This window comes from Aulonocara sp. 'chitande type north' Nkhata Bay, linkage group LG3 (genome assembly GCF_057382095.1).
Source record: "Aulonocara sp. 'chitande type north' Nkhata Bay isolate Kocher_YH1m ecotype deep benthic linkage group LG3, A_spYH_male_GT1.1, whole genome shotgun sequence".
NCBI lineage: Eukaryota > Metazoa > Chordata > Actinopteri > Cichliformes > Cichlidae > Aulonocara > Aulonocara sp. 'chitande type north' Nkhata Bay.
The window spans coordinates 4,007,131-4,134,725 of NC_141346.1; the positions used below are offsets into that span (position 1 = coordinate 4,007,131).

Here is a 127,595-nt window from a genome sequence, read left to right on the forward strand (position 1 = left end):
TTAGTGCAGGTGAAGAACATGCTTTTATTATGAAGGGGTCAGACTTCCTGCTGAGGCTCAGGGTCATGTGACTGACAGCACCTTTTGCAGCTCACCTGACGCCACAAGGTGTTTCCTTTTCAGGAGGATGACACCGTGCGAACCTCGGGAATCTCAAACAAAAACACTTCTGTCAAGTGGAAACTTTAAAATAAAATAAAATTATATCAAACTGAAGGTTTGTCACTGTTTTTTGTTCACTTTTTATCCAGGCTGCAGGTGTCTCAGTGGAAAAATAGAGCGTGGCTGAGCGCACCTGTGCAGACCAGTGATACAGTTTAAAGTCAAAGTCAAAGTCAAAGTCAACTTTATTTGTCGATTCTGCCACATGTACAGGACATACGGAGAATAGAAATTGCGTTACTCTTCACTCCCTAGATAAATAGCAAATGAACATTTAAATATATTTAAATATAAAAGTGATTAAAAAATGCAAGTAAAATAATTAAAAAGTAAAAATTTAAATAAATACAATTTTACATATAACAAGAAAGCTATATAATATACAATATAATGGGTAAGTGACATTGAGTGTAAACCAGGCAGAGTAGTGCAAATAGGCAAATAGTGCAAATGGAGATTTGGTAATGTATGGTGAGAGAAAGTGTAACAACAGAGTCTTATGAGGTAATGGCAGTCCAATGCTCCACAAAGTGACTGGTAACTGGTGCAGGCCAGTGAGTGAGTCAGAGAGTGTGTGTGTTTGTGTGTGTGTGACAGAGTTCAGTGAGACCGTGGAGGAGAGAGGGGAGAGGGGGCAGAATCGGGAGGGAGTTAAGCTTCCTGACAGCCTGATGGATGAAGCTGTCCTTCAGCCTGCTGGTCCTGGCCTGGAGACTCCGCAGTCTCCTCCCCGACGGCAGCAGCTTGAAGAAGCTTTGCATTGGGTGCGTGGGATCAGCCGCTATGCAAAGGGCTTTTTTAGTGAGACGGGTGCTGTAAATGTCCTGGAGGGAGGGGAGAGAGACACCAATGATCCTCTCTGCAGCTCTCACTATGCGTTGGAGGGTTCTATGACAGGACGCATTGCAGGCTCCAAACCACACAGTGATGCAGCTCGACAGGATGCTCTCGATGGTGCCTCTGTAGAAAGTGTACATGATGGGGGCTGGTGCTCCTGCTCTTCTTAGTTTGCGGAGAAAGAAGAGACGCTGCTGTGATTTCTTGGCCAGTGCTGTGGTGTTGTACGTCCAGGAGAGATCCTCTGTGATGTGCACACCCAAGAACTTGGTGCTGCTCACTCTCTCCACAGACGCTCCGTCAATGGTCAGAGGAGCATGTTGGGTGTGCATTCTCCTGAAGTCCACAACAACCTCCTTCGTCTTCTCCACATTCAGAGAGAGATTGTTGTCAGCACACCACGTGGCCAGGCGTCTCACCTCACTTCTGTAGTCGGTCTCATCCCTGTTGCTAATGAGACCCACCACCGTTGTGTCGTCCGCAAACTTGATGAAGAGGTTGGAGCTGTATGATGGGGTGCAGTCATGGGTCAGCAGAGTGAAGAGGAGGGGGCTCAGCACACATCCCTGCGGGGCCCCCGTGTTTAAAATGATGGTGCTGGATGTATTACTGCCAACCCGTACTGCTTGAGGTCTTCCGGTGAGGAAATCCAACAGCCAGTTGCACAGTGAGGTGTTGAGCCCCAGCTGGACCAGTTTTTGAATGAGCTGTTGGGGGATTATGGTGTTGAATGCTGAACTGAAATCTATGAACAGCATTCGAACATATGAGTCATTTTTGTCCAGGTGTGTGAGTGCCGAGTGGAGTGCAGTGGAGATGGCATCATCGGTTGAGCGGTTGGGCCGATAGGCAAACTGGAAGGGATCCAGGGAGGGGGGCAGGACAGTCTTGATGTGTTGCATGACTAGTCGTTCGAAGCACTTCATCAGGATGGGAGTAAGTGCAACAGGACGGTAGTCATTAAAGCAGGAGGGAGATGACTTTTTTGGAACCGGAATGATTGTGGTGGCTTTAAAACATGTGGGGACGACAGCCTGGATGAGTGATATGTTGAAGATGTCTGTGAAGACATCAGTGAGTTCCACTGCACAGTCTCTCAGTGCACGACCAGGAATGTTGTCAGGACCCGGAGCTTTATGTGCATTGATCCTGCTGAGGGATCTCCTCACGCTGTCCGGTGACAGAGTCATCACCTGGTCACCAGGAGGGGGTGGGGTCTTCTGTGCAGTGGTGCTGTTTTGGACTTCAAAGCGAGCAAAGAAAGTGTTCAGCTCGTTCAGCAGGGGGATAGTGCTATCACAGGTCTGTGGTGGGGGCTTGTAATCTGTGATGGTCTGAATGCCCCGCCACAGGCTCCGTGAGTCTCTGCTGTCTTTGAAGTGATGAGATATTTTCCTGGAGTACTGTCTCTTAGCCTCTCTGATGCCACGGGAAAGGTTGGCCCTAGCTGTCCTCAGGCTTGCCTCGTCTCCAACTCTGAAGGCAACATTCCGAGCTTTCAGCAGCCTGTAGACCTCTCCTGTCATCCATGGTTTTTGATTGGCCCGGACAGTTATGGTTTTCGTGACTGTTACATCCTCAATACACTTGTTGATGTAGGCAGTAACAGTCTCTGCGTACTCCTGGAGGTCAGTGGTGTTGTTATAGGTGGCAGCCTGCTTAAACATGTTCCAGTCTGTAGTATTGAAGCAGTCCTGTAGAGCCTCTGAAGACCCCTCTGGCCACACTTGTATCTGCTTACGAACCGGTTTGGTCACTTTAACGAGCGGTCTGTAAGCAGGCATTAGCATGACAGTGATATGGTCTGAGGCGCCGAGGTGGGGGAGGGGAAAAGCTTTGTAAGCTCCTCTCTGGGTGGTGTAAACAAAGTCCAGTGTGTTATTTCCCCTTGTTGGAAAGTCTATGTGTTGTTGTATTTTTGGAAACACGCACTTTAAGTCTGCATGATTGAAATCCCCAGCCAGGATGAGAAAAGCATCAGGATGGGCTGTCTGCTGCTCACTGATGTGCTGGTACAGTTCATTCAGTGCCTCATTCCTGTTGTTGACATTGGAGGAGGGAGGGATGTACACAGCGCACAGGAGTATGCGCGAATTGTAACCTCCTCTTTCATATGGCAGGTACAACAAGCCAAGTCTTCATCTAGGACCTTTGTTAGTCCAAATTAACCAATTAAAGATATCGTTTAACTTCTGAAAGGATTCTTTTGGAGGAGGCAGAGGAAGTGACTCAATATAAAAACTTTGCATAACCTTTCATCCTTGTTCAGGAATAGGACGGAGGAGGATTTTGAATCATTTATAGCCAGAAACACATCTCTCATGAATTATATGAGAACCCTTCTTATATTGTGAAACCCTTGATGCTTTGGTACAAAGCGAATCAAATGTGGGATCCAAGGCTCTGATCTTCATGCTAAACATTTAAAGTATTTTAGTGTCAACCCCCGTCAGACTCTAAATGATGAGTGTTCTGCAGGTTTAGCAGGTTTCTCAGTACTCACTGCCTGTCTCACAGTGGGTGGAGAGCCTCCGTGTGATATGCCTCTACATACATGTTAAAAAGTGGAATTATTCTTTCTTCTGGGAAGGTTTTGTAAAGTCAGAAAGCCATCTGGCCCAGGTGCCTTACCACACAGCAAATCCAACATGTCCAAATGAAGACTGTCAGATTTGATTTCAGCTCTTTTAAAGTGTCTTTATAAGTTAATTTAACTCTTATTGGAGAGTTGGAACGTTAACTCTGACTTAGTGTTGAATACCAAATCTGTCTGGAGTTGATCATTCAACACTTATTCATGCTAACTAGGTGTTAAGAGTTTATATACTAACCCCCACAGAGGATTTTAGTTTAACTACATCAGAGTTATCTTCTAATTCATTCTGTGAATTTTACTGTTCTGAATTTCTAGAAATTCCTTTGGAAATAAACATTATTGCAAAGAGGACTGCATCAGCTGAGGCAACATGGTGTCCTGTGAGCTCAATTTTCTTTTAATCAGAAAAGGTCAGACACAACAAAAGCCAAGCAAAGCATCAAACAAAGGAAAAATAAAGACAAGTCAAATGTCCAGCCAAAGGATTTATGGGAGACTCCATCAGGGATGGACCGAGTCAACCGGCATTTCACCTCTGAGAAAGATATATAACAGAATAGCTTTAGTTTGAGTTTGAACTTATACAAAACGCAGCAATATATTAAAAAAACACAGTTTTATTGATTATAAAATACACTCTATTGGAGTCATGTCGGTGTGGGCAGAAATCCAAATGTAGGATATGGGACATAAAACACGGTGCCATCTCTAGACTCCATAGTCCCACAGGAGCTCCTCTCCAACCGCAATGTCCCTCAGGGCGATGAACAGCACACTCTCCCGAGGACCAGCAGGGAAGTTCATGGTGAACCTTTGTGGCTTCACGTTTGGATTCCTTTGGCAATGGTTCATGTGCCTTCCATAGGAGTCCTTGTGCAGGTGGCAGGCACAGGGGGACGCAGTGGCATCAGCCCTGTGGCACTCGTCCCTGTAGAAGAAGAGAGACCCTGACTGCCGCCTCTGATTCCCTGCAGCTTTGGTGATGCACGTCCCGTGGTAGTCGCAGACGACGTCTCCTTTGTTGAAGGGCATCAGGGCGATGACACCTGTGAGCAACAGGAAGTCATCATAAGCTCTTTAGAAATGTTGACTTGCTGTCAAACGAGGGTGTGGTCCAAACGATAGGTGCATTTACCTTTGCCCTTTTCCTCCCCGAAGTCCTTCAAAGCCAGGCCCTTCCATTTCTGCTCTGAAATAGAGGACATGAGGGACGGGCTGTCCTGGATCCTGGGCTGTGGAGCAACCCAGGCCCGTAGGACGGCATCAACAGTGGGCTTGTTGGTGCTCCAGGTCTCCTTATCTAATGCCGTCTGTACTCTTGCACGCTGAGGGGCGTTGCCTCTTCTGGCACACCCTGTCCCAGAGCGAGGCGTGAGGAATACTGCAAATCAACCATCTGAGTCAATCATATATATTTGAACCTCTGTGATGTGAAGTATTGCTGAGCTATTTGTATATATTAGAGCTGTAAATAATGGAGGCAGAGCGTCCATTAGCATGACGGGCTTACCGAGGATGTGCTGAACTCTCTGCTTAAGCTGAAGCTCCCTCCACCTGTGGTAGTGGGCTCGGTAGTGTGGAAAACCAGCCTGTACACACCGGCGTTTTGAAGGTGGCTCTCCATTTAGGGTTACTGGGAAGGTCCGCTGGAAGGCATCCCATTCTCTGAGTGGTAGGCGCTTTGTGGAAATGGGCCTACACAGAATGAGAGAGAAACCACCAATAGTTTGGATGTGGAAACTTGTAACGCAGGTTTTCTTGTGCTAGTGGGTAACATAAAAACAAAAAGCATACCTGGCCTGTCCCGAGGTTTCTACTCCTCCTGCTGAGTGTGATGCTGACCCAGCCGCAGGATCCTCAGTGTCGCTGCGCAGGTATCTAACCAAATTAGAAAGGTGAAGCAGTTCTACATCCACCAACAAACGCAGCAACACATGTGTTTGAGTGCTATGACCACACTGGCAAAGTTTTACCAGTATGGATCCAGTGGTGTGCAGCACTCACCTGGCCCTCAGGCGCTGTACATCTCCTGTTGGGTTGGTCAGAGGGACCCCACCTTCTCCCAGGAAGAACCTGCCCCCGTCGTCACTGCCAGCTCTTTGGTTTTGTAAGCACACTGGGCGGATGTTCTTAAAGTAGCACTGCAACAGCTGCAGAGACAAGAGCCATCAATGACAACTATAAATCACCTCCCAGGGTCCACACAGAGCAGGAAGAGAGTCGCTGCTGAGAACAAAGGACTTACTTCTTCTTCCTGGATGGTCATCCTCAAGCTTGCCCTTCGCTCCATCCAGTCCTGCACCTGTGGGTGTGGGACAAAGTGTTGGAGCTCAGGGTGATGCACACTTCCATCAACTATCACTTATAATTTACTGTTTTTGTTGGCGGCGCTTACAGAAAGTTCCTGAACAGCACCTGCTGTCAGTCCGTGCTGTAACATCAGGATGGCCTCGCAGTACTGCCTGAACGTTGTCATGGCAACGCTGGGGATGCAATCACCGCCTGCAAGCTTTTGGTGGAAATACTCGATGTCCTTTTTGGCCACGGCGAGGATTTCCTTCTTATCAAAGCTGTTGCAAAGGTGACAGTAAGACAGTGTTCAAAGTGCGTATGTGTCCTGCAGTATGTGTGAGCCAGAGTGGCAACAAGCTCATCAGACCTCTGTGTTGGGAAGGTTTGGGGAGTGTCTGTGATGATAAAGCCACGACTCTGAAGACGACTGCAGAGTTTGGTGCAAGATGTTGCGTCCTTGCAAAACTCCTGCAGCTCCGAGAAGCTCCAGAGTCGACCTTCCCTGGAAAACAGCTTCTGGGAGGCTTTAGCTCTGGAAGCTTCTTGCTCCCTCTCCTGTGCTGTGCCGTCTTTCAGGCACACTCCGCTCAGGTGATTCCAAATGAACAGCTGGGGCTTGTTGCACAGCAGGCAGTACACAATGTTTTTCTCCATGTTGTTTGGACTGCAAATACAAAGAGAGAGACAAACTCTGCACATCACTTTATAGCACCAGTAGCGTGTCTCGGTATGATGCAAAGCTAGCTATTTCGCTACACTGGAAACCGAGCAGTACCTACTTTAAAACTGAACCTTTGTTGATCCTCTGCTGTTTCTCCAAAGCACACAATGTTCTGCACAAAGACATTTAACTTTAGCACATGTATAAAACATGCACGCACACGAGCAGTTCGTTCAGATAAAAGAAACGCTTCATAGAAACCATTTCTACAACCAGCAAACGCAAAGAAAACAAGCCATGACTAAAACAGCAGTTACGTAAATGAGCAGAAGTTGCTAAACAAACAAAACTGAACCAGAAAGTCTCCAGACATCATGTAACCACTGTTTGACAAACGGTCCTACCGTAGGATGATGTTACGGTGATGTCTGACAAACCATCCCACTTAACCGAAGCTGCAAATTCGATAGTTTTGTGCCAAAAGCAGATGGCGTTTTCACTTTAAAATGAACAAACATTCACAAAGGCTTAAAACAATATAGTATCCAAGTCAATAACATGCTAATACTTCCAAGTATGAACACGGAGTAGCGTTAAATCACCCGGTGTTCCAGATTAACTGATGACGGTGGAACAGATGGAGGATTTTTTAATATTTTGTTGTTAACAGCAACAAGACTGGCGGAGTGTGTCTGAGGGAACCTCACAAATGTCACAGCAACACACTGCAGTGGAACCCCGACTTACGAAATTAATCTGTTCCCGACGGTTTTTCGTAAATCGAAGCAGCCATCGCGCCTTTTGAGTGAGAAGATGCTGGCTGGAGACAGAGTTCTTGGTGGCGGAGGTGGTGGAGGCTGAAGAAAGCATACGTATGCATGCATACATACAGCACCACCACGGGGGAAACTGGCATAACATTAAGGTGTAAAGTTGTTGATTTTTTAATTCAAAGATTAATCAGGCTTTAAACATCAGGAGGTAGTGCAACAGACACTGAAGTGCACATTAAAGACCAGAGAGAACATTATTTTTATTAACAAAAAGTTTTAATCCACCAACAGCCCTGACATCTAAAACACTACAAGTAAAAAAGAAAGGCAACAAAAAACAATTCAGACATTTTTACACAATTAGTAACACTTCAGCTTTCTTTGTAATGTCTGCTTGTATTTTAAGAAGTATCGCATTTGGGTAAAAACATTACCAATAACTCAAAATTAGAGGAATAAGTGTATATATGTGTCAGCTGTATGCATGCATACATATGCTGCATGTACATGACGTTCTAAACATTAAAACTTTTTTAAACTTAGATATTTAAAAAAAAAATCTATTTTATCATTTATTTTTACATTTTTTGTGCATTTTTATGTTTTTGAACTAATCACTACTGCTACTTCCATCGCTTTTCGCCCTCTAAGGCACACTTTCACCTGAAGGTTGACTTGTTGCTGGCCTCTTTGTGAAAAATCTATCCAACGACGTCTGTCTCTGTCTACTTTTCAAAATGGATCTGAAGTGGGAGAGGCAGACGCACCAAAATGCTCTATAGCATGAGCGGTAAAGTTCTTTTCAGGGTGATTGTCCTTGATATCGGCCGATGGTATGACGGCCTCCTCCTCGCTGAATTGTTGCCGTACTGATGAGTGCAGCATCGCCTCCAACTCTTGCAGCTCTGCCGTTGACAGCTCCTCTCAATGTTCATGCACAAGGTCGTTTATATCCTGCAGTCCCAGGGCAGTGCCAAGATTTACGATCTCCTCAACCTTGACTTCAGGTCGAGGTTCCCCCTCAAAGCCTTCAAAATCTCGAGGGGCAACAGCATCAGGCCACAGCTTCCTCCAAGCAGAATTTAGCGTTCGACGACTCACCTCCCGCCATGCCAAAGAAATCAACTTGAGGCATGCAACGATGTCGAAATGATATTTCCAAAACTCCCTGAGGCTGAGCTGCGTACTCTCTGTTATGTCCGAACACTGTTTGAACATGTGTTTCGTGTACAGTCTCTTTAAATTAGAGGTCACTTGCTGGTCCATGGGCTGGAGGAGAGGGGTCGTGTTGGGAGGGAGGAAGAGAACCTTGATGAACGAGAACTCCTCCAGGATATCGTCCTCGAGGCCAGAGGGGTGGGCGGGGGCGTTATCGATGATCAGCAGGCACTTCATGGGGAGCTCGTTCTCCTCGAGGAACTTCTTGACAGCAGGGCCAAAGACCAAGTTGACCCATTCGACAAAGAACTGTCGGGTCACCCAGGCCTTGGGGTTGGACCTCCACATAACCTCGAGCCTCTCCTTTAAAGTTTTTGTGTTTCTTGAAGGCACGCGGATTTTCTGAGTGGTACACTAGGAGTGGCTTGACCTTACAGTCCCACTGGCATTAGCACACAGGGCGAGGGTGAGACGGTCCTTCATGGGCTTGTGGCCTGGCATCTTTATTTCCTCCGCGGTGATGTACGTACGCCGCGGCATCTTTTTCCAGAAGAGGCCAGTCTCGTCACAGTTGAATACCTGCTGGGGGATGTAGCCTTCTTGATTTATAAGTTCCTCAAATTTTTTAACAAATTCTTCGGCAGCCTTGTGATCGGAACTTGCTGCCTCGCCGTGACGCACAACGGAGTGGTTGCCAGTCCTCTTCTTGAACCGATAAAACCACCCATGCGATGCCCTGAACTCTGGGGAGGTTAGGGGTGCCTCCTGCGAGGACGTCGATGCCGTTGGCTGCTCATTGGAAGCTGCCTTACTTACTAAATCATTATAAATTGAGGACGCCTTCTCGCAAATGACAGTCTCTGTGGGGGTATTGCCAGTCTCTCCCTTGTCTTTAATCCAAACAAGGAGAAGCCTTTCCATCTCGTCGTGTATGGGGGTCCTCCTTTTGGACATGATGGTGGTGCCCTTTGAAGGTTTACCTGCTTTCATGACTTCTTTTTGTTTTATAATTGTTCCTATGGTCGAAGGATTTCGGCCATACTCGCGTGCAATAGCACTAAGTTTCCCACCTCGCTCATATTTATCAATAATTTCTCTCTTTGTTTTCATCGACAGCACTTTACGCTTCATTTTGCTAGCTGCGTGGTTCAAGTGGAACAGCGAAGCGCAAGTACGGAAGCCAAGGGGTTGTCACATGATTCGGAAGGCATTGTGGGCATTGAGCTGTTCCCGAAACATCTTAACCTGGTTCGGGAACAGCACCATGCAGGACAGACGAGCTCTACAGAGGGTTGTGCGATCAGCTGAGCACACCATCCGCTCCGAGCTCCCTGACCTGCACTCAATCTACAGCAGGCGGTGCTGGACCAAGGCCAGGAAGATCGTGAAGGACCTCAGCCATCCCAACAACAGACTGTTCTCTCTGTTGAGGTCAGGAAAGCGATTCCGCTCCCTGAAGACCAACACAGAGAGACTGGGGAGGAGCTTCTTCCCGCAGGCGATACGGTCTCTCAATCACACCACCACACAGTACTGACCCACACATATAGTTCTTACACACACACTGGTCATTCTGGACTTTGTTTTCACTTCATCACTTAAATCACTGCTGCTGTTATTGTGTATATATTTATTTATACTTCTTGTGTATTTTGTTCATACATTCTTATATAGTTCTATATTGTGTATTTTGTTGTACAGTTATTTTATTTTCAATTTAATTTATATATTTTATCTTATTCTTTCCCAGTGTGTTGTACAGTTATTTCATTTTTAACCTTAATTTATATTTTATTCCTTCCTAGTTAAATTTACCCTTTTTAATTTTTCATATTTATTTCCTATCTTATTCATAGCCTTTTCCTTTTTGTTTTCTTTAGGTCACGAGCAGTTGTCCAAGCATTTCACTACATATCGTACTGTGTATGACTGTGTACGTGACAAATAAAATTTGAATTTGATTTGAAGGCTCAGCCAATCAGAGCCAGCGGATTTCGTTACGCGGGCATTTTGCCGTAACACGGGCAGAAGTATTGCCGTTCAGTGCCTTCGTAACTTGAACTTTTCGTAAGTCGGGGCTCCACTGTATTCTGCATTAGCCAAGTCACTAGCATTAGCATCCATCAACCTGCAGCCTAAAGCCACAGTGTATACACAATGACCCGCATCCTTTACCGAGATGTGCGAATGACCGAACAACATCCTGTACTGTGAGGTGCGCCGTGCACATTCATTGTAATTCGTGTTTACTAACCTGAGGCAGTGAAGCTGCTGTCAGCCTGGGTAACAAGTAGACGAAAACACAATAATCTTCTGTAAACCGTGAACACAAACGACACACATGCTGTGCTGGGGTTAGCTTCACAACAGGAAGTTCTTTCTGTGAAATTCTGCTTCTGCGCCCCAAAACACTGCTCGGTACCACCATCGCGCTCTGCGCCCTCTAGTGTCCGGATGTAGAATTGCATTTAATGCCTGAAACTCACAATCCAACAGGTTTTTGCAACGTTTTTAAATCACTGTAACGTTTGAACCGTTCGCTCAATTGAACCTAATCCAATTGTTTCTGAAAGCAGAGACTCTGCGCTTTCTCTGCATTTATCTTTAGCGTGAATATGCATGCACAGTTTGTTCACCTGATAGAAAAACTCACATATAAAATTACCCAATACTTGAAAAAACACCAAAGTTAGCAGGTTTACTCTCGCTGTAGTTTCTCCGTAGCGTTACATTCACCTGGAAGTATGTCGGTTCTCAGTCATCCAGCTCAGCGTAGTGTAAGGAGCTGCTGATGGAGAGTCCCACATTTAGCCATATGGGAGAGTCCCCAAGAGGGTCATGGACCCCTAATCATCCTCTACCTAATCATATGAACCGAGGTGTGAAGATAACAAAGCCAGCAGACAGGGTGGCACCTTTGTCTCTCATGCACGAAGAGAGACGCCTCTGAAAAGGCCTCCAGGCCTCTTTAAGTGCAGTCACACCTTACAAAAAGGGATCTTAAAACTGGATTATAGATGTTCAACGATGGTCGTTCACACAGCACAAAAGCATTGCACATCTGCCTTTCACGAGCTGCCGTCTTCCAACAAAAAGCATTTACAATTCCTCATCAGCCGTCAAAGGGTTTCCTACAGCTCGCCTCCTGCCTCTGCACAGCCAGGGAGCTTCTAACGACCTCTGACCTCCTGTAGTTTGGAGTTATCAAAGTAACCCATGACAGTAATGTTTATGCTGAGAGATGGGCTTAATATGATGGAATAAAAATCAGGTCTGATTTTATAGAAATGCTGTTGAATGCATTAGCTTTAAAATAAGTGAGGAATGTGCTTTTCTATCTCCAGTGCACCCAGGAGGCATTTCTGCTGCACACAAAGGTAACTGAATGTCATTTCTTCTTTTCAGGGTGGAAATGTGTCCAGACTCTAACATGGACCCACGGGCCCTACCCTTGGGATTTATGAGGAACAGGGAAAATGATCGGGAGAGAAGCAACAGACTGACTGAAAGAACTGGAACGAGCTCATATCGAATCAGCTAAACAATATTGTGGATGAACAAATAGAAGCTTAAACACCTCAGACAAAACTATTATAAAACGGCCCCAAAGCTAAAGAATAACAGCATGGAAACTGTGCAAACAGTTAGAAACATTAAAAATCCACCTGCTTATTGCTGCAAACCCAAAGATACAGAAGAATCCTTTTGGTCCTCCTTCATCACTTCCCTGCTCCTCCTCTGCCTCACCTCGTGCTCTCATCCTGGGTTTGCATTGAAAGTATCCCCACCTAATCCCTTATCTATGTAATGCTGAGCTTGCTAAACCTTTTTTATACTTTTTGTTTTATTGGTGACTCCAGAACTCGTGCAGGTGTTAGTGATCACAGCAAGTTTCCCAACCCCAGTTTTAGTTTCCACTCACCCTTTATTTACAGACAGACATCAGTAACATTGTCAGCTCTGTCTTGCCTGTTGATGGTCTTGTTTTCACATTTTGGGGTTAATCCTTCTAAATAAACTATAAAAACAATCCATGTGTCAGAGCCTCGTTTGTGGTGATTAGAGTCAAGTTTCTTTATTTGTCACATGCACAGTTATACAAATACAACACGCAGTGAAATCTATCCTGACACGCTCCTGCACTGTGGAAAGGGGACAGAAGAACATGATGTTATATACATTAAGTATACCAAATATACTTTGATGTATATATTATATACACTGTAGGTGTTGGAGCTGTTATCGATGAAACACTGTCCTTCTCCCTGCCGTCTCTCTTCATGAGATCCTCCACCGATGGGCCAAAGTCGGCTGTCATTCCCAGAATGGTCCAGGTCTCTATCTTACAATGAAACACAGACCGATCTCTGCTTCCTCCTCTGCCTCCTTCATCCCCTCTGAGGATCCAGAAAAGGCTTCAAAGACTCTACTCCCTGTCAAAATTAGGGCTTAAAAAGTTTTCTCCCCCAATAAAGATTAAACCATAAGCTGGGAGGGCTGGGTTTGTTTGCTCTCACTGGTCTGATCGAGCATCCCTGACGTTTCACACTGGTTACCAGTTCTTCAGAGGGAAAAACACAGGTGGGAACAGGAGAGAAACAAGGCACAAGCCCACACTCCCCACTCTGAATGGCACATCTTGCCTGCAGTTGGCCACACCGTTCCTCTACGTGGATTAGATGCATCTATGCAGTGAGTAACACACCAGTTTCTCTGAGGGCATTTTGACCTTCCCCTCTGATTTTGCTCTCATTAAAATGTCACACAAACTGGGATTTTCCCCCCGAGAGCTTTAAAATGTAAAATCTATGCTGCAGAACGTGTGAGGCAGATGGTAACTTGTTCTGTGCAAGAAAAATACCCTCTGCTCAGCTTTCTGTTATGGCCTCTATCACTTCAAAAACACTGTGGTATCTAAGACATGAAGTTTTAAGTGGCTACTCTCATATTGAAGTTTAATTGACCAATGATGTGTATTTAAAATCTGTGTGAACTCTTTAAAAGTGTCTTCCACATGCACCCACTCACCATAGTTCCTGGTGGAGAACAGCTGCTCTAGTGCGTTTTGCTCCCTGTAGTCGTATGAATGGCAAACTACACTCACTGGCAGCAGCATGGGCACACTGAAGCTTTCTTCTGACATTTTCGCTCTCTAGTGTCATCACCATAGTCAGAATAAATAGCATTGGAGATAACGGGCACCCCTGATGAGTGATCAATAGTTAGACGTCTGTCTAATTCCTGCTTTGTGTCTTCTGTTCGTGTCGGGAACTGAAGTTCAGATTGATCGACTGATACATTCCTCTCACTCTGCATTTCCTTCATTCTCCATACCAAGAGTTTTCTCGCTTTCCCTCCTTGGTCATACTAAAACTGCCACATTAGACTTTTTGCTGATGCATCAGAAGACAATTTATTATATTCAGTTCTAAAACGTAACAATTCACTTTGATGAGCTCGATGTTAAGTTGTTTTGTGGAGCGGAAAACAAACTCCCGATCTTGGAGGTTCAGGAATCAGATAAGGACACCTGTGTTGGTTTGGCTTTCGAGGTGTTAGGGTGCAACTGCTGATCCTCGGCGCCGTCCCAGAGACCAAACAGACGCAGCTTCTTGCGTCGGACGTGGTTCTCCAGGTCGTCAGTCTGATTTTCAGCTTCCTCATCACAGAAACACATGAACATTAGACCGGAGCATTCGGGGAGTGAAAGCAGTATTTCAACCTTTAAGCTGAACTAACGTTTTACCCTCCTCTTCATCGTCTCGTCTCCCTGCTGTCAGAGACACGACACCCAAATGAACCTCTAAGAGATGATGTCGTCAGTGACCAATCAAGAACGAGAATAGATGACTGACACGTGCTACAATAAGTCTTAGTTTCCCTGTCACTGTATTTTAGGAGTGTGAAGCTATAACGTTATTTTAAAAACTAAGCCGAGCCTGAGAGTCGTGGTTGTGGTGAAGCAGAGAGCTCTGACGGCCCGGACCCGCCCCACAGGTGGAGCTCTGCACAGCCTGAGCCAGCTCACACACTCAGCTACACCTCTTAGTTTACATCAGCGTGTTGATGTTTGACTCCATCCACCAACACGAACCTGATGTAGTTTACTCTCATTTTGAGTCGATCAGCTGACTCTCAGATCACAGCACGGGAGATGTACGTCACTAGCCTGCACGATCGACACAGATGACAAGAGATGAATCCTGACCAATCCTGGCACCTGTCAAGAACAGGAAGGTGGACACAGAACGCTGCGTATTCCAGGAAAAGCTGGCAAATGATTGTTTGGTGTTGGAGACAGTATCTGTGTGCAGTGTGATGCTGAGGAGCATCAGGACATTCACAGTGCTGACAGTGAAGTAGCTGCTTGCCCTGAAGTAGACGATGAGCAGCAAAGTTTGCAGCCAGCTGAGGAACAATATCTAAACAATCTGCAGCCTGTGATCTGAACACAGCACATAATGATCGTGTGTCACAAAGCTTTGCTGAATAAAAGTGTCGTCACCTTTGTTTTCTTGCAGATTATCATCGTACACGTGAGCTCTGCTGATCTCTCCACCTTCTTCTACTTCTTGACACCTTTAAGTGACATCATCCAGGTGTGTTTGTGCTGATGCCTACAGGTGTGTGTGTGTGTGCAGGTAATACCCTGGAAGAGGTGAACATGATGAATGTTTCAGGCTGCTGTGATGTAACATGTTCTAATCAGGCCCAGACACAGAAACCATTTTAAAAGACAAATTCATATTTTATTTCTTCTTCTAAATCTTTGTAAACAAACTGAATCAGTTTTTCAAATAAAGTTTGTTTTATTTTGAAAATCATCAGAGGGGAAACTGATGATTATTGTGAAGAGTCTATAAATACTGATGATTGATTGGAGCTGTCTCCAGCTGTTTGTAGATCGTTTTCCCTTCAGCTGCCTGGATACTGATGACATCATGGGGTGTGACCTCTGTGATTGGCTACTCTGAGTTAGTGCTCAGCTGCTGCTACACTTTCAGTCGGTTCACTCACACACACACACACATACTCACACACAGTTTAACGGTCAGAGAGCTGCTGATGAAGATGAAGGAGCTGCTCCTCTTCCTCTCCTGTGTCCTCTGTGTCTCTGCCGATGGTGAGTTTGTCTCGGTAAACTCTGGCAGGCCGGCAGCAGCTTATTGATCGGTGTTTCATTTCAGGTCTGCATGGTGACGTTCATATAAACGGCTGTTCAGACTTCGATGCAGAGGACATGTATGGACTGGATGGGGAGGAGGTTGCCTACGCAGACTTTAACAACCACACGGAAGTCTACATGCTGCCTCCTTTTGCCGATCCTATGACTTACCCCGGCGCTTATAAACAAGCTGTGACTGAGCTGAAGGTCTGCAGACACAACCTGAAGGCTCTTGGCGCGGTGATGAAGGACTACCCTTCCAATAACCGTAAATACAAACATTTAACGTGTGTCTCACCTCACCTGTGTTTACCTGAAATGATCAGTCCAATCAAACACAGCCAGTGAAACAAACTGATTAAAGGTATGAAATCATTCCACCTTAAACACATTTAGAAATTGACATGTTTCTATTTGTGTTTCTATTAAAGACCACATTTATTTTTCTTCATTAGTTTCTCTGGAGCTGAGCAGAGTTCTGTCTGTGCTCCTGTTTCTCTAGTTTCTCTCACACAGACAATGATGGCATCATCTCAGTGAATGACTGAACAAGTCATTGATGTTTATCACGATCACCTGCTGATGGGAACCAGCTGAAGCTCTGATCCTCTGCCTGATGTGTTTGTGCACAGATGCTCCTTCAGCTGTGATGATCTACACCAGAGACGAGGTGGAGTTTGGAGAGGAGAACACTCTGATCTGTCACGTGACTGGTTTCTATCCTGCTCCTGTCAACGTCTCCTGGACCAAGAACGGACAGAAGGTCACAGAAGGATCCAGCACCAACGTTCCCTATCCCAACAAAGATGGACCCTTCACCCAGATCTCCAGACTGCAGTTCACCGCACAGCTGGGAGACATCTACAGCTGCACAGTGCGACATCTGGCCCTGACTGAACCACTGACCAAGATCTATAGTAAGAAAACTTTATTTAAACAAAAGACTGAGGCCAGTGTTCATCAGAGCAGCTGGATCTGATCTGATAGTTTGACACGATGATTTTTGTCACACATTTTGGAGCCAATATGATCATCTCATCCCACCAACGATGGGAACAGAGTTTAATACACTGAATCATATGAACAGTAAGTAAGAACATACAGAGAACAGCAAGACGACACAGAGCAAAGCAAGCAAAGCAAACTGTGGGCTGTAGAGCCTTAAGTACAGACAGCAGAGCAACACAGAGACAGACAGAGCAGATGTCTCTGTGGCTTCTCTTTATAGGGGCCAGTAACTCCACCTCCTGCTGCTGCTGCAGGGTAACTTTCCACTCGTCCTCCAGCCAAAAACAGCTGGTGCTGGGTCAGGGGCTGGTCAGGGCTCTGGATCAGGGTTATCTGCAGCTGGGGGCCCTTTGATGAACTCTTTGCTTTGCATTATCACAATAGGTCAAGACACAGTCAAACGCCACATATTAATCCTGGTTGTTAAATCTCGCAACAAGCAGAATGCATCAACAGGTGCTCTGACAGCAAGTGGCATAATCTTATGATAAACATGTTAATAATAGCTGACCTAATTATACAGGTTATATACAGTAGTATTGTAATGATCGTTAAGGTGACTTTACTGTGATGTGTTCAGTATCTGTTACAACGTAACCACCTTAATAACCCACGGTGAGGGCAAAACTACTTGAAAGTTACAGTACATATGTTCACTGCACATAGATATATAGTGCATATAGTTATATAAGTATACTTTCCCAACATTCCCCTGGTCAACCAATTTAAGACAAATGAATTCCTGTTCGTTTGCAAAGCAGACGACACAGCATCCCTGAAAGAATTCTCAAGAAACTTAAAACGAGACTAATTATAGGAAAATGAAAATAAGGCATGAAACATACCAGTAGACACAAATTACATACGTGGATTACATGACACCATATGTGAAATTGATATAATTAAACAATTAATTCCCAGTTTTGGATTTCATCTTGGTGCAGCTTCTTTTTCTGAACAAAGGTCTCAGTGTGAGCTGTGAAATGTCCTTTGATAGCTTCAGGGTTATTTCTGGAGTTCCACAGGGCTCAGTGCTAGGACCAGTTCTGTTTACATTACACATGCGTCCTTTAGGTAACACCACAATAGGCATAACATACCTCCGTCATGCAGATGACACCCTCTTCCATGTATCCAACACACACCAGTCAGGAATGTCTCCAGAAACCAAAGACCTGGATGACCTCGAACATTTTGCTCCTACATTTAGATAAGACTGAGTTTACTGTCCTAAAAAACCTTAGACATATATGGTATCTAACCAGATACTTAGTCTGGATTTTTAACCAGGATCTGTCCTTCAATGCACATATTGAAAACTGTTTTCTTCCATTTTTGCACCCATGCTTCTATCTCTAAAATTAGAAATATCCTGTCTCACACTTACTGAAAAATGAGTTCATGCATTTGTTACTTCCAGGCTGGACGACTGTCATTCTTTATTATCAGGATGTCCTAAAAACTCCCTGAAAAGCCTTCAAGCATGAATACTGACAGGGACTAGATGACACAGTATATCTCTGTCATCCGGTCGGGGGCAGGGATAGCTCAGTGGGTAGTGTGGACGCCCCCACTGAACGGCTACCCTGAGGCACTCCTGAGGGTCCCTGCACATTGCTCCTCGGGCGCCTGATTTTTCTGCTGCCCACTGTTACACTGAGTTACATGCAGAGAGAGTAATTTCCCCACGGAGATCAATAAAGCATACGTTATTAGCATGACAGCCTTTGTTCTTACGGTAAAGGAGCCATTGAAAAGCTAAAGCAGCTGTATTAGACTAATCATACACATTTACACAGACATGCATGAATTTCAGTTTACAATCATACAAAGTTCCCTATTGGACCTTGTTACATATTTGGGTGGTTGACTCTGAGGCAGACAGTTTACCCTATAGATTGAACTAAGACCTTACAAATTTAAGAAGCACAATGACAACATTCAACAATTAGACTTAACAACCCCATTTCCCTTAATTTGAAATAATACATGTAACTGAAATCCTTCTGGTTTGCACCGTAATATCAGCACAGACAGGAGCTCTGAGTCAGCAACACTTTAAATGAGACAGTGAGAGTGAGGAGGTCCGACAGATGTTTGAGGGTGCAGCTGATGGCAACATCAATGAACTCTGTCATTGGATATATTGGAAAATGCATGGACGATATCATCACTAAAACCACCGTCTGCAAATATCCAAATCAGAAACCCTGGTAGATAAGGACATTCTTGCTAAGCTCAAAGTGCGGACCTCTGCCTTTAATTCAGGGCGTTCTGATGCATATGAAGCAGCCAGGTATGACCTCTGAAAAGGGGCCACAAAGGACTACAGGGACAAAGTGGAGTCCAGTTACCACAGCTTTGACGCCAGGCGCCTGTTGAATGGACTACGCTGCATCACTGACTACAAGAAGGAAAACATGGGCAGTGTCCAGCCCACAGCGTCTCTCACAGACGAGCTCAACAACTTCTACGCTTGTTTTGTTGCAGACAACGAGGAGCCGCTGCTCTATCCTCAGGAGCACAGTGAGGCTGTAACTTATACTCTTAAAACAGAAGCTGTGAGATGGTCTTTCAAAAAGGTCAATCTTCACAAAGCTCCGGGACCGGACGGCATCTCAGGCCGGGTTCTCAGAGCATGCGCCGACCAGCTGGTAGGGTGTTCACCAACATCTTCAACCTCTCCCTGAGGCAGTCAGGGGTCCCCACATCCCTCAAAACAACCACCATCATCCCCATTCCTAAGAAATCAGAGGTCTCCTGTCTGAAATGCTACCGCCCTGTTGCACTGACATCCGTCATCATCAAGTGCCTTGAGTGGCTGGTCAAAGGTCACCTCTGCTCCTCCCTCCATGTTACATATCTGCAAAGTTTGGCATGAACGCCAACCATCCCTCCAAATTTCTACAATCTAAGACCGAGAGCTTGCTGACGAGCTGCATCACAGTTTGGAACAGAAGCTGCTCTGCAGCAGCAGGAAGCCACAGAGCATCACTGGCACGAGGCTTCCTGCCACTCAGGATGTTTATCCCCAGAAGTGTCTCAAAGCACACAGCATCATCAAGGACCACAGCCACCCAGCACATCAGATGTTCTCCTTGTTACCATCTGGCAGACGTTACAGGAGTCTGTCTGCTCGGACTACAAGACTCAAACTCTTTTTACCATCAAGCCAGCACCACAACACATAATCCATATATGATGTAACGTTTATGTAAATCCCTCTGTGCAGGTCTCATCCCTTCAATAATGTGATGCTCATTGGAGCCATCATAAACATATAAATACAGAGTAATGAAATACAGTAAGACGAGGGCTGGAGCTCTGGGCTTTAATCTTAGGAGTTTGTTGGGAGGATCAGTGATGCAGCTGCTTCATGTGGTCCACTGCAGATATGATGGATAGTTAGGTGATAGTTGTTCCCCTCCTACGCCTGCCGACCCTTAGACGTCGTCCTCCGCCTGACTCCTCCACTCCACCTTTGTGCAGGCCCCATCGCTGACCCTGGCCTGCGTACTGCCGGTGTTGCTCCTCCACAGGCTCTGGCCTGCTGATCTGTGTTGTACCCTTCAGTTGGTGAGCTCCTTCATCTGTGAGCAGTTATGTTTTCCTTCATGTCAGGAGAGTCGTTATTGCGAGTGTGTGCAAACATCAGTTAAGTAACTGTTTTCTCGTCCTGTGAGCTCGACCTCTTCTTACTCTCCCTTTCTTTAACTTCCTTTTCCTCTCGCTTGCATGTTTCCTCTTCCACAAACTGTCTAATCACACTCTCCAGTGTGTGTGTGACTTCCTGCATCTCTTACTTTCTCATTCTCAGTTCATTCCTTAAACATATAAAGTGCAATTTGCTTCTTTTGTTGAGCAGTAAAAATCCCTCTGATGTTGTGGGACTCTCAAAAACTTAGTTCCTGGTTCAAGCCTGACACTTTGGGCTTTGCAGGGTGAAGGCCTCGTGTTTTATGCTTCTCTGATGCTCTTTGAAATGTTGTTTCTATTTTAGCCATAGAAGAAGGATTGCACGCAGTCTGACCAGCATCAAGGCAAGTGTTTCAGATACCACTGATCTCTTTATGATTCTCTCCAACACAACACCTAACTGTGCTCTTTCTGTCCCTCCTATGACCCTCCCTCTCTCTCTTTCATGGCATTTCTAATCTCTCTTTGCTGTTTGGGCTGATTGGGACCTGATGAGGGTAGAAACAAAGAATTACCTGTTTTCTTTTTTAAACCTGATTTTTGTTTCTGAGAAAAATGAGATCCACATATGAGGACATTTGTTTTAAATGCTGATCGAGCAGTGACAGTATAATGTCTATAATGGTCCAGACAACCTAAGATGTGATGTCCACATATGTGGAGGTTAATCAGCTATTCTAGTGATTCAAATAACTTGATCAGTTCTGCATCACACAGCTGTTATTCCTGTTTTTCTTTTCCCAGACAGATATTTTTGTTCTTTGAATTTAAATGTTTCTTTTCCTCTAAAATGCTCAAGTGTAGCTACTTTGCCTTCATTCCTACTTGTTTGGGAAGAGCTGTGATCCAGCTGTTTGGGTGTATTTTAATTTCTTATATTATATTTGGAGATGTGTTGTTTCCACTTGCCCTGATCACCTCCTGTGTGTATTTAGTGTGTGTTTCATTCACTCTTTGTCAGGTCGTCTGTGTATTTCCCCTCCATGTCATGTCACAGTGCTCATAATCACCATAGTTTTTCATAGTTACCTCATTCTTGGGGCTCTTCAGGTTGTTTTGTTGCTTTAACTAATTTATTATTAACACCCATATAAGATTATGCATAAAATGAATGACTAATGTAAAAAATTGTGTTTTCTTTATATATGTTTGTTATGTAAATGTGCTTTTATTTATTCACTCCACATAAAATGTAAAAAATAGTTGTTTTTTGTCTGTTTACAATTCAAATTTAAACTATTTACATTTTTTTTGCTTTGGGCTCTGGGTTGGTTCAGGTGGATGTGGTGGTGTACTGCATGCTGCTGTAGATGCAGCAGCAGCAACAGTTGCAGACACACTGGCACCTTCACACTCAACTGACTGTGTTTCATCTTCCCATTGCACTGATGGGTGGACAGCTGTCAGGAGCCTGTGCAGTTTGTGGAGCGGCTCCGTATGATATCCTCTACACTCTGCCTTTGTGTTGTCAACAACATTAAAATGCTTCCAGATTTGGCTTTTCTTGGTTTCACTTAATGACCCAGGTGATTAAAAACATGTTCAAGAGTCTGCGTGAAAGTTACAGTGCACATGCTCAGTGCAGGTAGATGTAGAGTGTATATAGTTACATAGACATACATGTCATCCTGTTTCTCTCTGTGTGTCTGTGTCTCCAGATGTGGAGGCGTCTGCTCAGCCTGATCCAGGTGTTGGACCCTCTGTGTTCTGTGGAGTGGGTCTGACTCTCGGTCTGGTCGGTGTGGCTGTTGGAACCTTCTTCCTCATCAAAGGAAACGAGTGCAGCTGATTGGCTCACGGTGACGATGTCATTCTATGACGAGCTCCTAATCAGTGTGACTGTGCTGTAGGTGAGTGTGCAGAGTTCGCCTGTAATGAGCATCAGATCCTTTGTTCTGGTTTACCTGCCTCACCTGACGTGCTTAATAATGGAACATCTGTATGAGCTGTGCCGTCAGCCGCTGGTGTCAATAAAGTTTAACTCTGGAATTCAAAGCAAAGCTATTTTCAGCTGCTCTCGCACCACCAGCAGATTTTACCTGGACTCTGTTCCTGCCACAAAAGTGATGAGACTGAGATCAGTTTGATGTGACCTCAGTGTTCATAAACTCCTATAATGTGTCTTTGTTTACCAAACCGTGTTTCAGATTTTCATATATCAATAAAGTTTAATGACGGATTGTGTGTGTGTGTGTTGAGTCAGACTTTGAGCTCTAACAGAATGAACATTAATGATGTCTGAATTTGTCTTTGCAAACACAAAGATGTCAAACTAAATCCTGATGAAGACTCTGCTGATGAAAGCAGGTGAAAGAAAAATCAGTGAGTGTTTATAGAAATGAATCTAACATGTTTGTATTCCAGATGTTTTAATATCTGGCATTTAAATTTACTCTGAATATGGATAAAATCTCATTCTGATTTCATTCAGTTTAATTTCTACAGCACAAAATCACAACAACAGTCAGCTGAAGCAGCTTCATATTGTGATGTAAATACTCTTCAATAACACAACATTAATACGAGCTGAGGTTCATCTGCTGCAGTCTGACTGGTTTATAAATGTGAATCTGAATTTCTCTGCTTGAATATTTAAATGCAGATTGAGTGTAATGTTAATTTAACAGTGAAATGTGATCCAGCTGCTCTGAAGAGCTCGCCATGATGACATCACACTGTGGCGTCCACGCAGGAACATCAGCCACACACGAGTCCCACACACCCACAGAGCTGATTGTAAATCTGATCACTGTCACTGTTACAGGTTCTTCTCATTGTTACAGCAGGTCTGACATCAGTGTTGGGTGCAGATAACTATTATACACGAATATGTTTCCATGACTGCAGACTGTGACTGAAACGTAAATGAAAGCAGGTTTTCAGTTTGCTCTGCTTTCAGAGCTTTAACGGACAGAAACACACGTGGAGGTGAAGGGTGTGAACTATGAGCTGATCCCACAGCAACAGATGATGCTGTGGTCATGTGACCTGACTTCCTGTTTCTCGAGCAGCTCTCCGTCAGACTGAGTCAGTTTGTCTGCAGAACTTAGAAACATGGCTTCATCCTTCCTCTGCCTCCTCTTCATCAGCCTCAGCACAGCAGGTACCATCAATACGCTGACCAGTGATCACTAATACACTGATCGGTGACATGATTCGCCCTCGGTCTGATGTTCTGTTTGTTCTCAGATGGATTCATGACTTACAGACTGTCTCGCTGTGACTTTAACTCCACTGAGCTGAAGGACATCCGGTTCACCGACTCTTACTATTACAACATGATAGAGATCATCAGGTTTGACAGCAATGTGGGGACGTTTGTTGGATTCACTGACTTTGGAGTGAAGACCGCAGAGGCCTGGAACAATATTCCTGCAAGGCTGGCTACCATGAGGGCTCAGAAGGGGACGTACTGCAAACCAAACATTGATGTTAGATACCACAACCTTATGTCTAAATCAGGTGAGCGTGCGTGGTCTGTGTGACATCATCAGGTGTTCCTGCTGACCTCACTCTGAATCATTTATGATGGACTCACAGCTGCAGCTAATTTTGATGATTAATAACTTTAATAAATCATCGATCACGGAACATAAGACGCCGGAGAACGACTCTGACCTGCGGCGCCCCCTGCTGGTGACACAGGCAAACTGCAGCTGTTCCTCATAACACACTCATTGTGATATTATTTTTTTAAACTCTTTGAGCTGAAAAATCATCCACAATTGTTTTTTAATATTTCCATATACATATTTTAACAGCACGGAGCAGCCTGACAGGTTAATTATTTCCTTCTTTTCATCTTATTCATCTATTTTAAATATGACAAATATGAAGCACTGATGTCTGCAGTTCATTTATTGGTTGTGACCTTCACAGCTTGTTTAGCAGCTTCACACCTGCAAACATTTACAGCTCAGATCTATGACTCAGTGTAACAGTGGAGTTATTCAATATGAGGCAACACTTATAAAGTTATCATCAGAACACACACATATAAATGTAACTGCTGTTATGTAATCTGTGTGTGTTTCACTCTCTACAGCATCTCTGCAGTAAAGTGAGCTAAAATGCTGAAACAGCTGCTGTGCTGACAGGCTGACCTGACTGATCAGTGAAATGTAAACACACACAAGCTGTGACTGTGTAACATCAGAAACAGAGAGTGCAGGGGAAGCTGTCTGATAGTGTGAAGTCATCCTGTGTGTTCTGCTTTTGGGTTATAGATGGTTCGATCTACGAGTGCACCTAAACACAGCATGAATGTTGAACCACATGAGCAGGCTGTTTACAACAGTAACTTCCTCTCTGGAGTGAGACGGTGCAACCTCAGAGAAAGAAACGTGTGAGAAGTTTCCTCTCTTATCTGACCCATCTGTGTGACTGGTTACAAATATGATTAATTAAACAGGCAAAGCGCCCCCTGCAGGCCCCGGATGGTACACTCTGTGCCTTCCATCGGGGCCTCGATCACAAGCTCCTCCACCGTTGTTTGCAGCCCACAGATTTACACGATCAGCTCTTCCAGTTCAGGTCCTGTCGCCTAGCAACCACCACCTAGAATGATAATGTAAAACTTTCATTAATCAGAAGCTCAGAGTTTTGACTTTAATTTTGTTAAAATTTTAAATCGAAACATATTGTAAATCAAATAAACGTATCTATCAAATATATATAACTTTGACTACAACAACCAGCAGCAGCTTTCTTTCTGTGCTGTCACCACAGCAGATTTCTGAGACATATAATCTCTCCAGTGTGTCGTGGGCAGTGTTCGGTGTAATGCGTTACTAAGTAATGCGTTACTGTAATTAAATTACTTTTCCACTGAAAAAGTAGAGTAACTGATTACTGTTCATTTTTAGGTATTTTAATTACAGTTACTTACAATGTACTTGCGTTACATTGTAAAATAATTAAACTCGCTGAATATCATTATTTAATTTCAATAATTTATCTTCTAAACGTAGAAGTAAACTCTGCTCTTTAACATGGCTGTAGTGCAGCTGCGCGTCATTTCGCGCCAGTTTGCTGCACAGTCGTTTTCTACAGCGGAAGATTTCTGACTCGGCTGAAGCGAGTTTTATGTTGATATACAATTTTTATTCGTTATCAAGAATAACATAAAACATAACAACCAAACAGAAAAGCAAAGAAAGAAAGAAGGAAAGAAAAAAAGAAAAAAATAAAAATTTTTTTACACATACACACAAAAAACATATTTTCACTTAATTACCCACAGATATAGAAAGAGAAAAAGATAAACTCCAAGAATGAGATGTCCTTTACACTTACTTCCTATTTAACTGAGAACATCTTAATCGCAACCAACCCCCCCTCAACAGTTGGGACAAATCATTTGGCAAATAAGAAAGCAAAGGGGACCAAACATTGAGAAAGAGACCCTCATTTCCTCCTAAAATAGCAGCAGTTCTTTCACGAGGAATAACTTTAAATAATTCACTGTACCACAACATCACAGAGGGAGGTTTATCCTTAACCCAATTAATGAGAATACATTTCCTAGCTACCAGCAATAGTTTGTCACATAATTTGCGCTGCAAGTGATTCAATGTTACTTCTTTTGAGGGTAGGCCAAGAAAAAAATACCCAGGGTCCCTTTGAATCAGGTTGTTAAAAATATTACTTAGTTCTTGAGAAATGAAGCTCCAAAATCTTTTGATTAATTTACATTCCCAAAAGTAATGAAAAAAAGTGCCAGTTTCTTTTTGACATTTACTACAAAGATGGGAAATATGAGGTGCAATCTTATGCAAGACATTAGGAGCTATATAAAGGCGATGTATGATTTTGTATTGGGTTTCTCGTAAGCGGTTACAAGTAAAAGTGGAACTACTCATGTTAATGGCTCCTTTCCACTCCTCTTCAGTGTATTGATTATTAAGATCTCTCTCCCATTTATAAATAGCGCTCAGTGTGTTGCTACTAAGAGTATATAGGAGAGAGTAAAAAGCTGGGATAAAATGAGTTCTGTCTTTTCGCTTAATAAGAAATGTTTCAATATCATCATATATAACTATTTCTGAAGACTGTGGAATTCTAGAATGAACGAAGTTACGAACCTGGAGAAAGCCAAAAAAATGGTCTCTAGGGATATTAAAATTTGACTGCAATTGCTCAAAGTTCATCAGAATGTTGTTTTGATACAAATCGCCAATTACCCTTAATCCCTTTTTGTGCCACTTATCGAACATGCTACAAGACATTCCTGGAACAAAATCGTTGTTTCTTACTAAAGGAGTCAAGAGTGAAGTGCAATCTTCTCTACCCAACCTTTTACGCATTTCCCCCCAGACCCTTATTGTATTATAAATGATTGGGTTGTTCTTAATCCCCATTTTTAATATTGTTTTTTTGTCACAGACAGCTAAGCTCCAAAGGGAATAAGGTAAAGTGGACCAAGAGTCTAGGTGAGAGTAAGAATTTAGATAAGCATGTAGCCACTCCCATAAGACACGGCTATGACATGCCCAATTATAAAAAATTAAATTTGGTCGGCCTAAGCCTCCCCTATCTATAGGCAGTTGTAGAGTTCCAATCCTTAATCTAGGTTTCTTGCCACGCCAGATAAATTTTGAAAAGGCTTTTTCTATATTACAAGAAACTTTCTGAGTGATCAATAAAGGTAGCATTTGTAGGGGATATAATAAACGCGGGAGAATACTCATTTTGATTAAGTTCACACGCCCCATAAGAGAAAGCGGCAGTTTTTGCCATCTATCTAAATCTTTTTTGATTTTTATTATAACTGGTGATAAGTTCAATTTCCATAAATCTTTAAGAACTGGTGGAATGTTTAGCCCAAGGTATGTAAAGCCACTGGGGGACCATTGAAAGGGATTAGAGAAATCTGGCAAAGAGTTAATCTGATCACCCAGTGGCATAACTTCTGATTTCCCAAAATTAATTCTGTAACCAGAGAATGAGCTGAACTCATGTATGGTAGACATAATAGCTGGTATTGATTGTTCTGGTTTTGATAAGAACAGCAGAATATCGTCAGCGTACAATGCTATCTTATGATTTGTTCCACCCACTGTTATACCATGCACATCTTGGTGCTGGCGAATAGCCTCAGCTAGAGGTTCAAGTGCTAATGCAAAGAGGAGAGGGGACAGGGGACATATTTATGACATGGACATATTCCCGTCTCTTCACTTTTCTGAAACAAGCAGACAAGAACATTACAGTAATATGTAAAAACTATCGGCTGCTGTTAATAGCAGGAGTAATCTACTGAAGTGCCTGACACGGAGCATAGACGAACACTTCTGAGTGATCCTTGTTCATCATCCATGGATAACACCGCAGCAGCTCCTGCTAAGCAGCAAAACCTGATTTTACTTCAGCAGCACAGAAAGCGTCTGAAGGGGAGCTTAAAGAATGATTGCAGGCTACACTGTGGAAGAGATGCTGCCGCTGCGTACTGTAGTCTCCGTCTTTAAAAAATATTTATTATTAAAGAGTTTAATTTCTATTGTTTGTCCACTCAAGGTTTATAGGGATTTTAAGAAATATTTAGTTAAATTACTTATTGAGTAATTAAGTTACTTTTCTGACACAGTAATTAGATACGTATTTTAAATACAATATTGACTAAGTAATTAGTAATTAGTAATTAATTACTTTTTTAAAGTAACTTACCCAACACTGGTCGTGGGTCTGCCTTTGGGCCTCCTCCTGGTGGGATCTTATCCAGACCTCGCTCTGTCGGTCACTACCCACAGCTGATGAACACGGGTGAGGGTGGGGCAGTAGATCGACGTAGATCGAGAGCCCTGCTTTTACACTCAGCTGTCCAATCTGTTTGTCAACCTCCTGTCACTTGTGAACAAGACCCCAAGATACTTCAACTCCTCCACTTGTGGCAAGGACTCGTCCCCAACCTGGAGTGGGCACTCCATTCTTTTTCTGAGGAGAATGGCTGCAGATTTGGAGGCGCTGATTCTCATCGGCTGTGAACCATTCCAGTGCGAGCTGGAGGCCACCTCCTCCTGACCTCCTGCCTGGTTGGGCAAACTCCCTCAATGCACCCTTGAGTATCCTTAAGAGGATGAAGAGCTGGTCCAGTGTTCCATGTATAACGGACGGACTGTCCTTTCCAGCACCCTGGCATAGACCTTCCCAGGGAGGCTGAGTAGTGTGATCCCCCTATAGTTGTAAGACATCCTCCGGTCCCCCTTCCTAAAGATGGGAACCAATCCAGAGGTACCACCCCAAACACAACCAAAACATCCCCAAAACATCCAGAGTCTTCAGGAACTCAGGCTGAACCCAGGGGCTCTGCCACCAACGAGTAGTTTAACTGCCTCAGTGACTTGACTCACTGGACATTGGTGGGTCTTCCCCCTCAACGCCAGGCTCTGCTTCCTCCACGAAAGACGTGTCAGTGGGATTATGGAGGCCCTTGAAGTATTCCTTCCACTGCCTGACAATGTCCTCAGTCAAAGTCAGCAGCACTCCACCCGCACTATTAATATGCACTGTGCCTTTTAAATAAATGCATTCAAATTATACAGAGAACGTTAATGATAACACAAACTAATAATGTCTTGCAGCTCCGCCCACTGTCAAACTTCACTCCACCACGCCTCTCTCTACAGTCACCATCCTGCCATGTTGGTCTGCAGTGTCTATGACTTCTTTCCCAGTAAGATCAAAGTGAGCTGGCACAGAGACGGACAGGAAGTCACCTCTGATGTCACTTCCACTGAGGAGATGGAGGATGGGGATTGGTACTACCAGACCCACTGCTACCTGGAGTACACACCCAGGTGAGCATCATGATAATAATAGTGCTAAAGTTTAAACATTTAAAGTCCAGATCTGAGAGTCACTAATGTTTGTGTCGAAGGTCTGGAGAGAAGATCTCCTGTGTGGTGGAGCACGCCAGCCTGGAGAAACCTCTGATCACTAACTGGGGTAAATACCTGTCTGTATCTACACACCTGTACATACCTGTCTGTCTCTCCACCTGTCTGACCCTCACCTGTGTGACTCAGATCCCTCCTCATCCTCATTCATGCCTAAGACAGAGAGGGACAAGCTTGCCGTCGGCGCCTCAGGACTGCTCCTCTGTCTGATCTTGTCTCTGGCTGGGTTCATCTACTACAGACAGAGAGCTCGAGGTCAGAGAACCACTCTCACTCACAGACCAGTTCAGACCAGAAACCAGTTCAGACCAGAAACCAGTTCAGACCAGACTGAAACCGTTCAGAGATACAAAATCTCAAACCACATACGATGGGTCTAAAACTGGTTTTGATCAGGTTTACATCAATATTTTTTTTAATATATTGATGTTTTAAAATGTACACTTTTGGGCAGGTTAAGGCCAGTTTCACACATTTCTAGAACAATACTGTACATTTTCAGACAAGTGTTAGTTTTTGGCTGCATTCAAACGCAGGTTTTCTACTGGTTTCAGAGAACTCTTGGTCCTTGTCCAATCCCTAAAACATGAAACTTTTCTGAATCATCAGTATTGCTCAGTTTAAAATCAGCTTCCATGAAGTGCTTTCAGAGTTTGCTGGTGACTGTGTCCTCATCTCTTCTTCTTTCTCCAGGTCGTATCCTGGTTCCCACAAACTGAGGCTGTTCCTGGTCCTGGTTTTCTCTGATGTTTTAAAGTCAGCTGCTTCCTGTGTTTAGCAGACTGATGACGGTGTAGCCAATATGTCAGCACACCAAAGAATAACTGAAACAACATCTGTGCCAAAAGAAGAAAATGTATTCAGGGTCTGACTGCAGTTTACCATCTGTGCTTAATATGTTATAGAGCAGCGGTCCCCCAACCCCGAGTCGTTTGGTGCCGGGCTGTGAGAGTTGAGGTTCGGGTGTAAAATGTATGGTTTTCAGGGTTTTTAGCGGTTTTTAGTGTTATTTTTGTTTTTGTCGTTAACTCGGTTTTTGTGGGTCTTTAAACGCGTGTTATGAATAAATCTTCTTTTTTCGTTAGCGGTACTAATTTTCTTTTGTGGTGTTTATTTGTGACACCTTAAAGGCCGTGAAAACATTGTCAGGCATAAACCGGTCCATGGCGCAAAAAAGGTTGGGGACCGCTGCCATAGAGATTTCTGGATTGGAGCATGTCATCCTTCAGGACTCATATCTGCTTTGAAAAGATGAGAAGCTGTTCTTTACGGGATATTTGGGGTATTACGGTAGCACAAAGCATTCACAGGCTACTGCTGTCTGAACTCTGCTTAGGTTTTACCGTCAGTGTTTTGCAATGCCGTAGCTCCTCCACCAACTGGGTTAGAGAGACATTTCAAAGACGAGCTTTACGAAACTTTACTGTGCATCATTAGAAAGCACGAGCAGCCACAGTCCAATCACAGATAAGAATTGATGATTGATTGATGATGATGCACGGAGCAGAGAGGCAGGAATGGAGAAGTGGCAACGCACAAAAAAAGAGCAGGAGATTTAAAAACTCCAGTGTGGCCCAGGCTGAAAAACCTTTTTATACATATTTTTTATATTTCATATTTAAAGTTGGTGTTGTGTTACATTTTGTTCATGTTCAATATCAGTTTCCACTTAAGTATAAAGCTGAAAAAACTGTCTGTTTTGTTTCTTTCTAAATGTCTGTATATAGTCTGGCCAGCAAATACTAAAAATGAAAAGAGCTACAGTGTCTTGCAAAAGTATTCGGCCGCCTTGAACTTTCCCACATTTTGTCGCATTACAGCCACAAACATGAATCAATGTTATTGGACTTCCACATGAAAGACCAACACAAAGTGGTGCACATGTGAGAAGTGGAACGGAAATCATACATGATTCCAAACATTTGTTATAAATAAATAACTGAAAAGTGGCGTGTGTGTGATTATTCAGCTTGAACATGTGACTGCTGCATCAGTGCACACAAAAGTCTTTGACAGGTTTATAAGATCATGTCAGCGTCAGAGCGATCCAGCGATATTGATCAGTACAGGCAGCGTTATGTTTATATTATCAAAAATCAACAGACTCATATTCATGTTTCTGTCACAGAGTGGTGACCTGTTCAGGTGCACCTTTGCTGTCATATTTGGATATTAGAAACTTCCTCTTTCTGCTTGTTGGACAGTCCAGTGTTTCTTCTTTCCAGAGCTTAATGTAAATGAGTCCCTATGTAACTGATATTAACAGTGTGTCTTTGAGTCAGTGGGAAAAACTCTATATTTTCATATTGAAATACTGAGTACAAAGAGCGTGTGTGTGTTAGTACAGATGGTTATTTACTGCACAGCTGTCTGCATGAACACCAGAGAAGAACCAGATGTAAGTTTCAAACCTGCAGGCTCATTTCATGTCTGTGTACAGAGGTGCTGTGTGGACCACATTTGAACTGTTCCTTTTTTCTTCTTGGACAATTTTAAACAGATGATCATTTATTAAGAACAATCATATATTTCTTACAGCAGTGTGTGACAAACTAGATATCTGAGTTTAATATAAAGTGCTGCGTGTCCATCAAACACTGAAGAGCTGCTGGATTCATTGTTTCCTCCAAATGACAGAAAAGTCATTTTCATGTGACAGAGTGACGATGCAGTGGAGTCTGTTTCTGCTTCTTCTGATGGGTGAGTGATCATTTTACCAGGGCTCCTGATTGTTTCCACCTGAAATCCTTTAGTTTGATCAGGACTCATTAAACAAATGAACCCTTACTGAGAAAATCAAGGATTGACCTGTAAACTGGACAGTTTGATGGGAACATGAGTTTCCTGCTTGTATCAGCAGATATCCAACAGTATTTCTTCTGTTTCAGGTCAGTGTGTCTTCATCACATGTCAGCTGTATGAGTACCACTTTATTAAAGAAGAGATGAGCTGGGATGAAGCACGGGCATACTGCAGAGAGAACTACACAGACCTGGCCAAAGTGTTTGACCTGACAGACATGAGAAGACTTCAAGACTCTGCACAGAATCAAACAGAAGCCTGGATTGGACTGTACAGCAAGCCAGGAGACAACAGGACGTGGCACTGGTCTCTGCCGGGGGAGGAATACACTGAAAATAAGACCTGTTGGGGAGGTACAGAGCCAGATGATGGAGCATACCCTGAGAACTGTGTAATGACAAGCATGGCGTGGATAGATTTCCCATGTACTCACACATTTCAGTTCATCTGCTATAACGGTGAGAATATGTGGACAGTAATATGATAATACAATACTTAATAATGTTATAATGTAGTTTATAATCTGTGTTATATCACATGTTCTTGAAAGAGGCAGTTTTAAGAAGGAGACGGATTAGCTGATAAAGATGTTTTTGTGTTTTTCTGTTGACTCGACAGAAACGATGAAAAACAACAAAACCTTTCATTTGACTGAGACGTCTGTGACCTGGACTCAGGCTCAGAGCTACTGCAGACAGCATCACACCGACCTGGCCAGTGGACTCAATCAGATATACAGTGAAGAGTTTAAGAAGCTGAAGAACTCTACAGCCTCGTGTATCGGCCTGTTCAGAGACAGCTGGAGGTGGTCAGATGGGAGTAACTTCTCTTTCAGATACTGGGACTCATTTAATGATGGACTAAACAACAGGACATGTGCTACGACTCTGTTAGAGAGATCAGGAAGATGGAGCTCTGCTGGATGTGACCAAAGAAAGCCTTTCTTCTGCTATGATGGTGAGTTTACACAGATTTATCTCAGCTGTTTGTCCAATAGATGAACTGCTGGAATCACTGAGAGGATTTAGGTCAGTGTGTTTCTTCAGCCACTTATTTTTTTTTCTTTGCCTGTCCCGTTTGGCTCTTTTGCATCAGAATTATTGTCTAAAGGCAAAGAAAGATGCCCAACGGATTCACTTTACCAAATTGACCATCCCAGCCTTGCCGTAATGGTCTATTTGATTCACCTTTTATTGTTTATTTTATTTATTTTTTATTTTCACTTGCTAGATATGGGACAGACTTGAATGAGGAAAAGAAAAGGGAGAAAGGAAGAGGGGGAAAAACAGCTGAGAAGAGGGACGGGGATAAAGGGCAAAAAAACAAAAAACAACTAAATAAGCAGACAACAAAAATACATATATCAATCACCTGGATCACCTGCTGAGAAAGAAAAAAGAAAGCAAGCAGAAGAGAACAAGAGTAATAGAATAAACAACATCACAATGATATATGGGAATATGACAGTAAATACTAAATGTTAAACATTATTGTGCAGCACATAAGATCAACAGAACACAGTGTGCTTTGAGGTAGGAGCCAGAAAGGGTGTAGTTTGTGGGTGTGATCACCCGTGTGTACACCTGTGAGCATGGACGCGCTTGTTTTTTTTAAAAGGTTCCTTCATGTAATGATCTGCTAGAGGGTGTGGGGGGGCCACAGCCCCGTCCTCCAGGGCATGAAGCAGGTATGGAGGAGATCAAAACTCCAGACATCCAGAGGCCCCCAGAACACAAGAGACCAAGGAAGACCAACAGAGGGGCAGCCGCGCCACTGTCTCAGAAAGAGCTGAGGAGAGTCCCAGATGAGGGTTCACCCAGCAGCCGCGGAGCAGAAGCCAGGGGGGGTTGCAGTGACGCGCCCGTGAGCTCCACCGGCAGCCAGCTGTGCCTGAGTGACCGAATCCCAGGCCGAGGGGCCGAGGGCACCCAAACCCCCGAAGTGGCCCGAGCGAGCCCCAGGCTCCAGGCCCCGATAAGCGGCCGCCAAGGAGTGAGCCGGTGTGTACCTGGACGCCCATCCCCGGACACAAAGAACCACCAACGCACCGACACCTGAGGGAGTCCGCCACTGGCAGGGGAAGTGGTGGTAGGGGGAGATAGGCCTCCAAACCTTGGAGGGCCTGAGATGTCCCCAGAGAGGTGGCGTCTGACACCCAACCTGACATATAGACACAGACACAAACATCCATTCCCACCCTCATGCTCTCATATGCACTTGCTCCACACTCAACCAACGTGGAGACAGACATAAAGAGACGCTGTACACACGATCACACTCCCCAAGCGTACTCTACGAACCAGGTCTAGGTACCCTTGCCCCTGGTGGGGGAAACTGCACCCAGACCCAGGTGGTGTTACCCTTTTCCCTGCAGTGGGGAGAAGCAGACCGCCCTGACTCTGCAGCAGCAGGGAGGCCCCACACTCCAGACCCCAGTCGGACGTCCAACTCCTCCTCCCAGACCCCCCGCTCCAGCAGGCAACAGAGAACGGGGGTGAGAGAAGACTCCAAACCTCCCTCCACCCGCTCATTGTAATGTTGATGCATGTGTGTTCTAAGGTGCATTTAAAACCCAGGAGGGCTTGGAGCTACCTGCCAGAGAGCAGCAGGTAAGCGCATAGTCCCTCCTGCTAGCCCTCAATGTCTACGTTTATTTAAAATTGAGAGGTGGGCAACGATGCCAGGGGTGAGGTGTACACCCCGATGGTAACTTGGACTCCGTGTAGCATGCCCACCCCCAAGATCCTATATGTATGTGTAATGAGGGTGTGAGTAATGTGAATGTCTAAGTTGTGGGATAAAATTGAGGCAGAGGCAGCCAGAAGGGGACAGAGGGGGGGGGGGGGGGGGTAGCCTCCTCTGCACCCTGGTGACATACCTTTACCCCAAGGCCCTGCATGTGCGGGTGGTTGTGGTGGAGCGGGAAGAGGGAGGCAGCTGGAGATGGGGAGGGAAGGAAGGGAGGGGCAAGTGACCCCTCCCTGGGGCCAGCTGTATGGGGGTCGAGCCCCCATACACCCACCCGCCCACAACCCCAGCAACATACCAACCAGGACCCAAGCCCCCGAGGCCCAGCCAGGGCCCCAGCCCAGAGACGGAGCGCCCCCAGATCCTCACGCCTGTCCCGGACCCACCCAGGGGCAGCCAGACTACCAGGTCAGTAACCCACGTCCATCAGCACAGACCCTCCCCTAGCCCCGCTGCACGCAGCCACAAGGAAACCGTCACCTAAGAGTCAACAGAGCCCTTAATAGGCCATGACCGCTACCCCGGGTTGAGCCCCCCAAGGAAGATGCTCCTAGGGAACCCCCTGATGCCCTAAGCCTGTCCCTACCCCCACACCAATCACAACAGCGAAGGTGGGACCAAACTATGACCCCCCCCCCCCCACTAGGTGATGGAGCTGATCAAAGGAGCCCAGAGCAATTGACCTGATGTGGTGGCAGAGGCTGTATCAAGACTAATGTAATCTAATAGATAATTTCTATATTGGTTAGAATTAAGATTATTTTTATTTTTCCAGTTCATGAGGACTGTTTTCTTGGCTATGCATAGGGCAGTGAAAACCATATGGGCGATATTCTTTTCTGTAGTGACATTATCTAAGCTGCCCAACAAACACACTAAGGGGGAAGTTGGAATGTTACATTTCAGACATTTTGATAAGTCTTCACATATCTCGCGCCAAAACTTCTGAACTGGTGGACAGAACCAAAGAGCGTGGATATAATTGTCCGGTGAATTGGTTTGGCAGTGTGAGCAGTTGTTGGAGGATGTAAAGCCCATCTTTAACATCCGATGACCTGTATAGTGCACTCTATGTAATATTTTGTATTGAATTAATTGAAGACTGGGATTTCTAATTAGATGAAAGGTTTTTAAGCAAATCTGAGACCAGAAGTTTAGGTCTAAGTTAACTGATAAATCCGCTTCCCATTTTGCAATAGGAAGTGATATTGATTCATCTGTTTTAGAAAGCATTCTGTATATTTTGGATAGTAATTTGGGGGGTTTAAGAGTAAGAAATTGAACCACACTTGGTGGTGTTTGTAATTCAACTTGACCCGGTTTAAATTTCTTTTTTACTATGGATTTAATTTGTTGATATTCTAAAAATCTTTTCTTGTTGATCGCATATTGTGTAACTAGTCCGTCAAATGAAATAAATTCTGTTCCTTCTAGTATATGTTCTAAATATTTGATTCCTTTGCAACTCCAATCTGAAAAGTTTATGATATTATTGTTTTGTAATATGTCAGGGTTGTTCCAGATAGGTGTACGTTTGCATGGGATTAATGAAGACTCCGCCAATTTTAGAAACTCCCACCATGCTGTCAGAGAAGAGCTGATGTTGATGCTTTTAAAGCATTCATGTCGTTGGATGTTTGAGCTGATAAATGGCAGATCTGAGATCTCTAGATTATTGCAAAGTGCTTGTTCTACATCTAGCCAAGGTTCATCTAAGAGGGTGTGTTTTAGCCATCCTGAGATAAACTGAAGCCTGTTGGCTAAGAAGTAGTGCTGAAAGTTAGGTAGTTCTAATCCTCCTTTATCCTTGGTCTTTTGTAGTGTTTATAAGCTTATACGTGGGGGTTTATTTTTCCAAAGGAATTTGGACATACATGAATCTAGAGATCTGAACCAATCTTGCAGCGGTTTAGTTGGGATTATTGAGAATAAATAATTTATTTTGGGTAATACCATCATTTTTATAGCGGCAACCCTTCCCATAAGTGATATGGGTAGACATTTCCATCTAGCCAGATCATCTTCTACCTTCTTTAAAAGTGGGATATGGTTTAATTTAATTAGATCTGCAAGTTTGGGAGAAACATTAATACCTAAATATTTTATATTTCCTGATTGCAGTGGTGTAGAAGAGGAATTATGGAAGGAGCAATTAATCGGTAGGACTGTAGATTTTGACCAGTTAATTGAGTAATCTTATATTCTTGCAAAAGAGTTTATCAATTCAATCACCCCAGAGATATTGGTTTTTGAGTTTTGGAGAAAGAGTAACACATCATCCGCATAAAGGCTGATTTTATGTTCCGCGTTCTTGCATTTTATGCCTTTAATTACTGAATTCTGACTAATTGCTGCTGCTAGTGGTTCAATAAAAATTGCAAACAGTGAAGGGGAGAGTGGGCATCCCTGCCTGGTGCCCCTCAAGAGACAGAAGCTGGAGGATGTCTGGTCATTTGTTCTAACACAAGCTGTTGGGGAATTATATAATATTTTTAACCAGTTAATGAAAGAGTTTCCAAAACCAAATTTGTGTAAAGTTGCAAATAGAAATTTCCAGTTAACTCTGTCAAATGCTTTTTCTGCGTCTAAAGAGAATATTGTAGTTTCTAGGTTTTTACTGTATGAGTAGTCTATCAAATTAAGTAATCTACGTGTATTTGTTGATGAGTGCCTACCTTTTATGAAACCAGTTTGGTCAGGATGAATTAAAAGGGGGGTTATTTTCTCCAGTCTCTTTGAGAGAGCTTTGCAGATTATTTTAAGGTCTACATTTATAAGGGATATTGGACGATAGCTTGAGGGATATACAGGGTCTTTGCCTGGTTTTAGCAGGAGATTAATGTTTGCAGAATTCATATTTGATGGAAGTCTGCCCTTTTCTTTAATTTCCAACAACGTTCTGTAGAAAACTGGTGCTAGAATCGACCTGAATTCTTTGTAGAATTCTGCAGGAAAGCTGTCTGGACCTGGAGCCTTATTATTGAGGCGATCGTGGCTCAAGAGTTGGGAGTTCGCCTTGTAATCAGAAGGTTGCCGGTTCAAGCCCCGGCTTGGACAGTCTTGGTCGTTGTGTCCTTGGGCAAGACACTTCACCCGTTGCCTACTGGCGGTGGTCAGAGGGCCCGGTGGCGCCAGCCTCGCCTCTGTCAGTGCGCCCCAGGGTGGCTATGGCTACAATGTAGCTTGCCATCACCAGTGTGTGAATGGGTGGATGACTTGATATGTGAAGTGCTTCGGGGTCCTTAGGGACTAGTAAAGCGCTATATAAATAAAGGCCATTTACCATTTATTGGGCATACTTATCAGAGCTTCCTGGAGTTCACCTGGTGTCAGTGGTGAATCCAGTGCCATTGCTTGAGTGTCTAATAATTTTGGAAGAGTTATGTTGTCCAAAAACTGATCAATTTCCTTTTTAGACGGGTTTATTTGTGGTGAATACAACGTTTTATAGAAGTCTTCATCTTTTTTTTTTTTTTTCATGTTTAAGTAGTGATGTATTAAATCTCCAGTTTTTACTTGGCGTGGTATTATTCTTGTGCATTAGTGTTAAAGATACAGGACCATGATCGCTGACAGCTATAGGATGAATCTCAGTGTCTGAAATGTTACTCAGCAGTGAGCTGCTGACCAAAAAATAATCCAGACGAGAGTAGGAGTGATGGACATGTGAGAAAAAAGTATATTCCTTACTGGTGGGGTGAAGGGAGCGCCATGCATCGCAAAGACCAAAGTCGCTCATATACTGTTTGATTATATTTGTGGACTGCCAGTTGCCCTGAGTTCCTGCTGTATTGAGCCTATCCATGTCTTCATTTAGTCCAAGGTTGAGGTCGACTCCAAGAACAAGTGTGCCATCTAAGTGTTCAGAGAGTGCACTGAAAAAACCGTGAAAGAATGAGGGATCATCAACATTTGGACCATATGCACTTGCAATACATAGCTTTTTATCACGTATAGATAGTTTAATGATTAAGAATCTGCCCTCTGGATCTATAACTGTATCAGGTACTGTGAAATTAATATTTTTATGTATTAAAATTGCTGCTCCTCTTTGTCTAGAATTATAACAAGCTGAGAACACATTAGGAAACTCAGGTGTTTTAAGTCCATTCGAACCTCTAAGAGGTCTGTGGGTCTCTTGTAAAAGGACAACATCTGCCTGTAGTTTTTTGAGTTGATTAAATATTTTTAACCTCTTTTCTCTGGAGCCAGCTCCATTTATATTCCATGTAATGAACCTCAGTGCACCCATAGATGTTTGTGTGTAACTAGGGGTGTATGCTGTGTGCGTCGCTTAGACAGGTGGAGAGAATACATCACTTGTTCATAAATAAGGAGAAGGAGAGAGAGAAAATGTGTGGCGAGATGCTCCCTGAGTCTGACTTTGTGTATGCATAGTTACTAATATGAGTAGGCTTGGCTTAAGTGTGTGTATCCTAAACGACTGTGTGCGCTGTCTGACTGAAGTAAATGTGCTGCCGTTGAGCGCATGGTGCGTATGTGTCGAAATAAAGGATGTTGTTTGTGGATGAGTGTCGAAGCAGGTGATCGAGGCAGTGAAAGGAATAAAGAAAGAAACCAAGGACAGGGGTGAGCAGCATAAAAACAAGAGGGAGGAAAGAGAGAAAAAAAAACAAGAAGGAAAAAAACAAACAAACAAAAAAATGAAACATTCCAATCAAACCACTGATGGGGAGTGACGGTGTTAATTCTGCTATCATATCACACTTAAGATGCGATTTGATACCGGTAAGTTATACAGATGTTAATTTTAAGTTAATGCAAGTTAGTGTGAGTGGATAGGGAAAGGGTGTAGTGGATTCTTATCTGTTGTGAAGTTAATACAGCCACGGAGTGATGTTGGGGTCGCGGTGGAGCTGTCCGTCCATGTACAGCCGGTCCACAGCGATGACAGCGCGGGAGCCCTTCTGGATGAAGCCGCATCGGATTGGGAAGAGGACCCTGCGTCGTTCCAGGATCTCTTTGGGGAACTGGTCGTTCACGCTGAAGTCCGTTCCTTTTAATTCCCTGCCGCGGCTTTTCACATGTTGCTTTTGTTTGAAGTGGCCGAATTTGGCCACAATAGGACGTGGTCTCCCGGCCGTAGCCCGAATGGCGATGTACCCTATCGAAGACGATGTTCTTCACCGTGTCCTTCGGCAGCTTTCATTTCATTTCATTTTCATTTATTTATTTATTTCACACTTGGTACAACAATTCAAACAAACCAACCACACTTTCTATCAATAAAGCACTACAACCATGTGTGAAAAGGAGCAGGAAGAAGAAAATATTCTTATTAAACCCCGCCCCCTATCTACAATCCAATTTATATTACAAGTGGGCACCAAAAATCAGGGAACAAACTAACATTAACATTTATCTCCGGTCCTAACCCAAACTAAACAACAAATTTACAATCAGAATATACCACTCCACATAGTAACAAGGAGAAAAATAAAATTAAAATAAATAAAACAAAAATTATAATGGATCCTTTTTCAATGAACTCCAATTTCATTCACATTCTTCATATTGCGTTATCGTTTTAAGCATGTAACGCTTTTTAAAACAATGTAAACTTATACAATTCTTTAAATTATAATGAAGTGAGTTCCACAGTCGTATACCCCTAACCGCTGGACTCATTAATCTTTGTTGTCCTAGCTAACTGATGCTTAAAATAAAATTTCCTTTTGCTATCTTCTCCCCCTGAACACAATAAAAATACTGTCATGGTCCTGGGTCGTGCGACCCAGTGTTTTGTGTTTAGTCTATTTTGATGTTTATTGTTTGTTTAGGTTCATTAAGTTATTCCAGCTCATTTGTAATTATATTACCCTTGTATTAAGCCTCCCTTGCCCTTCATGTGTTTATGTGTGTGTGTCTTGTGTTGTCAAGTTCATGCTGTCGCTTCTGTCATCTTCCCCTGTACTCCGTCTCCCTGGTTCGTGCGTCTACCTGTCATGAGTCATGTCTGCGTGGTTATGTTTAGTTCATGTCATGTCTAATCTCCATGTTTCCTGTTTTACTTTGTAAGTCTGTATTCAATGTCAGTGTATTCAGTTTCACTTCTCCTGTCCTGTCGTTAGGTTCATGTGTTTCAGCTGTGCTCCCATGTGTGGCCACTTCCCCTGATCATTATCTCGGCAATACCTCTGAAAGATTGAAGATTGTATTGTTAAAACTATGCTTATCTCCTGATTTATATAAGGGTATCACTTTTGCCACTTTCATTCGATCAGGAAATACTCCTGATTGCAACGAAAGATTAAAAATATAGCAAAGAGGAATACTTATACAATCTAAAGTCTTTTTAATTACAACCATGTCTGTACCATCACAGTCAGTAGATTTTTTATTTTTAAAGTTTTCTACAATTGCTGCTATTTCTTTTATGGTAGTATCAGCTAAGAATATAGAATTAACCACTCTACTTTCTGCTTTCCAGGCTTCGTCATTTTTTCTAATTAAATTTGCTAAAGTGGGTCCAACATTTGCAAAAAGGAATTGAATTCGTTTACTACTTCAGTCTTGTCATCGACAACTTGATTATTCTTAATGAAATAATTAGGGCGATCTAAGGGTGTGTTCTTGTTACCCAATACCTCCTTAAAAATATTCCAAATGCCCTTAATATTATTCTTGTTTTCCTGAAAAAGTTTATTATAGTAGTCTTTCTTGGCTTTCCTCAATATTAATACCAACTTATTTTTATAAACTTTAGATTTCATTTCCGCATTCTTAGTTCTCTGTGTTATATAGTCCCTATATAAATTATTTTTCTTTTTACACGCATTTGCAAGACCCTTAGTTATCCAAGGTTTCATATTCTTATTCTTTTTCTTATACTTAAATGATACCAATGGACAATGTTTATCAAACAAGGCCAAATATGTATTTAAAAATGCTCCGTATGCAACGTCGACCTCATTAACATAAACCTCCTTCCAGTCCACTTCCATGAGATCTTGTCTAAACTTGTTAATTGCCTCGTTATTTCTTAACCTTCTATGACTCACAAAACCAACCTCTTCCTTTCTTTTCACATTTAAATCAAAAGTAAAAAAGACTGGTAGATGATCGCTTATATCATTTATGATGAGGCCACTCATAATATTACTCTCCAAACTATTAATGAAAATATGATCAATTAGTGTTTCTGATTTATCTGTTATTCTACTCGGCTTTATAATTAAAGGATAAAATCCCTTACCAAGTAATAATTCAAAAGAATCTGACGCAGCCTTATCATTTGCCTCTTTACAAAGATCAATATTGTAATCACCACACAAACATACAGTCTCTTTTCCCTTAGCCTTACTCAATAAGTCTTCTACTGCCTCTGTAAATAACTCAATCTGTGACCCCGGTTTCCTATATAGGCACGTTACAATTACTTCTTCTTTCTATGTCCAACTCCACTGTCACAGACTCCATTACATCGTCTATAGCCACAGACATATATTCAACTTTTTTACATTTCAAATCACAATTAACAAAAAGTGCCGTCCCTCCTGCCTTCTTCTTAGTTCTGTTTACAAAGTATAAATCGTACCCTTCCATACAGAAACCCCCTCTTCTCATCTAACCATGTTTCAGACGGAGCAATTATTTGAAACCTGCCTCTCAAACTATACAGAAAATCTTTAATCGAAGCAAAACTTCTATAAAGGCTTCTGCAATTAATATGAATTAATGAAAATGTATTAACTATTTCAACTGTATCCCTGAATTGCTCCTCTGTATAATATTCACATGTGACATTAATTGTATTAAGCACATTCCTTTCAGAGTCAATACCTACTTCAATATCATATGATTTATTATCTGAGTCGTCGAGCATTATGCATAATTATTCTAAAACTATTAACCTCAAAAAAAGAAAGGGATCCTTAGCAATCGCACATTCATTTATCGACATATTTTAAAGTCCGTTGATCTTGTTTTCTTCCATGTCCAATTTACAATTTCCTTTTGTCCTTTTCCACCCGAAGTAGCATCTGTTCTTGTAAAGGATGACCTAATTGTTTTTAGGCTCATAGCCATGATTGACTAGCTTCAGGTGGGTTTTGATGAAGCTTTTTACCGTGGTCTCCGCGTCCTCTCCAGCGGCTTCTGGAATACCAGAAAATACCAGATTATCACGCATGCTCCGAGCTTGTAGATCAATAACGGTTTCTTTTATTTTTTTATTTTCTCTATTTAGCTGAGTAACATTGTCTGTGAGACATTTCACCGACTCCCTTAGCGTGGCATTTTCAGCAGCAAGCGTTTCCACCTGCTGCTGGCTGAACTGAGGGATTCTCGCAAGCATTTAAATTCCCGGTGAAGAATCTCCACCAAGGACAGCCTTGCATTGAAACTGGACATCGTTGGTCGATTGACTCAAGCATGTCAACAATATCTTTGCCGGCTGGCGATGTTGTGGGGAATCTGCCGGACGAAGTCTTTTAGACGACGGCGTCTCAGGTTTGGCCGGGGAAGCTGCACACTGGGCCTTCTTCATCACGAGATCCTGGAAGCACTGATCGATGTAATCTTGGAGAGTCTCTAAACTCTCCTCGTTGTTCTCCAGGGTGTTGGAGATTATTTAGACAAATGTTGTTAGTTATAAGACAATTCATAAGTGTATTTGGTAATACTGAAGCTTAAAGGAATTTGTTCAAATCTAAACTACCATTTGATTAAATTTTCTGCCAAAATCTCCAGTGTCTGACGTCAGTTACAACATGAGTCGCTTACCTTGTCCGTCACTTCCGTCACTTACCTCCTTACGATGAAGGAGAAGGAACCGCAGCCACTTATTTCTGCATGTATGTTGAACTTCTGTCACAGGTGAAGATGTTTAGCTGATGGTTGGAACAGAGATTTCTCTGTAGAGCTGCTGATTCGTCTGAAGAATCACTGAAATGTTTTCTTTTGTTCTTCCAGTGAAACTGGACCAAACATCCAGAGACTTGAAGTCCAGATTTAACTGATTTCATGTTGTCTCTGATTTTATGGCAGATAAACTGATTCTGATCAGGGAAAACAAAACCTGGGAGGAAGCCTTGAATTACTGCAGACAGACACATCATGATCTGGTTTCAATCAGCAACCCTCATCAGCAGCGATGGGTCCAGGAAAGAGCCAAAAACGCCTCGACTCCTTTCGTGTGGCTGGGACTGCAGTACGGCTGCACTCTGGGTTTATGGTTCTGGGTCAATGACAACCTAGTGTGCTATGAGAGGTGGGCTTCAGGGGGAAGGACTGAAGACTGTGACATGTCTGCAGCCATGACCACAGGAGGGCAGCACGAGTGGGTCAGTCAGAGGGAGAATGAGACATTTAATTTTATTTGTATAAAACACTAAAGTTTAAACCTAAAGTCACTTCTTAGCTGCACATGTAGATTTTCTGGGGTGAACTCTGTGTTTCTGCTCAGTGTTTACAGTCTCTGGGTTTGACAATGACCAACAGATTGTTACCTGCAGCTTAGACATTTGCAGAGAGCAGTCTGTGTTTCATGTCCTCTCCTTTACCAGAGTCAGGAGCATCTTGGTTTCTTCCTTCATTGTTGCTGGATTGGTTCATTATTAAACTGTAGCAGGATGTTTGTTGTATTTAGTTCAGATAAGGTGATGGTTTTAATGTTTCTGCTTCATGTGCTGTAAATCTTTGTATCACACCATTGTATCCTCAGCTTGAATTACAAAGCCTGTCACTAAAAGCAGGTAAAAACATGTTTGTGTCATGACTCCATATGAGCTCTATAATCTGATCATGTTTGTTCATGAAGACAAATAAACCTTCATTTAACCAAGTCTGTCACTGTTACAGCTTTCACAGGAACAAATACAAACAGCGCCACCTAAAGGTAAAACCAGGAAACTAACATGTAGCTCCCTGACATTTCCACAAATGAAGATATGCAATGAAATGAGGACTGTGTGAACCAATCAGTGATCAGAGCTGCCGCCAGTTATGTTAACAGTTTTTTACCATTTTGGTAAAATGTTTTTGTCAAAGTCTTGATTAAATATAATGATGTTGTCAGGCTACTCTGCAGCTCCTCTCTCCTTTGTTAAGTAACTTATTCTGGACAAAGCAGCAGGACAGATCTCTCCCCATCTCTGTGCGACCTCTGTAAACCTGGTCCTGTTTATCTCGCTGATTTTTTCCACTCTCATTCACGTGGACCTTCATCTGTTCAGCTTCAGTGAGTCTCCAATCCACTATGACGTCCTGACAAATATCAGATTTGGTTATAAGTGGCAGCATGTCAGACTCCTCCCTCTCTGTCTCCTCCACCATCTGAACCTCAGGAACTGAGAGGAGAACACAAGACAGACAGATGTCAGTGATGGCGATCCTCCATCATCTACAGCCACTGTTGTTCGGTCATTTCCTGTTTTATTTTGATAGTTCTACTCTGAGTTCCCTGATCTTCACTCCTGTTTTCAGTCACTGTGGACAAACAGCTGTTACACTCACCTCTGACTCTGAGAGTCACTGATTTCTGTAGCAGCATGTGTCCATCCTTGTTGTAGATAGTGCAGGTGTAGACTCCACTGTCAGTGAGGTGGAGGTCTTTCAGGGTCAGACTGAGGTCTTTAGTGTTCAGTGGGTCTTTGTTCACCTCAGTGCGCCCTTGTATGTCAGGCTGACTCTGGCCTCTCTGATACGTGTGGACCGTCACATTTTCATGTCTCCACAGGCAGGTTGTCTTTGATCTGAAGGGCAGAAGGACAGACTTTTCCCCCCGGGTCACCTCCACCATCTCCACCTGCAGAACTGACAACAGAACATGAAACAGACTGACATCAGTGAGGTGGATCCTCCATCATGTCCTCTGCTGTGTAACCAGCAGCTCCTGTTTTCAGTGTTTCTCTGACTTGGAGCTGAACTGATGTGTGTTGATGTGTGAGGCTGCACAAACAGCTGTGCAGCTTTTATTCTCACTCAGCTGGAAACAGCTGGACCCACACACAGGTTTACACATCTGGGATTCAGAATATTTTTCTCACCTGTGATATTTAGTAACAGTACTTTGTGTAGCAGGATGTACCCACCCTTGTAGACGGTGCAGGTGTAGCCACCATGGTCACTAAGTTGGGGGTCTTTCAGTTTCAGACTGAAGTCTTTAGTTCTCAGAGGATCTTCATTCATCTCTGTGATCCTGGTCCTGTAAGAGATGCTGGTGTTCATTGCTCTGATACACATGGACCGTCGTATTTCGGTGTTTCCAGTCCGCTCTGATGTCCTGAGGAACATCATCTTTGTTTTTCCTTTGTTTGTTTTCTGTTTTCAAGGTCAGACTGAGGTCTCTGCTTCTCGTGGGTCTTTTCTGTATTTCTGCTCCTTTAACACAGCTGTTCTAACACCTCAGATACACCTGGACCAAATCTCCTCAGGTGAGTAAAGGATGCCTTTAAATGCTGTGAGCTGAAGAAACATTCTGAGCTCTTGTCTTGATGCTTGATGCTCAATCATGCAGATGAGTAAATCCCAAAAAGTGGATTCTGTTCATCTGGAGCGTTTTCAGTGGGAGGAACATTTCTTCTCTCTGATGAAATGACAAAATGTTTCTTCCACTGAAAATGTTACGTCCAGATGAACAGAATCCAGCTTTTGGGATTCTGAGATCTTCATTAACCAAAGGATCCTCCTATCAGAGCTCTGCTCTATCTATATTTCAGGGAGTACAGGATTTCCTTCCCATCTTTCAAAATTGGGAAAAATGCTGTGCTTTCTTAGGCACAGGCCATGTTTTCAGGTAACTTAGCCTTGCCAAACATCCAGGGATTTTATAGGAAAGGACACTAAGGAAGAAATCTCTACAACCAGATCGAGCCAACACTGTAGCCAATTCCCTGCATTGCTATTGGGCATGCAATGTAGAGAACTGGCTGGAAAGACAGCTATAGGATTTACTGCAGGTTAGTGTGGTGAAAGATAGAGATGTACAATGAGGCAAAAAGTATTTATTCAGCCAACAATTGTGCAAGTTCTCCCATTTAAAAGATGAGAGAGGCCTGTAATTTTCATCATAGGCTGGGAAGACTGAATCTGCAATAGGTAAGCAGCTTGGTGTGAAGAAATCAGCTGTGGGAGCAATTATTAGAAAATGGAAGACATACAACATCAAACATTGTCTCCTGTAGCTGGTATAGTTGAGATGATTACAATGTTTAACTTGGGTTATATGCATTTATGTTGTCTTGGAGTTACAAGAAAACTCGTGAACATGTGGATGAAGGTACCTGCAGCTAGGCTGTCCAGCCAGACTGTTGGGGAACTTTCAGTAAGGTTGAAAGAACTGGGAACTTACACACCAATCGAGTTTAACCGCAGGCCAAGTAATCAGAGTAATCAGAAACTGATAGATGGAAAACAACAGAGCTTCAGTACTTTATGTTGTGTGCAGGGCCTGTGCTTAGGAATAGCATACCAGGAGAGCTCTATGATAACTTTGTTTTCTGTTGCAGTGCATCTGCTGTTTAAATCTAAATCCTCCACCTGTCACCTTGACCCTCTGTTATGACCCTCTGAGGCTGAAGCATCATTGACGTGCATGATCCACAAGCTTCAACTAGGATGTATAAATGTGTGCAGTGATGTGTGTGAAGCCTTTGAGGACTCACGGTGTTATTAGCTGTTAGTGAAACGCAGCTTCAGACGTTCAGTTATACGAAGCTGTGAAGGGCTGTCAGCAGGTGATGGCTCAGGTCACAGCCCACCTGTGTGATGTCACTGAACACCTGTGTACGAGCGCTGCTTCAGCCTCTGCAGTCGTGATGTGTTTATAGGACATCAGACAATCCTGCGTCCATGGACAGAAGTCAAACAGTCTTTAGTCTTGGTCACAGGTCCTCTGATGTTCACACAGTCTGAGGAAACTTTGTGTTAACATGTTTCTGTTCTTATAAAAACAGCTGATGGTTTTACAGAAACATGATGCAAACATGAGAATGAACAAATGATTTTTATTAACAGACACTGTTTATTTTTCACTTTGCATGACGTCATCAACACTGTGATACCAGGGGGCGCTCATCACCAGCTGAAGAAGTGTGCAGTGATAATGGGGGGAGTATTGTGTGTACTAGAGCTGTACTGTGGGTACTGCAGTAATGACACCAGGAGAAACTTTCTGTTTTTCCACATAATCTATGATTATTGTTCCCACGGCAACACACACAGCATCATGACCTGAACAACATGATCCCTGATCTGATGTTATAATCCTGTATTTTACACGTGTGTCAGTTTTGGCCGGCGGTCATGTGTCCCTTCCAATAATACGACGCGAGACTGGAATAAAATCCATGGACTGGAAAACTTTATGAAAGAAGACACATGTTAACACACTGCCATGGCAGACATGCTTCCACGTCTCAGGAGGAGGAGGGCACCAAACTCTGAGGTCAAAGGGGAGCTGAGGTATGAATAAGTTATTGGCCATGTTTGCAGAGCCCTTTTAAAAATATGCTTTCATGACATTATTGTGTGTGGGGTGGTGGTCAGGGCTATCCAGACTGACCAGGGGGACGCTGAATGTAAGAAAAAACATGTTTTAATAAAGAAAAAAAGTTTTTGTTCTAAAGAATCTGATTGTTTGCTTGCAGGACACCAGCAGATCTGAGTCCTCCGTCACAGAAGTGTTTATATATGTTCTATTTCTATTGTATATATTAATCAGCATCTGTGGGTGGACAGCAAAGAATTTCATTGCACAGAGAAATGCCTTTTCTCTTGTGACACATGACAAACACTTTGAATCTTGAATCTTTGAATCTTGAAGATGGTCACCTGCAGGTCAAAGGTCATTACATGTCCAACCCACATCCACTGCCACTAAGTTAGACCTTCTTCTGCGCTTACATGTGGACCACCTCGATCCATGACAGTCATTCAGGCAGGACAGGAAACAAACATCCTTACTAAGCATACTGTTTTGCATTTCAAAATAAAAGTTGGGCTGATTTTGATGCCATTACAGGAACTGCTGTGAATTCTTCTTTTTGAATCATCATCAGGTTTACACTAATTGCTTTCTAATTTAATAGAACGTGAAATGTTTGTCAGTAGATACACAGTTAGTCCTGCACAGTCAGAAACATCAACTTATTCTTAGTACTGTGTGCTTGCACTGAACAAGTTGTCCTAACAGAGTCACCTTCATTCAGCTTTACTACTTACAGAGCCAAAATAAGCAGTTTGTATCCAACATAACTCAGCTGGACTCTGATGCTCCATATAACAGCCACACATGAGTCTGGATTCACTCAAAGCATTGAACAAACTTTATTGGAAATGAAGCTTTTGGACATTTGTTCTCTGATATTTGCTCTTCAGCTCGAGTCTCCATCAGTGGGAACATTTCCTGATTCAACTTTTCTTCTGTTCAAATCAAACTCCATGAGAATCAAAGTGTGAATCAGAGTCCTGATGATCAGATTCTATAGAAACATGGAGACTGTAGAGGATTTACACTCAATATGTTCATTTGTTCCCTTCAAGAAAAATCAATCATTCATCCAATAAAATCAGTCGTTGATCAGTTTGATTGACAGGACAGATGATCAGAGGTGCAGAGTTTTTACCTCCATCATTAGTACAGGGACTGAAGAATGGGTGGAGTTTGTGAGTGAAGGAGCAGCCAGTAAAGGAGTAGATCAGAGCTGCAGCACCTACATCATAAAAGGAGACCAGACCCTCCTCATAATCCACAAACACCCCCACCTTCTCAGGACCAGGATGGAGACAGAGGGGGACTGAAGGACCAGCAGCAGCTTTGTACTCATTTCCATTTCTCAGCCTCACAGTCCAGAAACCATTCTGAGGTCTCAGTGTGATTTGTCCCTTCCTGTTGATCGACTCTGTGGCCACTCCTAAATCCCACTCAGTCTTTCCTTTAACCTGAACCTCAAAGTAAAATCTGCCTGAAGAGAAACTCTGCTCTCCTAAAACATTAACACACTGAGAAAATCTCTCTGGGTTGTCTGGAAGTTTCTTCTCCACATCACTATCATACACTTGTTTTCCATCATCAGACAGGATGAGGTCAGGATGAGCTGTATCAGGATCCAGAGTCACATCCACCTCATGCTGCTGCACCCTCTGCAGCTCTGCAGCCTCAAACAGCTTCTTCTTCATGGGTTTCCAGACTGTCTCCTCCAGCTGAGCCACAGCTCTCCCCACAGTCCCCTCATATGATGGTGGATGAACTCTGACCTCTGTCCAGTCCTTGCTGGGTGGAGCAGCTTTCAGGGAGGAGAAGCTTTGGAGGAGGTGGAGGTGGTCTTCAGAGCGTGAGAGCTGCTCCACCTCAGAGCTTCTCTCCATCAGCTCAGAGATTTCCTGTTCCAGATCTTTGATGAGACCTTCAGCCTGTTTCTCTGTAGCTTCCTGTTTGTCTTCGATCTCCTTCATGAGCTCCTTCAGGCGTCTCTCAACAGACTCCATCAGAGCCGTGAAGACCTGAACACCTTCTGCTTTCTGTCTGTCTGCAGCATCTTTACTCATCTTCACCGACTCTGTGATCTCCTGAATCTTCAGTCGTCTCTTCTGGATCATCTGTTGAATCTCAGCCTCTGTCTTCTCCAGCTCTGCCTTCTTTCCTTCATATTCTTCTCTCAGAGGAACAAACTCGTGGTTCTTGTGGTCTAAAACAGAGCAGAGCACGCAGACACATGTCTGGTCGGTCTTACAGAACAGCTCCAGGAGTTTATCGTGCTTCGTGCACATCCTGCCTTCCAGGTTCTCCACAGCATCAACCAGCTGATGTCTATTCAGACGTTTCACTGTCAGATGAGGCTCCAGGTGGGTCTGACAGTAGGAGGTCTGACACACCAGGCAGGACTTCAGGGCCTTCAGTCTGGTTCCAGTGCAGACGTCACAGGGAACTTCTCCTGGTTTGGCAGTTTGTTGCTCTGAGCTGCTGCTGCTGGCTTTCTGCTGAGCTTCACGTCTGAACTGAGCAACCACCTCAGAGATGAAGGTGTTGACCCTCAGCTGAGGTCGAGTGTAGAAAGTCTCTTTACACATGGGACACTGACAGCTCTGATTCATGTCCCAGTGCTGACTGATGCAGGTTTTGCAGAAGTTGTGTCCACATGGTGTAGAGACTGGATCAGTGAACACATCCAGACAGATGGAGCACAGAAACTGATCTTCAGATCGCAGATTGCTGGCAGCAGACATGTCTGCACTCTGAGGGAGAAAGAAGAGAAACATTTGATTCAAAATTCACTTTAAATTTCATTTTTACAAAGAGAGAAACAAGCGTCAGTAGTCTGAGGAGCTTGGAGAGAAAAGCGTCTGGACTTATTTAAGTTTCTTTTCATCACAGAAGCTTCTTCACCTCATCCTCAACACGGACCAAGGAATGAATACTGCACTTTTGGAAGAACTCCCTCCCCTGCAGCCTCTTATCGTCAAAGGGACGGAGGTGGAGAGGGCAAACAGCCACAGATTCCTGGGACTGCAGGTTACATCAGACCTGAGCTGGACTCTCAACACTACAGCAACTGTGAAAAAAGCCCAGCAAAGGCTTTATTTCATTAGGCTGCTCAGGAAAGCTGGCATGAACCACCACCCTCTCACCCAGGCCTGCAGAGGACTGATAGACAGCATCCTCACCGCAGGCATCACTGTCTGGTACGGAAACACTACACAGACAGAGAGGAAGGCTCTGCAGAGTCATAAAGTCTGCAGAGAGGATTATGGGAACAACACTTGCATCCATGGACCTGCACATACAAAGCTGCACATACAATCTCAGACACAACAGAGCAGACAGCAGCATCACACACAGAACACGATTCTTCAACAGCTTCTTCGACTGTTAGACACTGAGAGGTTGATAGCTCCGTGTCAGAGCACCGGCCTCAACGAAAAAGTTATCAGTCGTTCTTTTCCTCTTTTCTCATTACCCACAGCTACATCCATCCTATCAGGCTGCTCACCTCCTGCACTTTCAAACGTCCACACGTAGGCCTGCAGGAATATCTGGACCACGGCCAATCAGAGAGGTCCTGCCCTCTCTCTGATTGGTTTAGCCAACGATACGGGCATAATGTGTTGTTGACCACACGGAGACTTTTCCTTTTGTTTTTGCTCGAATGGTTGGTCGTACCGGTGTGACCTATTTGTTTAGGCTACGTCCACACTAATGCGATTTTGTTTGAAAAAGCAGTTTTCTCTCCGCTTTGGCCTCCACACTGAGACGGCGTTTTCTCTCCGCTTTGGCCTCCACACTGAGACGGCGTTTTCTCTCCGCTTTGGCCTCCACACTGAGACGGCGTTTTCTCTCTGCTTTGGCCTCCACACTGAGACGGCGTTTTCTCCAAGGAAAACATTTTGAAAACGAAACATTTGGAGACGGTGCGTTTGTGTCACAGTGTGAACAGTGAAAACAGAGACTTTCTAAAACGATGACGCATGTTAGTCATGTGACCAATTAAACAAAGGTATTATACAGCAGCAGTTTTGACAGTCCTATTAAAGATGAATATCAGTCTGCACATGCTCCACAGAGCTTTTCTTCAAATTCTTTAATTCTCTCTCGCTTTTGCAACTTTGTACTTTTGTGTTACTCGCAGCAACAACTCCACCTCATTGTTAGTCCATTTTAAAACTCGGTGCTTTTCCTCCACCTTTTGCCGCGACGTTTCAAACAGCTGGAAAGTAAACCAGCGGCAGACAGAAATGAGACCGGTCGAATCGTCTTGCGTTTCACGCATGCGCAGGACTGGAACGTAAGCGTTTTCAGCCGTCTTAATGTGGACGCACAACTCTGTGAAAACGACTGAAAACACCAGTGTGGACGCGGAGCGCTGTTTTCAAATCTATCCGGGCGAGTGTGGACGTAGCCTAAGTGGCACCATGGAGAAATGAGGTGGCGCTCTAGAGCCCTGATGAAGTGAACAGAGTGAAGATTTGTGTAGAAGCAGGAAGTGTGATCAGCTGCACTCACCACTGTTGCTGAGAGGAACCTGATGGACTCCAGTGAATCTTCTTTTAGAGACAAACAGGACTCGACTGCAGCTCTGCTGCTGCTCTCTCACACTTTCACTTCTGCAAAATGACGTTGAGCTTCTTGTTTTTCAGCTGTTGCTCCGCCTCTTCCTGCCTCTCCCTTTACAGGAATCAGCCGGTCTGTACTCAGTGACTGTGTGCAGCGGGTGGAGGAGTGAGGAGTGGTGTGTGGGTTCACACAGTAATGACGGCCTCAGGTGATCAGGAGAAACTCACCTGGATTTCCTTTTTCCACAGCAGACTGAGAGCTTCAGGTGGACCCTGAAGGAGGTCTCAGACACAGGTGGTAAAAGTACACACAGTGTGTACTGAAGTAGAAGTACTACTGTTAAAAATACTCCAAGTACTGTTTCAACTTCTTTACTGAAGTAAAAGTAAAAAGTAGTGGCTGTGAAATGAGAGTAAAAAGAGCTGATTGAAGAACATTTCTAACACGTGTTTATACAAAGCTAACTGAACCATGTGCTGCATCAACGTGATAATAAAATAATATTATTCACTTTGTTTCTAATAAATATTCCCAGCTTGAATCAGACAAGTTGAACATGAGCAGAGAAAAAGAAGCAAATCCAAATATTCCTGTGTTCAGCAGCTCTGCATTAGGGGGCAGCACTGTGCTATGCTGGCCTTTGGCCTGCCGGAAATGATTAGAAGAAGAAGAAGCGTTGCCATGCTACTGTAGCTAACAGGCGCGAGCATGGAGAAGGACGGACCTTTGGGCGGAAAGTTTTACTTTAAGAAGTTGCCTAACGGCGTGTTGGACAAAACGAGAGTAACGTGCACGATTTGCGAAGCTGAGTTCAGGTACCACAGAAGCAATTCGTCTCTGGGGTATCACCTGAGAGCGAAGCACCCGGCTGAATCGCAGGACTATCGTGGGCTTAAAACAGAAGAAGTGAGTGAAAAGTTAACCAGCGCCTTGGTTGTTTGGATAGCTAAAAGCTGCCGACCAGCGAGCATGGTAGAAGATGACGGACTGAAAGAAGTCCTTCGCGCTGCATCGGGAGACATGTGCTACAATCCGCCCTCCACAGAAACCATTGTGTCGAGACTGCGCGCTGTGTATGAGGACCAGAGGGCTCAGCGGCACACCACGCTCCTGGGCGCAATGAACGTCGCCCTCACCGGAGACCACTGGACGTCGGTGGACAGCGATAACTACTGCGCCGTCACAGCGCACTTTATTGATAACGACTGGGCTCTACAGTCGTTTGCACTAGCGGTGAGTAAAACTGAAGAGAGACACTATGCTGACCATTTTCTGAGTGTTGCAAACGAGTGGAAAATCGGGGACAAGCTAACCACGCTCGGCACCGACAGTGCGTGGCTGTATGGTAACATGGTCGATGTGGCCAGCCTGCTTCCATTTGAACACATGCCCTGCACGGCCCACATTCTGCACAGTGCCATCACAGTTGCTCTGAACGACAGCGGCTTTGAAAGAGTTCTGGCCAAATGTCGCGAGATTGTTGGACATTTTGAGGATAGTCCGGCGAACGCTCAGGAATTAAATGCACAGCAAGCTGCACATGGACATGACACGGAAGCACTGGTTCAGGATGCTCAGACTAGATGGAACTCCACCCTGGAGATGATCAAGCAGATCCAGAGAAACAAATCCGTGCTCACCTCCATCCTGGCTCAGCAAAACAGCACGGTGACCATGCTGACTGAGCAGGAGCTCGACAGACTGCAGAAGCTGGAGGAACTGCTGGAACCTTGCAGGTAAATCATCCTGTTTCTCGTTTGTGCGCGTCTACGTTCCAGCTCCGTCTTCAAGCACACTCCTGTGTGTTTCCACGTGTTTGTCTCTGTGCGGTTGTGTCTTAGCATAGTTAGTGTTTGGGCTGAGATCAGGTGGTGCAGTGGTTAGAGCTGTTTCCTCACTGAATGAAGGTTCGGGATTCAAACTTCCTGGTTGGGATTCTGTGCAGTTTGTATTTTTTCCCACAATTCAAATGTATGCTTGTGATCTTAATGACATGATGTTGATTGACACAGTTAATGTGATGTTGATAGGTGATTATAGATGGGGTTTTAAAGGGGAATGGTTTTCTGTCTCCGTGTTAGCCTACAACACACGGGAAAGCTTTGCAGGGTGAACCTCTCTCCCCTCCCACCCCAGCTCTTGCTTCTATTTTCCAACCCACAGCACACAGTGCTAACAGTGAGTGAGATAACTGCAATACTTTTCAATTAGAGGATCACTTACTGACATATTGTGGTATTTGTGTTCGTCTCTGTGCGATTAGTAGAAAAATACACACTTGTTCTTTCTGTTGCAGATATGTGACCGAACTGCTGGGGGGAGAGCGCTATGTCTCCTGTTCCATGGTGCTGCCAGCCTTGCGTCATTTGTTCTGGGTCATGGAGCCCTTGGATGATGACCCAGTCTACGTTGTGACGTTTAAGATGGTTTTTACCACAGACCTAGCTCAGCGGAGGGCCAGCAGCAATCTCACATGGCTGAAGATCGCTACTGCCCTTGATCCCAGGTTTAAAGACCTCAAGTGTCTTCCCAAAGATGAAAGACGAGAGGTGTGGACTCTGGTACATGACCTTCTGATGGCAGAGACACAAGCACAACAACCATCTGTCCAGATAAAAGAGGAACCGTCACCAAAGAAGAGCAAGATGTCCATCTTCCTCCTGGGTTCTTCAGATTCAGATACAGAGGAGGAGGAAGACTCCATCGGCCGCTGTCTGGATCGGTACAAAGCAGAGCCCAAAGCGGGCGCAGGGGAGTGTCCTCTACAGTGGTGGTCAAAGAGAGAAGGGGCGCATGCCAGGCTGGCATCTATTGCACGCAAGTACCTGTCAACCCCTGCAACCACAGTGCCCTGTGAGAGCTTATTCTCACTCTCAGGTGACGTCACTGAGAAGAAGCGTGCGTCTTTGTCCTCAGAAGAGGTAAACAGGATAGTCTGCCTCAGTAACTGGCTGAGCGCACAGAAGGACTGAGCCGGGTCTTTGGAGGGAGAAACGTTCAACACTCGCAGGTTTTAAATATTGACTTTCGTCCCTTTTTGACATTCAGCTGGCATTAAGATGTTACACATTTTGTCTTCTACATTTCTGTGATAGTTGGATCATTGTTAGGCCTGGTTTCAGTATTATTTCCTATCAGCAGATACTAGAAAGATGTCTTTAATCTGAGTCGTGCTGATCCTGAACACTATTAAACTTCTCTGAATTTAAGCATTCTTTGTGTTTATTCTGTATTAACTTCATTAACTCAGCATTAAAGGGTTGAGCCTTTCATCCTTGTTCAGAAGCAGGATGGAGGATTTTTAATCATTTATATTACAGCCAGGAAATCATCCTAATATTTCTATTTGTTGCATGAATTTTGGTGTGCTGACAGACAGCCTAGTCAGAAAAGGTCAGGTCATCATCTTACAGGGCGAGACACCAAATAGGTCAGTTATTACTGTTATCGTCAGAATAACTAGCATAGGAGATGGCTAATGTGACGGGTTTAGAAAGTATTGTTTGTTACAAAGGTTGAACCCCTCTGAGAAAATGATTTCCAAATCCTAACTTGGGAGAACGTTACATAAATCTGAGCGGTCTATCCTGTCCAAGGCCTGGCGAGCCTACATTCAGAACCCTTCTTATGTTGTGAAACCCCTGATGCTTTCATACAACGCTAACTAAATGTGCGATCCAAGGGTCTAATAGAAGTATTTTAGTGTCCACCCCCATCAGAGTCATTGGTCTGAGTGATGAGCGCTCTGCAGGAGGTTTACCAGGTAAACAAGTACTCATTGCCGTCTCAGTGGGTGGAGAGCCTCACTTTGATATGCTTCTTCATGCATGTTAAAAAGTGAAATTATTCATTTTTCTTGGACAGTTTTGTAAAATTCAATCAGAAGGCCTCCGGCCCGGGTGCTCTTACCACTGTTAATGCTTGGATAGCCTGAAGTACCTCAGTGTCTATGACTGAATGTGAGCTAAGGTTCCTGTTCTGAAGCATGTTCCGATTTATAAACATTTTCATAAAATTCTCTAAAACTGTCATAAATTTCACATGGGTATACTGTTACATGCGCTGAAGAGGTCTTTGTGCTATTAAAGACTGCATTTCCTTAACTCCATGCCGAGGGCCTTCCCACTTTCTCCCACTGATCATAATAAGATCGCCACAGACTTTTTGTTGCTGTATCAGAAGATAATTGATTATATTCACTTCTCAAACGTAACAGTTTGATTCATCGCTAATATTTAAGTCTAATTCCAAAGATTTAATTAGTTTGTTCCATTTTTTTGCTGTTTGCACTCATAAAGCCGAGGACTTCACCTCTAATATATGCTTTGAATCCTTCCATCTCACCGAGGCGCAGGTTTGATCTTTAACTCAGTCATTTTCTGTTTTCTCCTCTATGAATTTAACCAGTTTTAGATTTTCTAGCCATCTTGTTTGAAACTGCCAGTTTGGGTTGTTATGGATAAACGTTGTTATCATACTGACTCGAATGACAACATCATTCGGTTTTATCGGGGTTTTGTTGATACATAATATAAACTGAGTGATTAATTGTCTGGTTTTGGCTTCATATCTGAGCCTGCTGATCTAGACTCAGGTTTAAAGCACAGTTAGAGTCCATGTATATGAAGCCTTTGCAAAGTGAATAACTGATTTTAAAAATGTAGGTTTATTTGAATTTGGGCTGTACAAACTCATGAAGTTCACAAATACGTTTTGAATAGAGTAAAAACAATAAATGGAGAAAGGAAACCACGTTACCAAGCAGCCGTATCTTATCATAGTGGAGGATCGTGATCGTCTGCCATGGATTATATTGAAAACTGCAGCGAACACTTTGCTGATGATGTTGAACTCGGCTCGCTGCGATGGACTTTCTTTCCATCGTGCTCGATGTTACGTTGTTTTGTGGAGCGGAAAACAAACTCCCAATCTTGGAAGTTCAGGGATCGGACGGTTTGGCTCAGTTTCCCTACCACTGTATTCTCTGAGTGTGATGAACTTGTGGAAGCTATAAAGTGATTTATTTTCAAATGTAACCTGAATTGTTTTGAATAAACAGACTGGGGGTCGTGGTCGAGCTCCGACGGCCCGACTTCACCCCTCCAGTGGACACAGCCACACAGAACCAGCTCGTATTAAATCAACCACCAACACTAACCTGATCTAGTTTATTCACATCCAGCTGATTCTCAGATCACAGCTGGCGACTCACAACAGCTGCCCTGCTGTAGCCACAGTTTCACTCCTGGTCTCCAGCTCCCTCTAGGGATCACTCAGTGGTGCTGAATGATGCCAGAACACTGACGATTTCCACAGCCAGGCATAAAACCACAATGACCTGGTGCATGCACGTCACCATGATCCACTAGAGGGCTGCAGAAAGCCCTGTGATGATCATTATATAAATAAATACACATTAAAATACTTCGTTCATCACTTATGTATATCACAGTTGTTCCTCAGTGCTGCTGTGCTGTTTCCGTGTGTTCTGATGATCCATGGAGCGTCCCGTCCACAAATATCCTGGAAGCTTCATGTGGGTCAAAGGTCAAAGCTGCCGACTGTCAGGAAACAGAGCTTTAGAGAAGATCGGCTTTTTAAACAAACAGCAGAGAAGAACATTTTGATCGTGCCTGTTTCTACGTGTGTGCTGAACTGTAATGCTGCATTAGAACTCACCTTAATCTACCTGTTTATTATTTATTGATCAGGTACTGTAGAGATTTAAAATGATTACATAAACATGTGAACAGGAAGTGATGTGTAATCAGAGAGTGAAGGCGGGGCTTCAGATGAAGCTCCTCCTTGTTGGCGCTCCTCTTGTCCTACATCGTGGGTGCAGCTTCACCTATGGATGCAGACCTGCCTTCACCTGCCCCTTGACAGATATTATTGATAGAGCTATTGTTTCTTTGACCTTGCTCTGGTTCACGCCCACATTCCTGCACAATCATGAATCTGTAACTTTTCTATTTTGATCATCCTGAGTGCGATTAACCACTACAGTGATCTACAATCAATTACAGTCTCTGCACTATTTGCTGGCACTGGATTTGTAAACCAAACTTTTGTAGTCTTCACAGTAAGCATCATGGTTTCTTTGGACCATGACATGGTGTGGATGCTTACAGGAACATCTTCTGTGAATAAGACTGAGACCTTAAACTGTTCTTGAGTCTGTGGGTACTGATGCACCTGTGGGCAGCAGGTTGAACAGGTCAAAACCAGGGTGCAGCTGTTCTTGATGATGTTTGTTGCTCTGCTGAGGCAGCGGGAGGAATAAATGTCCATCTGGGAGGGGAGAGGGCAGCAAATGGTCTTCTGTGCTGGCTTGACTTCTGTTTGAAGCCTCGCTCTATCAAGTATCTGATGGATCCGAGCACAGACACTGTTGGCTTGTGTTCTCCAGCTGAGATCCAGATGAACTCCCAGGTATTTGAAGTTAACTTGCCGGATGTCTTGGCCGTGTGTTATCTTCTTTTCTCCTCCCTGTTTAGGATTTGTGTGACTGCAGTAAAAGTGCCTCCATCCGTCACTGATCCAGCTGAATATGAAGCATCACCAACCACCATCAACGGCCCCGTGATCAGACTGAGCAGTCGAGGCATCGAGGCTGCAGGATCGCATCAGAACAGGACCTGTGGGTGTGGTCTGGACATCAGACCGTCGTACCCGGGTAATCCCACAGTTTGACCCCAGAGCTGCAGGAAGGAGGAGACCATCAAGGTGTTTCAAAATAAAACCATTCAATGTGACCTGCATGAAAACTGTAAACTGCCAGATGGACGCACCTCCCAGCAGCAGCAGCAGGACTTTAAGGGGATGAAGAATTTTGGAGTGATGATCTGCAGCTTTCAAAAACAGAACACGCACACTTCTAATAACCCATCGCTGTGAGGTCTAAGTCTTTATGTGCAACATGAAAACTGTCCAAAACTTTAAGTCAACACTTCCTGTGTCCACTGAGTGTCTCTGTGATTGTTAACAAACTGAAACTGCAAAAACACAAAACTAAAAGAGCTAAACTGGCTGTGAGCGACTTATGACGCCACACTGAGTCAGGCCTCGTGCTTCTGCAAGGGACGTATCATCTGTAGTACCACTGAATGACCACTAGGTGGGAGAAAGAGACAGAAATGAAGCCTGTTCAGTCTGAGAATCAGCTGCTGCTGAAGATGATGCTGAGCGTTGGCATTTGATGGAAGACTGACACATCGACAGTTATTTGTACAGGCCGATGGTGAAGTGAACGTGAGCTTCATCAGCTCTCGTACTCTGAGCTGTGTCCACTCCACTTAAAGTTGTAGGATCCCGTTAAAGTGGAAACAACACTCTTAAATGTGTAAAGGCTCATTTCCATCACTGAGCTCTGCTCTCAAAAACTGATGTAACTGTGAAGCTGGATTTAACAAATAAGAGCTTAAAGTTTTAAAAACGTGTAGCGCCATCTTGTGCGCATCATGACGTGATGTGGTTGGTTGAATGGCTGCAAATGACAGACTTAGTTTATGTTAGCTAACTAGCGACAGGCTCAATAACAGAGGAAAATAAGCAGAAGTACAGATACTACTGTTCAACTGGACCTCGTGTCATATTAATATAATAACATCAGTAGATGGAATTACAAACTTCGTTTCAGTCTAAATTATATTTCCAATAAAGATTCTCAGCTTTACTCAGGTAAGTTAAACACAAGCAGAGAAGGAAAATGTAAAAATATATCTGTCCTGTTTCTTACATTGAAGAGGCTGACTTTGCCTCGAAACAGGAAGTGGGCAGAGAAGAGGTTGGAGTGGTGGAGGTAGCTTTAAACCAATCACAGTGCAGCAAACTAACCTGCAGACGGCTTTCATGCAGACTTTAAACAACACAGTCAGTCTGCCTCAGTTTGTTTAGCAGCAGGTTTCACAGTGTGAACAAACATAACGTAATTTAAACACGAGGACTTACATCAAAGCTTTAAATGAGCATCCTCCCCTTTAAATCCAAGCTCTCTTCTTCCTCTTCTTTCTTTCTTTCTTTCCTTCTTTCTTCCTTCCTAGCATCGATTTTCTGAGCGTGTAATAAAACATCTTCTCTGGCTTCATCTTTTATTTTATAATAAATAATAATGCCCCGGCTAACGTGTCCTCCTGAGCCCACAGTGAGTCAGTGTGGGTGAGCTGTGGGCAGGACAAACCCACAGTTATCACCCACAGGGCCCCTGCAGTTTCACACATAAAGGCCTATAGGTTTAGTAAAATGTAGGTGGGATCACGTGGACTAACTGTGGGTTTGTCCTGGCCACAGCTCACCCACACTGACTCACTGTGAGCTTGTTTTACTTCTTATTTCCGACCACCTGCATTAGAACATCACTCCGGCGCATTTCACATATCTCCTGTCCAACACGAGCCACTGAGAGTTAAAAACACTCGTGTCTGGACACGAGACCCACTTTAGAGGTCCAGTAGAAGAGCTGGAGGTCACATTCAAACCAGTCGCTGCTGGTCAGACGTGGTCTGCAGCTCTGTGTGTGCATCCAAACAGAAGCCTCTGAACTCACAGGCAGGTGATGTGAGCAGGTGAGGAGCTTCTGTGCTGCAGGAACTCATTAGCTCAGAGGTGGCGACGCTGCCGTCATGTGACTGTGGTGGAGTTTGTTTATAGACTAACAATCTCAGCTGTTGTGTTTTCTTCAGACTGACTGAAGGACCTCTGATAGACTCACACAGCTCGCGAAGGATTTCTAAACTGCAGCGTTTGCAGGTCAGTTTTAAGAAGGCCGTGCTTGAACGTGATTGGCTGAGAGCTCAGACCTTTGCTCCTGTTTCCCCTCCTTATACTGAGGCTTCCGTCTTTAATGTGGTAACAGGCGGCTGTGAAAGAGCTGAAGTGAAAGTCTGCAGCTCACACTGACCCTCGATGCTCATCCAGACACCATGAAGACTGCACCTGTGGCTCTGCTCCCCGGTGAGTCACACACAGCAATCCTACACCCACTCACCCACCCACTCACCCACTCAGTGAGTCCAGCTCCAGGTAAAGGACGGACACTGGATGAATCCTGAGAGTTTACTCCGTGTTGTCGGGGGAGAAAACAGGAAGTCTGCTCCTTTCTGTTCTGTGTAAATCCAGAAAATAATCCAATCAGAAATGTTTAATGTTCAGCAGGGTCTGTAGTTTAGAGTCAGGGTCTCTGTAAAAGATGTGCTTGTTTTTTAAATGTTTATTCTTAATATAGACACAAACAACAAAGGACACAATAAATATTACAAATGAGGAAAGAAAACCAGCAACTGGGAGTCTGGAAGGTTTTTGAAACCTTTAAAGTTTTTATATTTTGTCCCATTTAAACATATGAGGAAACTTACACAATGATCTAAAAGCTGAAAACAATTAGGCTGTGATGATTCAGCAGTACTTCAGGTGCTTTATAGTGAGGAATGTGGAACCAAGAAAATATCGGTCTTTTGTCCCGGATGGTCCAGTCTTCTTCCTGATCTGTGGACGTCTGCCACAGTCTGTTAGTGTGCACCTCTGAGGACGTGAGAAAAAGCTAAAGTCTGTGGATTTTCCTCCTGTTGCAGGTGTGTGTGTGCTGCTGCTGTCTGCACCGACTGTTTCTGCAGGTGAGGAGATGATGTGAAAACGATCAGTGAGACTCCAACAAGAACACAAATACATTTACACATGTGTCCTCCAGTGTCTCTGTCTGTCAGTCCAAACCTTCAGCAGGTCTTCAGCGGATCCTCTCCAGTGTCTCTGAGCTGTGATGATGGATGGACGGTGAGGAGGACCAGAGGAAACCAGACTGATGAGTGTGGAGCAGCAGCAGACTTCACTAGACTTGATGAGTCCTTGTGTGTTCAGGACTTTAAAACAACCTTCACAGCGATTTACTGGTGTGAAACCAGTTCTGGGCAGAAGAGTGATGACGTCACCATCAGTGTTTCAGGTAAAGTAAGTTGTTTCTTTTCTTCTTTTTTTTCACAGTTGCTCTGAACATTTAAGGGCATTACAGCATCAGGACCACCTGTGACAGGTGAAGTACAACCATATATTTATTTTTATATATATGCAGGTGCAGGTGCATTTAGCACAAAGCACCTTGAATGTGTGAATAACAGCTTGATCCATAGATCAACAATGTGGAGATGAGCCGTAAGAATCCAGTTTATACTTCAAATGACACGTTGTCTGAATTTTACTTTCATATTGTTTTAATATATGTTTCAATTAATGTCTCAGATTTTTGTTCATATTGTTTTGGATTCTTTAGGCTAGAAAACATTGATATACTTAAAATACTTGTAATTAGGAGATACTTAAGTACTTAGAACTCACTGCTACACTAAACTAGATGGTGTTAAATCTGCTGCACTGTGGTACAGAACAGCCATCGACCTGCGGGGCTGAAAGTTCCTGTAGTTCCTGTAATGTCCACTAGAGGCTCCAGCAGGGCGTTAGCCCTCACAGGCTCTCATGTTAAAATATCTAATAAATAAATAAGTGAATCTAATTTTGCCCTTTATAACAATAAAAGGGCAAAATACTGGGAGAGAATGTTTTTGTTACTCACCTGTTTAAACCGTATTAAAGTTTCATCGGTGGGGGCGTGGCCTCTTTCAGTGACGGGGCTTTGACAGGCAGCTGTGGTTACTGGCAAAGTTACCTCTGGACCGTGTTTATGCTTTTGGACCAATAGGATGGCTGCTGGTTAGTTAATTGTAATAACAGAATACCTCAGAAGTTTGTGCTGCACTTCAGTGAAATGCCCGTTTTAATTTGGACGATATGTAGCACTGATTAGCAAACATCAGTATGGTCTATGGAAGCAGCTTGACAGCTACGCTAGCTATCTGTTCTTCTCCATCATAGCAAGAAGAAAATGCCTCTGAGTGATCATTATAAAAGCAGAGGGTCAGACTGCAGTGGCCACACCATCATTTATAGTCTGTGATGATGAACGTTCATGAATTCAGTCCTATGGCGTCATCATTTGACCTCCTGCATGCTGTCTCCAGAAGCTTCCAGTCTACATGTGTGTACTTTTGTCTCTCTTACCCAGAAAAAGGAGTGATCCTGGAGATCCCGGCACTTCCTGTGACAAAAGGAAGTAATCTCACTCTGCGTTGCAGGCTCAGCACTGGTGAAACAGTGGCAGCTTACTTCTTCTACAGTGGACGTCTTCTTGGACCTAGAAATAAAGAGCACACCATCTCCAACGTGCAGCAGTCTAATGAGGGTTTCTACTGGTGTGCTACTGATCTGAGTGGATCATCTGCTCATAGCTACCTGAGGGTCAGAGGTCAGAACACTGACATCTTTTGCTGTCATCATAAATTGGGCCTCTTTTGTGTTTTTCTAATGTCCTTGACCTCGATGGAGAGCACGTGGAGCAAAGACAGAGAATTCATCACTCTGAGATTTGACTGTGGTTATAATCACGATCAATAATGATGCAATAACTAGCATGCTCCTCTTCAGCATCTATTACTAATAGATGGAGATGAAAGCCTGTGTTTGTGGTGTAGCCTCGCTGCACCGCTCACATTGAGCCTTTCTATCGAACCCTGAGTGAATGAACTGAGGACGCCTCCTTATCTCTCCTGCAGATCCCCCGACGACCTCCGTCAGATCATCTGTCCATTCTCGTGAAACCATGTCCCCCTTCCCCTCTCTTCCCCCTCCTCCTCCTCCCACCAACTGTTCCTCACCTCGTCCTCCTGCTCCTCCTTCTTGTGTGCCTGTGTTGAGACTCCTCTCCCACCTGCTGGCCTTTTGTATTTACTCCATCACCACCGGCCTGCTGCTGTCCATCTGCTTGGACCGGCTGGCCACCAGGCGCTCAGGTAGATACCTGCACACAGGTGCATCACTGCTGCTGTCCTGCTGGCAGCTCTGACTGTAAAATCACAAACGTCTGCACTGCCTTTTTAATTATTACAGTAACCGGACTGCTAAAGCCAAACCATAGCTTTAATCTGATATTTCACCGCTCTTAACCAGGGTCAGGCTCACATACTAACCTTTATACACCCAAATAACAGCAGACAAGAACCAAAGGTAACAGCTTCTAGTGTCTGAAACTATTTTAAGAAGTTGGAACCTGATTGTGATCGATTCAACTGTGACCTGGTGCAGTAAAAGGTGCACACGCCTGATCTGTAGCTGCACAGACCTCCAGAGCTGCACGGTTTAAAGCAGAGATCTACAACTCCAGTCTTTGAGAGCTACTGTTTTAATGCAGAGAAACGGCTGAATCAAATGGTTGAATTACCTCTTCAGCTTTTCATCGAGTTAGGGAAAGGCCTGGTAACAAGCCATTCATTTGATTCAGGTGTGTCGGAACAAGGATGCATCTAAAAGCTGCAGGACGGTAGCTCTGAGGACTGGAGTTGGAGACCCCAAAGCTGGAAGACATGATGGAGACAAGACTAAAAGACTAAAACCCATTGTCCTGTATCATCGGTAATGAGTCACAGCCCTACAGTTCACCCACAGCTGCCCACTGTGGGCCTGCTGTGGGCCAACTTGGACATACGATGGTGCCCGCGGTGCAGCATGTCTCACTGAGGACTGTATGTATATGTGTGGAGACTAACATTCACCCCGATGCTTTGCCCACAGCAAACAGACTTCCCGTCTCCGTGGAGATGATCCAGTGCATTGAAGAAAACTACGAGGCGGTGGTTGACCTCACGGCTGAGTGCGCGCTCTTCGAGGATTCTGAATACTCTGAATGAGTCTGCTGCTCTGACTCCGCTGACGTTTCATCACACAGAGCAGAGGGAAGCGTCCATCGTGTGGGAAGCTCCAGCTTCTCATTTCTCAGACTGCACATGTGATACTGGTTTCTTCCCGCTCCTCAAAGTCACTTCCTGAAAGATTTGTTACTGAAACCTGTCACGGACTGTGGACACGCCTTTGTTCAGGGTCCAGGGTTTTCTCCCTGCTCTCCGCTCGCTCTCCTGCTGACTCTTTGAATCCCAGCTTTTGTGTATCGGCTCACAGATGAACGTCTGATGTTGGAGGTTAAACTGCTGTAACAGTGAAGCCCAGAGAGGGTTTCCCACTTTTACTAATAACATAACGTTTCAATCTGTATATGTTTAACTTTACACCTTGTAACAGTTTAATGTTGGAACTATTTTCTCTGTACTGTCTACATCCGCCAGCCATATAACAGCTGGAGGATGTTACAGCTCAGCTGATGGGGAAGCTTCCTGTGGTGTTGTCATGTCATGTTCTCGGGAGTCACACAGCCACAGGGTGGAAACTAAAACTCAAGACTAAAACCAGCTGTGAAGAAAGTATTCTCATCACATGATGTAAAATTAACTAAACTAAAACAACTGAAACAATATTGGAAAAAAATAAAATGATATATTAAAATAATCCTAGACTTTTGTTGAGTTTTTTTTCTACAGAATTATTGAGAGGAGGCTTTAGTTTAGTTGAGCTTTGATGTAATTATGAGTCACGTTTTTGTCTTCATGCATTTTCTAAATTCCTAAATGCGCCCCAGACGAGTACCCTAATATTAGAGTTAGCCTGCTTTTATTAGTGGACACATATCAGCTGAATAACACAATCTGTTATTTAACACTTTTTTAACTTCGTCATGGTTTTTAACTCCTATTATGCGTGAAACTGCCCACAGACCGGAGGGTGAACTGTAACCTAACCGACTCAGAGACAAGCGCAAACAAGTATAACTCTTCAAAGCTCAGTTACGATACAGTTATGATGTTGTTATTCTCTTTGAGCATCATTTTGATCTTCTTACATTCTCACACTTTATCATGTTTCCAGCCCGAGTCTCTTACACTCCTGCAGTTCACTCTGTTCACTGTTACTACGGTGAAAACCCAGCAGAGCTTCAGTCTGACACTAATTTTAAACCATCGCCGCCCACAATGACCCAGAAACTTTAGTTTTCTATGTAATTTTATAAAATGCTCCATTTAAAGGAAACATTTACTGGATTGACAAACATTCAGTTTAACACATTTGAACACATTTTCATTAATTATTTAAACAAATAATTAAAAAAACCTACATTTTCGTTGCATTTTTTTCTAAATGTTTGCTTCATGCTTTTTAGACGCACCTGACTCGGAGAGCTCACAGATAAACCACGTGCAGCACTTTATAATAAAGTTACACCATTAAACATTAGTGAGTATTCGCTTCCTTGCTGAGTCACTCATAAATACAGACATGTTACTGTTAGAGTTGCTGATATCAGCTGTTACTGCTGCTGATAATCATGATCACAGTCATAACAACACATCTGTGTTTATAAAGGTAAACTAAGGAGCAGCAATGGTATATAGAATATTGATAAGACATGCACTGAGCTGTATTTATACACATTTATAAAACACAGAGTACTACTTATAAACTTTGTAAACAAACTGTGGTTTTTAACACTTGGTTTGTGTTTTTGTGTCTCGTCTGACCAGAATCCTGAACCGAGATCAGTAAATAAAGCTTGTTTCCTCTTATCCACTTCTCTGGGCAGTGTCTCAGTTTCACTATCGGTCATTGTCACATCTTCTTTGCTTCAGCATTAATGGTCATGTCTGATAACCTGCAGTACAAACATGAGCTGCAACTGTGAATGTGCAGAAAGAGGAAAGCGTGTTTTCAGTGTGAGCGGTGAGTGAGGTGTACTCACAGCTCTAAATAAATGTGCACTGAGACCGGGAATAAATGCACAATAAAGAAAAGTTAACCTATGTAAAACAGCTGCGCACGAGTCAGCCCTACATCATTAATTAGCTTAATGAGTCTCCTTTGTGGGTACACAATAAATTCAGGTATAAGGACCAGTTTAAACTACAGCATGGATCTGTATGTAATTACAACCACACACACATCACAGTTATAAAACTACAACAGCCTATCCCACCTTTCCATGACCTTGATGATCTCATCGAGGTCATGGAAAGCTGGTTTGGAGGATTACTGTCATGGCTACTGAACGGACCCACGCGCAGACAGTTCTTTCAAGGAAACAAAAAGGGGATTTATTTACAATAGGGATCACCTTAGTGCAAAATATATGTACTGTGAGTTGGGAGGGGGTCCAGGGCTCCAGGGAGAGAAGGAGGGGGGGGGGGAATCCACACACACGCTTCCTCTTCCACTCAGTCACCGCCACCGCTCCTCCGCACACACGCACTCCTCTTCAGCCGCACTCGCTCCAACACTCCACACACTGCCCCACTTGGACAGGTCCGGTGATTCGGTCCAGAATCTACAGACAGAAGGTCAAAGGTTAGTTCCACAACATAAAACACGTGTAAGCGATTCTTCTTTGAATATGCCGCGAGCACGAACTCAGGTGGTTCGACGTTCCAGCGGTGAGCTGCTCTGTGCCACTGCCTTAAATAGCAGCTGGGGAAATCAGCCAGATCAGCCGCAGGTGGACACCATCCACAGGGGTGCGTGGGCCAAGAGTGAGAGCCCGTAATGAGCTCCACCCAGGCAGAGAGGAGGAGGAGAGACAAAAAACTAAAACTAACAACAACAAAACCTGTAGCCAGCGTGGGCCAACCAGAGAGACACGGGGACCGTGACAATTACAAAGGAACAGCTTTCATTGATGATGAATGCTCAAACTACAGTGTTCAGAGATGGACGCCACCTCAACCTGCTCTGATGTTTTTATGGAGCTCATATAAACAAGCTTTCTTCATTACACGTGTTTGAAGCTTAAAGAAGAACATTAAGGGTCAGATTCACTGCAGCACGAAGACTTCTTTACACATGGAGACCTTGGAGGTTTATTACAGAGGCTCAGAGTCAGCGACAGCCGTGAACAGGAGCAAACACATCTCAGGAGTTTGATAGACACTCCTGAGATTTATAGTTAACCTCACATGTGTTAATGTCATGAAAGAGTCACTTAAAAACATCCAGCTGTGAATGTTTCACACCACCTTAGGGGTTCTTAGGGAGCTTCTTCTCTCTGAAGCTTCAGAGCTGCTCTGAGGAGTTTGCAGCTTTGAGCAGAGGAGACAAACCGGAGACAGTCTCAGCTCAGAGACCACGACTCTACCTGCAATGAATCATACTGATTAATCTCTGTCTCTCTTCCACAGCATGTCTTTATCCTGTCTTCCCTCTCTCGCCCCAACCGGTTGTTGTGATTTGGCGCTATATAAATAAAATTGAACTGAACGGAAGTGACCACGCTGAACCACATGACCACAGCGGTTAATACAGAAAACACCAGCTTTTAAAAGAAATGTGTGGTATCAGTCTGACATCCGCCCAGTTTCACTTCCAGTGTCAGAGTAAATGTGTGCTGTCGGACGGGGAACGAAAGCTGAGATCAGCAATCTTTAAGACCCAAAGAGCCACGTGGACCTGGTTTCCACGCAACGACAAAGACAAATACTTTCTGACATCTAACATGAAGATAACACTTTGTTATTTACCTTTATGCTTTGTGTTTTTTTGCTTATGAAATCCATGAAGTGCTACAGAGAAAATTACATTTTATTTATGTAATTAAAGGAAAGCTGAACTAAAAACTGCTGTGAGCCACCCTTATATCGCCTTTGGGCTTTTGGAGCCTTGACCTGACTTTTAAAAAAAAATATTGGGAAAAAAGCTCTATGCTGCTGAAAAAAAAATAGACTTTTGCAAAATTCTGCCTAAATATGTATTTACCTGGTTAATGTGTGTGGCGGGGCGTGGTCTGCAGCGCTGCAGGGGAGGTGGACGCACCTGAGCGGCACCTGCAATCACGCCTCGCCGCCTTAACGTCTCTGCTGTTGTGTCGGTCTGTGAGCTTTAACACCGGCTGTGTGCGTACAGCAACCGTGTGTGAAAAGTGGTCAATAAAGAGATGCTGAAAAGCGCGTTCATGCAAACATCGTCGGGTCTGCCGTGATATGTTTACAACGGGACTTCTGCTCCTGAACCTCTGCGCACAGCGTCTGTACGAAGGCACGTTCATCTTTACGCAGGACTGTAAGCTGTCGTCTGTGAGGCGTGAGCGCTGTTTGTTTGAACACAGTTCACGGTGGAGCTGCTGACGTAATGTGGATCCGAAGATCCATAACTGGCCTACCTGGGGTTGAAAGTCTCGATAAATGCAGGCGCTTCGGCGGCTACACCGGCTTCCGCGAGTGTGACGCTTATTTTGAGCGATGAAAAGTTAATAGAATAAAATTTTATTTTTATATTTCAAAATCACAATAATCTTCCAATTTAGAACTGCAAGTGAAAAAGGAGCTAACATAAACATATATACACACAAACACTTCAGCTAAATACTTCTCATTTATTTTCCCAAACCACGCGGAGCCGCACTGAGGACTAAAGAGCCGCAGGTTGCCGACCAGGCTTAGACGATTTCTCAACAGATTGTGACAGAGCGCTTCTAGTTTGTGTCACTCATCTTCCCATCATGCACTGCTTCTCAATGACCTCTGTGATGTGTTTACTGACCTCTGTTTACTTCTCTCTCTCTGTGTCTAAGGATGTAGACGCCACTGTGGTCAGACTGAGGTCTGTGGTTGTCAGTGGCTCTTCTTTCATCTCAGTGGGGCCTCGATGTTGACTTCACAGATTCTCCCTCTGTGTTCTCTCTCGTCTGTAAAACCAAACATATCAGACACTCGTCTCCTGTGACTGTGGGTTCACACACAGGGCCACTTTATTAGGTACACAAGCACAGAGCGGCTGCCGTGCATCGGAACAGGTGTGCCTAATAAAGTGGCCATGAGTGTGTGCAGTGACACGTCTCTGTGACAATAAATGATCAGACGGCTCCCCCTGCTGGAGACACTTGAGATGGAGACGTCGCGCAGAGGTATTCTCGATGGCCACTTTATTAGGTACACCGTGCCGGCACCCTGGTCCCTTGCTTGTTAATGACACGGACTCATCACAGTCCTGGAAACATCCTCAGAGGTTTGGGTCCATGCTAATGTGATGTCATCACACACAGGCTATGATGTCACTCTACCAAAGATGCTCTGCTGCACTGAGATCTGTGACTGTGGAGGCGTCTGTGTGCAGTGAACTCATCGTTATGCCTGATCTGAGCTTTGTTTTCCTGCTGGACACATCACAGGATGGTACACTGAGGTCATTATGGGATGGACACGGTCAGCAGCGCCGTGCAGGAGTTCATGCAGCGTTAGCTGTTAGCCAGCAGTCTTCAGTCAGTGTGAGCTCAACATCCACACCCACAGCATATTCTGAATCCACAGGTAACCTGACACACCTGTCTTCAGACTGTCTGAACATGAACTCCACACCTTGGTTGGAACGACTGGTTATCTGAGCCACTGCTTCCTCCACACTTTGAGGTGTTGTGAGGAGTGAACCAAAGTGATTAACTGTGTAAAGAATAACAAATGTCCATACATCAGACAGAGACAGATGATGGACTTTATTTCTTTTCTCTTCAGCAGCATTTTACAGAAACATTTTGTTCTTTTTCGTCGTACACTTCGTTAGCTACATGTATGTTAAAGTGTTAGTTGTCTTATATTTCGTGCAGTTTTACAGACACAGCCAACACTAAAGCCTCACACATGTAGGAGCTCTGAGACCGTGCAGACATGAGGTCCAAACATCAACTAAACAGCACCCAGGTCACAGCTGAGACCTGAACAGCAAGGCATTATGGGTAAGTAAAATATAAATGTGTAAGTAAAAAATGAGTGTTGTTTGTGCTAATGTGGTAACAAATCAAACAGCTGCTGCTGCATGAGTGCGCCGAGCTACAGCCACTGCAGGGTTCAGCTGTATGAACAGAAAACCTCCTCACAGAACGTGGAGGAACTCAGCATCGTCCCCTCTTCATCCCCTTCAGCCCATTACTGGTGTTTTCCCTCTGACTCACAGACCAGTCAGATCCATGATCAGAGCCCAGTCAGATTAAGCTGGTTGCTGGTCCATCAGAGGAGCCATTTCAAAAGCCTTGTTGTCCTCGGCTGGATCCTGGACCTGATCTGTCCCTGCAGAGGAAACACAAGAAGTCACAAACAAACACTCGGAGCTAAACTAACACTTTGATGTTTTAATTGCTACATGCTGACCTTTGACCCTGAAGCATTGCAGACTAAAACGGTGTACTGAAATCTTTGGCTTCTATAAGCTGTGTGTGCCTGACTTAGTGAAACTAGGTAGCATCATTGTGACGTCGTAGGGCATGAAAACAAAAGGTGTGTTGCACAGCTCTCTCCATGTCCTTTCTTATGACTTGAAATGCTTTTTTAAAGTTAACTGACAAACAGACAGAACTGATGTAAAGATAGGACAGTACGACACATTCACACCGATTACAACTCACCTTTGACTGTGAGCCACACCCTCTTGTATCTCCAGGCCTCCTTGCTGTTGACCTCACAGGCGTATCTCCCAGCATCCTTCACTGTGGGCTGTCTCAGGGTCAGACCGAGGTCTCCGGTGGTCAGCAGGTCAGTGTTCATCTCAGTGCGACCTCTGTAATGGTCGTCCTGTTTGTCGGGCCGGTCAGAGCCGTTCTCATACACACAGACCTTCATGTATTCGGGTTCATGGCGTTTCCACTCCACATCGCTGTCCCCGGGCAGGTTTTCTGTGGTTTTGAAGGGCAGCAGGACAGACTCCGCCCCCTCCACCACCTCCACCTGGCACTCTGAGAGGAGAACAGCACAACATGAGCTGTACGAAGACACGGCATTTATGTTTGTCAATTAATTTTAATTTATGCAGCATTTGAAACACGTGTTCATCACGAAGCCACAGAAGCATCACATCAGCAGCAACACCACTAAGTCACCAGCTTCATCTCGATGCTGGTCCCAGTCAGTCATTTGAAGACGAGGGCCTGAAGATGTGTGATCAGTGAAACGCAGTTACACTGTTACTAAGAAGCCATGTTTGCAGTTCATCTACACACTCATTGAAGAGGTCTGTCCAACACCAGGTTTGCTACAAGCTTTATCGTTCTTCTTCACACAAACGCACTGAACTGTTCTATAAACAGGGTTGATTTTATAACTTCATAAAGATTTGGACATCAGCAGAAACGCAGCACCAACATGCTGAAAAGGAAGTGTGATTACGTCTTTCACTCTAAACAATGAAGAATCCTGACGAATGGAAATGATACTGTTATCCAGTTGTTTTTAAATCTATCTGATTAGAGTCCTGGTGCCTCACTTGGCCTTTATATAACTCACCGTCATTATTTATGTACTGATTTGTTTCTAATTGCTTTCACAGTGAACACTACACATGTTTAAGATTCAGAGTAGAGTGCAGTCCTGCTTTGTACCACATGAAGGCTGGAGCGTCCAGTATCAGCTGTTCCTGCTTTCCTCTCATATCAGTAGCAGACTCTTGTTTCCATCGCTGATAGAACTCATCAGACAAATGACAGAAAGCAGCATCGTGTTCCTCAAAGACTCACTGCTGTTCCTCTGAGAACACGACAACGCTCCCCTGAACTCACATCTGTTCAGCAGCTGTTCAAGCCTGCACCGTAACATCCCATCAAAGTCCACTGCTGCTCATATTTCTAACAGAGAGCAAACAGGAAGACCTAATGAAGTCTGACAGGAACTACAAAGATGGCCTCTGTGTTTGTCAGTATAACAGAGCTGCTGCACAGCAGGTGTGTGACAGACAAAGACACGCACTGTGACAAAATAGCTGTCAATAACAATATCCAAGCCTCTGTATCTGCAGCACTGACCTTTGATTTTCAGCTCCACCTGTTTCTCCAGCAGTTCTTTCCCCTCCCTGCTGTAGACGGTGCAGGTGTAGGTGTCCCTGTCGGTGTTTGTGGGGTGTTTCAGGGTCACGCTGAGGTCTCCGGTCCTCAGCGGCTCTTTCTTCATCTCTGTTCGGTTTCTGTAACGTCTGTGCTGTTTTTCAGGCTGCTCAGAGTCTTTCTGACATACGTGCACCTTCCTCTCATTCCTGTCCTTCCACACCACTTTAGCACCATCGGGCTGAACGGTGCTTCTGCAGGTCAGCACGACCGACTCATCACCTGGTTCTGCTGTGACCTGAACGACTGAGAAGAGAACGAAGCAGCACATGAGCTCCACGGACGCCATCAGCAGCACTGAGGAGATTTCCTTTGACTTGTCTTGTGTGAGTGTGTTGCATAAAAACGACACTAAGATCTGATCTTGAACCTACATACATAATACAAATTTAAACGTACTGTCATGTCCCATCAGGGCCTGGAACTCAGAACACACGTTAGATCATTAACAATCTAAATGCTGTATGTCATCATAAGGTTTTGTAATGAGTGAACGAATGAGTGGGAAACACTGACTGATGTCCGTGGAGCGCTCTGATAACACACATACCTTCTTTGTTCTTTAACCTTTTATATCTAAAGTACATGAAGACCCCAAAGCCGACAGCCAGGAGAACCACAGGAACCAGGACACCCGAGACAACTTTGGGCCAGACTGGAGGAGGAGTGGGACCAGGAGGAGGACGTTCTGTCCACACAAACACAAACAACCTGAAGATCACCCAGCACATTCTCAGAGTATGACTGACCTCTGACCTTTATCGACAGCACTGACCTGCCACCCTCAGTTGCAAATGGGTCTTGCTCTGATCTTGTCCATATCTTCGGGTGGTGCAGGTGTAGGTGCCGGTGTCATTGACTACGGGCTTCCTCAGAGTGAGGCTGAGGTCTCCGGTCTGCAGAGCGTCGGCTCTCATCGACGTTCGGTTGAAGTAAATAACGTTCTGTTTCGTGAGATCGTCCCCGCTCTGCAGACGCAGATGGACTGTCGGGCTGCTGAGGTCCTTGCGGCCCCAAACCACTGCTGTGGCGTCCCGGTAAACGTCCTCTGGTACCTGACAGGGCAGCATGACAGACTCCGCCCCCTCATACACCTCCAGCCCGAGGCATGCTTGAAAACTGAGAGGAGAAACAGGAAACAGGTGAGAGCGGTGATGCTTTTAAGGCCTGTGAGACAGAGAATGACTGCAAACACTTTACTAATGTAAAGATGAGCACCAGTGAGCGATCGAGCTCAGCAGGCAAAACCAAAAGAACCAGAGCAGGAAAAACTGGGAATAACAGTGATCCACCAACCGTCACCCACACTCTGGTTTTAAGCTGGAAAACAGTTATTTCTTCTTTTATTGCACAAGCTCTTAAATACTGTTTATCTCTAATATCAATGACTTCATGTTCACCATGTTCACCAAAGCTGTTTCTAGTCAAGGGTTCGTCTGGCCGGCTGAATAACTACAGCCAAATAAGAAAAACAACCCAGGAACTTACAAAGACCGAGCCTTCATGCTGCTGCTTCTCTGCCTTAAAAAGCACCAGGCGGAGAGAAACCCTGACAGATGTTTGAAACTGACCCACAGACATGGGACTTCAAACAACTCAAGCCAGCTGAAAAGAGTGTAGGAGCTTTGTCTTAGTGCCTTTTTACTCATCAGCCATAAAAGACTGACGGTCCAGTCGTAGGATTCCAAACTGATACCATGGTGCAGCTTCATCTTGGATCAGTTTGAATATCAGGGACCATCACTGACCATCCCAAGGTCAGAGGTCACCTTAGGATTTTCCCATTTGTACGATAGATGCATCTACTGGGAAGCTGAGGGGTGCCAGTACTTTACATACAGCAGATTATAAAGGGTAACACATGTAACAGCAGACTGCAGTATTAACCACACATTATACCTTTACGACAGCCCAGTGCAGCAGAGGGGCTTTAATAGGCTGCTGGGTCCCGTTCCCTCTCCTGGGAAGAACTGGCTGTCCTGAGCCGGCTGTGAGCACACCAGGACTCTGGACTCAAAACTAACAAACTGAGGAATTTAGGAAGCGAATACAAAGTAAGAAGTACTGTGGCTAGGATCAGAGAGCACACAGCACAGAAGGAAGACACCACAACAAGGTAACGTAACACACTGGACCAGGGACTTTCAAAATAAAACAGGAAACACAGCTCAGAGACAGAGACCGGGACTTCAGGCATATAAACCTGACACTGGACAAGGCGAACAACCACAGAGACGAAGCGCAGAGCGAGAGGGGACACATGGGGACAGAGAGTGGACGGACCTCCACAGGAGACGCTGAGGACAAAGAGACAGGAAACATCGAGACACTGGAATGACCTAAACAGCACAAAGGTGGAGCTCCAGTCATCATGAATCCAGGACAAACCTCACAACACAAAGTCACAACAAAGTGTACTTTAAATAGTCTGACGCTGATAACAACCTCAGAGCTGGTATCATCACGAGCAGGGACGTGTTTCTCAGCTTTTACAGCAGAAACATCTGTTATCACCTGACGTCACGCCCTGCTTTACCCACACATGCCACAAACACGAACAACCTGTCTCACCGGGACTTGTAAGCGTCATCACAGCCTCACGTCACTAATGAAGCCACAGCAACCGTTTGTAAAACCTTTATTAGAAACAGCCAAACCGCACAAGCTGCTAGCATTGCTAACTCCATGCTACATTCATCCATCAATGAAGCCTCCCCACATGAAGGGCTCCTCCTCCGTCAGGGATGTCTCGTGGGCTCAGAGACGTGTCTGTGTTTCGGGTTTTCGCGTGTGTCACGGGGAGCTGACTGTATCCGCGGCATGAAGGCCGCACAGGGAGCTGCGGACGGCACAAATCACTGCACCGCGGTCTGTAACCCGTCTGTACCCACTGTGTGTGTGTCAGGAGGCTCCTGCACAGACAGACACGACAGGCCAGTCTGTGGGCGGCTGTGTGTGCTGCCGTGGGCCGGTTAGCTAGAGCGTTTTCCTGTCGGCTTTCTCACCTTTGAACTTTTTAGTTACGCCGGTCTTCGCGCGTGCGCACAAAGAGGATAAGAGTGGGTTTCTTACCGTGGGGCTTCTTTATCCTCCATGAAGACTCCCGCAAACACAGAAAAGCACAGCAAAACACCGACAGCTCTCATAGCGGTGCTTCGTCACGCCACGCCCACTGTGACGTGTTTACTTTCGGTTTCAGGGGAGTTCCCGGGGGATCACGCGTGTGGTGGAATGTGCCTGGGGCAGGAGTTCCAGGTATGCGGGGTGGAGGAAAGGTGGGGCTGATTTAGACTGTAGAGGACTTCTGTGGTGGATTCGTTTTCATAAAGTGGAAACAAAATAAAAGATAGAATCACACTGAAGCAGCTCACACGTAACAAAACACACCTCAAAGATCACGAGTGGTAATATTGTGTCAGATATGAGGGAGTAGAAGCAGGAAGTACCAGAGCATGGTAACATTACATGTAATCCCTCAGAGTCAGTGGACTGAGTTATCCTGTGCGTGGGTTAGTGACTAAAATCCCTCAAATAACGGAGCTTCAGGAGAAACAAAGAAGAAGAGGAGCAGAGTGAAGGATGAAGGTCGTCCATCAGATCCAGTGTGTCCTCAGCTTCCTGTTCAGAGACAAACATCACTGATGTCAGCTCTTAGCTGTTCACCTCTGACCTTTATTAATACCTCACAACAATGTCAATGCACAACACCTGGATCAGCTGACTGCTCTGAAACAGACCTGCAGAAACAGAAGGTCAGAGTGGTCACAGCCAGGCTGGTCCTGGATCAGATTCTGTCGGCATATAAACCCGTCTGCATGTGTTTCCAGGCTGATTTCGCTCTGCTGATGGGGGACGACGGCGCCGACGCCAAACACAAGCACTTCAACTACGATAAGATCATGGAGCAGCAGAACCTGAGCAAGAAGAAGAGGAAGAAGCTGATGAAGAAAGAGGAGGAGACCTTCAGGTGAAAAGCCTCCACGCTGGTGAGCAGTGAACATCTGATCTCACATATAATCCAGTGATCCAGCGTTCGTTTCTGGCTCACCGTTAGCCCACAATAGAGTAGAATAGAGTCATCTTTATTGTTTTCATACAGCAACAACAAAAATTATACTCTCTCCTTTTACAAATAGGAAAAAAAGACCTTTACACTTTATTATTATTATTATCACTGCAAGTTATCCTCCTGCATGTGACATGTGGAGCTAGCTGGTTCTGATTGGTTCTGATTTGTCCGTACGCAACAGGATCATTTTATGTGACATCGTCTGATTGATAAGCAAACGGGTTTTCCTGTTTAGGCTCAGATCCTTTTGATGTTTAGAGGCTCGCAGTGACATGAAACAACCCAAATGTATTAAAGCAAAAGTAAGGAGCCTGTTTTGAAAATGTAAGCAGAAAGTACACTTAAAGTGCTTAAAATAAGGGAGAAAGAATTACTCAGGTACCTGAAAATTCTACTTAAATACAGTAAGAAAGTATTTGCACTTTGTTACTTCCCACCTCTGCAGACCACTAAAATCCACATCTTTGAAATGATGTAATAAAATATGCAGGAGTTTAGCCCTGCTGCCTCTTAGCAAGAAGGTTTGAATCCAGTCTAGGTTCTATATTGGCTGTGAGTGTGAGTGTGAAACATGGAAACAGTCATGGGAGAGGAGAGACACAGAGAGACACGTTAAGAGGGACATGACGGGCTGGGGAGAACATACTTGATACACGTGTGTTTCATGGAGTGAGGGAACATGTAAGCAAAAAGGGGAGACCAAACACGAAGGCATGGCTGGGACCCAGGGAACAAGGAAGTGAGAGACACAGATGTAACAGCGGCACTTCGTCTCCGTTTCACCGCCTTCAGGACTCAGTCCAGCAACAAGCTTTGGAAGCACAAGCAAGACCATGGAACTTTCCTTTCAACAAAGATCTTTAATGAGACTTTATGCCTATCTGACTCCCCACATGTAATTACCATATACCAAAAAGCACATCAGAACTTCACATTTCCATATCTTATGTTTTTACCATAGCGGTATTTGGAAATTATATATTTAACAATAAAAATGTATATTTCTCATTTTACCAGTACCAAGAAACCAGCCTTTAATTGGCTCTTACAACAGATGACACAACAAACTGGAAACACAGGAGAGACCAAAACATCACGAGAGCCTAACACACAAAGCAGTAAACAGGGAACACAACGAACTCAGAATCACCTCAAGACTAACTAATGAACCTAAAATCATTATACATAACAATCACCAAAACAAAAGAAAGTCAGAGTCCTGGGTCAAATGACCCACACCCATCAGGTTTACTGATTTTTGAGTACCACCCTGAGCTGAAGCGGTTCTGTGGAGGCTTCCCCCGCTACAGAGAGCAAAGAGACACTGAAGAACCGTATGACAATAACCAGAACCCAGGATAAAGAGGTTCAGTGAATGTGGTGTTGAAGGTGTGGAGGTGGATCAGAGTGTCAGAGGAGACTCTGTAGAAGGACAGAGTGCCAGCAGGACAGTCCATATACACTGCTGCTCTGTTAGAGGCAGAGGAGGAGGAGGAGGAGATGTCTGTTCTCCTGTTATTGTGACACACAGAGTACCGATCAGCATCGGAGCACCTCAAACTCCACGACTGACTGTTTGCTCCAAACCTGCCGTCATTGCTGCCTCCTCTCCCCGCGACTCCTCTGTAAGTCACTGAAACGTGAACCTCTCCGCTCCACTCGACCTCCCAGTAACAGCGACCAGTCAGACCATTTGTACACAGCAGCTGAAGCCAGTACTCAAACCTCTCTGGGTGATCAGGATAAGGCTGCTCCTCTGTTACTGCCGTCACTCTTCTGTTGTTGTCGGACAGTTTAAGTTTTCTGTGCACTGAGTTTGTGTCCAGTTTAAGATCACAGGAATCTGATGGAGAGAAGAAGAAACAACAAGACTTCATCTGCTGCCTTATCCACAGACTGATGGAGACAGCTTCACAGTGATTCATCCTCTAGAATCTTTAGTGTGATTTAAACTAGTGTAATGCGTGCTGTCTTATTTTCATAAATCAAAGTGAGCACACACTCACACTTCCTCAGACCAGGTTTCAGCCTCTGCTCTCCACCATGGTCCAGCCTGGAAGAAGAAACATATCTAAATTCATCTTTAAAGCAGAGACAGAGACACATGGACATAAAAGAAAGACATGAAAGGCCTTAAAATGCTTCTACTCATTTAAAAGACTTTCAAAGGCGGATGCTGTCCAAGATAAAGACAATGTTGGATAACACCTCCCACCCACTCCATGACATGTTGGTCAGTCACAGGAGCTCGTTCAGTGAGAGACTGAGATTACCGAAAAGCACCACTGAACGACACAGGAAATCATTCCTGCCTGTGGCCATCTCCCTGTACAACGCATCCACTTAACACACTGTTTGCTGCTACAACTACACATGTTTCTTTTCCAACTATTTATTTATAAGTGACTTATGTATGTATGTATATATATGTATATATTGTACTATTCTTAGTTAGCGTATTGTCTGTCTTGTCTTAATGTTGGTTTAAAATGGAGCACTGTAACAAAAAATAATTTCCCCCAGGGATCAATAAAGTATTCTGATTCTGATTCTGAAATTGCAATTCTGCTGTGTGGTACCAACAGCCATGGGTAACCCTGGATCCAACAGAGACGCTGAGACAGGAACATGGAAACTAGTTAGTGGTATGAAAATATATGAAACATCCAGAATATCAATACATGTTTCTGATCCTCTAACATCATGGAAAATCAAGATCAATGAGCTCCTGGCCTCTGCTCTATGGGAGCTTTCTTTCTGTCCGGAGCTTGTGTTAGCACGCCGATGTTACACTTTAACAGGTAGTTCCACTGACACCAGAACAGCACGGAGTAAATGAAAAATTGGAATGATGAAGGGGGAGGCTGAGGTTTCCCGGTTCACCAAGAAACTGGACTGAAGTGCAGGAGATTGGAAAAAAGATTCACAGCTTTTTATTTCAAACAGGCTCAGAGTCAAGCGGTTCAGAGGGCAGGGGGGCTGTTTGAGTTGGCAGAAGAAAACGCAGGAATTTTTCAGGTGATCTCACTGGAAAGGAGGGCTGATCTTCTGAGACAGCAGAGAGGAATGTCCACAGGGCGAGGTGAGGAAAGTACAAAGAACCAGGGGAACATGTGACCCATCTAACAAACAAGGTGAATTGCTATTTTGTTGGTGATGGTTTAGATTAGAGCATTTTTGTCAGATAAATACTCCTCCCTGAAGTCGGATTGATTGATGATCAGATTAATGTTTCAGGTGAGATTTACCCACAACAAATATTGTAACTGCTACTGTGTTAAGAGAATACTGCTGTTAAAAAGCACGCTATTTGTTTAAAAGCTTTAAAACTGAATATTACACTTCTCATACAGCAGCACTTTTAAAATAAACATGTAATAAACTAATATAATAGTACATGTAACAATGTGATTAATTGATGACCAGCATTAATAAATACTGAAACTATCATACCTAAGAGTGTTCAGTCTCCAGCGTGGATCATCTAGTAAGCTAGACAGCAGCTTCATGCCTGAGTCACCTGGATGATTGTAGCTCAGGTCTAGCTCTCTCAAATGGGAGGGGTTGGAGTTCAGAGCTAATACCAGAGAAGTACAACCATCCTGAGTGATCAGACAGCCCGAGAGCCTGAGGGCAAACACAAAGATGTAAAACATAAAGCAAAGAGAATTATGTATATAATTTTATTTTATTTTGATATATATCTTTAAGCTTGGTTCCAAAAAAATATGCTTTTATTTTTTCAGAGATACTGATTCACTCTATGGCACATGGATTCTTTACTGAACCATTGTCTCCAGAAGATGTATTGAATCCCACAGATCTATAATACTTGAGGAAGCTGGATTTGAGAGCACTGTAAATACAACATGCTTCTATTACAGTGTAGATTCACTGTTTGCGTGATTTGTTTCAGGGTTGAAAAGTGTAGCAACGGCATGTTTCCAGCATCGTACAAATTAGCATTGCTCTCTAGAAACAGTTTTCCCCTTTGTTTCAGGTGTAAAGGGACAGGAGAAGGGACTAAGACTGAGCTAAGATTTAAAGTTTTAAATGATCAAGGACATCCCTGTTACTAGCCATTTGTTTAGTTGTGACTCAGCTGACATATTTGTGCTTTTTGTAGCACTTTAAATGTGTTTATCTAAAGTCCGTGATCATGCCTTTTTTATGGTGATGTGTGTTAGTGCTATGGCTTGTGTGTACTCCAGTTTAGCCGTTTTTCTGTTTGTTTTGGTTTCCATGTTGAGGTCCAGCGTACTATGTGTATAATCTTTCGGTATCATTAATCTCTGGCTCTCTTCCACAGCATGTCTTTGTCCTATCTTCAATCTATTATGTTAAGTCTTTACCTTACAATATGAAGTGCCTTGAGTCAACTATTGTTGTGATTTGGCACTAAAGTTGAATGAAAAAATAAGTAGCACTGAATATTGTCACATCCCACTACCTGCTAAGGGATGCAAAGGGAGATAGGACTTCTGCTCTGCGACAGCCTGCTAGCTGGCCTAGCAACCCACCGGACTCGCCTGCTACCCCTCCCCGGGCAAGGAGGCGTCGAAAGCGGTGTGCTAGGACAAGGAAGCGGGGCAAGCGTGGAGGTGTCCGAGTCAGGCTTGAGGCTAAGCCAACTCGCCCAGCTATACCATCGATCCTCTTGGCCAACGTACGATCTCTGGACAATAAAATGGACAACATACGACTTCTGAGATCAGTGAATCGCAAAGTAAGTGACTGTTGTGTGCTAGTTTTCACTGAGACATGGCTTAATGACAACATTCCGGACTTGGCCATACAACTGGAGCAGTTAGCATGCTACAGAGCCGACAGGGCTCTCGTAGACGGAGGCAAGACCCGAGGTGGCGGGGTCTGTGTTTACATCCGTGACGAGTGGTGTCATGATGCCACTGTAGTACGCAAACACTGCTCATCACTGGCGGAGTTCATGATCGTGATCCCTTTCTATTTGCCCAGGGAGGTAAGTTCGATCTTGTTGGTCGCTACTTATATACCTCCATCTAGCAACAACAGCGATAGAAATGCGGCGCTGAACGAACTGTATCAGGCCATCAGTGAGCAAAAAACAGCACACCCAGACGGTTTCATCATCCTCGCAGGAGACTTTAATCATGCTGATCTTAAAACTGCTCTCCCAAAGTTTCATCAGCATGTTCATTTTCCAACAAGGGGAGACAACATATTGGACTTGGTCTACACACAGGAAAATGGAGCATACAAAGCCATCCCCCTCCCCCATATCGGCACCTCTGATCACCTCACTGTTATGCTAATGTCAGCATACAGACAGAGAGTGAAGGTCATCAAACCTGTTATGAAAGAGGTAAGAGTGTGGCCACAGGAGGCCACCTCTGCTCTTCAAGACTGCTTTGGGTCAACTGATTGGGACATATTCAAGGAAGCAGCCACCTACAGTAACATCATAGACATCGAGGAGTACACAGATACGGTGAGCTCATACATCACCAAATGCATTGATGATGTAACACAAGTGAAAAGTATTACAACTCGAGCCAACCGGAAGCCATGGCTAACAGGAGATGTCCACAGGCTGCTGAAGGCCAGAGACAAGGCCTTCAGAGCTGGGGATGAAATAGGCCTGAGAACAGCGAGAGCCAACCTGTACCGTGGCATCAGGAAAGCGAAACAGGACTACACACACAAGATAACCTCCCACTTCAATGATAGCAAGGACGCAAGAAGCCTATGGCAGTGCATCCAGGCTATTACAGACTACAAGCCTGTAGCGCGTAGCTGTGAGAGCGACACCACTCTGCTCAACAACCTGAACAGCTTCTTTGCACGATTTGAAGCACAGAACAACACACGCCCACAGAAAACACCACCACCTCCACACGACCAGCCTCTGTGCCCGTCTGCTGCCAGCGTGAAGAGGACACTCATCACCATCAATGCCCGGAAAGCAGCGGGTCCAGATAACATCCCTGGTAGTGTGCTGAAAGACTGCGCAGAGGAGCTGAAGAATGTCTTCACAGACATCTTTAACACCTCCCTGAGGCAAGCCACTGTCCCATCATGCTTCAAGACTGCCACCATTATACCTGTGCCAAAGAAACCATCCCCAGCCTGTTTCAATGACTACCGCCCCGTGGCACTGACACCCATTATTATGAAGAGAGATAAGATAAGATAAGATAGAACTTTATTAATCCCTCGGGTGGGTTCCTCTGGGAAATTCGATTTCCAAAAAAGCACAGCACCGACAGAAGTTACAGAGTTATACACACACACATATATATAAATACAGAGACAATATAAATAAAATATACGAAGGGGATAAATAGAATAAATAGGAATAAAAATAAAAATACAAGTGAATTGCACATTTCAAGTATTGAGTCTATTGCACCGTTGACTATTTACAAAAGTATTGCACAAAAGGTATTGCACAGTGAGGTGAAGAGGCACTACAGCTTAGTTGTTCCCTCCTTTGTCCTCCTGTTTCCCCTCCCTCTCCCCTCCAGAGAGGAGTTAAACAGTCTGATGGCGTGTGGGACAAAGGAGTTTTTAAGTCTGTTAGTTCTTGTCTTGGGGAGAAGCAACCTGTCACTGAACAGACTCTTCTGATTGTTTATGGCCGTGTGCAGAGGATGCCTGGCATTGTCCATAATGTCCATCAGTTTCTTTAATGTCCTTTTCTCTGCCACTGTCACCAGAGTGTCCAGCTTCATGCCGACCACAGAGCCAGCCCTCCTGATCAGTTTTTCCAGCCTGGATGAGTCCTTCTTTGCTGTGCTGCTCCCCCAGCACACCACAGCATAGAAAAGTACTCCAGCAACCACCGACTGGTAAAACATCCTCAGGAGCTTCCTGCAGATGTTAAAAGACCTCAGCCTCCTGAGGAAGTACAGTCGGCTTTGGGCTTTTTTATACAGGTACTCTGTGTTGCATGACCAGTCCAGTTTATTGTCCACCCACAGCCCGAGGTACTTGTACTTGTGCTTTGAACGACTAGTCATGTCACACATCAAATCCACCCTACCTCCCACCCTGGACCCACACCAGTTCGCATACAGAGCGAAACGATCTACAGAGGATGCAATCTGCTCTGCCCTCCACCCAGCCCTAACTCATCTGGACAAGAAAGACTCATATGTGAGAATGCTGTTCATAGACTTTAGCTCAGCATTCAACACCATAATACCACAACAACTCATCTGCAAACTGGACAGACTGGGCCTCAGCACCTCCCTCTGCAACTGGCTGCTGGATTTCCTCAGCCAGAGGCCTCAAGCGGTGCGTGTGGGCAATAAGGTCTCAAACAGCATCACCCTGAGCACGGGGGCTCCACAAGGCTGTGTGCTCAGTCCTCTGCTCTTCACCCTGATGACACATGACTGCACACCAACCTACAGCTCCAACCACTTTGTGAAGTTTGCGGACGACACAACGCTAGTGGGGCTCATCACTGAGGGCGATGAGATCCACTACAGGAGGGAGGTTGAGCTCCTGACCACGTGGTGCAGAGACAACAACCTTCTGCTAAATGTTAGTAAGACCAAGAAGATTATTATCAACTTCCAGAGAGGCCACACCTGTCACCCCCCATTGACCATCGACGGCGCTGCGGTGGAGAGGGTGAGCAGCACCAAGTTCCTGTGTCACGGCGGGGTGCGCCGATGTGTGCGGAAACAGGACCCAAAAGCAGATGATGACGAGGAATAGTAATGATTAACAGAAAAGTGAACCTTTATTGCGATGACGGCAGGAAATGAACCAAGAGACCAAAGCAAACAGGCAAAACACTAAGAAACAAAACACTAAGCTGGCAAAACACTAAAGGTACTAAGACCAAAAACTATAACTATGACTGAGGTGGAAAATAAACAGGCTAAGACTATGACTATGACTATGACTGTAACTCTGGTGAGATAAACAGACGAACTGACAATGGCATGAAGAAAACAAAAGGCTTAAATACAGACATGAGGTGATCAGGGGAAGTGGCGACACATGGGGGAAAACAGCTGACAGACATAAACCTAATGACAGGACCAGGAGAGGAAAGCTAAATACAATGAACAAAGAACACATGACATTGTCAGAATAAAACAGGAAATGACAACACAACTTAACAGACCTAATACGTGATGAAATAAATAGAAAACCCCAAAACATAGAAAACCCAGGAACAATAACTGCCTAAACTAAAGGCAAATAGGAAATAACACAAACTAATAACATATCAAAAAATACAAAGAAAACTCAGAGTGCTGGGTCGGAGACCCAGCCTGTGACATCCTGGGGGTGCACATCAGTGAGGACCTCTCCTGGACCACCAACACAGCATCACTGGCCAAGAAAGCACAACAGCGCCTCTACTTCCTGCGCCAACTCAAGCGGGCAAGTGCTTCACCACCCATCCTGACCACATTCTACAGAGGAACTATTGAAAGTATCCTCTCCAGCTGCATCACTGTGTGGGGCGGTAGCTGCACTGACTATAACAGGAAAGCTCTACAACGCATTGTGAGAACAGCTGAGAGGATAGTTGGTGTGCCACTCCCCTCCCTGCAAGACAGTTACACCACTCGCCTCACCCGCAAAGCCATCACAATTGTCAACGATGCAACCCACCCTGCGCACTGTCTGTTCAGCCTCCTGCCCTCTGGAAAGAGATACAGAAGTCTCCGCTCCCGCACTACCAGGCTCACCAACAGCTTCATCCACCAGGCTGTGAGACTGCTGAACTCTCTTCCCTCCCGGCTCCCAGCCAGCAGAATCACCAGATTGGCAGAAGTATAGGAAGACAGACTGGACTCTACCCCTCCCACCCCCACCCCCCATTCACGCACACTCTCCAACAAGGAAACACTCTCTGAACCAAGAACTGGAAAACATTCCTGACTGGAAGCAACTACCTCTGCATTGCAATTGCACACACCTGCTGCTATATATTTTTAGTATTTCTTTTAGCACTATTTATATTATTATATTACTATTACTGCTGCTATAGTCTTATGCTGCATTAAAACAAAATACCCCTATCAACCACAACCTGGGACTACCTCAAGTAGACTAGTATACTATTTTCCAGGGAACACTGTTGGAACACTTTATTTTATTTATTTTTTGTCTATCCTGTTACCTATTTAATATTACCTTATTGTTAGGGCTGTTTTTGTTGTGCATCTGCACTTTATTGTTGTCAATGTCTACGCATGGGACAGTGTGAAACGTAATTTCAATTCCTTTGTATGGCAAGTACATTTGAAGAAATTAACAAATAAAGTTTTCTATTCTATTCTATTCTCACCAGAGCCAGGCATATCATAAAAGGCTCCTCACACTTTGGCCGTAAACACTTCCTGTTGCTATCAACAGTCACTGACCCACTAAGTCCTTTTTGACAACCTTGACATTACAGTGCACTTTATACAATTCTGTTTAACAGGTTCTCATTTTATATGGTTAGTTATATATACACAAGGGCGTAGATTTGGTTTTGGCATTGGTGGGGACTAGGGCTGGGCGATATATCGAGTTTTTTAAAAAATATCGATATATTTTCATACGAGATATAAGATGTGACAATATCGTTTATATCAATATAGTCTATGTTACGTTATAATTATACTTGTGGAGCCGCAGGTTTGCCTCTCTTTCGTCCAGTTTTGTCTCTATGCAACGTTACTCGGCCTCGCCTCTCCTTCACTGAACACAACTCCCCCTCCCCCATAGCTTCACCTGCAGGCAATGACAAGATGAAAGCGGAAAATCTCCGTTAGCGAGTTACCGCGGATCGCCCCGTGCGTGGGGCTGGACGGCGTCAACGTGTTAGCGAGCTAACCGCGCTAACGACATGCAGCCCGGAGGGGCTGCACGGCCTAAAATCCTTTCATTTTCTCAAAACTCGACAGTGAGCCTTATGTATGAATTCTGGTTGCGCTTACTGACCGCGAACCGATTTTATGTGGTACACAGCGCTCAGCAATCTGTCAAAAAATGTTTTAATATGACTTTGCTAAGCTACGGAGCTGCACCGCTTGATGGATTGTCGGAGGATTACGGCTACCGGGGAGGAGCCTCGTGGAGTGATACGTACTGTGCTTCAACGTAATATTACCGTACTGTATGTGTATAAGGACCACAAATGGCACCTGTTCAGAGACGTGGTGCAGCTGTGAAATCTGTCTCTTTGTTATTATGCTCAGCGTCTATTAGTTTACATTTTGACTGGACAATTGTGAGCTTTTTGTCATGCACAAAAACAACATTGTTTTCTTTTATTTATGGACCATGATTGTTTAATAAATGCTGATAATTTATTTTTGAGTAATTTCTTCATGTACATCTACGCTGTATGTAAATAAAAGTGCCCGTGTGACATCTGGGACACAGTGTGACTAAGAACTCTTTTTGTTCTTAACTTATGGCTTTAAAAAAAAAAAAAAAAAAAAAAAAAAATCGAGATATATATCTTATATCGCCATCCAGCTAAAAAAAAAAAAAAAAAATCGAGATATGAATTTTGGGTCATATCGCCCAGCCCTAGTGGGGACGGATGATTCAACCACCAAACCATGCCCTATTTCTTATTTTTTTCCTTTTTGTCTTTGCTTCTTGATTAAAAGAAAGAAATATACTTGCCTACATATGCTATTCTGCATGCTTTTAAACCATTTAAAATTACAATTAATAGTTTTATATGTGAATTATATAATTTTAAATTACTATTAAACAAGTGACTGACTAAAGTATTTTAGGCTTTAGTTTACTTAAGCCATAATCCATATAAATCTGGTATCATACAAACATAAAAATAGCTTCAAATACAGTCATGACAATAACAGAATATGACTTTAAGGACTTAACAACATTACTTCAGTTACACCAACATCTCTTATACATTAGCACTAAGGGAACACTGAATGACCTGGTGGTTTTTCTACATAAAACTAATCTAGATTACCACAAAGTAGAGATGGCACGATACCACTTTTTTATGTCCGATACCGATATCATAAATTTGGATATCTGCCGATACCGATATGAATCCGATATAGTGTTTTTTAATAAACAAAACTGTTTTTTAAAATATCTTGCTGCATTTTGCAAGTCTGCAAGTTCATACTCAAGTTTAAAACAACAACTACACTAAAGCTATTCTGTTATATCTGTATACAAAAAAGATATTTCATAGTTCAGCAATACTGATCAATCTAATAAACTTAGACCTACACCATCCTCCCTATTCTGGTATTTTAAAGCGTACTTAGCGTAAATATTAAGCAACCTAACTAATAGGGTTCCAACTCCCAGCAACAACAAAAATAAATAAATAAAAAATAGGGAACCACCCCTCACGCGCCACCTCATGATGCTTAATAGACGTAATCAACCTTAATTTGATGCAGTGTGAAAAAAAATGCACAGAAATCAATTATTTTTCAAAAAATATTAAATAGATTCAACATCTTTCTTCAACAAAATTGCAGACTGCACAGATGGTACCTTCCCAAAGTAAAAAGTACTATAGCTTACTAGGGTATATATATTAGACTTAATAGTCACTATATACAGTAATTGACTTCTATTCATTTTACATCAAATTAAAACTTTGGGTGTCAGATAATTATTTATTAAAAGCTCGACATTTTAAATGAGAATAAGAAAGAAAAGTATGTCTTTGTGCCCCCTTTTCCCTGTTCATGCCCTATCGGCCCCCCTGGCTAAACTTTGTTAGATCCGCCCCTGCACAGTTACCAGCCGTCAGCTACGTAGAAAAAGATCCTGGTGTAGAAAGTAATATTAAATAAATTCTAACAACAGCTTATCAAGCTTAAACGTGCTGCTGTTGTTCAGCCGCTGGTTTGCTCTTTCTGGTGCAAAGTGGGGCAAAAGCAAACCAGAGACACGGACTCGCGACAGAAAAGCCGATCAGCTGATCGTTAAGCAGTTTCATGATTGAAGTAGCAGCCGGAGAGCGAGAGGCAGTCGCTCGTTAAGCTTAACGTGGGAATGCTTTACAAACATTCAGAGATGGACTTACACACTTGCTTTACTTCTCTCGGGGATAACTTTGTCGGAGATGAAATGCCGGGTTGCTAGCGAAGCGCCACATGCTATCCAGACCACCGACAGGTCCCGCATGCCACAGCCGCTCTATCACGTGATGCATACTGCTCCGACGTGCTAACGTTCTGAGGCGAGTTACGGCGTGTTGCAAGTTTTGTGAGGTGCTTTCGTGATATTTAATGGATCGGATTACATTTTTTATTTTTCTCCGATATCCGATCCAGTAATTTAGGTCAGTATCGGACCGATACCGATACGTAATATCGGATCGGTCCATCTCTACCACAAAGTGAAAGATCTGTCAGCAAAATTATGCAACATTTTAGGCACATTATTGACCCAATCAGTTCAGTGAGCTGGGATTGTTTATTCTAAACATGAACTACTGTTACAGCAACAGACATGGACTACTGGTGCCCCCACACAAAAACTCAATGTACACTATGTGAAGGAGCCAAACACATGCCTTCTCCTCTCGTTAATCTATAGCACCAAATCATCAGTCAGTCACCTGTGACCTCGCCTCTTCACCTCTGAGCTACAACATGGCAGAGCTGCCTCTGTCACCTGATAAATAACAGTGAGACATTCCACATACATGCAGTCACACATGTGCTTCAAATACAACAATGAACCAACAAGTCATCTTCCAATTCCACCTGGGATCTTGTGTCACCATTACTCTCTGAGCTTTGTGTTGGTTCTTCTGTCACGTGACAAATAGGACATACATGACAATAAGAATAAAATGTGTAGCTGCTTCAGTGTTTCTGTCACTTTGTGCAGATCTTGACTCGTCAGTAATGTTTGTAGGCTGAGTGCATTTTTAAAACAATTTGTGCAAACTGCACTACAAGGTGGAATATTTGCAAAATCATGACTACCTCATGACATTTTGTCTCAAAAATTAACCCTATGAATATGTCAGTGCCATTAGGATGAAATTATTGTGTCACCAACATTTTAACGTTAGACATATAATTCTAACAGCCTCTGTAAACTAATATCCTGGCTGCTCAAAGCTGCCGTTTTCTCTGACAGTTTCAATCAAAATTAGAAATGCTGCTCTGAGACAGAGAACTAATAGTGCTGCCTGTTGTGCAGTTTACAAAACACGTTATTCATGGTTACATACAAATTGAGACTGATGTGGGCCAAAGCCTAGCATAGCCTGTAAAGTTATTATGACGGACACATTTTATGTGTTAACTTGGCTTTAAGTGACTGACAGGTTTCTTTGAAAAATACTTTCTTATATCCAGGTTCTTCCTTCTTGCTGCCATCCTCCTCCTTTCAGGTCCTCACAGCGCAGGCTTGCCGCTGCTAAAACTAAACAGAGCTCCCCGAAAGCCATAGCCAATCACATTTGCCATAATTGTCACATGACGTAGGACTCCAGTAGAGAACTTTCTGCACCGCTGGGTGAATGAGACGTTGACAGATCGGTTTTTTTCCTCCATCGGGTTTGTTTTTCTTCACTTGAAGAGATCAAATTATTGGTGGGGACAATTCAATAATGTCTGGATATTGGTGGGGACATGTCCCTTTTGTCCATGCCAAATCTACGCCCTTCTATATACATATATTTTAGTCATCTTGTGTGAATGTGTGTGATTGTGACTTTTTAAATGCACCTGATAGTGGAGCAAATTTCCTGATTTAATTGTAAGTCAATGACAATAAAGGCACATTACTTTTTTGGTAGTAAAATGAAAATATTATTTAACATATTTGCAATAATTAGTGGATATCTGTATTTGTACCTTGCATCTATACATTGTATGAATGTGCCTTGTTGGCATGCCCAAAATGCAAACCGCAAAGGTTCATAATTCTGCACCACAAACCAATGATTGACATCAATGTGGCTATGAATTTTATATGCCATTTATCTAAATACCCAAATAAAAGAGGGCTTATTATGGCTGCATCATCAAATACCGCTTAAGTAGTTAATTAATGTGTATATAAAGCTACATATCAAGAAAATCATCTGCTGGTCATCCACTAAAGATAAGCCAAACCCTAACCTCAGAGCCTCCAGTGTACAGTGTAGACTCTCCAATCCCACAGACAGCAGCTTCACTCCAGAATCCCACAGGTCATTGTTACTCAGGTCCAGTTCTCTTAGATTAGTCGACCGTGAGCTGATGACTGATAACATAGCTCCACAACTTCTTTCCGACAGATTGCAGCCACTTAGCCTGGAGAACAGATAAAGACACACAGTGAAACAAATTCTATGATAGACAGTGTAAAACGCTGTTAGGTTATTTCAGTTAAAGTTTTCATGAGGAAAAAAAACGATGGTAGTTGAGTAGTGGTTTTATGTTGCTTTTTCACAGGATAATCTCAGCTATAATTCAAATATTAAACTTAAAGTAAGCTTTATACTAAATCTAAAGCCATAATTAATGTTAGCATGTAGTTATATGAAGATCTGCTGACTGAGAATTACTAGTTGATAACAGCCCTGTGTCAGTTATTCGTGCACTCACAGAGCTCTGTGGGAGGCTTTTACAACTGGCAACAGCCTCAGAAGAGCCTCCTCTGAAGCAGAGTATTTCTTCAGGTCAAACACATCCAGATCTTTTTCTGATGACAGTAAGATGAAGACCAGAGCTGACCACTGAGCAGGAGACAGTTTATCTGTGGAGAGACTTCCTGAACTCAGGGACTGTTGGATCTCCTCCACCAGAGAACAATCATTTAGCTCATTCAGACAGTGGAACAGATTGATGCATCTGTCCGGAGACAGATTCTCACTGAGCTTCTTCTTGATGTATTGGACTGTTTTCTGATTGGTCTTTGTGCCACTGTCTTTCTTCATTAGAAGGTCCTGCAGTTTATCCTGATTGGTCTGCAGTGATAGACCCAGGAGGAAGCGAAGGAATAAGTCCAGGTGTCCATTTGGACTCTGCAAGGCCCTGTCAATGGAAATCATGTGGATCTTCTTTGAAGATGTCTTCCTTAAAAGCAGTCGAAGGTTTTTCAGTGATGGTTGTGGTAAAGGCATGACATTTATGTTGCTGTTACTAAGTGACATCCTTACATAAAGAGCAGCCAGAAACTCCTGAACACTCAGATGGACAAAGCTGAACATCCCGTCTTTCCCTTTCCTTCCTCGCTCTTCTTTGAAGATCTCTGTGAACACTCCTGAGCATACCGAGGCTTCACTAACATCAGTGCTGCTCTCTCTCAGATCTTTTTCATAGAAGATCAGGTTGCCCTTGTCCAGTTGCTGAAAGGCCAGTTTTGCTAATGACTTAATGTATTCAATGCTTTTCTGTGGGCCATACTTTTCTTTTGTCCGATCAATCTGAAACACCAGGAACTCTGCGTACATCTCAGTCAGGGTCTTGGGCAGCTGTCCTCCTCTTGTTTTCAGCACATCTTCTAGAACTGTAGCATTGATCCAGCAGAAGACTGGGATATGGCACATGATGTGGAGGCTTCCTGTTGTCTTGATGTGGGAGATGATTTTGTCAGCTTGCTCCTTACCTTTGAATCTCTTCCTGAAGTACTCATCTTTCTGTGGGTCAGTGAACCCTCTGACCTCTGTTGTACTGCTGATAAACTCTCGAGGGATCTGATTGGCTGCTGCAGGCCGTGTGGTTATCCAGATGCGAGCAGACCGTAGCAATTTTCCATTGATGAGTTTTTTCAACAAGACATCTGTTTTAGTTGACTTTGTTACATCGACAGAGCGAATATCTTCAGAATGAAAGTCGAGATGAAGGCGGCTCTCATCCAGCCCATCAAGCACAAACAGAAGTTTGAATTTACTTTTGTCATAGTTGGTAATTCCCGATGACTGAATATCTTTAAAGATGTAATTAAGAGCCTCCTCTGTGATGCCTACAGTTTCTGGGATACATTCATGAATGAGCTCTGCCAAACTGAATTTTTTTCCCTTCAGTGGATTCAGCTGACGGAAGGTGAAGGGGAAAACCAGATGCACATCTTGATTGGATCTTTGTTCAGCCCAGTCCAACACAAACTTGTGAACAAGGAATGTTTTTCCAATTCCTGCGATTCCATTGGTCATCACTGTTTTAATGGGTCTGTATTCTCCAGAAGGATGTTTGAATATGTCTGTGGGTTTAACGGCTTTCTCTGTTTCTTCCGGCTTCCATGCCTTTTCAATCTGCCGGACCTCATGCTGTATGTTGATATGTATGTCATACCCAGCTGTGATGTATAGTTCTGTGTAGATATCAGCCAGATGCTGTTTATCTTCTGCCCACCCTTCTTGTGCACACATAAACTTGTCCTGGAAGTTTGATCGAAGCATCTGTTGGTAATGCGTGATGGGTTGAGGCTCTGGTACTGGAACCATCACATCTGTGTCAAACAGGGTGATAAACATATTGTGTGTAACTCATATTGCTGTCATGTCATTCTCTAAAATGCCACACTACGACTGTACGACTGGACATGTATTGGCTATCTGCAGCTGACCATTTTTTCTGGAGTGATTTTATGCACGTCTATTAGCTGTCTGCATCTTTTGAACTCAAATGAGTAAATGTGAACGGTAGGAATCTCGCTTGATCATCATGAACTTGAGGGATCACAATGTCTAGCGAGCCATTGTCATTATCAGCTGCTTGGTGAACTGGAGAAAGAAAAGGACAACCCCTGAAAATGGGAAGCATTTAGCACAGGCGTATGGCACTCCAGACCTCGAGGGCTGGTGTCCTGCAGGTGTTGGATGTATCCTTGATTCAACACAGCTGATTTAATTAGCTTGAAGTTCTCCATAGGCCTACTGATGAATTAATCATTTGATTGACCCAGGGTGTTATCTAAAACCTGCAGGACACTGGCCCTTGAGGCCTGGAGTTCAACACCCCTGATTTAGCATGTGATGGCCATAGAGCATATCCTCCCTCTCTGATCTTTTAATAGTTTTGGTTTTTGCTGTTCCTTGCCATTGCTAGCATGAGATGGTAACTGCAATCCATTCAGGATGCACAGGGAATCTGGCCTGTCGCATATCAGTACATGTAGACAGGTTTGCTGTGTCTGCCAGGACATTTTCAAGAATGTGATGGAGATCACAGGAGAGAAGCTATCGTTAAAGAACTGAACTAACTGAGGCTGTAATAGTATACTGTAGTAACCTAAATAATTATAAGGATAATAGGAACACTGAAAAAAAATTTTTTTTAAGTAAACTCGGAGGATACCAGGTCTAGAGCTGTGCACCTCAAAGGGCTAACACAGGAATTTTGTATAAGTTCCTTTACAGTGGAGTTCAACATTATAAGTGACTATAAAACAACCAAGAATTATGGGTAAAACCAGGTGACAGTTCAATGTCATGCTCACAGTTACTTCACATTGAGATATTTGGAGTAAAGAAGCCTGGAATGTATGGAAAACAAAGCAGTGACTTACCTTCAGTCTGAGGAAGAGGAGCCTGAGAGGTCAAATCACTGACATTCACTGACAAACAGATGTTGAAAGTGTTAAAGCTCTATGTAACTTTCTCAGACTGACTTCCTGTTTGTCCCTTGCTGTGACTCACCTTCGGGTCTGGGCCTGATAACAGACAAACTGAGCAGCAGGTCATTCCTGCCGATCCTCTTTAAAACCCTTCTGGTCACCTCAACAGCTCCAGAAAGTCTGTAGGTCTGCACCATCAAGTCCACGGTGTCCCACCTGCTTGTTGTCTCCAGTCGGCTCTTCTTGATGGTCATGGGGCCTTGAATGACGTCGGTCTGCTGTAGGAACCACTTGAATTTATTAAACTCTTCATCTCCCAGATCTTCCAGAGTGTTTAGAAGGTCCTCCGACATCATCACAGCTGAAGGAAGATAGATTAGCTGTTAAGTTAAGCAAGCAAGTACGGAACAGCCAGACAGATCTGACTTTTCCGCCCTTCTATATATTATTAGTAAAAAACTAATACTTAAAATGTTAAAATTATAACTCTGTAATTGACATAATTTCTGGTTGTAATAGAGCAGGGGTGCCCAATCCCGGTCCTCGAGAGCTACCGTCCTGCAGCTTTTAGATGCATCCCTACTCCAACACAGCTGAATCAAATGGTTTGATCTCTTCAGCATGCCATCATGTTTGGCAAAGGCCTGATAACAAGCCATTCATTTGATTCAGGTGTGTGGGAACAAGGATGCATCTAAAAGCTGCAGGACGGTAGCTCTCGAGGACCGGGATTGGGCACCCCTGTAACATCACCCCTGAGTGATGTTAACAATTATAATAACAATGACTATTGTTGCATGGCCCAGTGGAGCCACAGTTATGTTGAGCTAAGTACAATACTTAATTCTTGATGTTGGTGTTCTGTATTGTTCACTGGTACTGTATTTATGTTTTAATATCTATATGTTTTCTGTCATGGTCTGTGTGCAGGCAGGCTGGAAGAGAACCCAAGTGCAGGACTTATGGAGGCAAAAGTGAACTTAACAGAACCACAGCTTTATTGCTGGCCGAAATACAAAACTGAAATAACATAAGAACAGAACAAACAGGCAGAAATGATGGTATGATGCGGCAACAAGCACCAAAGGACACGCACTATAAATACACAGACAGGAATGGGCAGTGGCGGTCCCAGCCTGTTTGGCGCCCTGGGCGAACACTCCCTCTGGCGCCCCCCCCCCCCGACCCCACACACACACACACACACACACACGAAGAGAGAGTATACATTGTATGCAAACGGCTACCAAACAGCCATCATAATTCGTCATACAATGAGAACAGGACAAATCAACACCTGACAATGACTAATTAACATTAAAATCTGTAACATAATATATTGTTTGGAGTTTAGTTTGTTACTGTTGCTATTTTTACCATTTCTTCTTGGAGCAACTGTAACTCACATAATTTCCTTAGGGATTAATAAAGTATTCTGATTCTGATTGTTTCAGGATGAGCTGCCATCATCCGATCACACTGTATCTTTTGCTTGTTTCTCCTCCTCTTTTCTCTTTTTTCTAAACTGAGCACCTGATGGCTTTGAACTTTTCTTGTCCATCTTCCATTGCTTTTAATTTTACACTCCAGTATGAACACCCATCCCTCAACCCAAGGATCACCACAATATGATCTAACACACCTACACCTTAGTTCACAGATTCACTTTGTCTAGGGTTTATTTCTGAGGTTTCACACAACCCAGGATTCAAATCATGAATACATAATGGGCTTGGATTTACAACATTATAAATGAAATGTGCTCTATTTGGAAGCAGCAGGCCCCTCCCCTTTCGACGGGTTGTGTGTGAGACTTTAAATCATCCATCCATCCGCTTCCTCTCATCCTTTTCAGGGTCGCGGGGGGCACTGGAGCCTATCCCAGCAGTCATAGGGCGAGAGGCGGGGTACACCCTGGCCAGGTCGCCAGTCTGTCGCAGGGCTAACACACAGGGACAGACAACCATTCGCACTCACATTCACTCACACATTCACACCTAGTGACAATTTGGATTATCCAATTAACCTATCCCCACAAGCTGCATGTCTTTGGACGGTGGGAGGAAGCCGGAGTACCCAGAGAGAACCCATGCAAGCACGGGGAGAACATGCAACCTCCACACAGAAAGACCCCGGCCTGATGGTGGAATTGAACTCAGGACCTTCTTGCTGTGCGGCAACAGTGCTAACCACCGTGCCACCGTGCTGCCCTTTAAATCATCAAACTGTAAATTTTAAATTGTTATTGATCCCTTTACCCCTGGTCATAAGGTGTATATTTATTTTCTTACTCTTCTTATATATATTGTTTGTTTACTTGCACTGCTGTAACTGGAGCCTCGTCGTCTCCTCTCTCTATATACTGGACTGTCTGTAGCGGAGATAACAATAAAGTTTACTTTGACTTCAGCAGCGAGCAGGCGCACCGAGGGCTCTCGCGCTCACTTTTCGCATATAGAATTTCGAAAAACATCTGTGCAAATCATAAGTCTGTATCATGATGTCTGATGTTTCCGTGTTTGTTGGTTTGTTTTTATTTTGCAAGTTGGTTATTAGATGTCGCTCCAGCTGGTCAGAAAATCCCCCGCCGCCCCGCCCTCTCCTCCCTGGGCGCACCTCGCAAACGGAGGGTGCCCTTACTCCCAGCAAATGGGCGATAGAAAACCGATCGGTGCCTATGCCATTCCCCATATGCGCTGGCTGACGTCGGGGCAGCATGAGTTAGAGCATTTTTTTTTTTTTTTGCCGATGTCCGTGATGCTGTCCCGCACCACGATGTCGCCCCTGCTACTGGGAACGGGGGAGAACGAGGAACAGGTGAAATAACAGCTGGAACCAATTGGGCAAATTGAGACCAGGTGCAGAAAACAGAATACACCAACAGAAGACACAGACTTTGAAAATGGAAAAACAGGAAATCCGTAGACAAATCACAGAGGCACAGAACTAAACTTATATTAAACACTACAGATAACAAATTACAATAACAATACACTCAGTCACTGACCCAGGACCGTGACTGTTTTGCTGTATAAATAAAGTTAGCTTGGCTTTATTCAATTCAATTCAACTTTATTTATATTGCCCCAATTTACAACAACAGTTCTCTCAGTAAAATAAACCTTACAGTAACAAACACAGTATATTAGCACAGTCTGTAGAATAGTTTATTAGCAAAATAGTTCAATAGCATCAATCTAACTCAGATTCGCCAATTCTCTGTCGAATAATAGATTTTAATCTGAAACAACTTCATGGTTGAAAAATACAATATGAAAAAACCAACAGGGTGTTCTAGACCTTTTAAAGTTAATGTTGCTCACTGTAAGCTAATCATGTCACCATAAATACAGCATCAATAATAACGTAATCACCTTTAAATATAAACGGTTCTAAGTGTATATATATGATTAATTTATTGAGTATATATATACACACACACACACACTGATAAATAGAACAGAGGACTTCTCCCTTTCACTGTGCTGCTCTGAGGTTACAGCTGAAGGGAACTTTCTGGACTTGTGAAATTTCCTGTTTATTCTCATATTTCTTTACAGTAAATCTCAGGAAGTGTGTTTAATTCCCCATAAAAGCAGATAAATCAGATAAAAAGTGGTACACGAGTCGGTGATCGTTCATGTATGACTGTGGCAGAAAATAACCAAGAAGTCCCTCTGTTTGTTCAGACAGCACTGACCCTGTAAAACTCAAACACTGATACTACAAATTAGTAACTACTGCTACTACCTAGAATAAGCTGTCATCAAGTCAGTTAAAGCTGTGAGCAGAAGGTGGGAATGTGTTTCAGACTTACAGAAACAGGAGCGCTGATGATACTTTGGAGGGTTTCTGATCCGAGCAGCTGTGAAAGACGGCAGGAAGAGGAAGATTGAGTAATATGAGGCAAGTATGAAATGTGGTCACACCTCTGCTGACTATTACACGTGAAGCTTTAAAACAGTCCTGACGTCTCAAAGCACATCAGGACTTTAACAGGCTTAATTTTTCAGTGTGAACACGAACAGAGGAAAAGAGCAGGACTTTCTGTCCTAAACCATAAGAACATAATCTGACTCGTATGTGAGGGTTTGCTGCCCCCTTGAGGACAGAGCAGTGTGAAAATTCAGAAATCAGCATTTTAATCTGCTGTTTAAAATACTGCGTAGTCTGAAGCAAAAAACAAACAAACAGCAAAAACATGCTCACCAGCGTGGAACTCCATAATTAACCTAAAACTGGTCAATGATAGCCCATAATTATTTAAGACAGCTGACTGAAAAGGTAGTCTGTCAGGTCCTTTTTGATCCCTGGGTCATCTGCAGGAATCACACTGTGATCCACATCCAGTTTAGGCCATTCCTCCTCTTCTTGTAGGGAAATTCTGGACTATTTAACCATCCTCACATTTGAGGAAACCTTTCATACTTATGGATGGATCATCTCTGCAAGGTTCTCCTTGGAGGAAACATCTCTCCACTGATTCACATCTGTTGCTTCTCGAATGACAGAAATTCTGTTTGCAGCAAAGATACTAAATGTTCGGTTTTCATTGGAGATGCATTGTATTATATTAGTCCAGAAAAATGATTTGTCCAACCTTATCTGCAACTCTTTTTGCAGAAGCATGTTCACTGGAACTGCAAGAGCTGCAGCAGTGAATTCCAGCCTGGGAATTGTAGTTTTCTTAAGGGGAGCAACCCTAGTTTTTCCCAGGATAAAGTCAACGTGTGATGTTATTCTTTTTCAGTTTTAAATATGACACTGTTCCATAACTATCTTGACTTGCATCAGAAGAATGATGAAGTTGTGCCTTATCTGGTCTTCCATAGAAACTCAGTTTAATGCAGCGTTTCACTTTTAAATCAGCTGGAGATCTTCCAGATGATGTAGGGAGACAAGATTCCCAAAGGTCCATACAATGAGCTGACCACAGACTAAATGTGCCTTCTGGTTGGTGGATTGTCCTGCACAAAGGTGAACTCATCTGTTTCTATGCACCACTCTAAACCCACTGCTCTCTCACTTGGAAGTTGATCTGTGTCCAAATCCAGATCCTTGATTTTCTTTGCCCTCCTTTCCTGTGGGATTGACATGAGCACTGTGCGACTATTGCTGATCCATTAGTACAAATATCAGTCAGGCTCTCCACCATATGTACTTTTTCTTCTTATGAAGCAATAGATTGTAAACACTCATAAACATAAAAAATATTTTTGACTCTATTCACCACTTCAGCTGGAAACTGTTGTGCATTATCATTTGCAGTTCTCTGCAGAGCATAATTTGGACAGTTTGGTGAAGATACTCCTCCCAAATTAAAAAAAGCAAAGAAAAAAAAAAAGCACTTTCATCCTATACTCTTGTGCAGGCCTTGTAGTGTGACCATGTTGCCACCACAGGAAAGAGACACTTGACATGTTTCTCTAATATGTAAACTTGGTGAAGCATGGCATCGGTCAGCCATTAGTGCAACAGGCTCTTGTCTAAATCGGATGAGAACTCGTACGATCTGCAGACACAAATTCAGCATATCCTTCCAGCATGTTGTTTACACAAGCGGTGTATTCGTCTTCATAGCGAGCATCCTTTTCAGGCTCTAGAGGCACTGCTTTTCAAATCAATTTACACAGTGTCAAATCATAACAACAGTTGCCTCACAGCGCTTTATGTTGTAGACCCTACAATAACACATACAGAGAAAATCCCAACAATCATATCACCCCCTATGAGCAGCACTTTGGCGACAGTCGGAAGGAAAAACTCCCTTTTAACAGGAAGAAACCCCCAGCAGTACCATAGCCAGGTGACGAAGGCTGTCACAATTCGTCGACTCCTTCAAATGTGGCGACAAATGCGGCGACAAATGCGTCTGTCATTTCAATTTGAAGGGTGGGTCGTGTGTATCCTTTGTAGCCCACCATATCCCAGAATTCATAGCGCGGCTCTGCCAATTCCAGTTTCCAGCAATGGCGGCAGCTATGGAGGTGGTAGACACAGCGGTCGAGGACAACTACATTTTTAAATGTAAGTTAAGACGTTGATTTTTAAGTTAATAAGGCAGTTCAATGGAAGTAATTTTTACAGTCGTTAAACTTATGACATGTACATAGGTCACGTAGACGTACAGTTCTGCTCATTTTTAACATTAAAAGGTTAGTTAATATTACTCAGTGTCACAATATAAACTTAACATATTTTCAGGCAAGAATGTATCTGTGTAAACTTCAAATATATACTCCGTTTATCAAGACATCACATAATTGCAAAAGTGCGCTGACGTTTTCAGAGACGTCTGTTACCCACCCGCTCAATAGCTAGCCGTCGGTTTTCCGACCCTGCACTATCTTTCGCTACAATTTTAAACGTGATAAATAAGTCACTTAAATAACTTCTAAGTGACTTCACATAATGTCAAGAGATTTATTCTAAAAGACACTTCTTCAGCTAAGAGTCAGAGGGTAGAAACACACGCTGCAGTTTTTACTTGCAAGGGCATTCACAGAGCGCTCACATGAGAGTGGGGGCCCTGTGATGTGCGCTCTGTTCTTGCACTTGTCTCTATTTATATACAAAAGTAATACAACAGTGAATACGTCTGTTCATAGACAGGAATGTTGGTGCATATGCATGTGCATGCATGTCATTCTGAAGGATGCAGCCCCTCTTCTTGTTAGGGAGCGCAGAGTGTACAGCTCTCCTCTTCCTGGTTGAAAGTTAGCGGCCATCCAGCTCTTTATGTCTTTAGGACATTCTTGCAGTTTAACTAATTGGTGTGTGTTATGTGGCTTGGCTTCATGGATAGATAGAGTTGGGTGCATAGCAGTGAAAATGTATACCATGCCATGTTGTTGCTTTTCTTTAAAACAGTAAGAATAAACTTACGCCTGATAGGTTCAAGCTACGAACCTATTCGCTGGAACGTTGAAGACAATATAATTACACCGCAAGCAAGACACAAGTAGGCAAAGTTCTTCGTGCACGGGAGAGAACCGGACAGACGCCGTTCCTTCGCTTGACCCCAGTTGCTCTCGTCCGTTCTCCCGTACCACTGTTCTTTTATTGAGGCTACATGAATATGCATAGGTTCATTAACATACGACGTCTACATACAAACAAAGAGCACCTTGCCCGTGTGTGTGTGTGTGTGTGTGTGTGTGTGTGTGTGTGTGTGTGTGTGTGTGTGTGTGTGTGTGTGTGTGTGTGTGTGTGTGTGTGGGGTCAGTGTGACCCCATAAATGACTTCCCTAAACCTGCTGGTCTGGAAGTCCAGCGGTTCATCTAAACAAAAGGCACTTGGCCTAAAACAGACACAGCCACGTTAATCCTACCATAAAACAATAAGACAATGTACGACCTCTCTCGTGCTCCCAGAGTGCTCTCTAATACACACGAAGTTTGCAGACTATCACTACACAATTGATTATACACCTCTAAGCATATATGGTTAAATATTTCTAAGCATAAATGACAATCAACAATACAAAACCTAACAACGCCCAATATTATCAAGGTATAATGGGGAGTGCCGGTGAAATAACAAACAGGGTTTTCTCACATGCACGTCCAGGCGATCTTATACAATTAGAGTTGATAGGGCAACAGTTACAAAATGTTTCAGTCATTTTGTGTGATAATCATGATTTGAGGAAGTGACGAGTAAGGTGAGCGACCCATGTTGTAGGTGACGTCAGACGCCGGAGAATTGGCGGATTAAAAAAAAAAAGCAAAAAAAAAAAGCAAATGGTAGCATAGAGTTTAACAAAGGTTTTTCAAGCTTCAGTATTACCAAATATACTAATCGATTGTCATATAACTAACAACATCTGTTCTATCATCTCTAACACCCTGGAGGACAACGGGGAGAGTTTAGACGCTCTCCAAGATTACATCGACCGCTGTTTTCAAGATTTAGTAATGAAGAAGGCCCAGAGTACATCCTCCCCGACCAAAATTGAGACGCCGTCATCGAAGAGATATCGCCCGGCAGACTCCCCTGGTACAACATCGCCTGCCGGTGTTCTGACAAAACGTCCTACCCATCAAGCTGCCCTACTTGTTACTGCGCATGCGCACAATTCAAATCGGCTATGTTTCCGGTGTAAATAGTACACGCCTATTATTTCATCCTACCCCGATCTTGTGCCGATCTCGTTGCTTTCGAAAAAGGTTTGTATTATAAGTTTTACTTCTTTATTACAGATGATAATTGTTTACCTTAAGCTGCTCACTCGAAGTCATATTCCAAGTGTTTATTTTGTGCTTTTCAACTTCTGCAAACCTTCTCAATTTATTTTAGTCCTCCTGCAGTTACTGGACACCACGCTCCGTTGTTATGTCGAAGAAAGTACTACTGCCCCACATACTTGTTAATTGCGTGATAACGTCGTGTAGTCGTTTTATTTACTGTATGGATTCCGAAGCCATGTTGAAATTGTCCAATTTTCTCCTTAGTTATGGAGAACAAATACGAGGAACTGCTCATGTTTCTGTCTGCTGGGTCCTACCCATCGGAATACGATAAGTCCCAGAGGCAAACCCTTAGGAGATATGCCGCAAAATTCAGGCTGAAGGGTCAGTATTGTAATGTAAATAAACAACCAAATGTAATTATTGGTTAAATACATGTTATAATTAATTTACATTTTTTAAATATAGGCGGAGTGCTCTTGTTTGGAAACAGGAGAGTGATAAAAACAAAAGAAGAAGCCATGGGACTATTCCAAGAGTTTCATTCAAGTCCCATCGGTGGACACACTGGTGTACTCAAGACTCGAACTGCAATTTGTTCCAGATTTTACTGGTATGGCATGTCGGTTGACATTGGGAATTGGGTATGTATTTTTAAAGTTGTTATTTATATATAGTATGTTAATAGTGCACCAATAGAATGCATAGTTATCCTGAAGACACGTACCAGATTTCAGGATGATGTACAGTAATTAACACTGTTTCGCCACTTGATCGAGTATTTTTATAGAACATTTGCAATTCTGTTGTTTAATTAATTGCGATTGTTGGATAATATAAAGATCGTTCAATATGTTTAAGGTCCTGGCTTGTGACCAGTGTCAAAAAATGGGAAAACCATTGGCTGCTGTGCAACCACTGCAGTGTATAAAGGTAAATATCAGTAGCATTTTAGTAGAAAATAGTAATGTTATAATGTACATTACATATTAATGTGATTCTTCTATCATTGACAGGTGTCACATGTCTGGGAGCTAATCGGAATAGATCTAACTGGACCTCTTCCAAAAAAAGTCTAGTGGCTTCCAGTACATTATGACTGCAACAGACTATTTTTCAAAATGGGTTGAGGCTTTTCCATTAAAAAGCAAAAGTGCTGCTGAGGTAGCTCATCAGTTGTGCTCACTCATATATAGACATGGCTGCCCAAAACGAATTTTATCCGACCAAGGAAGAGAATTTGTTAACGAGGTAAGTGTTAAGTTTACTTTTCCATACCTCTTTAGGTAAGTACTTGGCCACAGTGTGCCAAGTAGCTGCCAGGCCAAAGGTTTTGTGTGGTTGTTTTTAAAAAACAATTTTCTTTTTTCTTTGAAGCTCAACTCAAGACTTTGCAGCTTAATGAAAATAGAAAGAAGCGTCACAGCAGCATATCACCCTCAGACAAATGGCCTAGACGAAAAGACAAATGACAACATAAAAAGGTATGTTTTATTTGTATGTAACATTTCATTTGCTTTTAAGACACTGTCACTATTGTGTTTTTTTTATGTCCACATGTAGAGGCCTGAGAAAATTAGTCAACAGTCAACAGAATGACTGGGATGTGTATCTGGATGCTACACCGTTTTCTTTGAGGTCCAAGGTCCACACCACAACCAAATACACACCATTCCGTTTAATGTATGGGAGAGAAGCTACATATCCTTCTGAAGTTCCTGTTGAAGTCCCAGTAAGTGTTATTAAGGAATTCTATTTATGCAACATCTATGATAATGCATAAATTAAATGTGTACAGCACTCAAGCAGTTACTTCAGAACTTGTTGCTGCTGGTGTATAAACTCTGACTTTTCAAAACAGGTCATTGATGCATACCTGCACTGTGTCATTGAGAGACGAAAGGTAAGTAAGAAATGTTCTTTGCCCACTTATATTGAAATACAAAAAAATGTATTTACTGTTCTGTAACATTTTTGTATACTTCTACAGAATGCTGCACACCTGCTCTGTTCAGTAGTTGCAAGCTCATTGTTTTCTGGGCAGTTCAGATGCCTCACCAAGGTAAGTTGAAAGTTAAGAAGTGGTCCAAAAAGTTGACTCATTTCTATTTCTGAGGACAGAGTTCAGTTCCTTTAAAAAAAATACTATATTTGAAAACACCCTGAGATGCATGGTACCTAAGTTAATCGAAATTACTCTGCACTTCTAATCCCACAGATGAAGTTCCCAGTTGAAGACATGTGGTTGTGCCCTGTGAACTTTGGTATGCACTGGATTCTTGTGGTATGTGTTCATTTAGTTATTAATTTGTTGTGAAACAGTTTCTTGCTCAAAGTGTTATTCTTAAATAGGTTTTCAGTGGCAAAACCTATAGTAATTTTTCAAAGGAGCTTGCAAAGAGCTTGCAAAGAAAAGCGTCTGGACGATGACCTGGATGACTGAGAACCTTCACAGACATATAGTAATTTTTAATTTATTAACTTTTTCTTTAGATTGTCAACATTTCTGCACAGAGAATACTGCTCATAGACCCCATGGGGAATGAAGGTGTTTATGACAGGAAAATTCTGCGCAACTGGAGGTATGCATGATACTGAGGTATTATTCTTAGATAAAACATTTCTTGTTTCATTACCAACATATTTGTTCAACTAGGAATTTTCTGAGGATGAGAGGGCATGAAGACACCATGGAGTGGCAGTTACAGACTATGCAACACAACAAGCAACAGGATTCCAGCAGTTGCGGAGTTTTGCTGTTAAAGGTAACCCTTATTCAAATGATTCCATTTATTGTTAGCTACAATTAGGACTTTACATTATAATAATGAGAAATCTCACAGTTTGCAGAACACTACCTTGCTTTTGGAGAGGTCAGTGAAGTATTAACCACTACAGAAGCAGTTGTGCTGGAGCGAATGCAGATAGCTTGCACCCTACTTGAACATCGAGGTAAGTCCAGTAAAGTCCTTATCACGTTAGAGTGTGTACTTCCAATTTAAATACTGCTTTTCAAACACTTTCAGATAAGACCCTTCTTTAAGTCTAATTAAAAAAATTCAAGGGACTAATTTGCCATGAAGTATTTGTGGAACAAATTTACTATTATTTTTTAATTAATCAATAAATAATGTTTGATTAAAACCTAAAAATGAATGTGTTTCAGGGAACGCTGAGGATTACTGCATTGTTTGCTCTATGTTAGATGCTGACGCTGACCGCAGCATGATTGAAATGGTAAAACCAAACCAAACAAAAGAAACACAAGTCTTAGTATCATTACTTGCTAATCATGTTTAAAATGTTGACTAATAGTATTCACCAAACATAATGAGCTATTTATTTTTTCCTTTCCAGGTGCAGTGTGAATCTTGCCAAAGATGGGCACATTTTGCATGTGCAAAATATAAAGAAAGCAACCAAGAATATAAATGCAAAAAATGTAAGGAAAACACATAACAACTTCTAATAAAAACAGCTGTCTTTCCCCCTCCATGTCTCTTTGCATTCTTTGTCAACATTAGATGATTGTGTGCAGGAAGCATGTTTTAATAGTGTGATTTGGCCATCTGAACATCCTACCTATACGACGGAGACATTAACTACGTAAGGTAGCATATTCTGATAAGGTAGCACGGATTGATAGACAAGACCATAAATCTACGCTACGATAGGATGTTTTGACAAAGTAGGACGTTTTGTCAGAACACTGGCAAAGACATCGCAGACATCCTGGAGTCAATCGACAAGCGATTGTCCAGTTTCGATGCGAGGCTGTCCCTGGTGGAGATTTTACACCGGGAATTTAAATCTCTGAGAGAATCCCTGGAATTCAGCCAGCAGCAGGTGGAAACGCTTGCTGCTGAAAATGCCACGCTACGGGAGTCGGTCAAATCTCTCACCGATAACGTGACCCAGCTAAACATTGAAAATAAAAAAATAAAAGAGTCCGTTATCGATCTACAAGCCCGTAGCATGAGAGATAATCTTGTGTTTTCTGGTATTCCAGAATCTGCCGGAGAAGACGCGGAGGCAACAGTGAAAAGCTTCATCAAAATCCACCTGAAGCTGCCGGAGGACACCGTAAAGAACATCGACTTCGATAGAGTACATCGCTTGGGGGGCGTGAGGTCGCGGACCGGGAGACCACGGCCTATTGTGGCCAAATTCGGTCAATTCAAACAGAAGGAACAGGTGAAGAGTCGCGGCAGAGAGCTGAAAGGAACGGACTTCAGCGTGAACGACCAGTTCCCCAAAGAGATCCTGGAACGACGCAAGGTCCTGTTCCCAGTTCGACGTAGCTTCATCCAGAAAGGCTCCCGTGCTGTCATCGCTGTGGACCGGCTCTACGTGGACGGACAGCTTTACCGCGACCTCGGCACCACACCGTGGTTATATTAACTGCACTCCAGATAAGAACCCGCTACACTCTTTTCTTATTCATTCACACTCTCTCCTTTAACATGGGTTCAACCTAGTAATATCAATATGATGTCATAGCAGATATAACACCGTCACCCTCCGTCATTGCTTTAATTGGAATGTTTCCGTTTCGTTTCTTTTTTTTTGGAGTTGCTCACAGTTCATGTGGTTTCTTTCTTTCTCTTGTCTTTCACTGCTGTGATCACCTACTTCCCCACTCACCTACAAACAACACCCTCTATTTCTCCATATTTTCACACCACGATCACGCAAACACATCCGCTCAACGGCAGCACATTCACAACAGCCTCACAGCACGCACAGACTTGCAGGACACATAAGCAAGCCACGCTTGTTCATATTAGTGAATATTCACACACATAGTCAGACTTATGGAGTCTCTCACCACACTTCTTTTTCTCTTTCTATTTACAAACAAGGGATGTTTCCATATTCTCTCCACCTGTCTAAACGAAACACCCAGCATACTTCATTAGACATACACACACAATTATGGGCATGCTGAGGTTTGTCACATGGAATGTAAATGGAGCTGGCACCAGAGGAAAGAGGTTAAAGATATTTAACCAGCTTAAAAAAACTACAGGCAGATGTTGTTTTATTACAAGAAACTCACAAACCTGTCACAGGTTTAAACGAACTTAAAACACCTGAGTTTCCTAACGTGTTTGCAGCCGGTTATAATTCTAGACAATGGGGAGTAGCAATTTTAATACATAAAAATGTTAATTTTACAGTACTCGATACAGTTATAGATCCAGAGGGTAGATTTCTAATTATTAAACTATCAATATTGAACAAAAAACTATGTATTGTAAGTATATATGGTCCAAATGTTGATGAACCCTCATTCTTCCACGGATTTTTTAGTGCACTCTCTGAACACCTCGATTGCACACTCATTCTTCGCGGTGACCTCAACCTTGGACTAAATGAAGAAATGGATAGGCTCAACACAACAGGAACTCAACGTAATTGGCAGTCCACAAATATAATCAAACAGTATATGAGCGACTTTGGTCTTTGCGATGCATGGCGCTCCCTTCACCCCACCAGTAAGGAATATACTTTTTTCTCGCATGTTCATCACTCTTACTCTCGTCTAGATTATTTTTTGGTCAGCAGCTCACTGCTGAGTGACATTTCAGACACTGAGATTCATCCTATAGCTGTCAGTGATCATGCTCCTGTATCTTTAAAACTAATGCACAAGAATAATACTACGCCAAGAAAAAACTGGAGATTTAATACATCACTGCTTAAAGATGAAGACTTTATTAAATATTTTAAAAAGGAATGGACTTCATATTTAGACTTTAAGGACACTCCCGGAATATCTGCTTCTGTTCTATGGGAAGCAGGGAAAGCTGTGATGAGAGGTAAAATAATTTCTTTCTCATCACACAAAAAGAAAGAAGAAAACAAAAATATTCAGGAATTAGAAAAAAAACATCAAATCACTAGAAGAAGCCTACGCGTCCCACCAAGATCAGGAAACATTGAACAAAATATGCAAGACAAAACTAGAATAAATGAAACTATTAATAAAAAAAACAAAAAACAATTCCTTATACAAAGACTTCGCTTGCAGAATTTTGAACACAGTAACAAATCAGGTCGATTTCTAGCCAACCAGTTAAAAATAAATAAAGAAAAAAACAACTATATGTGCTGCTAAAGATTTATCGGGGAACACAATATATGATCCTGGAAGAATAAACAACATTTTTAGGGATTTCTATGAAACTTTATACTCACCACAAATAAACCCATCTAAAAATGAAATTGATCTGTTTCTTGACAACGTAACTCTTCCAAAATTACTAGACAGTCAAGCAATGGAACTGGATTCACCACTGACGCCAAGTGAATTCCAGGAAGCCCTGATAAGTATGCCCAATAATAAGGCTCCAGGTCCAGACGGCTTCCCTGCAGAATTCTACAAATTCTGGACAATTCTGGCACCAGTATTCCACGGCATGTTGCAGGAAATCGAGGAAAATGGCAGACTACCACCAAATATGAATTCTGCCAACATTAGTCTCCTGCTAAAACCAGGCAAAGACCCTTTATTTCCCTCAAGCTATCGTCCAATTTCTCTTTTAAATGTAGACCTTAAAATAATCTGCAAAGCTCTCTCAAAGAGATTAGAGAAAATGACCCCCCTCTTAATTCATCCTGACCAAACTGGTTTCATAAAAGGTTGGCACTCCTCAACAAACACTCGTAGATTACTTAATTTAATAGACTACTCATACAATAAAAACATTGAAACCATAATATTATCTCTAGATGCAGAAAAAGCATTTGACAGAGTTAACTGGAAATTTTTATTCGCAACTTTACACAAATTTGGTTTTGGAAACTCTTTTATAAACTGGATAAGAATATTATACAATTCCCCAACAGCTCGTATCAGAACTAATGACCAGACATCCTCCAGCTTCTGTCTCCTGAGGGGCACCAGACAGGGATGCCCACTCTCCCCTTCACTTTTTGCAATTTTTATCGAACCTCTAGCAGCAGCATTTAGACAGGCTACAACAATTAAGGGCATAAAATATAAGAACATAGAACATAAAATCAGTCTCTATGCGGATGATGTGTTGCTTTTTCTGCAAAACACACAAACCAACCTCTCAGAGGTAATTACTTTAATAAACTGGTTTTCAAGAGTTTCAGATTATTCAATTAACTGGCCAAAATCTACAGTTCTCCCCATTAACTGCTCCTTCCATAATTCTTCCTCTGCCCCACTGCAATCCGGAAATATTAAATATTTAGGTATTAATGTTTCTCCTAAGCTTTCAGACTTAACTAAATTAAACCACGTCCCACTTCTAAAGAAAGTAGAAGGTGATCTGACTAGATGGAAATCTTTACCCATATCACTCATGGGAAGGGTCGCCACTATAAAAATGATGATCTTGCCAAAAATAAATTACTTATTTTTGATGATCCCTAACAAACCATCACAAGATTGGTTCAGATCTCTGGATTCACATATTTCTAAATTCCTTTGGAAAGATAAACCCCCGCGTATCAGCTTAAAAAACGCTACAAAGAACCAAGGATAGAGGAGGATTAGATCTGCCTAATTTTCACCAATACTTCTTAGCCAACAGGCTTCAGTTCATCTCAGAATGGTCAAAACATACCTTCTTAGATGAGCCCTGGCTAGATGCTGAACAGGCACTATGCAAGGATCTAGAGATTTCAGACCTACCATTTATTAGCTCAAACATCAAAAGACATGAATGCTTTAAAAGTATCAACATCAGCTCTTCTCTGACAGCATGGGAGTTTCTAAAAATAACGGAGTCTTCCCTAATTCCATGCAAACGTACACCTATCTGGAATAACCCTGACATATTACAAAATAATAATATGATTAATTTCCCAGAATGGAGTTGTAAAGGAATTAAATACTTAGAACATATATTAGAGGGAACAGAATTTATTCCATTTGACAGACTAGTTGCACAATATGGGATCAACAAGAAAAGATTTTTAGAATATCAACAAATTAAATCCATAATAAAAAAGAAATTTAACCTCAGTCAAGTTGAATTACAAACACCACCAAGTGCGGCACATTTCCTTACTCTTAAATCCCCCAAATTATTATCTAAAATATACAGAACACTTTCTAAATTAGATGAATCAATATCCCTTCCTATTGCAAAGTGGGAAGCAGATTTATCAGTCAGCTTAGACCAAAACTTCTGGTCTCAGGTATGCTTAAAAACCTTTAAATTGATTAAAAATCCCAGTCTGCAATTAATACAATACAAAATATTACACAGAGTGCACTATACAGGTCATCGGATGTTCAAGATGGGCTTTACATCTTCCAACAACTGCTCACACTGCCAAACCAATTCACCGGACAATTATATCCACGCTCTTTGGTTCTGTCCACCAGTTCAGAAGTTTTGGCGCGAGATATGTGAAGACTTATCGAAGTGTCTGAAATGTAACATTCCAACTTCCCCCTTAGTGTGTTTGTTGGGCAGCTTAGATAATGTCACTTCAGAAAAGAATATCGCCCATATGATTTTCACTGCCCTATGCATAGCCAAGAAAACAGTCCTCATGAACTGGAAAAATAAAAATAATCTTAATTCTAACCAATATAGAAATTATCTATTAGATTACATTAGTCTTGATACAGCCTCTGCCACCACATCAGATCAATTGCTCTGGGCTCCTTTGATCAGCTCCATCACCTAGTGGGGGTGGGGGTGGGGGGGGGGGGGGGGGGGTCATAGTTTGGTCCCGCCTTCACTGTTGTGATTGGTGTGGGGGCAGGGACAGGCTTAGGGCGTCAGGGGGTTCCCCGGAGGCATCTTCCTTGGGGGGCTCAACTCGGGGTAGCAGTCATGTCCGGTTGGGGGCTCTTTTCTGACTGTTTCCTCGTGGCTGCGTGCAGCGGGGCTAGGGGAGGATCTGTGCTGATGGACGGGGGTTACTGACCTGGTAGCCTGGCTGCCCCTGGGTGGGTCCGGGATGGGCGTGAGGTTCTGGGGGCGCTCCGTCTCTGGGCTGGGGCCCTGGTTGGGCCTCGGGGCCTTGGGTCCTGGTTGGTGTGTTGCCGGGGTTGTGGGCGGGTGGGTGCATGGGGGCCCATCCCTGGCGCATGGTGCCGCCGGTGTGTCGAGCCACCTGGGGGGCTCTTCAACTGGTGGGGGAGATTGTCACACCTTGCAGGAGCTTTCCTCTCCTCAGGAACTCTCTGCAGGAGGGGGAGATACAGGAGAGGTGGAGGAAGATCTCAGCCTGGGCGTTTATCGTCTCATGTAATCTGGAAGATGAGTGGATGGGGGGGGGTGGGTGCAGTTTTCTCTGTGGTGGGGTTGGGTGGAGTGTCCCGGGCTCTGTGGGGCCGGGGGGGCGCTGCTGCGCTGGGCCCCGGTCTGGATGGGCCTGGGCCCCCTTTCCCTGGCGGGTCGCGGAGTATGGGAGTGTCTACTGGGGTCAGCGGGGGAGCTGGCCCCAAGGAGGGGTCACTTGCCCCTCCCTTCCTTCCCTCCCCATCTCCAGCTGCCTCCCTCACCCCGCTCCACCACAACCACCCACACATGCAGGGCCTTGGAGTAGGGGTATGTCACCAGGGTGCAGAGGAGGCTACCCCCCCCCCCCCCCCTCTGTCTTCTTCTGGCTGCCTCTGCCTCAATTTTATCCCACAACTTAGACATTCACATTACTCACACCCTCATTACACATACATATAGGATCTTGGAGGTGGGCACGATACACGGAGTCCAAGTTACCATCAGGGTGTACACCTCACCCCTGGCGTCGTTGCCCACCTCTCAATTTTAAATACACGTAGACATTGAGGGCTAACAGGAGGGACCATGCGCTTACCTGCTGCTCTCTGGCAGGTAGCTCCATGCCCTCCTGGGTTTTAAATGCACCTTAGAACACACATGCATCAACATTACAATGAGCGGGTGGAGGGAGGTTTGGAGTCTTCTCTCACCCCCGTTCTCTGCGGCCTGCTGGAGCGGGGGGGCTAGGAGGAGTTGGCCGTCCGGCTGCGGTCTGGAGTGTGGAGCCTTCCTGCTGCTGCAGAGTCGGGGTGGTCTGCCTCCCCCCACCGCAGGGAAAAGTTCCCCCCTCCAGGGGCAGGGGTACCTAGACCCGGTTGGTAGAGTACGCTTGGGGAGTGTGATCGTGTGTACAGCGTCTCTTTATGTCTGTCTCCACGTTGGTTGAGTGTGGAGTAAGTGCATATGAGAGCATGAGGGTGGGAATGGATGTTTGTATCTGTGTGTGCCTGTATGTCTGTGTCTATATGTCAGGTTGGGTATCAGACACCACCTCTCTGGGGACATCTCAGGCCTCCAAACCTTGGAGGGCCTATCTCTACCCACCACCACTTCCCCTGCCGGTGGCGGACTCCCTCAGGTGTCGGTGCGTTGGTGGTTCTTTGTGTCTGGGGGTGGGCGTCCAGGTACACACTGGCTCACTCCTTGGCGGCTGCTTATCGGGGCCTGGAGCCTGGGGCTCGCTCGGGCCACTTCGGAGGCGGGGTGCCCCCGGCCTCGGGCTCGGTCACTCAGGCACAGCTGGCTGCCGGCGGAGCCCACGGGCGCGTCACTGCAACTCCCCCTGGCTTCTGCTCCGCGGCTGCTGAATGAGCCCTCATCTGGGACTCTCCTCAGCTCTTACTGGGACAGTGGCGCAGCTGCCCCTCTGTGGGTCTTCCTTGGTCTCTTGTGTTCTGGGGGCCTCTGGATGTCTGGAGTTTTGATCTCCTCCCTACCTGCTTCATACCATAGAGGACAGGGCTGTGGCTCCCCACACTCCCTAGCAGATCATTACATGGAGAAACCTTTGGAATGCAAGCATGCTGATCCACACAGGTATGCACACAGGTGTACACATGGGTATTCACAGACGTGGACTACAGCTTTCTTGGCTGCTGCCTCAAAGCACATTGTGCGCTGTCTATCTTGCGTGTTGCACAATATCGTTTATTATTTAGTATCTACTGATATCTACTGCTAGCTAGTTTATTTTGATGGTGCTTTTTTTTTCTTATTATGTTGCTCTTTGTTGTTTGCCGTCTCTTCTGTTTTTTTTTCTCCATACAGGTGACCCAGGTGTTTTGTTTTTTTTGTTTGTGTTGTGATATTTTGATACCATGGTAGCATTTACAGGATATTGTTTTATAGTGATATCATACATGAAACTGTTACTCAATAAGGCCCATTTACTAGTTGTTTTTCTCTTTCTCTCTGACCCAAGAATTGATGTGTAAGACTCACAGGCTGGTACCCCAAGGTCGAAAATACCACAGAGACGAGACCACTTCCTTACTCCCATCCTCCCTTCTTTATCTCTTAGAAAAGAGCTTGTTAAAGGCCAGGTGGTTTGTTTCAGAATTCACTAATGAAAGAACTCTGTATTCTATGTCTAGGAGTGTATTTTGCTGGGATGATCATAAATTGTAACTGAAGAGATAAACTACACACAGGATACTTCTTTGCTCACAAGGCAGGAAGACATTTCCTTATTTGGTCTGTACCGGAACTTGCTGACACACGAACCTTTTTTTCCTCTATATAAGCTGTTATGTACTAAATAAACCTTTGAGTCGATTGGGAAGGCAACCTAAAGCAGTCTCTGTTTTCTTGTTCTCCCAAGCTGCTCCCGAGCTCGTACTAACACGCTGAATGGCATACCTGAGTGTTACTTTAAATAATTAGGAATCTTAGAAGGAAAGGACAGAACTCTGCTTATCGCTCGTGCCTTGGAGGGAAAACTGGGATGGACATTTTTTTCCTTCAATTTGGCGTCAGAAGTGGGATTGACTGACAGAAGGTAAATATGCGTCTTTCATATTTATATAAAGACCGTATTATACCTCTCTCAGTGATCGATCCATAAAAAAACGGGATATGCTGACGAAGTTTCACTTAGTGATCCAGAGAGATACACTGACGACTTCCTCAGTCCCCGAATAAAGTAAATTAACCCTTGTTTGGTGTTGGTGGACCCGCTAGAGTTGTGGCTTTCCAAATTAACACTATCAAACAATTTTATGTTAAATTACTATGAATTAATGTGCTTCTCGTTTTTCTTTTATATAAAATGTTATAAATAAATCAGTTATAATCAAGTGGAGTGAGTGGAAAGACAACACATTTATACGTAAAAAAAAAAAAAAATTAATTGTTTAATTTTTCTTTTGAAAAAACAAAAAACAAACAAAAAAAAAAAACACGGGTCTCAAGGGTTAAAAGCAGTAAATTAAAAGCAGAAAGACACAGGGAGTTGCCTGTTGTTTTGCGAGAAGTTGCTCGTTAAGCGAGAAGTTGCTCGTTAAGTGAGAGTTGCTCACCCAAACAAAAATTGCTAGCAATAAATTTAAAGTAACCTCAGCTGTGCCGCAGCGAAAATACTAACCTAAATCCTCCTAGCATGTAAACCCCTCTGGAAATCACTGAACATGGGTCAGAATTATTCAAAGACCACAGACAGGTCCGATAAAAAATCTAAAGTACCTGTAAAACCAAAAATTAATAAAATACAAAATAAAGTCTCAAATAACGGCTCAGTACGACTCCCATTTCCGGTTACGTGTAACCTACGTCCGCGAATCGGTGAAGACGTCCATGATCACGTATCCAGAACATGCGGAAGTGCTTACGGGACTGACTTTGTCTACAACTTAAGTTCAATGCATTCTAATTTATTTCCGGAGCCCTATCCCGAACGATTATCGCCAGAAAACAGGTCAGTAAAACTGAAGGCCAGTGCAGATACTACCACGAAAGCTAAAAGTGTTAAGATAAAGTTGAATTTTGATGTAGAAGGCTCAGAGGAAAGTGAGAAACTAATGTATGCAGGATTACCCGCTCCAGCACAGCAAGGAAGTTTCAGAGGACGGAAGGATAAAAGTAGAGATATGTGTTTTTATTGTGGCTCAGTTTTCCAGCAGCCGCAGACACCCGGAGCAAAAATGAATTTGTGTATTTCATTTAACATAAAGGGTGAAATGTTTGCTGACACTGATAACAGCTTATGTTTTCTCTGCTCTATGTACCGACATGATGGAGAAGGAACATCCTCTGTGTCAGCTGGACCCTCAGCAGAGAATGAACTCAACATCCTTTTTGTCCGGTACTCTATGTCACACACTGTGCCAAAAAAAACGTGTACAGACGCCACTACCAGGTAATCCCATGACTGGGAGCCACACTTTTGTTTCTCTAAGGTCAAACAGTGATTTTGTCACATAACTCAGACATAGGTTACGAAATATGTCGACACATAGATGTAACCTACCTTATATTGACTTTATACCTTAAAACACAAGCCAGTATATGTCAAGCAACATCCCATTTCTGCCGAAAAAGCCGCAGCCCTAGATGTCATGATAGGAGATTTATTGACTACAGGAGTAATAAAGCCTACAGTATCTCCATATAATACTCCTGTCAATCCTGTGCCAAAGCCTAACAAACCTGGCGTATGGCGTTTCATACAAGACTTAAGGCAAATTAATGCAGTCAATATTCCTCTGCCACCTCTCGTTTCAGATGTTCACAGCATATTGACATGCATTGCATACACATTTTACCGTGGTGGATTTATGCTCCGCTCCTTTTTCTCAGTACCTGTGCATGAAGACACACAGCCGTTATTTGCATTCACACATAGAAATAAGCAGTACACTTGGACTCGTTTGCCCCAAGGCATGGTAGACAGCCCTGCTGCTTTCTCAATGGTGATCTGTGCTACCCTGGACAGCTTCACTCCTCCAGGGCTGTACTGGATGACCTCCTCCTCTGTGCTGAAAGTGAAGAACTATGTCAAACTGCTACACACATGCTTCTCCAGCACCTCCAACAGACTGGCCACAAAGCATCAGCAAAGAAAATGCAGTACTGTCAGACTTCTGTTCAATATTTGGGATTCACACTGTCTCACGGAAAACGTTCCATGACTGCAGACAGGGTCAAAGCTGTGACCTCCGTCCCTCGTCCCACTACACAGAAGGAAATGTTGTCCTTCCTGGGCATGGTGAACTATTGCAGACAGTGGATACCAGACTGTTCTTTTCATGACCACATTCTGCGTGACTGTTGTAAAAAAGAGAAGCCTCCTCGAATACTGTGGTCCACAGAAATGACTGCCTCTTTCAATGCATTAAAGGGAGTGCTGATCTCCGCCACTCAAAGGTGCTGCCTGAATTGTTCAGGGAATGCCGGCCTGCCTGAGGGCAGTAGCAGCTTGCTCTATCATGATAAGGGACTGCGAGAAGCTCACACTCTCACATGACACTATTCTACACACCAATCACCAGGTCACGACCATTCTAGCAAACATAACTACACAACATATGCAAATCTCACTATAAAAGCGAGCAGCACACCCAATTCGCCAGCACATTTATTGATCCTATGCTGTGTTCATCTGACCGACAGGATGGCTCAGACAGGCTTGATGTTCATGACTGCATGACACGTATACAGGAATCCACAGCACCACGTCCAGATTTAGAGCAAACACCTATCCCAGACTCAGCCACGGTTTATGTGGACGGGTCCTGTTCAAGGCCGAATGACAGCTCATTTCTTTGTGGCTATTCAGTGGTGACATTGCCTGACATCATACTAGAGGCTCACTCATTACCATTTCACTCAGCACAAAAAGCAGAGCTCATGGCTTTAATACGCGCCTGTGAGCTACATTTGGATAAGCGTGTGACAATTTACACAGACAGCCGCTATGCGTTTGGCGTTGTACATGACTTTGGCACATTGTGGAGACAGAGAGGATTTAGATCTGCTGATGGAAAATAAATTGCTAAATTCTGATTTTGTTCAAAGACTTTTTCAGGCTATACAGCTGCCATCGGCCGTTGCAGTTGTAAAAACGAAAGGACACAGTACAGCTGACACAGACGAAGCAACAGGTAATGCCTTAGCAGACGTGACAGCCAAGGCTGCAGCTGCATCACAGCTCCCACCTCCACAGGAAGTATTATCTGTGCCCCTACAGCTGCCACTTGTTACACTCGCAGACTATTTAGAAACAAATGTTGATTTAAAATTCATACAAGAGCAAGCCTCTGCATGTGATTACACCTATTGGGAGAATAATGACTGTACCTTAGATGACAGAGATGGCTTATACAAAATCTTAAGGGTTTGATTGCCCTCCCATATTCCCTGATGCCAGTCCTTGCCCGACATTTTCACTGTGTGAGTCATGTCGGACAAAGAGGGGTAATAGGGGCAATAAAATCAAGATTTGTAATTGAGAAAACATCACATGCAGTAAAAAGCATATTAGCAACCTGTCTAACATGTGCACGAACTAATGTAGGAAAATCAAAAGCAAAACATCAGCATTTACCACAACCAGATTTTCCATTTCATACATTATGACTCCATCTGCAGTAACCAAATTATTTCCATTTGAAATAAGACTATTTCCAACACCATGGTCAGCTTCCAGAGGGGCACCGCTAGTAGAAGGTGATGTATATTGCATTGTCCACTGATGTTCACAACCTGGTAGAAACACTGAATAATAACTATCAGAAAGTTTGTCTCTCTCAGCCTTTCCTCTCCACAGTTCCACCAGTGGAGACAAGGAGATGCGTGTTGGTGAAGTCGCTAAAACCAAGGACACTTTGGGAGGCCGCACGTGTTCCAGCCCCAGACTGTACTGGCAGTGACGAAGAACCAGCATCCTCACAGACGGACAACCTCAGTGGATTCATGCCAGCAGGGTTAAGACCAGCCCAACCAGACCATCTCAGGCGTCGATCAAGCAGACGACATCTCCGGCGAGCCAGCGCCAGGATCCAATTCAATCCACATACACACAATCACTGATTAACACACAACGCCTGAAAGAGCCAAGACTCAGAGCTCTTTGATGCTTCACCTGAACAACAACAAGGTACTCAAACATCCAGCAGGAACAGAAAGCCAAAAGTACCACATGATGTCTAACCTGATAAAGCCAGACTCATTTCATCCTGATAATGGAGAAAATGAAATGCCCATTGTCATCATACGACGCTTATTCTGTGTCTCTCGAACCTGGGACCAAGCCAGGAGACGACTGAAGAACTGTTTTTCTTATATATTTAGGTTATCTATCATATCTATCGCATTAACCTTAGGATTTTTCTTTGCTATTTTGTATTGTAAACTGCAACCATGTTCACATTTCTGCAGGTCATATTTTGCTGACTATACCTCATGCTCTATTTTGCAAGACACCTACTTAATGCACTCATTACGTTCCCTAAAATCAGTAAATGACAACATAGACGCCACTAATAAACCCTTTTATGCGCCTTGTAGAGCAGGAGTCAACTCCTGGTACGAAAATGCCAGAACAGCCGCTCGTGATTTAGGAAACAGTAACTGTTATGTCTGTTCAAAGGCTAATCCAGAACAGGTAATAAGTAGGATACCCCATATCCGGTTTCCCCCTCACTGAGGGACTAGAGGAAATCGGCGGAGATAATGCTCTCCTTAAAGACACTTTACAGTTGACTCTGAGCCCTCTCGACTGCTTACTTAGACACACACACACACACACACCAACTAACCCTGAGACTCCATTAGGCGAATTATTGAAGTTATCTAATGACACCGCAGGGACCTGCGCCCCAATGAAACGCCCTAAGAATAGGTTAAAGCCCTCACTGCCCTTAGGACAGATCCCTTTCCATTTTAATACTAGTATGATATGTCTGCGCAGACTAAAGTTAACTGGCCCAGACACACACATAGATTATACAAAGGATAACTATACATTCTTCTCTGACTCCCCAGGTGCACGCTGTAATGAGACATGGCTAGCTGTCTCTATGGCTGAAGTTGTATCATATCTGGAGGAACACACACACAGTTCAAGTTCGAGCAGAGACTCGATCATTGTTCCCCCAGAGGGTGTATTAAATGATACTGACTGGGGGGAGTTAGTTAAATCACACATGGTCACGCGCCTAACTAGAGCAATCCCTAACGGTTATTGGTTGTGCAATAATACCCTTAGATTAGCTTTACCTGTTAATTGGACCGGTACCTGTGGTCTAGTGACCGTTGATGTATGCTGTACTTTCATTCCCAATAATACCGCTCCTAACGGTTCATTCACACAAGCTATGAATAGACTTGAAGCATTGAAGATAGAACTAATTGCCAATACAGGTCACGGTCAGTGGCTAGATAAGTGGCTACAGGACACGTTTGGAAGATGGAAGGAACTAATTGTAGCCTTTGTAACCGTTGCAGCATGTTTTCGATGATTATTGTCTGTTGTGTGATACCATGTATACGCTCTCGGAATTTTTGATATTAAGCTTACTCGAAGGACCAGTTACATTTATGATTTGTTTTATGTTTATGATTTGTCTTTATATTATGTTATTACATTCTGTCTTTATACTATGTTATCATTTCATGATAAAAGGAGGGAACTGTTGTGATATTTTGATACCATGGTAGCATTTACAGGATATTGTTTTATAGTGATATCATACATGAAAATGTTACTCAATAAGGCCCATTTAATAGTTGTTTTTCTCTTTCTCTCTGACCCAAGAATTGATGTGTAAGACTCACAGGCTGGTACCCCAAGGTCGAAAATACCACAGAGACGAGACCACTTCCTTACTCCCATCCTCCCTTCTTTATCTCTTAGAAAAGAGCTTGTTAAAGGCCAGGTGGTTTGTTTCAGAATTCACTAATGAAAGAACTCTGTATTCTATGTCTAGGAGTGTATTTTGCTGGGATGATCATAAATTGTAACTGAAGAGATAAACTACACACAGGATACTTCTTTGCTCACAAGGCAGGAAGACATTTCCTTATTTGGTCTGTACCGGAACTTGCTGACACACGAACCTTTTTTTCCTCTATATAAGCTGTTATGTACTAAATAAACCTTTGAGTCGATTGGGAAGGCAACCTGAAGCAGTCTCTGTTTTCTTGTTCTCCCAAGCTGCTCCCGAGCTCGTACTAACACGCTGAATGGCATACCTGAGTGTTACTTTAAATAATTAGGAATCTTAGAAGGAAAGGACAGAACTCTGCTTATCGCTCGTGCCTTGGAGGGAAAACCGGGATGGACATTTTTTTCCTTCAGTTTGTTTGTTTGTTTTTCTTTCTCTCTTCCCCCCCTTCTCACTGTCTCTTCTCCCCTTTGGTTTTCTTTCTCTCCCTCTCTTTCATTCTTTCTCCCTGTCCTATCCCACAGTCTTGTCTGTCCCGTTTGTAGCAACTGAAAATAAAATAAATTCATAATTATAATAAAGGTCAATCAAATGGACCAATATGGCAAGGCCACGATGATCCACTTGGTAAAATAAATCCGCTTGGCATCTTTCTTGGCCTTAAGACAACAATTCTGATGGCTATAGATCCAAACGGGACACAAAAAAAAAAAAGAAAAAAAAAAGACATCACTTATCATTGGTGATTGAAATGTGGCCACACTCCCATCCTTTTCAATGCAACACATACAAACAGTTTTCCCGGGGCAAAATGGTGCCATGCACAGGCCCTGCTGGGAAAAGCAACCTGCGATGAAGACGTGGAAACACTGGTGTTATCTTTTGACCTGAACAACAGGTCACAAAGGGACAACAACACACCAGTCAGAGCTGACAAAGGTGTTGAAGACACCCAGGAAAAATGTCCTGAGGCTGACATCTACATCCCAGTTGTTAACTTTTCCTTAGCTCTGCCCCAGAAAGAGCAGGAAACACTGCTGCACTTGAACACTTTTATTGCAGGTCTGGACAATCACATCCCTGTTCTTCCTGCCTCAATGTTCAACACAATATCCACTGGACTGATAAGACAGCAAAGTGTGTGTTGGAGCACTGGAGTGACTGTAAATGTGGCGTCCCCATAAGCCCAGTGAAAAGGGAGGGGGTGAGTAGTGGTGTTATTAATCTGTCTAAACTTTCAGCCTTCCACTGCTCAGCGGACCCTTTTGAACAGGGGCCTAGATTTTATTCCCACAAAGGGTTATAATAAAAACTTCCTGTTGAAATGCAAATATGATATCCAACAATACCACAGAAGAGTCAAATTGGCCATGCATTATGGGGACAAGTCTGACACAGAACCCCAGCCTTTCACTCCCAAATCTGACTGGTCTCCTCCCATAGGTCAGCTTCCACCTGAGGTATCCACCTTGGTGAAAGCTGATTATGAATATTTTCAAAATCATTTCCACATTGACCGCATCAAACCCAATTTTGAAGGGAGAAGAAACCAAAGCTCTAAAAGAACTAAGAGAAAAAAACAAATAATTATGAAACCGGCATATTAAGGTAGTGCTGTGGTCATCCTGGACAGAGATCAGTATTTACAGGAGGGCTACAGACAACTAAATGACACAACGTATTATTCAAAATTAAATAAACCCATTTATTTGGACACACTGCCTATTGTGGAGGAAATAATCAATAACTTATATCAAAAGAAATTAATATGAAACAAAAACAATTTATTAGGCTCCTCTGAGCCAAGAGGAAGGCTGTTTTATCTGCTGCCCAAAATCCACAAAGACCCGGCAAAGGGTCCGTACCATTCCAGGTGCCCCCCCCCCCCCGGGCGTCCCATCGTGTCTGACTGTGAAAGTGAAACTTACCGCACAGCAGAATATTTGGACTTTTTCTTAAATCCCTTGTCCACAAAGCATGACAGCTACATTAAAGATACCTATGACTTTGTTGAAAAGGTGAAACGAATAGAAGTACCCGCTGAATCATTTCTCTTCTCTACTGACATTGACAGCCTGTACACCAATATTGATATTAAGGAGGGAATTAACTCCATTAGGAATATTTTCCATAAATATCAGGACAAGAAAAGGCCAGAAAAAGAATTACTACAATTATTTGAAATTAATCTCACGAGAAATGACTTTGAATTCAACGGGGACTCCTTTTTGCAAATAAAAGGGACGGCCATGTCAAGAAGTTTGCCCCAGCATATGCCAACATATTCATGGCTGAATGGGAGACTGCAGCAAAATGTGTTAAACCACTGTATTACTACAGGTTTCTTGATGACATCTGGGGAGTATGGCCTCGTTCTCAACAAGATTTTGAAACGTTTCTAAGCACTCTGAATGATCACAATGACTCAATTAAACTCAAATCCACAATTAGCAAAACCACAACTCACTTTTTGGACACAACCACCTTTAAAGGCACAAATTTTTCACACACCCACAAATTGTACATTAAAGTATTTTTCAAACCCACGGACACATATGCACTGTTGTTTAAAACAAGCTTCCACCCGAAACATACGTTTGCTGGTTTAATTAAGTCCCAGTTGCTAAGATTCCATAGAATTTGTACCCAGCAGACCGACTTCAGAGCAGCGACCAAAATCCTATTTTCAGCTCTCACCACTAGAGGGTACTGTCGCTCTTTCCTTAGGAAATGCTTTAAATCATTCCCACAGACCAAACCCATTGATTTAACTCCTTTTTTGCCAGTGGTTGTGACATATGCCCCATCAACGTGCAAATTGATCAGAGTGATTAAGAACCACTTTCAAGATCTTGTCCAGAAAACCCAATTGCTGGGTGATTATAAGGTGTGTAAACTGTCTATTTGATTACTTGCAGTAAATGTGGCATCCACTATATTGGTGAGACAGGCAACACACTCCTGACCAGATTCATCCAGCACAGATACAATGTGTTAAGAAAAAAAAGAACACACACACACACACACACACACACACACACACACACACACACACAGTACAACACTTTTTGTCACATGGCTGGGAATCTGTCAGGGCCACAGTGACAGAGGCTAATCCCAGATGGACAGCTCAGCAGAGGAGGAAGGCTGAGAGAGTCTGGATTGCCAAATTAGACACTGTACACCCTAAGGGGCTAAATGAAATAAAGTTTTTGAAGTTTTTATTGTTGCTTTGATTGTTGTTGCCTTGATTCTGCCTGTCTGTATATATTTGATGTAGCGTCCTGACCCTGAGGTTTATCCTAAAACTAACCAGTTTTAACCCCGTGCTGGGATGACCCTAGACCCCAAACTCAGCCTCATACTCAGGATGCTAAAATAATCCCTTTTTCAGGGCACCAAGTGAGGGACATGGTTCCTTGAGCCAGGAGGAAGGATGGCCTGCGCATTGGTGCCCCCCATCTTATTTTCTCCCGACCTGTCCAGCGATATTACCAGGACAACAGCTTTGCGCTTTCTTGGAAAAGTAAAGCAAAGCAAACCAAGAAATAAGCAAGCCCCACCCCTGTTTAGTTTCTTTCATATAAAAAAGACAGAATGTGTAAATTTGCAGATTTACAAGTTATGTAAAAAAAAAAAAAACCCTCAGTAATAATCAAGCAAAACTTGTCTTTTTGAATTGATCTTGAGAATTGAATCATAACTTGCATAAACGATCAGCGTCGTTGTGTGAGGCAGCGGGACTTTGAAGCGCATTTCAAGTCTCAAGATGCCATTTACTATCGGTGATAACGCTTGGCTGTCATCTAAAGGATTCATATTGAACACAAGCAGAGTATATCCTTGTTCAAATTTTTGTCAGTGCACAAGGACAGATGTTTCAGGTTTCTCCCGGTAGCAGTGTACAGGCTGTAAAACTTTGACGCACCATAAGGCTAAAAGCGTCGCTGGCTCTCGTGAGCTTAACCCTCAAATCCACATTGAGCAATAATCTTTCACAGGGCCGTTATTGACGACATGAGTCATGGGCGCCTGCAGCATCTTTGTAAAAAAGACCTACATTAAATCATTTTTAAGACTGTCTTTGTTATTTAAATATGTCTCGATTATGGCCCTATATCTGTCAGTTGAGCTGGCTTGAGAAATCAACCTGTCACCCAGAGTCATGTCACATTGTGAGAAAATGGTATTTAAAGGGTAATTTATAATTCCAACATTAGCGTCTGCAGCAATATTACTGCCATCGGTGTTTGTTATTTTCCAGCCTTAAACTCAGCAATGTGTCATTTAAATCCAGGTAATGCAACCCATTTCCAGGCACATAATTCCAGAGGGCCCCCATCAATGAGCGCGGTTACTGGTAACATTGTTTTTTCCATTTGTTTTCGATTGAAAACCGAGTCAGTGGTGCTGTAAAAACAACCAATTCACTCAAGGTACACCCCACTCGATCGTTCGTGAAGTAAAGACATTCTTGCTGTTCTTAGAAAATATCTTGCTCACACTTGCGTCCTGTATGTGTAACTGTTTTACCTGCTTGTCTCCTTCTGCCACTTTTTTTTTTTTTTTTTTTTTTTTTTTAAAAAACAGCCAGTCTTTGGCCCGGGGGACTTCAACCCTCTAGGGTCGTCGGACGCGCTGGTGTGTCAAAAAAAAAAAAAAAAAAAATCACATGACCAACTTAAGACGACACTGCTACAAGATGCAGCGAAAGTGGAAAGGGTCGAAAGTGCGGACTTCAAACTATATACCAGCTTCTGAATTGTGTCAATGGGCCACGTGAAACCAGAGTTATGATACAAAATACACAACGTTTTTCTGAACAAAACAGTGGTGTTTACAGCGGGAAGGACGTTAAAAACAGCGTTTCTTTGGTCAGCGCTAACAAGTACTCTCCGCTTGAGATTTAAAAAACAAAACAAAAACAAAAACAAAAAAACAACCCCCTCTCTGTTCGTGTTAGAGTTTACCATGTCAGCCACATTAAAAAAAAAAAAAAAAAAAAAGTGATATGGCAACATGTTGCACTTGGTTGGTTAGAAGGGGAAGTACGCTTGGGGAGTGTGATCGTGTGTACAGCGTCTCTTTATGTCTGTCTCCACGTTGGTTGAGTGTGGAGTAAGTGCATATGAGAGCATGAGGGGGGGAATGGATGTTTGTGTCTGTGTGTGCCTGTATGTCTGTGTCTATATGTCAGGTTGGGTATCAGACGCCACCTCTCTGGGGACATCTCAGGCCCTCCAAGGTTTGGAGGCCTATCTCCCCCCACCACCACTTGGTTCTTTGTGTCTGGGGGTGGGCGTCCAGGTACACACCGGCTCACTCCTTGGCGGCCGCTTATTGGGGCTCGCTCGGGCCACTTCGGAGGTGGGGTGCCCCCGGCCTCTCGGCCTGGGGCTCGGTCACTCAGGCACAGCTGGCTGCCGGCGGAGCTCACGGGTGCGTCACTGCAACTCCCCCTGGCTTCTGCTCCGCGGCTGCTGAGTGAGCCCTCATCTGGGACTCTCCTCAGCTCTTTCTGGGACAGTGGCGCAGCTGCCCCTCTGTTGGTCTTCCTTGGTCTCTTGTGTTCTGGGGGCCTCTGGATGTCTGGAGTTTTGATCTCCTCCATACCTGCTTCATGCCCTGGAGGACGGGGCTGTGGCCCCCCCACACCCTCTAGCAGATCATTAAATGAAGGAACCTTTTAAAAAAAAAAAAAACAAGCGCGTCCATGCTCACAGGTGTACACACGGGTGATCACACCCACAAACTACACCCTTTTTGCTCCTACCTCAAAGCACACTGTGTTCTGTTGATCTTATGTGCTGCACAATAATGTTTAATATTTAGTATTTACTGTTATATTCCCATATATCATTGTGATGTTGTTTATTCTATTACTCTTGTTCTCTTCTGCTTGTTTTCTTTTTTCTTTCTCAGCAGGTGATCCAGGTGATTGATATATGCATTTTGTTTTCTTTTTTCTGCCCATTCTGTTGGTTTGTTTTTTGCCCTTCTCCCCCGTCCCTCTTCTCAGCTGTTTCTCTTTCCCTCTTTCTTTCTCCCCTTCTTTCCTCCAGTCAAGTCAGTCCTGTATTCAGTAAGTGAAAATAAAATAAACAATAAAAGGTGAATCAAATGGACCATTATGGCAAGGCTGGGATGGTCAATTTGGTAAAGTAAATCCGTTGGGCATCTTTCTTTGCCTTTAGACATTAATTCTGATGCAAAAGAGCCAAACGGGACAGGCAGAAAAGAAAAGTTTTAGGAGTGACACCAGGGACAGAAAGCGGGCGAGCGAGAGAGAGCGAGTTTTCATACGTGAGACATTAGTGACGTTTACCGTTATTGGAGGCTATAGTTAGTTTGTTGTGTAGCTATTATTTTGTATTGTGTGTCAGTTATACTGCTGAATGTCACATTTGTCCAAAAAAGCCACCAAAGGCAAATTCCAGTGCAAATGCTGACTCCACATGGAAAAAAAGGACTGATTCTGTTGAAGAAAGATGTTGAATCTATTTAATTATTCTTGAAAAATAATTTATTTCTGTGCATTTTTTTGCCAACCTGCATTAAATTAAAGTTGATTACGTCGATTAAGAATCATGA

The 127,595-nt window shown here is 43.5% G+C and overlaps 9 protein-coding genes across 18 annotated transcripts; 5 read left to right on the forward strand and 4 right to left on the reverse strand.

Annotated features, from left to right (window-relative positions):
• Window positions 1-3,969: 3,969 nt before the first annotated feature.
• LOC147333572 (uncharacterized) lies at window positions 3,970-10,877 on the reverse strand. 3 transcript variants are annotated; one of them, XM_086286371.1, is made up of 10 exons: window positions 10,734-10,877; window positions 6,667-6,720; window positions 6,255-6,551; window positions 5,991-6,165; window positions 5,841-5,897; window positions 5,600-5,745; window positions 5,390-5,473; window positions 5,106-5,290; window positions 4,731-4,976; window positions 3,970-4,641 (listed from the first exon to the last, which is right to left on the reverse strand). In XM_086286371.1, the coding sequence occupies exons 3-10, from the start codon at window positions 6,539-6,541 to the stop codon at window positions 4,304-4,306; spliced, it is 1,518 nt and encodes a 505-aa protein (XP_086142497.1). In that variant the 5' UTR covers window positions 6,542-6,551; window positions 6,667-6,720; window positions 10,734-10,877; the 3' UTR covers window positions 3,970-4,303. The 3 variants fall into 3 exon arrangements, with proteins under 3 accessions (XP_086142497.1, XP_086142498.1, XP_086142496.1); XM_086286372.1 differs by lacking the exon at window positions 6,667-6,720; XM_086286370.1 differs by lacking the exon at window positions 10,734-10,877 and having other exon boundaries at window positions 6,667-10,727.
• Window positions 10,878-15,466: 4,589 nt separating this feature from the next.
• Window positions 15,467-22,527, forward strand: LOC147333573 (H-2 class II histocompatibility antigen, A-U alpha chain-like). Of its 4 annotated transcripts, XR_015128374.1 has the most exons (5): window positions 15,467-15,602; window positions 15,667-15,912; window positions 16,277-16,561; window positions 20,142-21,874; window positions 22,007-22,142. XR_015128374.1 is itself a non-coding variant. In XM_086286403.1 (4 exons), the coding sequence occupies exons 1-4, from the start codon at window positions 15,545-15,547 to the stop codon at window positions 20,204-20,206; spliced, it is 654 nt and encodes a 217-aa protein (XP_086142529.1). In that variant the 5' UTR covers window positions 15,467-15,544; the 3' UTR covers window positions 20,207-22,139. The 4 variants fall into 4 exon arrangements, 3 of the variants coding, with proteins under 3 accessions (XP_086142529.1, XP_086142530.1, XP_086142528.1); XM_086286403.1 differs by having other exon boundaries at window positions 20,142-22,139; XM_086286404.1 differs by having other exon boundaries at window positions 15,468-15,602; window positions 20,653-22,139.
• A 794-nt stretch (window positions 22,528-23,321) lies between these two features.
• LOC147333574 (rano class II histocompatibility antigen, A beta chain-like) lies at window positions 23,322-31,186 on the forward strand. Of its 2 annotated transcripts, XM_086286419.1 has the most exons (5): window positions 23,673-23,810; window positions 28,928-29,143; window positions 29,224-29,291; window positions 29,372-29,497; window positions 29,936-31,186. In XM_086286419.1, the coding sequence occupies exons 2-5, from the start codon at window positions 28,986-28,988 to the stop codon at window positions 29,959-29,961; spliced, it is 378 nt and encodes a 125-aa protein (XP_086142545.1). In that variant the 5' UTR covers window positions 23,673-23,810; window positions 28,928-28,985; the 3' UTR covers window positions 29,962-31,186. The 2 variants fall into 2 exon arrangements, 1 of the variants encoding a protein (XP_086142545.1); XR_015128375.1 differs by lacking the exons at window positions 29,372-29,497; window positions 29,936-31,186 and adding an exon at window positions 23,322-23,451 and having other exon boundaries at window positions 23,538-23,810.
• Window positions 31,187-31,872: 686 nt separating this feature from the next.
• LOC147333575 (macrophage mannose receptor 1-like) lies at window positions 31,873-44,540 on the forward strand. The gene is made up of 4 exons (XM_086286387.1): window positions 31,873-31,942; window positions 32,131-32,502; window positions 32,663-33,001; window positions 43,802-44,540. The coding sequence occupies exons 1-4, from the start codon at window positions 31,873-31,875 to the stop codon at window positions 44,146-44,148; spliced, it is 1,128 nt and encodes a 375-aa protein (XP_086142513.1). The 3' UTR covers window positions 44,149-44,540.
• Window positions 44,541-49,170: 4,630 nt separating this feature from the next.
• Window positions 49,171-51,013, reverse strand: LOC147333576 (E3 ubiquitin-protein ligase TRIM21-like). Its single transcript, XM_086286359.1, has one exon. It carries the CDS (start codon window positions 51,011-51,013, stop codon window positions 49,307-49,309), a length of 1,707 nt encoding a protein of 568 aa, XP_086142485.1. The 3' UTR covers window positions 49,171-49,306.
• A 1,960-nt stretch (window positions 51,014-52,973) lies between these two features.
• Window positions 52,974-56,014, forward strand: LOC147333577 (E3 SUMO-protein ligase ZBED1-like). Its single transcript, XM_086286362.1, has 2 exons — window positions 52,974-54,541; window positions 55,102-56,014. Exons 1-2 carry the CDS (start codon window positions 53,514-53,516, stop codon window positions 55,775-55,777), a joined length of 1,704 nt encoding a protein of 567 aa, XP_086142488.1. The 5' UTR covers window positions 52,974-53,513; the 3' UTR covers window positions 55,778-56,014.
• Window positions 56,015-61,485: 5,471 nt separating this feature from the next.
• On the forward strand, window positions 61,486-66,143 carry LOC147333578 (uncharacterized). Its single transcript, XM_086286392.1, has 7 exons — window positions 61,486-61,553; window positions 61,660-61,757; window positions 62,375-62,416; window positions 62,491-62,742; window positions 63,856-64,095; window positions 64,403-64,639; window positions 65,418-66,143. The coding sequence occupies exons 2-7, from the start codon at window positions 61,727-61,729 to the stop codon at window positions 65,531-65,533; spliced, it is 918 nt and encodes a 305-aa protein (XP_086142518.1). The 5' UTR covers window positions 61,486-61,553; window positions 61,660-61,726; the 3' UTR covers window positions 65,534-66,143.
• A 5,045-nt stretch (window positions 66,144-71,188) lies between these two features.
• LOC147333579 (uncharacterized) lies at window positions 71,189-76,781 on the reverse strand. Of its 4 annotated transcripts, none has more exons than XM_086286381.1 (6): window positions 76,651-76,781; window positions 74,354-74,697; window positions 74,129-74,266; window positions 73,501-73,824; window positions 72,112-72,438; window positions 71,189-71,776 (listed from the first exon to the last, which is right to left on the reverse strand). In XM_086286381.1, exons 1-6 carry the CDS (start codon window positions 76,722-76,724, stop codon window positions 71,697-71,699), a joined length of 1,287 nt encoding a protein of 428 aa, XP_086142507.1. In that variant the 5' UTR covers window positions 76,725-76,781; the 3' UTR covers window positions 71,189-71,696. The 4 variants fall into 4 exon arrangements, with proteins under 4 accessions (XP_086142507.1, XP_086142511.1, XP_086142508.1 ...); XM_086286385.1 differs by lacking the exon at window positions 76,651-76,781 and adding an exon at window positions 76,150-76,548; XM_086286382.1 differs by lacking the exon at window positions 76,651-76,781 and adding an exon at window positions 76,024-76,141.
• Window positions 76,782-78,255: 1,474 nt separating this feature from the next.
• Window positions 78,256-99,072, reverse strand: LOC147333580 (NACHT, LRR and PYD domains-containing protein 3-like). The gene is made up of 8 exons (XM_086286343.1): window positions 98,973-99,072; window positions 95,238-95,516; window positions 95,108-95,155; window positions 92,203-94,048; window positions 91,735-91,908; window positions 81,101-81,274; window positions 79,654-79,700; window positions 78,256-79,490 (listed from the first exon to the last, which is right to left on the reverse strand). Exons 2-8 carry the CDS (start codon window positions 95,509-95,511, stop codon window positions 78,952-78,954), a joined length of 3,102 nt encoding a protein of 1,033 aa, XP_086142469.1. The 5' UTR covers window positions 95,512-95,516; window positions 98,973-99,072; the 3' UTR covers window positions 78,256-78,951.
• Between the last annotated feature and the right edge of the window lie 28,523 nt (window positions 99,073-127,595).

Bases quoted from the DNA above. Each gene is read 5' to 3' on its own strand.
- LOC147333577 (XM_086286362.1), top strand. From the start codon at position 53,514: ATGGAGAAGGACGGACCTTTGGGCGGAAAGTTTTACTTTAAGAAGTTG. The intron at 54,542-55,101 runs GTAAATCATCCT...TTTCTGTTGCAG, and splicing joins GAACTGCTGGAACCTTGCAG to ATATGTGACCGAACTGCTGG.
- LOC147333572 (XM_086286370.1), bottom strand. From the start codon at position 6,734: ATGTCTTTGTGCAGAACATTGTGTGCTTTGGAGAAACAGCAGAGGATC. The intron at 6,166-6,254 runs GTCTGATGAGCT...CCTTTGCAACAG, and splicing joins CAAACCTTCCCAACACAGAG to CTTTGATAAGAAGGAAATCC. The intron at 5,746-5,840 runs GTAAGTCCTTTG...TTGTCTCTGCAG, and splicing joins TGACCATCCAGGAAGAAGAA to CTGTTGCAGTGCTACTTTAA.
- LOC147333578 (XM_086286392.1), top strand. From the start codon at position 61,727: ATGAAGACTGCACCTGTGGCTCTGCTCCCCG. The intron at 64,096-64,402 runs GTCAGAACACTG...TCTCTCCTGCAG, and splicing joins TAGCTACCTGAGGGTCAGAG to ATCCCCCGACGACCTCCGTC. The intron at 64,640-65,417 runs GTAGATACCTGC...CTTTGCCCACAG, and splicing joins GCTGGCCACCAGGCGCTCAG to CAAACAGACTTCCCGTCTCC.
- LOC147333579 (XM_086286381.1), bottom strand. From the start codon at position 76,724: ATGAGAGCTGTCGGTGTTTTGCTGTGCTTTTCTGTGTTTGCGGGAGTC. The intron at 74,698-76,650 runs GTAAGAAACCCA...TTCTCCTCTCAG, and splicing joins GAGGATAAAGAAGCCCCACG to TTTTCAAGCATGCCTCGGGC. The intron at 71,777-72,111 runs GTGAGTTGTAAT...TTTCCTCTGCAG, and splicing joins GGTGTGGCTCACAGTCAAAG to GGACAGATCAGGTCCAGGAT.
- LOC147333575 (XM_086286387.1), top strand. From the start codon at position 31,873: ATGACAGAAAAGTCATTTTCATGTGACAGAGTGACGATGCAGTGGAGT. The intron at 32,503-32,662 runs GTGAGAATATGT...TTGACTCGACAG, and splicing joins TCAGTTCATCTGCTATAACG to AAACGATGAAAAACAACAAA. The intron at 33,002-43,801 runs GTGAGTTTACAC...ATTTTATGGCAG, and splicing joins GCCTTTCTTCTGCTATGATG to ATAAACTGATTCTGATCAGG.
- LOC147333580 (XM_086286343.1), bottom strand. From the start codon at position 95,511: ATGATGTCGGAGGACCTTCTAAACACTCTGGAAGATCTGGGAGATGAA. The intron at 94,049-95,107 runs GTAAGTCACTGC...TGTTTGACACAG, and splicing joins TCCTCTTCCTCAGACTGAAG to ATGTGATGGTTCCAGTACCA. The intron at 79,491-79,653 runs GTGAGTGTGTGC...TCTCTCCATCAG, and splicing joins GAAACCTGGTCTGAGGAAGT to ATTCCTGTGATCTTAAACTG.
- LOC147333574 (XM_086286419.1), top strand. From the start codon at position 28,986: ATGTTGGTCTGCAGTGTCTATGACTTCTTTCCCAGTAAGATCAAAGTG. The intron at 29,144-29,223 runs GTGAGCATCATG...TTTGTGTCGAAG, and splicing joins TACCTGGAGTACACACCCAG to GTCTGGAGAGAAGATCTCCT. The intron at 29,292-29,371 runs GTAAATACCTGT...TGTGTGACTCAG, and splicing joins ACCTCTGATCACTAACTGGG to ATCCCTCCTCATCCTCATTC.
- LOC147333573 (XM_086286402.1), top strand. From the start codon at position 15,545: ATGAAGATGAAGGAGCTGCTCCTCTTCCTCTCCTGTGTCCTCTGTGTC. The intron at 15,913-16,276 runs GTAAATACAAAC...GTTTGTGCACAG, and splicing joins GGACTACCCTTCCAATAACC to ATGCTCCTTCAGCTGTGATG. The intron at 16,562-22,006 runs GTAAGAAAACTT...CTGTGTCTCCAG, and splicing joins ACCACTGACCAAGATCTATA to ATGTGGAGGCGTCTGCTCAG.
- LOC147333576 (XM_086286359.1), bottom strand. From the start codon at position 51,013: ATGTTTCTCTTCTTTCTCCCTCAGAGTGCAGACATGTCTGCTGCCAGC.